The following is a 144,179-nucleotide window of genomic DNA, read 5'->3' as shown; positions in this document are numbered from 1 at the left end:
AGTGTTGGGAGTAACAGCATTAAAAGTTACTAACGCCGTTACTTTTTTTCAGTAACGAGTAATCTAACTAATTACTATGACTGTAACTATAACGCCGCTACCATTTCCCACACCCCGTTACTGCACGTTACTTTAGCCGCTCTATTAATTTTGCCCTGGTTAACCCCTCCTCTTTCCGGTGAACTTGAGCTTCTGGCCGCTGTGCCTGTAGGTTTACGTGGTTTGGCGTGGTGAAGTGAGGCACAATTGTGACGATTTGCGTGCTCTAATTAATTCAGTGATTGCCGTGGACAGCCCAAGGTCCGAATTAAGGACGTTAAACTCTTTTTAGCTGCTCCGGTTTTTGTGGTGCTGCTGCTTTCTATTTTAGAGCTTAGATTCTCTGCCCGAACCCGACCTGACCCGAGGACCGACCCGAAATCCGAAATATTTTTATTTTATATAAAGTTTTGGTGTGATAATCACAATGTTGCTAAGTAACCAATTATTATTGTTCACTAAAGCGAACGAAATACTGAAAACTGAAAGTGAAAAAACATTTGTGTTAACTGAATCTAATGAAAACGGTAATTAAAAGGAAAAAACAGAACTAACTCGAACTGTATTTTGTGTTTATAAAACTAGCGGAGTTGTACAGCGGGCAGTGTTGTGCCGATTCTGTTTGCGAATCGGAGTCGTATTCAGCAGGGAGTCGGATACGGCGCAGCAGCAGCGCGCGCGGCACCTCGTGGTCCGTGGCGTTAGTTATTGTGTAAAGCGCTCGCGCTAGCCGCAAAATACGACAGACAACACCGAGAAACTGCAGAACTATGTATGGGATTACAATATGAGAGAAACAGGAGAACATTTACCTGTGAGTAGCTCATACCAGAAATCACTCTCACTCTCGCTTCTATGTTACAGTGTTAATTAACATATATCTGATCATATTTCGCTCGTTCAAACAGCCCGAAAACAGCCAGATCGGGTCGGGCTCATAATGACAGTTCATGGTTCGGGCTTGGGCAGAACGTGCACGGGCTCGGGCTGGGTAGGGTCAGATTTTTTGGGCCCAATCTAAGCTCTATTCTCTTTTGGTGAAGCTGTTACATTAATACCGTTTTAACGGTTATTAGATTGTTGTTTTTGTCCATTATTTTGTTTTGTTTATACATACATATTTCCTTTGAGTGTGGCTTGGTTTGTTTAATTTTATCCCCAGGTGCTTTTTTCCGTTTTTTCCGTTTTTTTCAGTATTACACATTTTAGTAATTTTCTTTGTTTGTGTGGAGAATTTCGTTTTTTTTTTTTTTTTTTTTAAATTCGTTAGATTATATTTTTGGCAACATTTCAGGCTTATTTTCGTTTGTTATTTTTCTAATAATAATAGTAATTACATCATTTATTTTCTTTTTTTTTTTTTTTTTTTACGGGGCAAGTAACGTGATAGTTACTATTACTGGTAACTAGTTACTTTTATAGTGGAGTAACTCCGTTAGTAACTCAGTTACTTTTTTGGAGAAGTAACTAGTAACTATAACTAATTACTTTTTCAAAGTAACGTGCCCAACACTGATTATTATTTTATCTTTTTCAGCACTGGCATATAATTTAGGTCTGAAAGGGTTAAAGAGTTTAAAAAGCATATATCTTACGTGATCTGGGATATAAATGACTGGTCTATATGTCAAGAATCGGAGTACAAAGTGAGGGTGACCCTTATTTACAGTGTAACCAAACCAATGCATAGTGCAATGTACATTACCAGTCATTTTTTAAAATGTTATAAGTAGTCCAGGAGCAGTGATCTACAGTCACAGTCCAGACTGCTGTTTTATTTTCTCATCCTTCAAGTCATCAATGACTTGCAATGACTGCACCTCACCTGTCAAACCTATAATTCTTTTCTTCACTGCTGAAACTGAGACTCAGTCCAATGTTAAGCTGAGCTAAAGGCTAAAGCTGTTGCCATGTGGGTCAGCCAGACCTCTTTCTGTACCAGTTTTCTCCAGTTTTAGAGAGTGTTTTTAACATGTAGTAAACAGTACTCCCCACTATGGCTTCATCTGTATTTTTTTTTTTAAAGAAAAGACTTTGTGTTTCTGTGTTTTGTGTTTTCTTGTTATTACGATAGAAGTCTGAATGTTCTTTGTGCAAGTGTGTAAATGCTGCATTAACACAATCTGTAAGCTATGACAGTTCTGTAGCTATGACAGATCTGTAAGCTTTAAAATTTTGTATCCACTATTTTTGTATCATTTGGAAAGGATATTGATTGGACCTGATGAGCTTAAATGTCAAAAATAAAGGAAAAAAGGGGGTGTTTTAAAACTTGTGACCAGTAGTGTAGGTTAAAAATTAAAAAGACAGTATTTGCAGACAGTATTTTATTTACAAAATAAAAAAAGATTATTATAAAACGAATAAATAGTTAAATAGTTAAACATGTTCCTGCATCTTCATGCAACCATTGATCACCCTGCTTCTCATCACAGCTGAGTTATCACAGTCTAAAAATGTCTAAATGTCTAAAATATTTTTGTGTGGACCAAAGACTCTGAAAGATCCAAATGCATCAACTAAAAAACAAATCAAGAAATATAATGTAGCAGCAATTCATATAGTTATGTTTTTTGTCATAAATGGACATTTTAAAAAGAAAACACACAAACAGGAATATATATATATATATATATATATATATATATATATATATATATATATATATATATATATATATATATATATATATATATATATATCACTTGTCAATCAAGGTTTATCACTGATGAATATAAATCCGTAATAAGCTCTTACTGTTTTAAACCAGACCAGCTGTAATTGGTTTGAGAAGGTTAAAAACTTCCTTTTTCTTATAGAATTTGTTCTATAATTTGTCTGGAGGCCTGAGTTCTAAGGTCACAGCTTGTCTGTAGCTTTTAGTGACATTAATTACAGAAGAAGATACCCCAGAGATCTCCAGAAGATCATTCAGGCCCATTCCCATGCCGATGGCCTTTGTGTTAGCATAGCTTTAATTTCAGCCTGAAAGTTCACTACAGGCACCTCCGCTCTCTCCAGCACAAGCAGATAAAGGAGAGGGGACACTATTTACCCCACCGGCTTGATTTAAATCACACTTTTCTTCATGCTTTCCGCCGTTTATGTGACTGAGCTTAAGTAGGACTCAGCCTAATCAGTTAATAGAATCTGTCTGTGTCACTAATGGTCACTTTCTCTCCTCCTCTCTGAGTGCAGGTCTTCTGCAGTGCATGTCTCCATGGCCCTTCATTGCCAAGCCTCCCTCTGGTACCTGACATCTCACAAACACCGATACACACGCGTCCACACAGCCCAGCCCTTATACAACTGACCAGCGAAGATTTACGCAGATTCACTCCATAGTTACAGAGTTACTGTCACTGCATCATTCTGTGCTCCAGTCCTGTTATCTGACCACTTCAGATGATTGATTAGCCGCTAGATATAAACTGAACACGTCACTCTTCAAATTTATGTGCGTCTATGAATCCTCGGGCTAGTTCGTAAGGGCCTCTGTTATAATGGAGTATACTATATCACAGTTAAGCCATAAATTGTACTCGTAAAGCAGTGTTTTGTTTTACAGCAATAGCGAAGGTCTTTGAGCTAAAGCGGAGTATGGAGCTAAAGGTGCAAAGATCTTCATTTTTGTAGATGATCTTTATTGAAATCTAAAATGTTAGGTTATGTAATGTATTTTTTTCAAGCCTGATCTAAGTGATGCAATTCTATATAGTGTACCTTATTTGTCTCACTACTGTTTCTATGTGTCTAAAGAAGAGAAACGTAAATTAGAATACATTTGTTCTGAATATTCCATATATGATCATTCTCAACACTTTTCAGTATTGGGAATAGTAATTAGGGACAATTTCTGATCTGTCCAATAGGATTCTATATAGGGAATAGTGATTAGGGACCTTTTCTCTTATCACTGTGTTCTATATAGTGTTCCTGATTTTCCAATATAGCGAATAGTGATTAGGCACATTTTTTTCCTTATTATAGTGATCTATACAGTGTTCCTGATTTTACAGTACAGGAAATAGTGATTAGGGACCTTTTCTGTTCGTTATTACTGTTTTCCTGATTTTCGAGTGTAGGCAGTAGTAATTTAGAGACAATTTCTGATCTCTAAAATAGTGTTTTGTGTAGGGTTTCTGATTTCCAGTGTAGGGAAGAGTGATTAGGGACCATTTCTGTTTCTTATTACTGTGTTCTATATAGTGTTCCTGATTTTACAGTGTATGAATTAGTGATTAGGGACCTTTTCCGTTCCTTATTACTGTGTTCTATATAGTATTCCTGATTTTACAGTGAAAGAAATAGTGATTAGGGACCTTTTCTGTTCCTTATTACTGTGTTCTATATAGTGTTCCTGATTTTACAGTGTAAGAAATAGCGATTAGGGTACTTTTCTGTTCGTAATTACAGTGTTCCTGACTTTCCAATATAGGGAATAGTGATCAGAGACCATTTCTGTTCCTTATTACTGTGTTCTATATAGTGTTCCTGATTTTTCAAAATAGAGAATATTGATTAGAGATGTTTTTTGTTCCTTATTACTGTTATCCTGCTCTTCTGGTGTAGGCAGCAGTGATTTAGTGTCCATTTCTGATCTCTAAAATATTGTCCTGTGTAGTGATTAAGATTTTCTAATCTAGGGAAAAATGGTTAGGGACAATTTATGTTTTATGTTCTATATAGTGTTAATGATTTTCTAACCATATTTGATGTCTATAATAAAATCTTATGCAGTTTTCCTGATTTTCCAATATTGAGATTACTTATTAGGGAAATTTGTTTCCATCCTACTTTTTCAGTTTTACAAATAGTGTTTAGGGGGACCATTCTGAACAAAACCCACTAACTGGACACCACCCAGGAGTGCAGGTTGACCTGTGGGCTCATCCAGCAAGAAGGAGGTTATGTGTGGGGGTGCCTTTAATTCTGGCCCAGGCCCTCCTCTTAAACACCTCTTGCCCTACATCTGAGAGCTATCACACCCCTGATTAATAACCGCCATTAGAGACGGGCAGAGATGGATGGAAACGGGGTGGGACGAGAGAACCCCCCACATGCTGCTACTCTGCCACCTTCTTCAAAGATTCATGAGGATAGCAAGCTGAGGATCAGAGGGCTGCTCGGGCGCCCCAGGGCCCCTCACTCTCCTCCTCGCCAAACGCCTTAATATTCGGGCCACGTCCCCAGAGAGATGGCCATGTCTGAGAGGGCAGAAGGCTTTCAAATCTCCACCAGATCTCACGGGTCAGCCGACGGGTCAGTGTTCTCCTGAGAGAGAGAGAGAGAGAGAGAGAGAGAGAGAGAGAGAGAGAGAGATGAGCTCTTTAGTTGATCTGTGGGTATTTTCCCTTGTTTTTTCAGAAAGTCGGAGGCACATGGTCTTAGAGGTTCTGTAAGTGTTAATGGGATAATTAAGATCATCTTGACAGGTTGTGCTGTGTTATAAGTTGCTGTGGCGTTTAAGATCCAATCAGCAACTTTCAACTCAAACATGAAGATCCAACATCTAACAGATAAAGTTATTGTGGTGTTTATGATCCATTCAGCAACTTTCAACTCAATTAATTCCATTAATTATTAGAGATGGGACCGATCCGATACAATATCGGTATCGGGGACAATATTGACATAATTTTGATCCACTTACTGATCCATATTCCAGGCTGCAGCTTGAGCTGGACAATAAACCCGCCGTAACATTAACATGAAACGCATCACTGATCCGGATTCCAGTTCCACAGTTTACCCTGAACCTCCAGCAGCTTCAGTTTTGCATTTACATTAAATGCACTTGTGTCTACTCTTTAAAGGGCTGAATGATCTGTTCCAGCCTCATTATGTAACCTTAATCATAGTACTAATAATAAACTAAAAGTATCAGTATTTGTATTGGTATCGGCAGTTTTATATCAATTTCATATCGGAAAAGAGTAGATCGTCCCATCACTATTAAATATCCACTTAATCACAAGCTCTTCGCTGGAGCCATCACATAAGCTCCTCCCTTCATCAGTGTTTCGCTGTATTTCATGCTCCTAACTCAGTTTTCCGTTTCTCAAAACCCCCATCACACGGTTTGACTTTCGGAACATGTACATTAGCACACATTACAAAACTTCTGCCATCGAAAGACGTCCATGAACACCTGCTTATTCAAATCAGTCCAGGGGCTTGGGGACGGGGATAAAAAAAAAAAAAAGATGCGCGCACAAAGAGCAAAGCATCTGTTGCTTCTTCCCGTAGGTAATTGGATGGGCGACCCGCAGCTAGCTTCAGACAGAGCCAGGGGAGGAAGTGTAATAAGCCAAGCAGGATTTGAATTATGCAGGTCTGGCCCGAGTGGCTATCTGCACAGCCCAGGCGGGTCCGAGGCGGAGAGGGGAAGCGTTTGATTTCTGCTCTCTCTCTCTCTCTGCACGGCCCCGTCCGTCACTCCACAGCTCGGCCCGGACAGTCCCGCGGATGGAGAGGACCCAGGGGCCTTTTAACTGGGGCCATGCTTCCTAATCGCACTCCAGTTTGCAGGCCAGTCATATTTTCAGCTGAAAGAGGCAGAATTCAGCCTTCTGTGTTTTATGATAAATTTGATTATTGATTCAGTTCTGTTCCATTTAGTTTTATTTGTAAGATGCTTTTCCTTCTGGTGTCCCAACTAAGCTTTACAGAATGCTGGTCCAGACCACAAATGAGAACAGGACAGGACAGTGGCAGGAGAAAATCTCTTGAGAAACACTGAGAATAGCCAGAACTCAATAGAAAATACCTTTTAAAATAATTTTATTTCTAATTTTTTCCCTAATTTACAAGGCAAATTACCCAACCCACTCATTAGGACTCCCCCTATCACTATAAATGCCCCAACCCCAGAACGGTGAAGACTAGCACATGCTTCCTCTGATACATGTGAAGTCAGCCATCTCTTCTTTTTGCGCTGTTGCTGATGCAGCATTGCCAAGTAGCATCACAGCGCACTGAGAAAAGTGCAGTGACTCGATTCTGATACATCAGCTCACAGACGCAGCCTTGTGCTGATCAGCGTCACCTTTCAGAGTGATGTGGGGAGAGAGAGTGCCATCTACCCACCCAGAATGATCAAGGCCAATTGTGCTCTCGCTTTTTGGGCTCCGGTAGCCAATGGCAAGCTACATGAACAGGATTCGATGCGGCATATCTGCTATATATTAAGCTACAATTATTAAGTCCATTTACTGAACATAAATATAAATCCTTCTAAATAAAGAAATAAATAAACATATCTAATAATAATTTATAGTTACTGTGCAGATTTGTAAGTTTATATTATTTAATAGTTGATTGCTGAAGGCTCTGGGTGAGGTGTTTTTTTTTTTTTACTGTGGTAAAGAAGTGATGGTGTGTGGTATCGTGTGGTATTGTGTTTGGGGAGCACAGTGCTGATGGTGATCGGTGATCAAGTCAAGGTGACTGTTTTAATCAGTCAGTGGCGCACCTGTGTTTCCCACCACCAAGATAGAAACACGGCAGAAATTTACCTGAACACACGTCACCTCCAGACACCCTACGCCCATCGGCTTTAACATATTCCTAAAGCCCAAAGCTATTTTAAGGACATGTGCCCAAGGCGTGAAAATAGACTGTTGACAGGGTGTAAGGTGCAACGAGCATTGCAACAAGCAGTACGGTAGGGCCCATGGAATTGTGCCATGCCTTAAACAAAGACAATTCCTAAATTGGAAAAGGTCAAAAATCATTTAGAAAAGGATTGGCCTCCAACAATCCACTAAAAAGCAGCAGATATTCAAATTAAGGAAATCTGTGGTGTTCCAGCAAAAATCAGTTACAACGACACCAGATTATAAGTAAGATGTTAATGATAATGTTAATTAAGCCACCATCAGCTGATGAAGAAAGTTGTGCAAGGCAAGACAGCAAGGAGCAGAGGCATCGCTAGCCCTTTTTTAGAGCGGGCTCAAACACCCCTAAAAGTGAAAGAAGAAAGTTGGGTTTTTGTTGTTTTTTTAAATGGAGGCGTGCCTAAAGATATAAAAGCTAAAAAGTATAAAAATCTTCTAAAGTACATCATTAAACTGAATTTTAAGAACGAATATATATGTCTTCCCTCACCACGCAAATAATACAATCCACCTTTTCTTATCTAAAAACAAATCGCCACTGGCTATAATGTTGCATAAATCCCTATATTAAGATCTAAATGCAACGTATTTAACAAAAAGAAACATATTTAAGCTCTGTTTAAACTCTTTAAAAGTTTTAGTCAGTTTAGTGAGTTAACCTTGCTTGTGTTATATGTGTACAGGGGTTGGAAAATGAAACTGAAACACCTGTCATTTTAGTGTGGGAGGTTTCATGGCTAAATTGGAGCAGCCTGGTGGCCAATCTTAATTAATTGCAGATTATTGCACCAGTAAGAGCAGAGTGTGAAGGTTCAATTAGCAGGGTATAAGAGCACAGTTTTGCTCAAAATATTGCAATGCACACAACATTATGGGTGACATACCAGAGTTCAAAAGAGGATCCATCTGTGACCAAGACAGCAAGTCTTTATGATGTATAAAGAGCCACAGTATCCAGGGTAATGTCAGCAAACCACCAAGAAGGACCAACCACATCCAACAGGATTAACTGTGGACGCAAGAGGAAGCTGTCTGAAAGGGATGTTCGGGTGCTAACCCGGATTGTATCCAAAAAACATAAAACCACAGCTGATCAAATCACGGCCGAATTCAATGTGCACCTTAACTGTACGTTCACACCGAACGCGATAAAATCGCTCTGTGTCGCCTGTCCAACAGGCGATGAGTCGCTTGGGGGCGTGTCTCACTCAGAACGAGCTGTCGCTGGTGGGCGTTTTCCAAATACGGCACATACAGAAACAAGGGTTCAGCCTCTCTACACAATTCCTAAACATTAAAAACTTTTATAACTATTTTTAAGTACAATTATTTAACATAATTATTTCATATTACAATAAATAGGTTTACTTAAATATAATACATTATTTTCCTTAATGTAGTAAATCATTCTCTTAATTTGTCCATAATTTCAAATATTGTTAACTTAATGTAATAAATAATTTCTTGGATGTAATTAATATGTTTACTTAAATATATTAAATAATCCTCTTGATTTAATAAACAGTCTTTCTCTTAATTTAATAAATAATTCCCTCAGTTTTAATAAATCTTTCTGTAAAATGTAATGAATAATTCCCTCAGTTTTACCTAAATCGTTTCAAATTCCATACCTCAGTTTGAACAAATTGTTATATTAAATGTATTAAATACTTTCTTCAGTTGTAATAAATCATTATGTTAACTTTAATAAATAATTCCCTTTGTTTCAATAAAAGGTTCTGTTAATTAAAAAAAATATTCCCTTAGTTGTCATAAATCGTTCTGTTAATTTAATAAATAGTTTCCTCAGTTTAATATATAGTTTTCTATTAAATAAGGTAATTCTGTAAGGATAGTACTATAGTGGGGTAGTGGGGTGTATGGAGTCAAAAAAGGGTCATAAAGATTTTGAGTTTGTAAAACAGAAGTCACAAATGTACTGAAACTTGTAACTGCGTTTAAACAACTGCATGCACGAAAATCCAAATCCACAAATTAACTGGAATGTGCAAACTTGAAACAGAAAGTAATATTAATAATAATTCAAATGTACAAATGTGAAAAAATATTTTAATTATATATAAATATATATTTTTTAAATTTGTAAATCCAATCTCTTGAATGTGTGAATCAGTACTGCTCAAATGGCTTAAGCTGGGTCAGACCAAAAATCACATGGAATTTGTGAGGTTGTAAATGTGACAGTGGGTGTTTTTCACTGTGGAGCTAAAAATCCTCTCATTCATCTTCTCTGCTGCGTGTGCGAAGCTCTAGCTGCAGTTGCGAATTTTGACCCTGTTTTGACGCCTGATTGATGAACCAATAGGAAAGCTTTATCTGGACCAATTAGATTACGGGGTTTGTTTAACCAATCAGAACAATGGGTGGGTCTCTGCAGCTCAGAGTACTGGGCGTGTCGAAAGGTGGTCGTCTATTGGTCGCGTGGCCGCCATTTTGGAGTCGGCCACCATGGGCCCCCCAGTGGATCAATTTACACTGAGGAAGGAGTTTAATTAACCGATAATATTCATAACTCTACCAATTTTTACCCGATTTACACACGGTTTGGTTTGTTACAAACAGCAGAGATGTAGTAATGATACAGGACGCTGTCACACCTTACAAATATGTGCTTTCATGCTGAAATACTTTACATTATGCTCTTTATCAAAGACAGACATATGGTATAGCATATTAATTAGTACATAAATTAATTAATTTATTAATATATATATATATATATATATATATATATATATATATATATATATGTGTGTGTGTGTGTGTGTGTGCATATGTACATAAATATAAAATTAATTCATATAATTAGAACATAATATAAAGTATTTCAGCATGAAAGCACGTATTTGTAATGTGTAAATCAGATAAAAAATTGGTAGAGTTATGAATATTATTGTTTTATTAAACTCCTTTATTAAATCACAAATGAGTTTCTGATTGGTAGTCGCCGCCGCGCGTCGCTGCTCATTTACATAAAGTTAAGTTCTGGTCAACTCTCTCGCGTCGCTCAAACCGCCCACTTCGCATCGCGTCGCGTCGCTGCTTGTCGCTGCTTGTCGCCCAGTGTCGCTCGCTCTCATTGAAAATGAATGACTTCCGGCTGCTTTGTCGCTCGCGTCGCGTTCGGTGTGGACGCACGGTAACTCTCCTGTTTCCACCAGAACTGTCTATTGCCACAATAAATTATTGTGGTCTAAAACCAGATGTTTCAGTTTCATTGTCCAACCGCTGTAGATGTGTAGATACAAAAAAGAATTAAGGCAATGGTTACTACTTGAATTGTCCTGGTGGGAAAAGTGAAAGTAAAGTACCTTTACAAATATATTGGGTAGTAAAAATACACAGCTACTAACTAAACCGCAAAAAGAGACTAATATTAAAAAGAAGAGCATAAAGAAGAGATGCCAAAAGGAGCCAAATAAATAGGCATGGTTGGAGAAATACAATAAGGAAAGGAAAAGAGATTTTGAGGACCAAGTTATAAAGGGAGAGCCCATTCGTCTTTACATTGTGGATACATGGTGGGAGAGGAGCTCTGTTTAGTATTATACAGGGTTACTATAAATTATTATTTTCGGGAATTTTATATACAATATTTGTTCTCAGTTGCATTTTTAAAAATCTAATTTTCTCTAGTTTTCTAGTTTTTCACACCTTAAATGAACATTTTCTTCAAAACCTCAACCAACATTTTCACTTGTAATAAAAACACTGGAAATAGCTTTATCTGAATTAAAGCACTCTGGTTGGCAATTTAAAAGTTTTGAGTGTAATATTAATTTGACCCAGTAACTCAAAGTCTGATTGAGGCGAGGCTCAGAAGTTTAATGTCTTGGTGGATTCTTTTCTTATGATGTGCCTCAGTTTGGCTCTTTTTAGTATGTTTTATGGATTAGTAATAACACTGTGAGGGAGAGGTCTTCAATGTAATTGCCCGTGCAATCAAAGTGTCTGTCACTCCAGCAATGAGATGTTAAATTAAGCAGGCTAATTTGGGTGAGTGCACTATTTACGCATATTTATAGTAGCTAAAGTGGGAATGGACGTTTAATGGAAAGGCAGGGGTGGTGATGGGGACTCCTACAGAGCTTTTAGACCTGACACTTTTGACTGAAATATATTCGCTTCTTTTCTCTTTCAATTATGTCTTCGGCTCATTTTCGCTGCAGTTGCACAGCAGGTTCCGGACCAATCCGCTCGACTTTCAGAATACGCAGCCTCAATTTGCATAAACATCTTAGACAGCCCCTAAAGTACCTCCTCTAATTATTAGAAAGTGTCACATTATTCCATTATTGTATTACTGCTTTTTCCTTGCCAGTATATTAACAGCTCCGTCAAGTCAGAAACTTTCCTGCAGGCTTTTTTTCCCACAAGGCACAATATTTCTGTCAGCTAACTTAAGCTGAAAGTCAATAAGAGGAGAGATATGGAACATTTTTAATGCACAATTAATTACAAACTTAGTACCACCACAGTAATGAAAGTGTTACATTCAGATAATAAATGTGCATTATTTTGTACAAGGCTTATTTAAAAAGCACAAGAGGAGTTATGACATTTAATTTTGTCAGAAATCAAACTTTGTCGAATACTGATACTATGTGGGACTGGACCATTTCGTGTATTAGCGTGTTTTCTATGTTTTTTTTTTTGTTTTGTTTATTTTGCTTAGATTGTAAATGAATACTGAAGTCAGTCAGACTATGTAGAAACACATAACTCATGTAGTAAATTAAAAGTTTTAAACAAACCAAAATACTCTGCGAAGCATTTAGGTGGCTCTTATCTGGGGTGCTGACAAGTTTCTGAGGCTGGTAACTCTGATGATCTTATCCTGTGCAACAGAGGTAACTCTTGCTCTTCCTTTCTGTGAATGCTCCTGATGAGAGCCAGTTTCATTTTTGGTGATCTTTGCGACTGAACTTGAGAAAGTTCAGTTTTCAGTTTTTTTTCTTTACTTAGTTGAGTAGTCCTCATCATAATATGGATTAGAACATTATTCAAAAAGAGCTATTCACTGTTTACCAACTTTACCTCTTCACAACTTTACAACGGATGCTCTCAAACACACTAAGAGACAAGACACTCAAGTAAAGATCTCTACAAGTTTAGCACAGCTGTTAACTGAAAGCCATTCCAGGTGACTCTACCTCATAAAACTGACTGAGAAAATCAAGAGGTGCTACTTTTAAGGATCTAAAAATATAAAGAAAATCTGGCTTGTTTAACACTTTTTGTTTAAAAAATACTTTAGTATTAATCTACAATGCAGAACATTTTAAATAGTGAAAACAATTTCACAATTTAAAATGGTACTGTATGAAACACACAACTTTTTTTGTTTATATACACAGATTAGAGCATAGTTCAGCTTGGAATACATTCATTATTAGTATCTGAATAACATTCATTCCTTGAGCACATTGTTATTGGAGCAGAGCATGTTAAAAAACTAAATCTGCTGACCTTAAACAGCCCATATTACACATGTTCTTTTTTGTAATTGTTTTTTTTTTGTGTGTGTAAATGTTTCTATATTAAGATTTTTTAATTGCCTAACTCTAAACAGTCTGTTGCTCTTTCACTGTCCTGTACAATGTCTCATTAAGAAACTAAATATTCCATTTCAGCAGTAACAGTAGTGGATAAACAGCTGTAGGTTCAATAACATGGGTGTGGATATATGTGAAAGAGTTTTTTTTATTTTGTGGCATCAGAAAAAAAATTGTGAATTCAAATCAGTCTGTTTCTTCTGCTCTCAGTAAACCAGAGAATGAACCCCATGTTTTAAATGATTTAAAATTATATATTTTTTAAAGAGTACATGGCTTTTGTTTATTTACTTTATAAAAAAGTAACAGCTGTAAAAAATGAAATGTGTTGCATTATTAAGTGTGTAATTGTAATTACATTTTAGACGCATTATATATGGAATATCACTACTGAGAGTTTTAAACTACTTGTGAAACTGGGTCCTCGTGCAGCCAGGCAGTCTGTGAGGTTTCTTAAGGACATGCTTTAATATTCCTCTTCAAGAGTTTCGCCAGTCGATTACGGTGACCCACGGGGCCGTGCGTAGTGCTTTTCACCGGCTACGCCTCTCCAAGAGCACGAACTGCATTTCAGGGGCGACAGAGGTTTTGGCAGGTACTTATGAGAAGTCCGACTTTGAGGATAATGAAATAAAATGAACAGATCCGAGGGTGAATAATTCCATTCTGAGGAAATGAAGTTAGCCTCCATCTGATGAGCTTTCGTTTGACTTAAAACGAGTTCGCCGGCCCCGCTTCAAATGAACCTCGATTTAAAATAGCCGGCTGCTGGATTCACTTGGTGGGTGAGTCACTGGCGAGATTAGTTCATATTAGTTCTGAAACGAACCAGTTGGTCTGGTTTGTGTCCTGGAACAGCGGCGCACGCTGGATGCATGCTTAATAGAAACCGCATCCAGCGTTCATCGATTATTCATGGCTTTGCCTAACACACCTTTGTTCTCATGGAAACAAAAGATGACACGGAACAACAGATTGTGATTGATGGAGAGAGAGGGCATTGGAGCACCTTGTCTATTTATCATTAGATGATTTATTATTTGGGAGCGGCACCAGAGCACCTGTGTACTCGGAGCAAGGGATCATTGAATTGGGACTTCAGAAGCCTGTGACGGTGAAGGGTCGTGCACGCCGCCACAAGTGTGGACGGCAGATGACAAAAACTGTCTACTGATGAATATTTCCTATTAACCTTCTACACTGCTGCACAATTATTAGGCAAATTCTATTCATCAGGTTTCATTTCATTGTTAAACAAGTATGATGCTCCCTGTCATACTGTACACTGCAAAAAATCAATTGGCAAAAACTAGACAAAATATATGTAAACTGAGACGTAAATGGTTAAATTAAAACAAACAAATCTGCCAACGGGGTAAGCAAATGTTTGAAAAGTCTCGAAATTAGTGGAGTAAGACTTAAATCGAGCAAAAATGCCTTGTTTTGTGCTTTAACTTTGTGCACAAAAATCAGAATGACTGGACTGGTGATTTTTTTGTGCTTATTATTCGTTCAAATTACCTAAAATACGGTGTAAATTTCTAAATAAGACTTAATAAGAGCATTATTCCTAAAATAAGTAAATCAATCATACACTTACAATGCTCAGTAAGACACAAAGTCTTTTCAGAAAAAAAAACAAGATTTATTTCTTTGAAATTAGATCATTTTACTTGTTAAGATTTAGTTTTTTGCAGTGTAATGCTATGAAACCTCTCAATATTTAATATAGAAAAAGTGAGATTTGTCTTTCTCATGAGAATATAGCCTACTATAACTGTGCAGAAGAATTTAAGAACTGTTAATGTGCAAAATTCTAAAAATAAAACCCAGTTTACTTTAGAATTTAGAGCAGGGGTGTTCATTCCTGTCCCTGTAGATCTACCACCCTGGAGAATTCAGATTTAACACACATAAAAGTCTAGAATGTTCACATGGACCAGGTGTATAAGATTGGGGAGGGTGATGTTGATTAGCACAAGGCATCTGTGAGCTGATGTATCGGAAACCGAGTCGCTGCGCTTTCCTCCGAGTGCGCTGTTATACTGCTTGGCAATGCTGCATCAGCAGCAGTTTGAAAAGAGGCGTAGTCTGACTTCACATGTATCCGAGGAGGCATGTGCTATTCTTCACCCTGTTTGTGTTGGGGCATTACTAGTGTTAGGGGGAGTCCTAATAATTAGGTTGAGTAATTGGCCTTGTAAATTGCGAAGAACCGGGATAAAGATTTGAAATAAAAAAAAATTATGATAATTACTATATTACCATAATTTTATGTGTAGTTTCAATATTTTATGGCCATTTTTCTTTATAACAAGCATAAAAAATCACATTACACCTTAAATGGTGCAATAGACAGCAGATGCTGCAGCATTCAAGGTGGAACGGATAATAATAATAATTAATTCCTGCATCCTTGCCCTCTGTTTGAAGACATATGATGCCCAGATTATTCATTTACTCTTCCTCCTTTTTATCAGCTTCTTCCTGGTCACAGTATCATTGGGCACAAGCCTGAAATCCCCCCCGGACAGGGCAGCAGTTCATTGCAGGGTACCACTCACATAGGGGTTATGGCCCATGGAGCGTTGGGCTGGTTAGGCTAATTAGGCTGTAATTTCATTATCTCATCTCCCTTCAGCTCCCTCATGGAGGAAGAGCTTTAAATCTGCAAGCAGATACGAGACCATCTTCATCTCAGATCACACGAGGCTGTCTGCATACTGCATCACTATATCAAGAAAATACAATGGCCTTTTTAAAAAATCTCTCACAATTAATGTTTAAATCGTGTGACAATTAGAGCTAGTAACTGTCGTTCAGCGTCCTCTTTCAGTCAGAATGAATACAGAGGATGTTTTCCTGAGTGGAATGTGCTTTATTGGTTGTTAGTAGTAGTTCATTAAAATTGTAGCTGAGTAGTTCTTTTCCTTCTCTTAGAATGATAATAAAAAGGCTGTTATATTCTCTCTCTCTCTCTCTCATTCTCTGTCTCATAATGCTGTCCATTACCAGTATTGACCTCTCTGAGGTTTCCCTTTCAGTCAATTGCTCTTATCCGAAGTCAACTGTTCTCCTCCGTCCTCGTGTTCTCTCTCTCTCTCTCTCTCTCTCTCTCTCTGTCTGTTGCAGATGGCAGTGCAAGGCCCTGTTAACACTCCTCGCTCCTCTCCTCCATGCGCACAAGTGGAAGAGCTTGGTGAGGTGACTCATTCTTGAACTGCCATCGCTACCTCCGCACCCAGTCTGTTCTCATCTTTTACAACCTGTGACGTCTGGAGGAGTGCTGCTCCGCTCACTCCGCTCCTCTGGTGTGTGTGCACACACCTGTGTTCCTTTTCTTTTGGCAGGCATCAATTATCCTGTAGAGTTCTGTCATTTTGCTATACGTTCAGTTCTCATTGTTTAATTACACAGTGCTGTGCCTTGTCAATAAGAACATGAATGTGCTTTGAGCAGATGGAGAGAAATTGCAGGCCTGTATTAACAGCAAAGTTTGGGTGACTCTGTACTGTTCTGCTGTACGCTGCCTGACTTAGCCTGGTACTACATACTATATATTGAAATATATATATTGAAAACTCAGATTTAGACACAAGCTGTGACTGAATAGGGAAACTGATGACGCCACTGATGTTTTACTGGTGAAATTCTCTACCAGTTTGATGTGTCATACATGACATTTTGTCCCAGGTTGGTGCAAAGAAGGTGGCATTTGTACATAGCTTATGTTCAAAATTTGCTCACTGCTTGTATACATATATATGCAGTTAAGCAGTGTTGAACAGACTATGGGCCCTAATTTATCGATCTATAGCGCACCGTTTAATTGCGGATCATTGTCTTTGGTATCTTAAGGACTCAAAGGCCTATAGGAATGTAATCTGATAATTGACTGTTGTCTAGGTTCATTTCAGTCACTGGTGTCACGTCTGGTGCTGTAGGCACTCCTGGTCCTTCCACACTGAGCTCCAGCGGAGGTCAAAGTCAAAGTCAAAGTGGTTTTTATTGTCATTTCAGCTATATACAGAGTACACAGTGAAACGAAACAACGTTCCTCCAAGGACCATGGTGCACATAAACACAGTGTAGACAGAACAATAGTGCAACAGTACAAAAGTGCAGACAGACAATACAACACAATACAGACAAAGAATAATAAATAACAAGACAGTGTGCAAATTTTGCAGTGTGCAAAAAAGACCAGGTGAGGTAGTAATTACTCTATTACACAGTGTGCAATAGAGTCCAGTGAGGTAGTAGGGTTTTTAGTGCTTTCCATTTTCTGGGGTAAGTGGGGTAAGAGTGTGTGTGCATGTACAGAAAAAACATCAGTTCAGTCTCTGCAGTTAAGGAGTCTGATGGCTTGGGGGTAGAAGCTGTTGCAGAATCTGGTCGTGCTGGACCGGATGCTGCGGTACCTTCTTCCCGAAGGCAGGAGGGAGAACAGTTCGTGTGAGGGATGGGTGGGGTCATTCACAATGCTGGTTGCTTTGCGGATGCTGCGGGTGGTGTAAATGTCCGTGATGGAGGGGAGAGAGACGCCGATGATCCTCTCAGCTGTCCTCACAATACGCTGGAGGGTCTTGCGGTCAGAGACGGTGCAGGTCCCAAACCAGGCAGTGATGCAGCTGCTCAAGATGCTCTCAATGGTCCCTCTATAGAAGAGTGTGAGGATGGGTGGAGGGAGACGGGCCTTTCTCAGCTCGCTTTCTCAGGTTTACAGCCTGACAACTACACTACCCAGAACGCACCACATGCTGACATCACGCACACACCTACGCACCTGACACCTCACCTGTTTCACGTTTTTTTCAATTATTGGATTATCTCTGATGCTGGCTTTCTCGTGTTTGAACTCTGGACTGTTTCCCACTCATGGTATTGTTATTCCTACGTTGCTCCTGTTTACCGGTGATCTACTTGTTTCTGTACGACTACCCGTTTCTCTGCCCAGTGTTTTAATAAACAACCCATTTTACTGTATCCGCGAGTGTCTGTATTCTGTGCACACCATGACAACTGGAGTGTTTTCCACCGCCAAAATAGCAAATTTACTTGAACACACCTTACTTTCAGACCACCACACCAATCAGTGTAGATTTATTATTATTGTTCGGGCACAAGGTGTGAAAATAGATTGTTGTCAGGGTATATTGCACAGGGTGTACCCGGTGTGTAACTAGAAAAAGACACAGAAACACAGATAACTCTGCAACTATTGTAACTATTAAAAGTATGTTCTTTAAAGAAATGACTGAAGAAGCCAGAGAGTGGTGAGTACTGTTTCATACATTGCATACAGTTTCTAACAATTACTTTGACTTCTGTTTAATTTCAGACAGTCTGAATGTGAGATATTTCATGTTTTGTCTGTTTAACTTCATTTCATTCATTATTAAACATCCATTCTTGAATTTTAAGAGTGCAACACATTCCCAAAAAAGGCAAAAAAAGTCTAAAGAAAAAGTAAGGGGCAGTAATGAAAACCAGCTGCAATAGAGTTTGGATATCTTGCAATGTACAGTACATAATATCATCAAAAGATTCAGAGAATCCGGATAAATACCTGAGTGGAAGGTACAAGGCTGACAGTCAGTATTGGATGTTGGTGATCTTCAGACCCTCAGGCTATAGTGTGTTTAAATGCTTCTGTAATGGAAATCACTGCATGGGCTCAGGGATACTTTCAAAAATCATTGTCTTAGGACTAACGGTTGCATTGCAATCAACAAATGCTAGTTAAAGCTGTGTCATGCAAAGAAGAAGCTATATTTGAAACTTGTCCAGCCTTGTGTTGCCCTGACATTTTTTTGGAATGTGTTGCTTGCAGACCTGAAATGCAGTAACCATTATAAACACTGCATTTATAATTTTATTTTGATTTGACTACAATTCCACATGTATATCATCAGACATTTTACACGCTAACTTTATATGTGTATCTCCAGAAATATGACCAAAAGTTGCTCATATGAGTAACTAAAATATCGGTTATCTTCCTCTCCATTCTTCTGGGTGCAAATATTTATTTGAAGAAGTGACAGATTTTTTACTTCTACTTGTGTAAAGATTGAGTGTGTAAAGACTTTGTAAACATGCTACGCATCTCTGGGCCCTATAGGCAGTCTGGCAGTCTATAGGCAGTTGTAATCCCCTGGGGTCACTGTTTGTGTCTGGTCTGGACCGGTAGGTGACAGGCTGTAATTAGGAGGCTCTTTCTGCTAGTGTGGTGATCTCTGTCATTACTGAACGCGGTAAACCTCAACTATTAGATCAGAACCCACTGAATTGCTACCCTGGATCATTTTACAGGATTATATTGGATCTCTATTCAGGCAGTGAGTAAAGCCCAGATACGCTCAGGTTGGGAAGAACAATCACGCCTCTCGCACCACAAACGAGCCATGGGAGATCAAGGTCGAGGCGTCGCAATAAGCTGTAATCTGCAATGTATTGCTTCATAACTCTTCACCAAGGACGTGATAGAGCGAATAAGTCCTGCTGGAAGAAAAAAAACGTCGGTGGAGGAGAGATGCAGGGTGCTGCAAGTCATCAGAAGAACCACAGTGGTGTGCGACACAGGAAGGGAAGCGGCGAGTCCAGAACAGCCTGCAGTTCTTCACGGGAGTGACAGTCTGACGACACCTCTGCTCTGTGTCAACGTGATTCACCCGGAGAGGGGGAGGACAACAAGTGCAGCAAAAACAGAGCTTCACTTTTCTCCTTGAAGCTGAGGCTTTTGTCCAAAACTACAAAAAGCCCTGCAGCAGCCCAGGGTTAAATGAACTGGCCCAAGGGCGCAGGCAGTCACCTCCTGCTAATGCAGCACACATGGCCTCCCGAGGCACTGTCAACTTCTCAGAGCACTGAACAACCATGACCCCTGTCCAAATGAGCTCACCTCCTACATACTGAATGATGCTATTTGTGACGGATCACATGGGAATGTCTTTGTTGCTTTGCTTTCTGTTGTTGCAGTGTAGACTGCTGCTGTATGTGGGACTTTTTTTTTTTTTTTTTGCTGAAGATCACTTCTTTTTTAAACATATTCTGCCCTCTAGTGGTGGTGGGGTGTGCTTACATATTTTGGTTCCTCAACTTTTTCACTTCAGTTGTATACAGGAAAAATAAAATAAAAAACGTGTTCTTTGCAAAAAAACAAAAAACAAAAAAAAACATATATATATATATATATATATATATATATATATATATATATATATATATATATATATTCAGCAAATGAAAAAAATATGTTTTTTGCCACACAAATATACTGTAAAAAAAACAAAAAAAAACCTCTGGACTGTATCTCATTTTGAAGGGTACCTACAAAGGAGCTTTATAAGCATTATAGAATGTATTTTAAATGTATAATGTATTATGGATAGTTTTTGCCAGTACCTGTAATATCAACTCATAAAGGTCTCATTATGGTCTCTCCCAGCAGTAGTTTTGGCTTTATGAAGGAATTTGATGCCCTTAAATTAAAGTGATGAGCTGATTTGCCTTGTATATAAAACTGTTAGTAAACATAATTCCCTGTTAACATACTTTTCAAGCATACCTTTCCATTAAGCATAAATCTCTAGACATGCTGTTTGGCAAAATAAAGATCATATATTAACCCTTATAAGGTAGTTGGGTCTGTGGGACCTGTTTTCAGTTTTTAACTCTTTGATGAGCAACATGGGTCAAAAGTGACCCGGCTGAGTTTTAATTTTCTATATCTTTGCAATGAATTAATTTAATCATTCAGAATTCAAGGTATTCCTCAATTAACTTGTTTTTGATTATAGTACATCCTAATTGTATTTTATCTTTTTTTATTTTATTTTATTTTATTTTATTTTATTTTTTCATTTTTGACCCATGTAGTGGTAGTGGTAAAAAAGTGATTTTATTCAAAAAGTAAAAAAGGAAAAAATAAAAACAAGTTAATTGAGAAATACCTTGGATACTGAATAAGTGAATTAATTTATTGGTAAGATGTATCATAGAAACACTCAGACATACAATAAGTTCCATAGAAAATGAATGGGGGTCATTTTTCTCCCATGTTGGGCATTAGAGGGAGTGTGCATAAAAATGTGTTAATAATTATTATTAAGATTCATTGGCATCAGGAACATGGGGCAGAAAACATTTTCTATGACCTGTACCCCTCTCCCTGCCTTCATATTTGTGTGAGTGAGTGAGTGAGTGAGTGAGTGAGTGAGTGAGTGAGTGAGTGAGTGAGTGAGTGAGTGAGTGAGTGAGTGAGTGAGTGAGTAGGTGATACATAATTAACTATAGTTTTGGAAAAACTTGCTTTATTTGTATATTTGCTGATTATTATTTTGTTTATAAAAAGAAAAAAAGTAAGTGGCATTTCTATTCACACATAATGTAACAAATGTACAGGGAACATATTTAACATATTTGTTGTTTATATTATTTGAAATTGGGATAAAAAAAAAAAACTCTGCTGAGTATTTTAACAAAAAGTTAGATCATTTTAAAATTAAAGGCCCCAAAATGCAATGGGTCCAGCAGACCCAGCAAGACTTCCTGTGTAACATAAAAATAAAAACATATGAAGACCTTTTGAGGGTTAAAATGATCACGGTGTGATCTGATCCAACTTTATAACAAACAGAGAAATGACACATTTTCAATATAGTGTTACCAAAAAAATCAAACTCACAATGACTTTTATGTAGTTTTAAGTTGAGTCAAACAATATTTTTTCAATACGTTACTATGTTTAGGGGTGCAAGTTTAGTCTGAGAAGTCTTCTAGTGTATACAGACTACAGCCCACACACAGCTATGTCTGTCACACTGGGTAAACTAAGTATACATTCTGTTATCATGCCATTATGATATCTAATGATTTGTATATGTAGCCCTTAAGGGGGATTATAGTAAATGTACTCACTTGACAAATTAACCTGTTAGAGCTTCATAGGTTTTCTAGGTTTATGTTAGATGGCTATTAATGATTTTCCACTTGGAAATGTGGAAATGTGCCTAGTTTAGAGCTTTTAAATATACAGTGGTGATGCCTTCAAATTACTAACTGCACTGTATTTATACCTGCCCCTCTTCTATGGATAAAATACAAAGAAAAACTAAGAACCTAATTACACTTAAGTATAGGGTGAAAATGGTTAGGATTTAATACACCTTTACGATAATACACGCCTAATCAAAAGTTTGGACACACCTTCCCATTTAATGTTTTATTTATTTATTTATTTATTTTCTATATTGATTAGATTAGGATTAATTAATTATTAGACATCAAAACAACTAAGGAACACACGTGGAATTATGTAGCAAACAATAAAAAAATGTTTGTCCTCCCCAATCCCCTGATCTAAACCCAACTGAGATTGTGATTTGAGATGAGCTGGAGCTTTACAGCGTAAGGGAAAGCAGCAACTACAGTTCATCACCTCCAGAAACTCCTTCAAGATGCTGAGAAAACAGAGAAAAAACGGTGACCTGTCCCTCATTCAGACACTGAGATTATAATACCAAGAGTGTTTTTTAATTTGAGTTCTTATCATCGAGGATACATGGAAGGTGACTTGAGTGGATTCTTACAGTCACCTGTGCGTCCAAATTACGACCATATTCCATCTAAATTGAAGTTGGACGCCGACTTCCAAATTTGTACGTCGACTTCCAAAAAGTGGAAGTCGACGTCCACTTTTTGGACGTCGACTTCCAACTATATATGTTTGTTTTTTTCTAGTGAATCATCATTTCTTCTTGAGCTACAAGAGAGAGCACATCTATTCTCTTCAACACAACCATGGACCACAGATTCCTTGCAGTGATGGTGCAGCAGCAGAACATACTCCTGCATGTGCTGGACCAGACCGGGAGGAGGAGGAGGCGGCAGCAGGAGAGGACTGTATGGGTCAGGCCTTGGATTGTACGCCGGGTGGAGTTTGGACTGTATGACCGGCTGATGGTAAAGCGATGGACGCCAGAAAAATATTTTTATGGACGTCGACGTCCACCTGGACGTGCCGTCCAAATATCCACTAAAATACGTCCGTACTGCATCTAAATATCCACTAAATTACGTCCATATTAGTCGCCGTCTATTCCGAAAATTTTGGGAGGTACCAAAACCACTTTTGCGTCTAAAGTGGACGGCAACGTCTAAACTACGTCCACTTGGACGGTGCTGTCCAAATATCCACTAAACTACGTCCAGATTGCGTCTAAATATCCACTAAATATCCACTAAACTGCGTCCACTGAAATTTGGACGTACTTTAGTGGATATTTAGATGCAATCGCAGTGGGACAGGGCCTTAAAGGAAGCAGGTGTGGGAAAATTTGCTTCTACGTTTTCGGGACAACACTTTCCGAGCCCCTGAGAGGGTGACATTTTTAAAATACGCAGCTGTTCCAATTACAGAATAAAAGTCCTGCATCCTCCTGTCCTCAGGAGTGGGCACTTGCGAGTCGAACTTACCAAGTCTGTACAGGCCAAGTACGGGTGTCCAAACTTGTGTACCCTGTATTGAGAAACGGCCCTAGAGTGTGCAGATCTGTACTCAAAGCTAAATGTGGAACTTAGAAGAATCTAAAATATTAAAAAAATGTTTTAGGACACACATGCAAAACAAATGGACTGTGCGAAGAGCAAGTGCAAGATTCCTTATCGCGATAAGCTAAACAAAGGAGCAAAGGAGCGTTACCTTGAGGAAACTGTGGGAATTAATGGGCTTGGCATTTTGCTTAGTGTGGTGTCTAGACAAAACACTACTATGAAATGTGTCTGGTGATTAGTGTAAAACAGTAAGGCTATTATTTTTGGGTTTTATTATTATCTTTCACTTAGACCGCATTGGGTAATGTTTTTTAATGTTGTTGACCTGTGATCCTTTGGGTTGCTTTCAAGCTGGGAAGCTAAGAAACGCACTCCATTTGCAAAACATTTCCCCTTACGGTCGTGAGAGCAGTTGTAGCACTTGATAACACAGCAAGCATTCACCATTTCATCGTATTGTACATTGAATTAAGTAAACAAAACCGAACTGCGCCACCGCTCTAAACCCTCTAGAGTAACTGAATGCAATCATTACATGATTCTCTATCTAATTGTTGCCCCTTAGTAATGTGTTCAAAACAAAACAATATTGAGGATGTTAATGAGCAACAATGCTCGCTTTTAGCACACCCTTACTACTGCTGTGTGGTGTGAATCCTATATATATATATATATATATACCTTTATTTTGCTTTTTGCTGTGTTCCACTTCCTGGAGCGGCCATCTTGTCTCTTCCTGGTTATGCTTATTGTTGCTGTCTTCCCCCCTTCATGTAGTGGCTAATTATCAAAATGGTTTCTTCCATGCTCTGATTGGCTTAGGCCCTGTAAATTAGCCCCTTTGACCTCCTTAAAGCAGACAACACATGCACCCTTGCTCTCTGTTTTGATTTGCCCCTCTAGCTGCTGCTGGAAGCTCCTGTTTGAAGCCAATGCTGTTCATGCTTTTAAGGTAATGATTACTGTTTAAGTACTTGGTTAGAAGCTAGAGGTGTTAGTCCTTTGTTCTTATTTTTTGTGTTTAATGACTTTGTTTTATTAGGATCAGTTCCTGACTGCAATAGTCAGGAACTGATCCTAATAAAATGATTTTATGTACGGTAGGCCCAGCCATTCGGGTTTTAAGGTAAAGACAAGTTCTTGTTTCTGTTCAAGATACTGTAAGTGATGTAAGTCTCAACAGTTTTCAATTTATTTTTTTTGTAGGACTGACCTCTAGCTAGCTGCTGTTTTGTAACTATTTTGTTTGTTTTATTTTGATTTGTTTTGAGATCGTTTTGGTTTATTTTGAGTATATTGGTTTGATTGTTTCTTTGTTTTTTTGCTTTTTTATTATTATTATTTTGTATAATGGTTTTGCTCAGTTTATTAAAATAGAGATTTTATGGGCTGTATTAAGTCACTGTCATCATTACACTTTTGCTAGTGGTTCTTGGAAGCCTGGTTGGATCTAAGAGTAAACATTAGGGAAATACTTCTGTCACTTTTTAAAGTGTGAGGTTTTAAGCTGTGATCTTTTGTTGGTATTCATAAACACGTGTGACTAATCAGATTTTTGGGTGTTAAATTTCCCATTCTCCTCTTGTCTACCTGTTTATCTCCAGGCCCCTTGGATGTGTGGATTTATGCAGTGGTGTTCAGTCGCATAAAGAGCCCTGTGTTTTAATAGAATAACTGTATTCTTGATTTGGTACCTATGTTTTAATTAAAGTAAAAATAAATGTAAAGGAGATTTCTATTTTGTGTGGAAAATAAATGAATTATTTTGGAAACTTGTCTCTTTGCTCAGAAGTGAATCATTTTACTGTAGCAGTGTACTTTGCTGGGTTACTTCTATAGCTAAGGCCAAGTGATTTATATACTGTTATTTTATATATAATATATATATATATATATATATATATATATATATATATATATATATATATATATATATATATATATATATATATTTATATATATATATTTATATATATATATATTTATATATATATATATATTTATATATATATATATATTTATATATATATATATATATTTATATATATATATATATATTTATATATATATATTTATATATATATATATATATTTATATATATATATATATATATTTATATATATATATATATATATATATATATATATATATATATATATATATATATATATTTATTTATTTATTTATATATATATATTTATATATATATATTTATTTATATATATATATTTATATATATATATTTATTTATATATATATATATATATATATATATATATATATATATATATATATATATATATATATATATATATATATATATATATTTATATATATATAGACATTGTCATTGTTTTTTTTTGTATACAAGGGTCTTTACTTTCTTTTTAGCCTTTACTGAAATTTGTACTCTCATGGGTACACAGTGATGTAACTTGTGGAATTATAACTGGCTTCTTTTGTCTCCATCGATATTTGAACTGGTTGCAAGTTGTCATAACAAAAACAGAGGAGAGGAAGAGGATCAGTTAGAAAAAGCAGTAACTTTTAGCCTTTTCGGTCACACCCTTCTTTACGACTCATGCGAGCCACTAACAATAGCAGATTAAATCAAACGGGGTCCACTTGAGGAGCAGAGAGAGAGGTGAGCACCCACTTGAAAATGTGTTACGGGTTTGTCTGACACTTGAGAACGCTCCCGAGAGAGTCCTTAGTGAAAGGGTTAATATGGAGCGTTTGACCAAAATCAGATAAATAAAAAAATTGCATTAAAAATTCAGTTATAAACCTTTTAAATGTGCTCTGCTTATTATTTGTGTCACGTCTGGTGCTGAAAGCGTTCCTGTTTCTCCCACACGCAGCTCTAACGGAGGTTCTAAGTTAAACAACTACACTACCCAGAACGCACCACCCGCTGACATCCCACACACACTCGATCACGTGACACATCACCTGCCTCCTCCAGGAAGTCCCAAATACTGATTACCTGCAGTATAAAAGAGCACACCACGCACACAGCTGTGCCGAGTATTGTTGGTTCTACCTCATTACAAAGCGTTACTATCTCTGTCTCTGTTTATCTTGTGTATGACCTTGCCTTTTGTTTTTTCGATGCCGATTTTTGTTTGTACCTCTGATTGTGGATTTACCGTGTTTGAACTCCGGACTGTCTCCCGTTTATGGTATTATTTTGTCTACGTGGCTACTGTTATCCGGTACTCTACTGTTTCTGTTTTCGACTATTCCTGTATCAACCAAACTTTAATAAACTGTTTTTCTGTATCTGCGAGTGTCTGAGTCCTGTCCCAAATATGACAACTTGATCATCAGCTTAAGTCATTATTTACACAAATTCATTTTAATGCTTAAGAAAGCTGTAAATAATGAAATGAAACATTGGTTAAAAACAGTAAATTACAGTACTGTTAATGGTAAGGTGTTACTAGAATACCCTGGAAAAGCAGTTAGACCCCATTTATAAGTAAGAAATGTTTTGGGCTAATCCTTATATGCTTGAATGAATCGACCAAACCTCTTCATAATGTCAGAAGTTCCAAGCCTACTTCTCTCATCTGTTTCAGCCAAGCTGTCGACCAAGATTCTTACATCAGGGTAATTTCTGGGCAGCTGCAAAGTTATGTCAACAATGTTGGTACCAGAATGTGAGCACTAAATCCACACGGACATTCCTGTAGATAATCAGTCATCTATTCAGTGTGAACAGAAGGGATTCACATTGATTATGGATGATTCCTGACTTAATTAACTTTCAAAGAAAATAGTTGAATGTCTGCAAATGTTCACAATAAACAAAAAAAAACATTGCTAAAAGATGTCTATGAAAATGTGTGTATATTTTCATTATCGTTTTCAGAAAAGTGAAATCTAAAGTTATCCCAGCTGTGAGAGAAGTGAAACTGCTTAGTTTCTGAGAAGGTTTTGGGTCATGTGGTTAAACATCTGTGAAATGGCGGTGAGTAGTGGAGGAAAAGTATGATCCTGATTGATGCAGACTTGACCGAGAGGACCTGTGAGACAATTTCAGATCCTGTTTCTGTCTGACATTTCTTTGACTTCTTTCTTTCTGTTGTTAGATCTGTCGACAGCAGACTTCCCACCCTGCAACAACTCACCCTGCCATCCTGACACACACACAAACACACGCACAAGCAGTTGGTAAGTTAACAGGGCCAACACAGCCATTAATGTCTAAACCACAGGTAACAAAAGTGAATACACAATATTTTGTGTGGCCTCTATTATTTTCCAGCACTGCCTTAACCCTTTTGGGCATGCAGTTCACTAGAACTTTACAGGTTGCCACTGAAATGCTCTTCCTCTCCTCCATGATGAAATTACACCTTCTGTGTGAGGATGCCCTACAGATGCTCCATTGTGTTTAGGTCTAGAGGTCTAGTGATTCCCCCTGGGCTACCATAGAAATAAATAAAGTTCCCTTTTAGTTGTAATAACCTGATGTTTTAATTTATGCTAACTCAAATTTTCATTCCCCATTACTTAAAAAAATAATTTATCCGGTCTTACAGTATAGCAAAAATAAAAAAATCTAAATCAGCTTCCTCTTTAGCTGTAATAACTTGATGTTCTAAGTTATGCTAACTTAAGTGTTTATTACCCATTACTTAACTTTTTTAAGGCAACTGGTTTTCTCTTTTTTTTTTTTAAAGTAAATTCAAATAGACTGAAATACAGTTAGTTTCTCAAACAACAGTTAACTTAGCAGGGATTCCTTCTGAACAGCACTGAGCCACTTTTACCGTTTACAGCCTTTCATTTCCCTCATATATCATGTCTTCCTTCCCCTTCAGCCAAGGCCCCAAACAGACTAACAGTGGAAATTCTGCTTCCTGAGAACAAGGCTGGTAGTTCAGCAGAGCAGTTCAGCTGATCTGGAAACAGGCGTGTGGTTTTCCTCACAATAACAGAGGCTTTGTATAATTCCCATTCATTACAGACAGAGCATGTCTATAATTTGAACAGATTTAAAGATTAAACATGTATTTACTGTATAAAGGATCATGTGTATTTAGGGTACTGTATGCTACTCTTCTGAGTCAAAGAGGGAAGAGACCTCACTGTAAAAAAGTGTAACGTCTGCCTAGCTAAAGCTAAGCTGATAAAATATTATGTATGCCTGCCATTCTCAAAAATATATGACAATGATCCTTAAAAACAAAAAACAAGAATGTTGAACTTGCTTTATGAGAACAACAAATTTATAGTACCATGGCCCTTTATAGGGTGACCCTTTATTTGAGCACCCACCTACTTATGGATTTTCGACACTTAAAATTCCCGTATAACATATGTTATCCTCTCAAATTTAATGTCTAAGCCACGTTGGCAGCTGTGGCCTGCAGGATATGTGCTGAATTCCTTGCATTCACTACTAGGAGCTGCCCCTCCCAGCTGAATGTAACTTTAGCTCCACAGTCTCACATTTTACACACATTCACACAAGTTTGATCATATTTTTGGTATGTTTTATGTTTTTAGGAATGGGGTTTAAATGTGGAATTAAAGGTGCTGTGTAAGATTCTGCACACTGAACTATTAATAGTTAAGATCAACAGCAAAATATACACACACCCCTCTTTTCAGTGCTCCTTCAGAAGCTCATGCAGCTGCATTGCCAAATAATGCCATGGGCATGGAGTTGTGGGTTAGCAAAGTGTTACTACAATGGCTGCCCAGCTAACCAGTTGTTATCAACTACTATCTCAGAAACAGAACATTGCAATACTGACCTATTTATTTCAAACTGCAAAAACAATGGTTTCTATAACATTAATGCCAATGTTACCTATTGATCAGGACTAGAGCTGCATCCTGATCTTTTTTTTTTAATATCTTTTTTTTTTTTTTTTTCAGTTTTGGGAGGTCTTCCCATCGTCTAAACGCCTGACAATAGCTGATTGGCTGGATTCATTTTGTGTGTCCTGACTACTTTGTTTACAGAGCCAAGGCTGGGTGAGTAAAGTGCTTCCATTTATTTACAGTAAGCTTAGATTTGTAGGCTTCTAGTTAGCAGCTAATGCTGCCTGACAGCGCTACACTGAGGAACCCTGAAACTTGTAAACCTGTAGTCTACAGTCCAATAATACTCACCTCTGAACTGTTAAAGAGGATTAGCAGCAGGCTATAGGCTGCTAATATTCACCTCTGAACAGGGAAGGAGCTAGTGCTTAGCGTGGTTAGTGGCTAATGCTAATGGTGCTCCAGCAGTGCTAGCCGGGATTAGCAGCAGGCTACAGGCCGAAAATACTCACCTCTGAACAGCGAAAGAGCTAGCGCTTAGCGCAGTTAGCGGATAATCCTAATGCTGCTTCAGTCTTAGTGCTGGAGAAACTAAATTATATCTGTATAATGCTGCACCTCAGCAGAGTGTCTCTCAGCAGTGGGAGGTCTCTGAAAACGCCTGAAAACTGCTGATTGGCTGGATTAATTTGGTGTGTCCTGACCACTGTGTTTACAGAGCCAAGGCTGTACAAAAACCTGACTTTTTTTCCAGCACAGAAACAGAACAAAAAGCCAGAGAATGTAAGGACACAGTTATTAAATTTTGCAAAAAGTGTATTGACTAAAACCGTATAGAGCCTGTTTAAACCCTTTTTTTTATTTTGGGACTTGCTTTACTCTTATCCTTACATGTGTTTGGCTGCAAATAAACACACAAACAACTTGTATCAGTCATTTTTTACAGGTCTCTCGCATGACTTTGTATCAGTTCTTGTTTTTTTTGTGTGTTTTCTGGAGAACAGACTGGCACATTGCAGGTTCCTCTTTGTGAAAGATCTTGTAATTTGTTACCCCACATTGCGGATTAGTCATGTAGATTAAACCATTATCAATAACAGATTCCCTTTAACAAGACACCAGGTTGTACAGTGTAAAGAGAAAAATCCAGTGATCTAAAATTATGTCATAGGCTCTTATCAGTGTTGGGAAGTAACGGATTACATGTAACGGCGTTACGTAATCAGATTACAAATTATGAGTAACTGTAATCCGTTACAGTTACTGCTTCAGTAAGTGGTAATCAGATTACAGTTACTCTGCTAAAATAAAAGGGTTACATTGCGGTACTTTCCTATTTTTGCTCTTCCAATCCAACACTGACAAAACGCAAATATCATTTTGCGGTGAATACGCTCTGATATGACAGGGAAGGAGGGGCAGCGGCTCCACGCTCACACAACGAGACGAAATTAACTGACATTTTGGTCAACGAATAAAAACGAGACGAAAATGTTTGGCAGGGACGAAATCCAATCAGAACTGATTTAGGTCTGTGAAAGGTAGGGACCAGTTAGGAAGAGATCCAATCACTGCTACTTTAGCGAAGGTGGAGTACCCGCCTCTCCTGCAGCAGCGCCGCGCGGAATTAAACTGTCGATACGGAGCTCGACTGGAAGTTAACTCCACAGTGTTCAGCAGGGAGAGAGAGAGAGAGAGAGAGAGAGAGATAGAGAGGGGAGAGAGAGAGAGAGGGCCGATATATTTCTCTTTTGACGTCGCGAAAAACAAGATAACGTGTAAACCGCGTGGAGCGACTCCATTACCGGTAAAAACACCACTAATCTTTCAGCTTCTGCAGACCAGAGTCACACAGATCTCCATGCAGAGATCCGCGTTTTAATACTGATGTTATTTCATGAGCTGATGTGTTTAACTCAGCAGTGCACTAAAACACAGAACTGATACAGAACTCACTCATTAAGATCGGATCATCTGTTTAGTCTCACAGTGGGAAAGATATAGCTAGTGATAAATCAGCAGCAGGTCAGAAAGGAACTCAATAATATAACGAAAATAAAACAATAAAATAAGTGAATCTATGAACCCAAAAGTCTGTGTAAAGTTCCTTACAGCACTTTCTCATAAGTTTCTCACTTTAACTCATGAAGTCTCTCTGTACATCCTGAGAGCATCTCTACAGGACAGTGTGTGAATGTGTGTTCATTTATAGACTGTAGCTACAGTAGGTGTGCTGTTAGTGCTGGAGATAAAACTAGATCCTTTAAAAGTTTTTGCATCTACAGCTCTGTTCAAACTATAATTTAACTATTCAGATGTTTTATGACCTGATTTCTAGAGCAAAATTTTAAATGTAAAATATATATAGTCACACACCTACAATAATAATAATATACATTAAATCATATATAAATATATTTCACTTTCAAACATTAACAATATTACTCAAGTGGTTATTAAACGTTTCATTTCGTATAAGTGTATAGTTAATAATTCAAGGGAACTGATGAACAAGCATTTACATTTACACCCTTTACATTTTAGTCGACTAAATTTACTGTAATTTTAGTCGACTATATTCTTATGACATTAAGTCGACTAAAACTAAAAACATTTCAGATGACTAAATTGTGACTAAAACTAAATACTATTTTCGTCACAAGACTATGACAGACTAAATCACAATTTGTTGTCAAAATTAACACTGGTGGCAAACCTGCAAATAGATAGCTTACGGTTGTTGTTACATTGTTTGGTTTTAAATGGTTTTATCATCAATTTATAGAAGTGTTTTATAAAATTGTTTGATGATTGTTTGATGAGCTACTTTGAGCCTGGATAACAGTGTAAAAAGCGGTTTCTCGGGGCAAAATATTCCCCGATACGGCAGTTGAACAGAGTGCTGGACAAAAAACACAGATTACTGTATCTCAGAAAGCTGTGGGAGAGCGAAGGTGTGCTATTTTACAAAGGTAAGTACTTTTTATTATGTTTTACTACACTCAAAGTCATTTATCCTTTAAAATTCTACTATGTTTAATATTGTATGTTGTATTTTGTTAGTATTCTGTTGCATAACACTGAATCTTGTGGCGTATGTCATGGGGTGGAATATATTAGTCAGCAAGTGAAGAATCAGAGTTTTTGTTTTTAGACAGCACAAGATTGGATTTTATTTTACCGATTTTTTTTTTTTTTTTGTTGAACTAAAACTACAATTAAAGCATTAACAGTTATATAGGGCATACCTTTAGTTGCTCATTAGTTTTTTTGTTGCAATGAAGAATCTACACTCAGTCAACAATCAAGAAACTTGGTGGGTTGCCAGACTGTGCCAGACTGCTTTGGAGTGACTCAGAATGACTTTTGTAATGGTGGAGATGACCGAGATTAACAGTTTGTTGCCAAGCATCACACGTTAAAAAGGCCATGTGTCATGATGTGGGATGTAATTTTGCAGAATGTGTCATTTGGTCCTCAATACATGCACGTGACAGACAGACCAACATTACACAATGAAGTCTTGCAACCAGTGGCCCTATATTTGCTTGTCCTCATACTGCTGCCATCTCAATAGCTTGTCTTAAAGACACAGATACTGTGGCATGGCCAACTGGATCACCAGACCTATAACTGATTCAAATTGTGGGGGATGGTATTGGACATGCTATCAACACTCCACCCCTACCGTAGTGAGTATATTTGAGCTGCATTGTATGGATAGATATTTCAGGAGAGTGTTAGGAATAGGGCTGCACGATATTGGGACAAAAAAAAAATAATTTCAACAAAATATATTGCAATATTAAACAATGCAGGGCCCACCTACACACTGTATTGCGGATCAAGAGCTGAGTCAGCACTGAGCAAAACAACAGTAATCAGCCCATAATCGGCCCATAAGGCATTTAAATGGCTTTTTAAAAGGTACATAAGAGCGTTTTTCTGGAATTAAAAGCATGAATTCAGCTGTAACTGAAAATGTCTGCGCAAAACTGTGCTGGATTGAGATGCACAGCTTTCAAAATCTGCATTTACAAGCACACAAGCACACTCCCCCCTCTCCTGGCGCTTCTCAGGCAGCAGAAGCCTGTCACTTACATAGACACAGAGACAACGCTGTGTATCTACTTCCGCTCAACAAATATGACCCCCCCCCCCCCCCAACCCTTAATGGATAAAGCAGGTTGAAGATGAGTGAGTGAGTGAGTGAGTTATCAACCCATATCATTCTATATTGTATATAATTTATTGTTCCTGGTAACTTCTTTCCGAACAGATCTGTTCAGCTATTTTTGCAACCATTCCTCTGACATCACCATCATACTGAAGTGCAACTATACATCAACACAACTACAACTGTACTTTACTGTCTGAATCCACTTTGTTTACATAGAGCTCTGTATGTAAACATTTATTCTTGAAGAGTACATTCTAGCACGTCAAAAGCCAGCATGTGAACATTTGGGGTACTGCTGTTTACATGCAGTGTCAGGCTAAACATGGTAAGCAAAGCTTTCAGGCATGTTTTATCTAGATACTGACCACCTGTATGTATCAGTCCTCTTCTTCACTTCCTTTAGTTTTAAATCAGGGTACAAAAGTCACAGTTTAACTATATTCAGTGGAAGTACAGATGTTGAAACAGGACATGGTGACAGTGGCTTTCACCAGTTGGTCAGAAATAGTCTTATTTTGTAGAACAGAATATAAATGGCACTTGATTGGGTATTCATTGTGTTAGATATACATTATTTTCTATGTATACATTAAAGCTATAGGTATAAACTAAACAAAACAATTCTGTAATTCTGTAATGTAGGAATATTGTTTCTAGGATATTGGGGCGTGAGGAGGCGGGGGAGCCGTGTGTCACAAAATACAGTACAGTCACATTTTTGAACACACCATATCTCATTCAATGTGTTTTTTTTTAATATTTTTATCTTGTGAACACATTAAAGCTATACAGGACCACATGTGGAATTATTTTTTAAACAAAAAGTGTTAAACAAATGTCACATTCGGGCAGAACTCAGACAAATGCAGATGTAAAAAATAAACTTTAATAAATAAAGCAGTGATACAAAGAGCAGTCATACAAAGCAGGGTCAAAACCAGTAAACTGAAGCATACAGGCAAACACATACCAGGATTAAATCAACAGCCCAAAGATCAGTACAAAGCAAAACAGAGCAGGCGAAAAACAGAGTTGGGATACACAGAAAAAAGTAATACACAGAGATCAAACAAAGTAGCAAGGAAACGTGTTGTACTGCAGGACAACCAAAACAATACTTAGCAATAGACTACTAAAGTCGTGCGTCATTCTGTAGTGCTCTTACGGCTTCCATGTCTAAGCGTTTTTTCCCTATGAGAAAACTAAATGGGTTTTTAAAAACCCGCCTCTGTCTAATTCTGTGGTAAATAAATATGTTCAGACCCCTGTATGTTTTATTCTGTGTACACCACTGGATCCTCTGAATTATGAGATCGTTTAAGAGTCGTAATGAGAAAAATGCTAGCTTTAAGCTAATTCTACAGCGGAGTGAACTGACCTCCCAGCGCCGCTGCAGAGATTAGCAGTGGACTGTTTTCTGCGCAACACCAGAGAACTCCAGCCTTAAGTTAGGATAATTGTACACACAGCTGAGCCTAATAATGAACTAACTGCGCTTACTGAGGAGGGCTGAGAGTGTCACAGGATAAAATCACTAAAACAGGTCAGTGATACTCCAGAACCAGCTGTAACACGGTTTAACATTTACCCTCTTTATTATGCAGTGAAATAAATGTGTGTTTCTGGTTTGTTGTCGCCTCAGTGAGGGCAGGTAGTTAGTTGATTAGTTAGTTGTTAGTTGATTATTTGGGTCAGGTGTTGTAATTAGTATAAACTAATGACCATAATTAAATACTAAACCTGCAGAAAAGTGCTGCTGAACTGAGAGCCACTTTTTCTTATTTTCTGCCTTTTAAAGCTCTAACACAGACTACCCTGCTTAACATTACACTGCTCAACATCACACTGCTCAACATTACTGAAAGAGTTTTTAAATGCTTTAATGATCCTCTGTGAAGAAGAATAATAATCCAAAACGAAATCTAAGCGGAGTTCACTGGTGTTGTGCAGAATCTAGTCCTGGGTCATTTCCAGGCACTGAGCTGTGACGTCAGTTAAGCATTAGCGCCCACTACAAATGGAGCCAGACCACCAGGAAACTGGTGGCAGTGGTGAGGATAGAGGGGAATCGTGAATCAACCACTTCTAAAAGAAGGAAGACAGGTGTGATAAAAAGTGGAAGCTGGTGATTGGTCAAATTGAGGTGATGTAGGTAGGGTATATCTATCTTTCTGTTTTAGTTAAAGTATAAAAAAATATGATGGTCCTTAATTAAATGGCCTGCATTGTATATTTGCTATTTATTTCTTTTTTTTGTTCAGTTAGTTTATTAGTTACTCAGTTTGTTATTTAGTTTTAGTTTGGGGGGGTGACTTTTGTGTGGTTTTATGTTTAAAGCAGGCGTATATCAGTCTCTATCTTCACCTCCTTGCCAATTGTTTTTTCTTCTCTTTATCCTTTAAGAGAGCACTATTTGTCTTATTAGGACTGATATGCACTGACATGCCACATGTCATGAGACAGGAACAAGTATCATATCTCATGCCAGAATCACTTGTCTGTTTGCACAAACAGAAAGCGTTGGTCATCACCAGAACTACCCATTGTGTGTTCACTATGGATGTTGATGCTTACTGTGACATATTTCCAGTACACATGTGACAATTAAATGTGTCATTCATGTGTCAATGACTAATAAAATATATGTATAAAACTATTTCCACACCTCCTCATCCAGTGTACCCTGTCTAGATTCTCTCATGTGCTTTTTTGTGGTCTGTTGTTTGGTCCTTGCACAGTCTATTGAAGAGGAACAGTCATTCCTTACTCAACACTTCTGTGGTGAGACAGATAACAAAGGTGACTTAGACATTGACTTCATTTAGTCTCAGAGTCTTAGTTTCCATGTAAAAGATCTTAAATCTTAGTTTGTTGTGGTCTGCAGCCACTGCAGTTCTCATTATTGAAACTTTTTATTACAAATATATACCTGTTAATTCACAGTACTTATGGTAATTATGTGAATATTTTTGTGCTTTCACATATCATATTTTTCGCACTGTAAGATGCACTTAAAATCCTTTAATTTTCCGTAAAATTGTCAGTGCGCATTTTAATCCAGTGCATCTTATGTATGAATTTTAACAGTCAGGTATTAAGGAGCAGTAAAGCCACTCTGCTGAAGTACTGCATCATACAGGAGTTTCAGTTTAGTTCTCCAGCTCTGGGGCTGGAGCAGTATTAGCATTAGCTGCTAACCACGCTAAACGCTAGCTCTTTCACAGTTCAGAGGTGAGTATTATCAGCCTGTAGCCTGCATTTTTACTGTGTTAAAACAAGCGACGTGGGACAAACCACTAGCTAATATCACCCTGTTTGTTTGTTTTTTACAGTTTTGTTTACTTAACTAGCTTTACTGGGTGGCGAGACACACAATACAGATGAAAAATAGTATGAAATAGATTTGCCTAATCTAATAGGGCCTAGTGTTAAAATGATTAGTCATCTATTATACTAACATTGTTAGTATTTATTCTTAGGGTATTTTTTTGTTATGGTATATTGGCAATGTTTATACAATGTTCGGGTAGATTTTTGGACTTTTTAAGGCTAAACCTCAAAAGCTTACATAGTATGCAGAAGTTGGCTGGCTGATGATTCTTATTCTAAATAATTGAAATCATGTTTGTTAGGTCTGAGAAATCATTAAGCCTCGTCATTAAGATTTGTCAGGCTCTAAGGACTCCCCACTAACTCTTTCTGTCCACATTAAGTCATGCCCAGATGGTTTTATTACTGCATCCTTTGAGAACAACCACTGCTTCAATAGTTTCCATTACACCATGCAATTAATGTCCCTCATCTGCTCTGTTTATGAGCGTGCCTGTTGCTATTGATGCTTATTCTCTTATGTTTCCCATGTTTTTGAAATAAACACTTATCAAGCAATTTATTAGTAAGATCTGCACAGCTTCTCAGTCATGCAAATATAATATATATGTTATAATATAAAGTGTATTTATCATATTGTTATGTTGCTGCGGGATGTCTAAATTTCCTATGAGACCAATAAAGTACATATGTACTGTATGTCTGCCTGTCTATCTGTCTCTCAAGACCATTATGTTCCCCTACTTTAATAACTGGCAGTACTTCCAATATAATGATGATGATCATGTCAAAAAACTAAAGTAATCTAAGACTGGTTTCATGAACATGATGTACAGAACATTCATTGCTAAATCCAGTTTATAACCTTTGGGATGTGATAGAATGGAGGATTTGCTGCATACAAATACTTCTGAAAACCCTGTAGAAATTGTGTGAAGGCAGAATCTCAGAAGAATGTTTTTTTTTTTATGTCATGGGATCCAAACAATGAAGAATTATAGCAGATTTGAGAGTAAAACAGTCCACTTTATATACCAAGGTTGTGCAAAGTTTATAGTATAAATTCTTAACAGGGTTTTGTACATAGTACAGAAAAATATTTTACAAAACCGAGTCTTTAAAAAAACATATACATTATAAGAAGGTTTGTTTATCAAAGTGATTTTTTTTATAAATAATGTTTCTTTGTAGAAGTAATGTGCTCTCTTTTTCTAGTTATTGTTAACAGTCTAGCAGCTGCATTTTAGACCACTTGGAGTCTTGCTAGAGTTTGTTGACTAAGGCCAGTATATAAGGCATTACAATAGTCCAAGCGACGTGACACTTAAATAAGTCTCTCCAAATCCTGAAATGACAACATCTGTCTGATCTTGGCAAAATTTCTTAGTTGGAAAAAACAGGACTGCACCAGCTTCTTAATATGCCTTGACAACTTTAAATGAGAATCAAAAATCACACCCAGATTTTTTTGGGACATTAATGAACCCCAGGTTTCTGTTTTTCCCATCTGCCTAAAAGTGTCAGTCTAATAAATCTTCTTTGGTCCCTTTTGTCATTGCTGTTGTCGTCGAATGTATTAAGCGGCTCTTTCTCTTCTCCTTTTTTCTCCCTGTTTCTTTCAATATTGACAGGGACTCTTTGTTCAGCTGGTTAAGCGTTTTTGTTTGTGGTCAGGAATGCATATAATCAGCTATTGTATTAGTATGAACTAAATAGCTACACAGGAATGGAGAAAGCATTAAATGTTAAATTAATCTAAATTGTAATTTGTAATTTCACAGAAGGAATTGGTATAAACTTTATTTTTTTTCCAACGGGAGTGGTAATAAAGTGACTGTTAACACCACACGAACAGTAATATAACGCTGCAGCAAATGGCCCAGGGTAGTGTAGTAGGTCATCCACCCCTCTCTATGCACATCTGTGTTCTTTAGCGAGACACTTTAGGGTGAGACACATTTCTAAAACCCCCTGTGGTTTAAAGGCTGTAAAAACATACTGTTTTAACCTCTGTGTTTGTAGGAGGTTTTTAGTCATAATTGTTACTAAGTTAGTTACTGCTTTCACAGATGTAATTAATGCATCGTATAATGCATACCCTTTTTTTTCTGAAATATTGTATAACTTGTGAAACAAAAGGATACATAAGTACTGCTAATCTACAGTAAAACTTTTTTGTTCAAACCTTTTTTTCAGTTTTTACCTGTTAAAATGAGAGTGATTACCCCCTACCATTTAATGTTGAGCATATCATTACAGATTAAGGACACCAAAAGAGAAGTCATGGGTAACAGGGGGTGTCATCTTTACATTTGAAGGGTCCTGTTTTGGCCTATTAAATAACATTATGTAGAAAGCATTAGACAAACATCAATATGGTAAATGGATGCGTGCAACAATTAAAATGATGTGTCAATTCTGACATTGAAATGTATTGTGGCAGTAACAAGTAAGGTGGGGGCAGCAGAGTCTTGGTAACCCCTTAACAGGCCAGGATTTTTGTCAATTGTCTGCCTGAATAGTATTTATTCAAAAATAATTGTTATTGTCAGAAAATATAAACAAATGTTTAAGTAAATCTGCTAATGTCAAAATATAATGAATAAAATCATAAAATTGTCTCTTTCCTGAACTTCATTTTAAATTCAAAATTTTTCGGAATACGAATCAAATAGGTTACGTGCTCCAAACCTTTAGTTTCGTTATGTTTGTCTATTTTTTTCTTCTATTTTCAAACATGCAGAATTGGGGTTGATTCCTGTTACTGATCTGGAAGTGGAGTAAAGAGTGCACAGGCAGCTTCTTCAATTGTCCTGTAGGAGATTTCAAAGCTCTCAAATTTCCACAATGTAAATAAGTTATTTTACTGCAGAAAAAAGGGTTTTGTATCACCTACACCTGTAGCCCGTATACAGGACATTTTAACGGGTTAAAACTGTATGCATTCCACTTTCTGCTTCATATATCAGATGATTTATCATTTTCACACTGGTAATTTATTTGTTTGGTATAACATTTGTTGATCTTTAGGGCTCCAATGTCCTTGTTTTTTTTGTTTTTTTTTACAGCTAAAAGGTGCAATATAATTGGGTAAATTGAAGGAAAATGTAATATAAGTAAAGCCCACTGTACTAACTAAAAGTTTCTAATTAAACTTCTAAAAACTCTCTCCCAGACAGTTATAAATATATCGCCTGATGCCAGAGACAAAGTTTAACTATAGCTTTGAGAAGATTTTGGGTCTGAAACCTGTTCTTAAAAAGAAACATGTTTAAAATAGTGGACAAATACGTGCATGACTTTGTACAAGTAATAGTCCCCAAAGACAGGTATTTGAGAGGTATTTGTTCAGGTCCGTTTACACGTATCTAGATATTTTCAAGTCTGCATTGCTGAGCCTTCAGCTGAAATAGAGAAATTGTTGAGTCTTTGGTGTAGTAAGGGCGCAAAAAAAAAAACATGCAGATGTAATGTACTAATTCTCTTAATTTATCTTGGGTGTGTTGTGGGCGTAAAATGTAAAATAGACCAATCAGTGTGTCACTTGCCATTCCATAAGTAAGTAAGAGGCAAGAGCGCTCTTACTTTCGTACGTTTGTATCCTAAATAATCTTAAACGTCCTGCGTGTAGTGCGTCTCAAAAGAACACACTGACCTACGCTTATTTAAGGGAACAGCAATGTTATTTTATTTTTTATTTTGCTTATTGTTGAGATAAAAGTGGTATTTTTGCTCTTCTGCATGTCCGTGTGTGTGTGTTGAATGAGCAACAACCAATACAATCACACGTCTGGCATCGTGCCAACAGATTTCTTTTATAACAGATTTTTTTATGCATTTATGAATCAGCGAGATGTTTATTTATGCAGTGCAGCGCTGGACTTCGTATTGCGTGTCGTACAGACCTTAAACAGTCGGGATTCCCTTTGAGGTGTTCTGTACTCTGCTCCTATTGGTTGAGAAGCCCCGCCCTCGCTGTCTACGCCCCCTGCGCGTGCCCGGCTCCTGCCGCTGCCGCTTTTCTCCTCGTGCTGGGGCGCTCGCGGGCACTCTGCGCTTTTTGACGGTGGAGTGATGCGCAGGTGTCCGCGCGCGCTGCCCTCTCTGCTGCTGCAGCTGCTGCTGCTGTGTCTGTGCGCGTGCGCGGCGGACTGGGAGCTCGCGCTTCTTCACACTAACGATGTTCACGCGCGCGTGGAGGAGACCAACAAGGACTCGGGGAAGTGCACGAAGCCCCCCTGCTTCGCCGGGGTCGCGCGCAGGTTCACCAAGATCCGCGAGCTGCGGAGCCGCGAGACCAACTCGCTGCTGCTGGACGCAGGAGACCAGTTCCAGGGAACGGTGTGGTTCAATCTGTATAAAGGAGCCGAGGCGGCGCACTTCATGAACAAGCTCGGATACGACGCCATGGTGAGAAACCGGCCGCTCCATCCCTCAGTGTTTATTATCTAGGAGTCCCCCGCGCTGTGAACAGAGAGAGAAGGAGGAGGAGGGTAAACCTGAACTAATATTACAACATCACCAAACTCCCGCTCTAAACTTCACTCATTACTGCTCATAAATACACAGCACATCAACTAATCTCAACACTCAGACAACACTGACAACACCAACAACACTGACAACTTCAGTGTGTAGTCTCTCTGCTGCTGAAATAAACAAAAGAAAGTCAGTTTAACTTTAGAACTCGGCAATGTAACACTATTTTAACCCTTTAACCAGTGATGGAAAATGTAAGAATGCTTTTGCTGTTCTGTAATGCACAGAAAAGAAAACTCTAATATTTTATTATAAAATAAATCGAATTAACTCAAATATATAAGTTTATATAAATACTGGACTGGGCATGTGCAATAGGGCATCTTCAAGCTGGTGTTCCACAAAACACACAAGTTGCAGTGTTATTTGGAGTGAGCCCTACAGTACCATTTCCAAACTGAAGGCGAAGTTCCATATAACGGGGGATGTCAGAAAAGATGTGCCCAAAAAATGACACCTTAAGAATATTGTCACCAGTCGAGTCAGATAAGCTCTTTGGCAATAGCCAAATAGATAGGATTTTTCATGGGTGCAACATTCCGTAGCCCTGCTGCTCATATCACAAATGCATGTTTTTCAAATGTGGAACCGTTTAAAAGGGAAATAAACAAACATTTAAACCATTCAAAGATGTATTGCCAGTAAGCATTATTACAAAAAAGAAATAATCTACAACCCACACATTTTCTTACTTTTCGTGCTGTGAACAATGAGGTAGTGGACAAAAGTTTTTGGCCTTCACAGACACCTTACAAAAAACCCCTGCCCAGGTGGTTTGGGTCTAGTTAAAGTGCAGAGGAAAGGAGAAGCAGTTGATAATATCTCAGCACCTCTAGAACTTCTTTAAGACAGTTAGAGAACCATTACAGGTTTTACCTCCTGAAGCTAACTAAGAGAATAATGCCAAGAGTGGACAAAGTTGGCATCAAAGCCAAAGGTGCTACTTTGAAGAATATGAATTAAAAAAAAAATATGATAAAGCTTTGTTCTGTCTTAAAAATATTCTATTATTTACTGTGAAGCTTTGCAGTTTATGTGCATGCACAAAAAAAAAGGGCAGGTGGTATAACTCCAAAATAAAATCATGATTTTTCAGGGTATTTTTGCGATTATGATGTTTTATTTATTATAAATCTAACAGTTTCAGACAAAAAAAGTATAAACAGTGTAAAAAAAAAAAGAACATTTGTCTGTTTTGTAAACAGGGACTTACAAAGACTCTGTGTGTAAAATAATATAATAATAGTGTAACATAAATAAAGTAATTTAACAACAAAAATCTACCACAAAACTAAAATACAGCATATTTATTGCCTGCATATAAACTGTAAATACAGTAAAAAGCAAATAAAAGAATATTTCAAGAATATCGATCAACATTTTTTGTGATATTATTAGTTTTCTTTTGCTACTTAAATTATTTATTTTGTTACATTGTTATTATTTTATACCAAATCAGAGTTATAATTTAAAAGTGTTTGAAACTCGGCTGTATTAGCATATTCCTAAAATTTACAAAATAATTTTCAGGGTTTTTTTTTTTATTGCCAATTTTTCATATTATTATTGCAGAAAATTTCCTGAAATATTGTAAAATTATTTTAGACCTATATCGCCCACCACTAATCATGATACATTTTCTCATCATATCAATAAAATACTTTTTTAAATATATTAAGGACACCATTAGTGCTTAAAGAACACCGATGGACAGAGAGCACAATTTGTCCAGTTTAATTAGATAAGCTGCAGTATATTTTGGATATAATCAGTGTACTCAATTTGAATAGGGTTTTTTTGGGGATCTGTAACTTCTGATGCATTTTCACTACAATCACATGTGTCATGGTAAGTGTTGTGTATTGTAAGTTGTAAGTAAATATTGTGATATAATATTGTTGCCATATTTCCTCACCCTTTTTAAGTTATCATTTTCAAGTTATCATTCTCAGGTAAACTTTTATCATCACGTATAAACCTACTCCAAGGTGAAACTCATGGGTTAAAGTACTTCAAAACATGGTCCTCAAACGTTTAAGACCACATACCACGCAGGATTTTCCAAGCATTTTCGCAGGAACTGTTAACATCTGTTTTGCTAGTGGTTCTTCTCCAGTTGTGGTGATTGCCTGCTTGTGTCAATTCACTGTTTCTGGTTAATGCAGAATGCTTACTGAGAGCTGAGACGTTCAGCACATAGAACTACAGTGTCTACATGGCATCACCTTGAACTCTAATTTAATTATTTAGCTACTACTCTTAATGTAGAAACTATTGTGAACTACTTGGTAACCGGTTGCTTTAGCACAAGTTGTGGAGTTCCACAGGGTACTATTGTAAGGCATATGAAACCTATGTATGAGAGAAGAACTGAAGTGTAGACTTACAAAGAGGGTGTTATGGTTTAAGCGCTAAACACACACAAATGTAATGTTATGAAAATTGCATATGAACCTTTATAGATTTCCATCCCTAATTTGGAACATATAGACAATTTAATGAGGACATCTGGCGCACCACATTGGGATGCTTCACATACCACCAGTGGTTCACATGGCACATGGTGAGGACAATTACCAGGGAACACCTACTTTGTGAGAGGGAGATTCTGAAGGCAATTAACTTTATACAGCAACACCTGTAAAAGTGGTGTGTTGCATGGGTCCTCCTAAATTGGGTGTTTATATTACAGATTAATTACAGTGTAATTAACTCCAATTCTACTGGGAATTACAGCATTATTTGCATGTTTTATATTTACAGTTCCCATTTACTGCCTAGTTAATATAATCAAATTTATACAGTCTCTGGAGTTCACAGAGAAGTCAGCATACAGCTACATACCTACATACAGCTCTGGAAAAAAAAAATGAGACTATTTATAGGTATATGTTTGAGTAAAATGAACATTGTTGTTTTATTCTATTACTACAAACTACAAACAACATTTCTCCCAAATTCCAAATAAAAATATTGTCATTTAGAGCATTTATTTACAGAAAATGAGAAATGGCTGAAATAACAAAAAAGATGCAGAGCTTTCAGAACTCAAATAATGCAAAGAAAACAGTTTCATATTCATAACGTTTTAATAGTTCAGAAATCAATATTTGGTGGAATAACCCTGGTTTTTAATCACAGTTTTCATGCATCTTGGCATGTTCTCCTCCACCAGTCTTACACACTGCTTTTGAATAACTTTATGCCACTCCTGGTGCAAACATTTAAGCAGTTCAGCTTGGTTTGATGGCTTGTGATCTTCCATTTTCCTCTTGATTATATTGCAGTTTTTTTTAATATGTTAAAATCAAAGAAACTCATTATTTTTGAGTGGTCTCTTATTTTCTTCCAGAGCTGTATTTGTAACTTTACTGACCAGCAGCACATTGTGACTCCTGGGCACTGGATTTATGTTTAGGTGTGTTTATTCTATTACACACCTCTGCTACATGTTTTAAGCTGTTTTCATGGTTAAAGATGTTTTATGCTAGAGTATAGCTCCACTAAAGATGCACATGGAGATATAAGTATTTTTTTCTTCTACATGTCTGCTGATACTGAAACACTTGACTGAGAACTGAGCAGTGCTTGCGTTTGTGACTTTGTGACCATCTGCACACTGTTTGATATAAGGCCCACACACAATCCAACCTCTTCCAACAATCCAACCAATCTTTTTCCCTCTTTCTTCAGCAGTGCAGCCAAGAAAAGAGTAGTTAATTAACTAAATGAATGGCCTCTTGTCTATTGAAGCACTCTGCTTGTACAGTTGAAAAGGCTTCAGCCTGAATACAGATTATTCTCATTCACAGTGTGTGTTAAATGTAGTAATGTTTGAATGATGCTGAACTTCCACAATAATAATGTTGATTACATTTATCTGAATTGATAAATGACAATAACTCAGTTAACTCCAGTAAAAGGGTAGGCAACATGGTAAATATACATATTACCTTTTTAAGAAATTCTTATGAAATCTGTCTGTACCACAGTATTATGACACAGAAACCTCTGTCAAAACTTTCTCCCAAAATGAACGAATTTAACCGGACTTACAGGACTGGTTATTTTCTTCATTATAAACCTGCAGTTGGTTAGTATTCTTTAAGAGCTAACATTATCCACAACACTCTCAGGAAAAAAAACATATAGTTTGACACAATACCAAATTGCTTCTCCCAATGCACTTGTTTCGTTCTGTGTGTGTGTCAGATTGTTTTAAAAAGAAAGTGGTGAATGCAGGAATAGTAAAAGTTTCCACTTGGAAAGTGTGGTTTGTGTCTGGCTAACATTTACAGTGCTGTGTCATTTCAAGAGAGGCGAAACAGAACAGTCCAATCAGAGCAAGCTATACCTTATGCTCAGCAGTCTAGGGTATGTTCTCAATACAGCACTAACTGTACTGTGAATGAGTTGTAGCAGCTGTGTGTAAGGAGCTTCTCAGTGTTTTCATCCATCTTCTTGACTTCATGGCGTTTTTGGTAAACTTAAGCCTAACAGCAGAATCAAATAAATTTCTTCAGTTCTATAATTCAGTCCAGTTTAAATGATCAGGTGGTAATATTGGATGAGTCAGGTCCTGTTTCCTTTCTTTGTCCAGCTGTCTTGTGTCCTCATCACCCTGCCTCTGCCCTCTATGTCATCTCCCCCACCTAGTCGGTCTAGTCTTGTTAGTGGGTGGTGTGTGTGTGTGTACAGGCCCCCCTTTGTACTGAATAACAGTGTCTGATGTGGTTTGTTTGTAATTTTTGCTGCAGTTTCTTCAGTACCCATAATCTATACAGAAACAAAACATTGCGGTTGTTTGACGTACAATAGGGCTGCATGATATTGGAAAAATGTTACAAATGTTCTTTTTTTGGCAATATATATCATGATATTAAACAATGCAAGGCCCATGACACTCACCTGGACCGATCAAGAGCTGAGTCAGCGTTGAGCACTCAAAACCAGAGGAAAACAGCAAAACAACAGTTATCGACATTTAAATGGCCAAATAAACCATTATTTTAAATCAAGATTAGATTTGCTCTGTATATCATAACTGTATGTTGTTTGGCAGTTTATATAGTTGGCTGTTTGCATGGTAATTGAGGTATTGGTCATTGCTCGACTAAATTTGGTAATGTTCTATCTTATGTAAACTGTGTAGAGTTTGCATAAGTAGAGCTGTGGTCGTTTTTTAGCAAGATAATTTAACTGTTTATGAAAGCACCAAAAACTGTGTTCACTTGTCATTGTATTATTGTTAAAAAGACGTTGTTGTTGTTGCTGCAAAACTCACTCTAAAGCTAAATAGAGAATTATGCAGCAGGCAAGATGCTGCTGTTTTTCATTACTGCTCTTGTAAAATAAGGAACGCGGAAAGCAAAGCTCTGGAGAAGTTCTGCTTCATATTAAGACTTCTTTATTTTACTAACTGTGTCTTTAACACTGTTGAAACAATAGAGACACTGGTTGAGACACAGCATGACCTGATTAATCGTCTGAGGAAATGCTACACTTCCTCAAATCTGTTATTGGCACGAACACCTGGTCTCTTGTGCCACATGGGTCATCATTACCGCAGCCAGTGTGATCTGGACTGGTGTTCTGGGACACAGACGGCACATAAACAGTGGAGGTGTTTCCCCAGCCCTGTTCAGATTTTCCTTCAGTTAGAGGGCCAGGCCTGCAGGGTTCAGCTGTATTGTATTACGTACATGAGCTACACTGAGGATAAACTCTGCAGACTGTAGGTCAGCTAGACTGCACATGCTGTTTTGATCACATAATTAGAGGGCAGTGGGAGGGGGCGGTTTGCCAGCTTTAAATTTCATTTGAGCTGCTGAAAAGTGGTAGCCTCACTGTACGTTTTTACTTTAGATTCAGTCTTCAGTAAATAATTTACTTATTTAATAATTAGATGATAATTATAGGGATGAATGATGTGAGTTGTATTTTGTTGTTCATTAGCTGTAGTTCATTAAAGCAAAAAGGTTTTACTAAAACCTGAAAATGACAAGTGATATGAATGCACATACAGTAACACTGAAAAGTTCATTGTTTTTCTTTAATGTATTTTATTTTATTTTATTCATTGTAGATTACAAAGATCAAAATGATTAAGGAACACATTATGTAGTTATGTAGTTCAGCACCCCCCAGGAACTCCTTCAAGATGCTGAGAAAACTATTCCATGTGACTCTTCCTCATGGAGACTTTTATGACTTTTATGTAGACTTGTATGTGTGGTTTCAATGGAATTGTCTGCAATAAAAAAAATCAAATGTATATATGATTGACCGCTTACCCAAATGCAGCCAATACACATTTGCTATTTATAAAACAGCACAGAGAGACGTTATTTAAATTTGAAACTTCCGTAGCTAGCAGCATTGAGGGGAGGTTTTTTGTTTCACAGTTCAATGTTGCTTAGCAGTTTTAGTATAGCATTTCCACTTATAAACTAAAAGATGAAAGTAAAGCTATCAAATCTGTCTTGACTGATTTGCTTCTTCAGGGTCAGTTATCGGTTATGTTTGTTTCATCTTTTTGGCATCTTTTCCTTAAATAAATAGCTACATGTGAGTGGTGTTTATATTTTAAAACCTTTTTTTAATTCCTCCACCACAAATTATTATATTGTTACTGCATCTAATTATCTTATTATGTGTTTTTGTGTGTATTATGTGTGTGTTATGTGTGCCTAGGCCCTGGGAAACCATGAGTTCGACAATGGAGTTGACGGTCTGACTAAGCCCTTCCTGCAGGACGTGAACTGCACTGTGCTCAGCGCTAACATCCAGCCTGATAGTACTCTTGCGCCAACGATTAGCGGCAGTTACCTAGCCTACAAAATCTTCTATTTCGGCTCTGAGAAAGTGGGCATTGTGGGATACACATCCAAGGAGACGCCCGCTCTTTCTCTTCCAGGTACAGCTGTACCAGCCTCAGTGTTTATCTGCTTATCTGTGATAATTACTGCAATCCTCTGATCTGGAATGTTACCAAGGAAGAAAAAGAGGCAGGAATGGATTAGCTTTTGGTGTTGAAATATAAACAGCTGCACATTCACTAAAGTACTGCATACAGTGTAGAAATATTTGTGAGGTTTTTTTACTAGTGAGAGAAAAAAAAAAACACGTTCATCAATCTGTCAGGCTTTGGAAAATCTGTGCTATTCTCCTTTTTTATATTTTGTTATTTTAAATCAGACTTTCAAAAAAAAATAAATGTATATACATATACAATATACAATATTTTTATTTTAAGGTTTCTTTAAGTACAGGTGTCATGATAATTGTTATCAACTTACAGTACAATTTAGGGACATAACCTCAATAGTTTTTGGTGACTTTAGTATTACCCATTTTGTTTTGTTTTTTACTTGCGAGCAGATCTTATTAAAGTAAAAAGACAATATGACACATTTGTTTAACCAACAAATGTGTTGTCATTGTAGGGCTGGCCCGAATAGCGTTTTTTGAGCTCCGGATATTCGGCACTGATTCGAAGCGAATATTCGAATATTCGAATAGTCATTGTAAACTGTACTTGGTCTATTTCGGTTAAAGGATTGTGCAGGGCATATTACTGATTTTGTATTTTTGCACTTGGGCTATAAGCTCAATAATAAATATTTCGTTTGTTTAGAAATTATTTTATATTTTTAAATCATGTTAAATTATATTAGAGTAGAGGAAAGTCATTGTTAATGACGTTATTGTACTTGGTCTATTTCGGTTTAAGGATTGTGCAGGGCATAGCCGTATTACTGATTTTGTATTTTTGCACTTGGGCTATAAGCTCAATATTAAATATTTCGTTTGCTTAGAAATTATTTTATATTTTTAAACCATTTTAAATTATATTAGATAAGAGGAAATTCGTTCAGACATCATTTTTGTAGGCCAGGCTTTTTTGATTTAGCCCCTACTGTTGCCACATTACCCCTTACGTTTTATTATATAAATCAGTTTCGAAGAGCCTGCATTTTTTTTTTATCATGTATAATAGAGGTCTGCGCGAGACTGATTTTTAAACCCACTCTTCCACGCTCCCGCGTTTCTGTCTCGTTACCGCTCCGCAAAAAAATTGCTTCTTTTAATCCCGCGCCCGCCCGCCACATACACATTTCTGCCGCTCCCGCCCCACGTTCCTAATATAAATTAAATAAACTACATTTAATGCTTCAAATTTACTTATATATTTATTAAAACAGCAGCGCTGAATAGTGCGGTCCCGTTACTTACCCTAGTCCAAACACCATCGGTGTGTGCGTGTGTGTCTCGGTCCATCCTGCGCGTTGAGAGTTTTCTTTAGGTTTTTTTTTTTTTTACAATTATTACAGTTTTCTTAACTATTTATTAATTTGCTCCCGCATCGTCTGGATTAAACTCCCGCTCCAGCCAATAACAGTTCAGTTCTGTCCCGCGCGCAAGATATTCTGACGGGACCCGCGAGAACAGAAGTGGTTAGAGTGAGGTGGAACTCTGGAAAGGAGAAAAAAAACGAATATCCGAATACCAAAATTAAAAACCGAATACCTACTCAACGAACGAATATCTGAATACCCGAATATTCGGGTCCAGCCCTATGTCATTGTCTGAATATTCTTAATATTATCATTATATTAGTGACATAAAATGGTCATAAAATGATAAAAATATGGTTTATTGTATTTTTTCTGGGTCAATATTTCCTCCAATCAACAACTGTTATCATGACAGACCTAGGTACAGCACAAAGTATTATAAACGTCTTAAAAACAAACACTGACATTTCATGTCATAGGACAGCAATGAGCAACAGGTCCCTTGAATTTTGTCATGTACCAAGAAACAACTTCCTGTCTGAAATGAAATGTGACTATTATATCACATTTCACAGTAAACTACTCTGATGTTTTTTATGTGTTTCTTACATCTGTTAATTGTGCCTAAATGTTTTATTCTAAAATGTTTTATTCAGTCTGAAGTTTTATTTTAAAATCCAGAAAGAAAAAAAATATATATGAAGATTATATATATTCTAGTTACTGTTCTGTTGTTTCAGGACCACACCTGATTTTTGAAGACGAGGTGACGGCCTTGCAGCGGGAGGTGAACAAGCTGACCACTCTGGGTGTAAACAAGATCATCGCTCTTGGCCATTCTGGATTTGCAGTGGACCAGGAGATTGCTAAGAAAGTGCGAGGAGTGGACGTGGTCATCGGTGGACATACCAACACATTCTTATACACAGGTACAGATACATGCTTATGATTCATTAGTTTATTACTTATTTATAAGGTTTTAAAGTTTTTTTGTATGTTAGTGGACAGTGTGGAAAAAGTGGGTTATTTCAAAGGAATAGTGAAGGGCAGGTGGTGTGCTTATTCCAGAAATGAAGAATTTTGTGGCCATTGAGCAAATCAGTCTCATAAGCTTGCTCAGTGTGAACGGTAAGATCTTCTTTAGTTCCATCTAGACTTGCGGAATACCTGAAAAGAAATAATAAATAGATGTGTCTGTACAAAGGGCAAGGATTTCAGGTTTTTGTTGGCTATATAGAGCATGATAGTATGTTTGGCACCAGATTCAAACAGCGAGAGCAGAGAGAAGAGATCTACATGTGGGGATTTTTGATCTGGATAATGCTATTGGTTCAGTACCACATGCACTATTATGGAAGGCATTCTGAATCTTTCAGGTTCCAGAAGAGATTAGAGACGAGACTAGTTAAAGCCTTTTTTATAGACATTCAGTTTTGTTTTAGTACAGTGGAGTTTGTCACGTTACATAATGGCACCTGGCTCCCACAAATTCATGGACGTTCATGGACAACATGACATCATTATCAACTATTGTCCCATGTACCTGGCGACTACTGGGAAAATTGAATGATAATCTTGAGGAAAGAATTGGTGGAGGCCATTAATAGAATTGATAAGTCTTTTCTGCCAGGTAAATTAAAATTGTGGTGTCTGCAGTTTGGTTTGTTGCCTCGTCTAAGCTGCCCACTGACAGTATATGATATTCCAATCCCTGAGGTTGAGAGGTTAGAAAGGGTTGTGAACAAGGCTATAAGGAAATGGCTGGGGGCGCCATGTTGCCTTAGTAGTGTGGGAGTAGAGAGCTGGAACCGCCGTTGATGAGCTTAGTAGTGGAGTTCAAATGTGCTCAGGTAGGATGTAAGATGCAGTTGTTAGTGTCACAAAATAGGCTGGTTAAAGCAACAAGCACCAGTGACTAGGTCAGGGAGGAAATGGAATTCTCAAGAAGCAACTTAAGCAACTAAGAAGGCACTGGAGGACAGGGATGTTTTAGTGCAGGTGCAAAATGGCAGGATTAGGTTCAGGTGATTCATGGAAAGCATTCAGCAAGGCCACATCACCAGAGAGAAGGCGTATGTTTACAGGGTTTATTTGTGAACAAGAAGAGGAAGTAAAGCGAGCAAAATCAGCAGGGCGGAGTAAACAGGGGCAGTTGATGAGATGGGGAGACTTTTGTATTAGGTTTCTTCTCTGAGCTACTTACGATGTTCTTCCAACGCCACAAAACCTTGGACAGTGGGTGCGCAATGATCTAAGTTGTAAGCTATGTGTGGGAAATGGCACAATGGAGCACATCTTATCAGCATGTAAGATAAGTCTATCTCAGGGGTGTTTGATAAAAAGCGTTTAGAAGTTAATAATAATAATAATAATCTGTTTCAGTTTCAGTAGGGTAATTGCGGTTGTGCGTAAGGGGCAGCGTAGTGGAGAAACAGCACAGTGCTTGAAAAATGCCGGTAAATGGGCTGACGCATGAGAATGGAAGTTGTTAGCAGATACCAGAGTCCATTGTAGTCACAATCTTGAAGCTGGATGTAGTATTGTACTATAAAATAAAGCAGATTATGTATTTTATAGAGCTAGCTGTTCTGTTTGAAGATGAGGTGGATGGAGATTATGAAAGGAAAAGGCTGAAGTATGTAGATTTGGAGGCTGAAGTAAGAGATCGTGGGTGGCAAGCATATATTAGACCGTTAGAGATAGGTGCTAGGGGTTTTGTGGCAAAGTCTGCAACAAGATTTCTGTCTGAATTTGGATTTCGAGGTTGTCTGCTAAGGACAATCGTGAAGGAGTCGTCAGAGGCAGCCAATGGTTGTTTCTAAGAAGGGCTGAGGTTATGTGGGGAAGGGAGTGTGCTTGAAGGTGCATCAACAGCGAGCTTGGAGGGGGGTGGGTCTGGGATGCCAGACTTTGCTGTTCCAGAGGTGTTGTGGGGTAATCACTGACGAAGGAAGGTGCCTACCTGATGACCCCTGTGAAGAGCTTGCAATGTAGTTGGTGCTTAGAATATGAATGAAAGAGGATTGGTTGAGTGTGGGTGGTAGATGTGTTTGTACTTGGCAGTTGAGGCAATAGACCATGGACAGTGTAAATTATTGTGTACTCCTATTGTGCTTAAGTAGTGTACTGAAGCTGGTTGTTTGTTTTTATGGTTAAAGGAAGTAAAAACAGACTAAGGGGTGTTTTGTGTTTATTCTTAGTGTACCCAATATTGGTAAATCTTTGCTGTTAGGTCTGAATAATTTGGGTTTGGAGTACTGCTGGGCAGTATACCAGTTTAAACGCTATACAGTGCATCAGTTTAGAACTGGTATGCATTTTTTACATACCGCCATACTGCTAGAGGCGCTGCAAAGCGCTGAGTAAAGCGCACAGTGTAGAACAGCATCACACTGGAACAGCGCACTAGATAATGACGCTAGCCAGTTAGCATAACAAGCTAACACACTAGAAGCTGAGCTCTGTGGACCCTATGCCGTAGCTCAACGCACACCTTTCTGGAAATATAACTACGTGGCGTGGACAGTCGCGGTCCGCCAGAATCTTGAAAAATACCGTGATATACATTTTCATAACTAAAGAAGCAAAATAAAGGCATGAAACACATCTTGGCTGAATAATGATGATTGTTTAATTTTTTGTCCAATTTTCTCTCAGGAAATAAAATGTGTGAGTGGTGTTCATGTTTTCTTGCGTCTTTATATACATACCATATTCCAGAACTGGAAATTGTTTTGCATTAATGTTGTAAGTAAAAAAAAAAAAAACAGAAGAGCTGCTGTTCTTCCTGTGACAGAAAATGTCAATATAGGATGTAATCTGACTGACTGTTCCCGCAAGGTCAGATGATCTTAACCTACAAAGAGAGCTTTGATAGGATATGATAGCAGGGTTGCAGTGCAGAAACCCATCATTATGAAAGGCCATCTGATCTGTACAGTTACAGAAACAATTGACCAGGTGTTCTGTGCCTTCTACACAAACGGTGTATGATGAGAACTATACAGAGCTCAAATGTTTTTGCCAGTGAAGGGGAGTCTGGTGTGCGTATTTGATGAGGGAAAAAAAAAAATCACCTTCAAGTTTTGCAGCATCAGCACTCAACAAATGATTGAGCAAGAAGTTTTATCGGCTTTCTGTTTTCTGTTTAGATTATTTTAGTATAGCATATAGGATTAGAAGTTGTTTTCCTTGAATTTGAAGAACCCAGCCAGTCCAAACTTTATTATTTTAGTACATAAAATAGTCAGAGCAATGAATTATGCACTATTTACTAACTGTTTAGTTAACAATGGCATATTTTGTTTAGTCCCACAAGGTTCTATTATAGAACCTATGGAAGTGATGTTAAGTGATGATAGTAATGTGATTTTGAGAGTGATGAACTGAACTGTGGTCATAAATAATGTGTTTAAGGGGTTAACCAGACTAAGGACCTCTATGTTTTCCAACTGTTGTATTGTTTCTAAACTTAAGAACCTCTGAGAATAAATGTGCTAAAGCTCGAATACAGAGAGCAGTTTCGATGTTTTCTTGTTGGTTTAGACGTCTTTGTTCCGTGTTTAATTAAGTAAAGTGTTTGTCACGGTTTAATATAGTACAGTTCATGGCCTTTGACAAAGAACAGCCCTTTATAGAGTGTAGCACGCACTGGATAAAGGGGCCTGTTTGTTCTGTTCCCAGAACATTTCTTTCAGCTTCACTGCAAAGTTTATTTTTGCGGCAGCAGTTCATTTTAATAGTCCCCAGTAATTACAGATCTACAGATTTTCTACAGGTTAGGTTTCAGATTGCATTCAATATACACACTAAGAAAAGTAAGTACAGATTTGTACTTAAAAGGGTACAAAGCTTGTCGCTGGGGCTGTACCTTATATTGAGGTACAAAAAAGTACCTTTCAGTGAAAGTCCTTTTTTGTCCCCACATTTTTTTTTACCAGTAAAGATTATAAAGATTATAAACATTATCATCAACTGAGTATGTGTCAAGAACTTGATGATCCAAAATTGTCTGATTTTCAAGTGAAAATGTGCAATTAAAATATATATTGTTTATTAGTACAGTGATACAGAATACTGAATGTACCTTTTAAAGTCAAAGTCATTTTAGCTATATACAGAGTACACAGTGAAACGAAACAACGTTCCTCCAGGGACCATGGTGCACATAAACACAGTGTAGACAGAACAATAGTGCAACAGTACAAAAGTGCAGACAGACAATACAACACAATACAGACAAAGAATAATAAATAACAAGACAAGTGTGCAAATTATGCAGTGTGCAAAAATTGTGCAAAAAAGACCAGTGAGGTAGTAATTACCTCTATTACACAGTGTGCAATAGAGTCCAGTGAGGTAGTAGGGTTTTTAGTGCTTTCCATTTTCTGGGGTAAGTGGGGTAAGAGTGTGTGTGCATGTACAGAAAAACCATCGGTTCAGTCTCTGCAGTTGAGGAGTCTGATGGCTTGGGGGTAGAAGCTGTTGCAGAATCTGGTCGTGCTGGACCGGATGCTGCGGCACTTTCTTCCCGAAGGCAGGAGGGAGAACAGTTCGTGTGAGGGATGGGTGGGGTCATTCACAATGCTGGTTGCTTTGCGGATGCTGCGGGTGGTGTAAATGTCCGTGATGGAGGGGAGAGAGACGCCGATGATCCTCTCAGCTGTCCTCACAATACGCTGGAGGGTCTTGCGGTCAGAGACGGTGCAGGTCCCAAACCAGGCAGTGATGCAGCTGCTCAGGATGCTCTCAATGGTCCCTCTATAGAAGAGTGTGAGGATGGGTGGAGGGAGATGGGCCTTTCTCAGCTTCCGGAGGAAGTAGAGACGCTGCTGGGCTTTCTTGGCTGTAGAGCTGGTGTTCAGGGTCCAGGTGAGGTTATCTGCTAAGTGGACACCAAGGAACTTGGTGCTCTTAACAATCTCCACAGAGGACCCATCGATGTTGAGTGGAGAGTGGGTGTGTTGTGCTCTCCTGAAGTCAACAACCATTTCCTTTGTCTTGTCCACATTCAGGTGAAGGTTGTTGACTGTACACCAGTCTGTCAGCCGCTTTTTTTTTAGGTGGTTAAATGGTACAAATTTGTACTTATTGAGGGAACAAATCTGATCCTGTAAAGACCAATATTGTCCTACTGAGGGTATAATTATAAAGAGTGTACCTTTGAGTACAAAAAGTACTCATATCGTACCTTTGTTTTTTAGAGTGTATATTTATTTAAAAAGGACCATTTTTGTGTTTATACCAACCAAATTGTGATCAGGGTGGGTTTTGTTGGACCCATTTTTAAGAGACATCTTAAGGTGTGTATTTACAGAGATAAGATTAGTGAACCTGCTAGTCCTGTGTTTGTTAGGAATGTTAGCATTGCATCTCCTGTCCTAAACTAAAGAAGCAAACTTCAAATGTCTTGATGGATTAACCACATCTAGGATAAGTGATAAGTGATAAACAACACTGCATTTAACCCATATGTGTTTTTATATATTTAAAGGTATTTATTTACTAATGTTTTGTTGAAGACCCCAGCATAAACCATCTAACAGAAATGTGGTACTGTTTAGGTCAGGCAGCTGAAACAAATTGCTGTTGTTTTGCTGTTTTGGAATACTTCACTGGAATTTCTTCTTCTCCATTCTTCCTTGTGGAACCATAATAGTAGTCAGCTCTGCCAGTTCGTTAATTGAAACCATGAGATATGCTGTACGTTGGAATGTTGGAAGACACAGCAGAAACATTACACAGGGGTGATAGCGTTCCGGCGCCGCGCCGGAAATCCGGCGTAGCGTGGCTCTATAAAAAAAATATATATATATATATAAATAAAATAAATAAATAAATAAATAGAGCCGGTTCAGGTATTAAGTCCCGCCTCTCAGTAGAAACAGCCAATCAGCTTGCTGTTTTTTTTTTTTTTTTGCGGAGGAGCGGGGGAAGCCCCTCCCTTGCTGTGAGATTTAGCAGCGGGATCGGACGCAGCAGCTTCAGCTGATTTAAAAACAGATCTGGATATACGGAGATTTTTCTCAAAAAAAGATAACGGTAGGCTAAACACGTAAACTGTGATGATATGTTTCTGATAGCTGGTTAAAAATACACTTCTTGTATCAGCACACAGATTAAACCCACTGTGATTAATAAACTGCAGCTGTGTTAGTGAGTTAGCTTGATAGGGAGTCAAGGTTTTAGAAAATAAATAAACTATATATGTAATGTTCAACTTGCCCTGTACCTGATCAGCTAATCACTATTTCACATATTTCACTGTCGTTATTAGTTTAGGATTACAGGAGAAACTGAATATAGCTAATTAGCTAGAAGCCAGATGTAGTGGATAGTCAGAATTTAGTACAGTACTTTATGTTTGTAGTTTAAAGCAGTTTCTTAACCCTGATCACTGAACTAAAATTGTGTTTTCCACAATTCCACAATCATTTCACCTAGATTTTCACCTGATCTTGATTTTCACCTAGAGTGACAGCTGTCACAGTGAAAATGAAGCAGAGTTATGAAAGTGGTTGTGCTAAACGAAAGAAACGGGCAGAGAGCAAAAGAATCGCAGATGCACTGCCAAAATTCACCTCCTTTTTTACACCTCCTGAACCGATCAGTGTTTTTGGGGCCGATTCCGATCGCCGGTCGTCTTTCACCACGATGGGCCGATCGCCGATACCGATCTTGGGCGGGGCCAAATGCCACATTAATGCCACACAGGTGCCTGGCAAACCTGGCTGGTACAGATTCCCCTAATTACATCCACACCAAAGCAAACACTGGTAATTTACGCTGCTAGTAAATAAACACGAGTGTTACTGACCAAAATAAACGCTTTTTATGAGAGATATAAGTTCTGTGTAAATATTTATAAGACAATAGCTGACAAAATCAGTTTTAATGACGTTAAATAAACATCACTGTGACAGCGCTAGTCACAGTTTCACCGCAGTAAAGGACGAGGAGGTGAATCACTTATCTAACCAGCCTTTACTGATTTCTGCTCCAATAACCCTTTCAATAACCTCCAATAGCCTTTAATAGTCTTCAGTAGCCTTCAACAGTCTAACCTTGCAGTCGTGGTGTGTCCACTAAACTCCGTAGTTATAAACATCCTGAGGTTAGCAGCGCGCTAACTGACCTGTTTATAATGTAATCCGAGCAGTGCCTCCGTGACAACTGCTGCTGTTAGCTGCTTTGGCTGAAAGGTGAACTGTAGAGAGCTGTATTATCCGTTTTTAAAACCTTTTCCTACACAGATGAACTTAAAAAAAACGTGTAAAAAAAACGCTCCAGACTGGCTGAGCTGAGCTCTGTAGCCCGTGGCTGGGCTGTAGCTGTGACTGAGTAAAGATAGCGGGGGCTTGTGCTGCTGCAGCTCCGACTAGTGGTTGGATGAGGAACTGCAGCTTCTTGTAAGTGAGCAGTTTCACCGGTTTCACCAGTTTCATCCACACACAGCTCTGATAAACTGCTTAACCCTAAACTCCTGAATCAGATCGGCTAAAATCATAAGAATATCTGCAGAACAGTGTTAATATGCAGAACAATATACAGAACAGTGTTAATATGCAGAAGAATATACAGAACAGTGTTAATATGCAGTAGAATATACAGAACAGTGTTAATATGCAGAAGAATATACAGAACAGTGTTAATATGCAGAAGAATATACAGAACAGTGTTAATATGCAGAAGAATATACAGAACAGTGTTAATATGCAGAAGAATATACAGAACAGTGTTAATATGCAGTAGAATATGCAGGATCAGGGTTGAGAAACACTGCTGTAATGTGACTTCTGTTCATTTGTAGTTCACAGTAAGACCACATGTCCTGACGTTTATAAAAATCTCTATGAAACATAAAGTTACATTATTTTACACAAGGACACCATCTTAAGAAGAGCTCTCAGTAGAAAAAAAGAGTGGAGAAAATGTAAATATGAAAATGAAAACGTTATCTAAAATGTAGGGCTGTCCCTAACGATTATTTTTTAAACGATTATTCTAACGATTATTTTTTCGATTAGTCGACTAATCTATTCATTGAGAAACATATTTAAATAATTATTTTACGTTTTAAAGCAAACGATAAATTACTATATTTATATATAATAACAACAACAACAACAACACAAGCCTACTAAACCAAACCCCACACTTATAATCACTTACATGTACAGCACGTTGTTTAGATCTATAACGCTAAAAATGGATAAGCTCCCATACACCACAACCGTGTGTTGCACTGTTTTCTGTGACCGCTAGATTTTGTGACCACTGGCAAGTAGTTCTCAGCAGACCGGTGCACTGGCCGATTCGAAACGTGTTCGTTTCTAATGTTTACCCCGACTGGCCAAAACGGTTCAGTTTAGGGCTGAGGGTAAGGTGTAGGTATAGAAAGCTTCCGTTTTGCCAATGAACGCTCATAACCGTGAGCACTGGTCACAAAATTCCGACGGTGACAGAAAACGGTGTGACACCGCAGCGCCGACGGCGCTAGCTAAAATAACTTAAGGCAGCTAGCTTAGCTAAACACCTGAACTTATGAATAATGCTACTGTTTCTGGAAACTGCGAAATGCCATGCACAAATATAAACCAAAAATTTATCATTTCTGCCTGTGGCAGGTTTAAAACCTTTGGTAGACAGCCTTAAGTCTTTTTAAGGACACCCGCGGAGACCCTGATGTAAACGGTAACTTACTGTGTGACCCTGTTGACATAGTGCTCCTGGATGTTTGCGCTTCAAGTGCTCCTTTTGCACGTATGGCAGAGGACCACATTGTTGCCCTTTTGCGTGAAATGCTCCCAAACTTTAGATGCCCGCTGGCGTTTTTTTGTAGCTGGAGATTGCTCTCCGGAGTCCAAGCTCTCTAGAGCTTAGATTCTCTGCCCGAACCCGGCATGACCCGAGGCCCGCCCGTAAATCCGACCCGGGCTCCAGAAAATAGTCCGAGATGTAGGCGTCTGTTTTTTAATTATATTTTTATTTAAAAAAAAATAACGAAAACTGAAAAGGAAACTAAACTAATTTATTTATAAGCGCTGTTTTCACTACCGCAGTTCTACAGCGGGGGTGTTGTGCCGATTCTGTCCGCGAAGCGGGAGTCAGATTCAGCAGAGAGTCGGATTCGGCACAAACGCGGCGGCACCTCGCGGTCCGCGGTGTCAGTTGTAAGCGCTCGCGCTAGCCGCAAAATACGGCAGAAAACACTGAGGGAGCTGCAGAATTATGAATGGGACTAGAATATGAGCACGAGGAGATCAAAGAGAACCTTTACCTGTGAGTAGAACAAGCAAATCTCTCTCTCTCTCTCTCTCTCTCTCTCTCTCTCTCTCTCTCTCTCTCGCGCACGTGAACTCCTCCGCGTTTGACTTGCAGAACTGTGTTTAGCTGTTCTTAAAAATCATTTTAATTAAATAATAGTTCTATGCTTCTATGTTACCGTGTTAATTAACATAATTCTGATCATATTTCGCTCATTAAAACAGCCCGAAAACAGCCAGTTGGAATTTTTGGGCCCGATCTAACCTCTAATGCTCTCCACAGGCGCCGCCATGTTTACGACGCGCCGACGCACGTTATGCAAATCGATGTATTTTTGTAATCGATGACGTCGATTATGTCGATGCGTCGCCCCAGCCCTACTAAAATGTGTCACTTGACAATAAGGTTATACACAGACTATTAAATGTTTGAATAATGTGTCAACATTTATGCCTATGTTACGTCACATATGCAGTCTGTTGTCCCTAAATTATTTTTCAACCAAGCAGAATTAAGGAGGGCTTGAAAATGTGTTTTTTTATTAAGTTTATTGTTTATGGCTTTTCCCAAGTAGCGCAGCCTTTGAAGTGTTGACCCCATATTTGACAGATTTCCCAAATTGATCCCTGGCGATCGCTCAGGCATTCATTGCTGAAAGGCCTAGTATTGAACAGAATTGGATGTAAATGTTCCCAACAAAGTGTTTTCAGCTGTCTAAAGATGTTTTGTTGCTTTGGTTTGTGACTCATGCTAGCTTGTATCCTCCCAGTGTTGGTCATTCTTTGATATGAGAGGACCTAGCTAATGGTTTGAAATTGAACATTAGTAAACTTGGCTTTTGTAAAATTTTCTTTAAAAAAGGAGAGAGAAACGGTACATTGGAAAGATTTTTGTGATCAATTATTTATTTTTTGTTCATTATTGTACACTTGTTATTTTCATTATTATGTGCTATACTTATATTATAAGTAAGAAATAAGAAACCATGGGGGGATTGTGTGCACCATTATATTATATTATATTATATTATATCACATTAATATTGTGATATTAAAACCAATGAATAAAGATAAAACAATATACTAATTCAGAGCAGTGTTATCAACATCTCAGCAGTGTTTTCCCCAGCCATTAATTTCTTTTCTTTAGCACTATGATTAAAAAAAAGTTAAAAGTTAAAAGTTCCAATGTCAATACAGAAAAGAATCTATTGCCTCCAACTAATGGAATATGGGGGTTGCAAACGCAGAGCTAATAGGTTTTTAGCCACAGTTATATTGGTTCATTTTAATGATCTTCATTCTGTATAATAAGTAGTCTAATTTAAACTAAACTGTTACTAATGTAAGGAAGCTTTGAGTTATGATCTCTGTATTAACATTTTGCAATTTGCCAAAAAGGTTTTATCAGAATGTTATCCTGTCTTTGACTTATTTTAGTGAAATATATATATATATATATATATATATATATTTATTTATTTATTTTTTATTTTTTTGGCTAAAGTACGGATGTTGAGCAAAATTTTTGCATTCTTAACTTTGAAAGTTTTATTAATGGATTTTTAAAAGTAAAAAAAAGAGCCATCACAAATAAGATCATCAAAATGGGATTTTTCATATTCAGTTATGTGTGTTTGATTGTGAATATTTTACTTTAAAAACAAATAATTATTTGTGTTTAAGTACACAACATCAATGCAGAATATGAAAAAGAAGAAGGACAATTCTCTCCAAGCTTCAGATTGGTGAATCCTATTCTGTCTGTAGTTTGGCTTATTTAACTTTAAGAAACATTTAGGATTAACTAAGTAGCAGAGGAAATTTGGCAAGCGTATACTTCATAAATTCAATCAAAATTAGGTAGGTGCATAAATTTGGGCACCCCAACAGAAAAATTACATCAATATTTAGTAGATCCTCCTTTTGCAGAAGTAACAGCCTCTAAATGCTTCCTATAGCTTCCAATAAGAGTCTGGCTTCTGGTTGAAGATATTTTGGATCATTATTCTTTACTAAACATCTCCATTTCAGTCATGTTTGATGGTTTCTGATCATGAACAGCTCGCTTAAATCACACCACAGATTATAATAATATTCAGGTCTGGGGACTGAGATGATCTGAGATGATCATTCCAGAACATTGTACTTGTTCCTCTGCATGAATGCTTTAGTAGATTTAGAGCAGAGTTTAGTGTTTAGGGTCGTTGTCTTGTTGAAGTGTCCAGCCCCAGCGCAATTTCAACTTTCCCACTGATTCTTAAACACTGTTCTCAAGAATCTGCTGATATTGACTGAAATCCAACTTTAACAAGATTCCAGTACCTGCACTGAACACACAGCCCAACAGCATGATGAACCACCACCAGATTTTACTGTGGGGAGCAGTAAAGTGTTTGTCTTGGAACGCTGTGTTCTTTTTTCCACCATGCACACCGCCCTCCAAATAACTCAATTTTAGTGTCATCAGTCTACAGCACTTCATTTCAAAATGAAGCTGGCTTGTCCAAATGTGCTTTAGCTAGGGCTGCACAATATATAGTTTAAGCATTGTCATCACCATGTGCCCATGCGCAACAGTCACATCGCAGGATCTGCGATTTCACCTAATGCAATTAATTCCAACACGTCATGTTGCAATGTTTTGAATCTTGACACAAGAAGAAGATACACAGCGTTGTAATTTTCTGAGTAAACAGCACTGTCTCTGTGTCTGTGTGAGTGACAGTCTGCTGCTGCCTGAGCAGCGCAGGGGGGAGCCGGTGTAAACACGACCTACACATGGCCGGACACATGCTTGTAAGCAGCGACTGACAGCTTGTCAAAAGCTTTGCACCTCAGTTCGTCACATTTTTGCACAGATATTTGTAGTTACAGCAGAAGTCACAGTTTTAATCTCAGAAAACGCTCTTATTTACCATTTAAAAGGCCATTTAAATGCCTGATTATTGTTGTTTTGCTGGATCTTTCGCATACAGCCTCTCCTTGTGTAAAGTGAACTGAATAGCTGAACGATGCACAGTGACTCCATCTGCAGTAAGATGTTGATTTAGGTGTTTGGACCTGCTCTGTGGGTTCACTCTGACTGTTCTCACCATCCCTCAGGTCTTAACTAGAACTGTGGGTGTGGTCTTCCATTTTCTCACTATGTTCCTCACAGTGGAAACTGACAGCTTTGAGAAATCGTATAGCTCTTTGTATTCTTCCCCTCTAAACCATGATTGAACAATCTTTGTTTTCAGGTCATTTGAGAGTTGTGTGTTTTGAGGCTCCCATGTTGCCGCTCTTCAGAGCAGATGCAAAGAGGAGAAAAACTTGCAATTTGTAATTAGTGCTAAAGGTATTCAAAACAATAAAACAACAAGTGTGCCTAAACCTAATTTCTCTTCTCAAATATCACTGTTCATCTGCTATATGATATATTTAACTGAAATTGCTGATCCAAGCAACCAATGGTTTATAAAGGAAAATCATGAAAATGATCAAGGGGTGACCAAACCTTTTCACACCACTATAGTTGTCAGTGCTAGCCAGTTGAGCTGGGTTATGTACAGAAGTTCAGTTCAGCGAGATTCCTAAATTACTCCTGGCAGAAAAGAAGGGAGAAATCCACAGTGGCCAACCACTACTATAGTAACAGAGTCTGTCATGACATAACAGTTTTGAGGGTGGAATAAGCCCGGCCCTTATGAACTCAGTGCCTCTGAGCTCAAACCATTTTATATGCTCGGGTTAGAAAGTAAATCTGTGCTCTGCCAGCGGTTCCAGGAAACCGAACCCTAACAAAAACAGAACATTCCAACTTGTGCCGTGTCTATGCACTTTCTGGATTTTGCATTAAGGAACGCTTGGCTAATCATTCTGTAGACCTGTTTAAGTTGTGAGAGGTCAGCAGCAGACAGCTGGCTCCCTATCAAGGCACTGGAAGTTTCTGTTAAATCAGACTTTTGACTTAGACTTTTAAATAGATTAGTTGGTGTGATATTTTATGTTGTTAAATAACATGTGAATACACCCCTAAATGAAATTGTGCCCAAAGTGTTTTTTTAATTTGTGTCGCCACCATTATGTTTTAGCACTGTCTTCTGCTTAAAGAAGTCCATCACCTTTATCTTCAGCTTTATACAAGCTGAACACTGACTACTTTGTATTAGAGTTGCACGGTGTACCGAAGGTTCGATTCTTTTTCGATACTACGTCATCACAAACGATTCGGTTCTTTAGCGTTCGATGCTTTCGATACTGTATATAGCCCAGTCACTAGCTTCAAATGAGTCAAATTAGTAGGCGCGATTTGATTCAGTTCATAAGAAAACTGATTCACACCGCAGCAGTCGGTGTGGCAGGATTCAGATAAACTTAGTGTTCTGAACAAATGAATCGATTCACGCGAAAGCCAGCAGAGCAGCAGCGAGTGTAGAATGGCGACGGCTAAAATAACAGATGTCTCTCGTCCGCGACTTGTGGACAAAACGGGCGCGAGGAGTGAAGTGTGGGAAAATAGTCTGAGATGTAGGCATCTGTTTTTTATTTATATTTTTATTTTTAAATAAAATAACGAAAACTGAAAGTGAAACCAAACTACTTTATTTATTAGCTCTGTTTTCACTCCCGCAGTTGTACAGCGGGGGGTGTTGTGGCGATTCTGTCCGCGAAGCGGGAGTCGGATTCAGTAGCGGATTCGGCACAAGCGCGGCGGCACCTCGCGGTCCGCGGTGTTAGTTGTAAGCGCTCGCGCTAGCCACAAAATACGACAGAAAACACTGAGGGAGCTGCAGACTTATGTGTGGGACTAGAATATGAGCACGAGGAGATAAAAGAGAACCTTTACCTCTGAGTAGCTCAAATCAGAACACGCAAATCTCTCTCTCTCACTCTCGCTGTGTCTCTTTCTCTCCGTCTGTCTCTCTCTCTCGCACGTGAACGCCTCCGCGTTTGACCTGCAGCACTGTGTTTAGCCGTTCTTAAAAATCATTTTAATTAAATAATAGTTCTATGCTTCTATGTTATTTAACATATTTCTGATCATATTTCGCTCATTTAGCAGACAAGCACCCTGATCTCTACAAAGAGCTGTGAAGTCGACAGGTTAGTGGAGTTAGTAGCTTTACTGTAGCTTTGTCTGTAGCTTTACTAAGATTTACTAGCGACTGCTAGTAAATCACGTTAACACGGAGAGGAGTGTGCAGGAGTTTTGTTTTGGACCCGTGGTTTTCTCTATTTCTCCATTATCCCATTGGCTGTGAAACATGAACTCAAGATGTTCACGTTTTCGCGTTTCCATCGCAAATCTGTGGTCAGGCACGTAGCCTGCTTGCTCGTTACACTGAACATGGGCTTATTAAAAACGGTAAACGGTTGATTAATAAAACGGAGCAGTGAGTGTTAAAATGAACATAACATTGTAATGTTCTTCTGTCTCTTTATTTTCCTTATTCAGAACTTAACTTCTGCCCGCCCGTCAGGCTCACATAGTCAGGCTACCATTACCTCTGGTTTTAGTTTTAGTTTTTAGGAAGTGTTTAGATAATTATGTTATAGTTAAGGTTATAAAAACGAAACTTGTTTTTTGTACAAATGTTTCATTTTAGAATAAAAACGTTTGCACCCATTGTTTAGTGTTCAATCCAGTTCAGTCAAAAATAAACATTTTATGTTCAGATATTTTTATTGTTTTTTTTTCTTCCAAGTATCGTTTTGGTATCGAGAATCGTGATACTACAGTTGGTATCGGTATTGAAGACAAAATTTTGGTATTGTGACAACCCTACTTTGTATCATGTACTACAGTTATATCTTCAGTGACGTTCCATTAAAATATATCATGAAATATTTGCAAAAATATGAGGGGTTTATTCATTTTTGTGAAATACAGCAGTATGTAAATTTATCGTGTGTTGCCTCAGTACCATATTAATGGTACATTAAATTTCTGAAGTTGTGCAGTCAGGCATTTAGCATTCCTCAATCCACAGTGTCACATGGGAGTACTGGGTGTACTGGAAATGGATCACAGAAGGCATTATCACCCACAGTGGACAGCACAGTGCGTGGTTATGATCATGTCGGATGACTAGCTAGATTTGTGCATTTGAACAGACAAGTGACTCAAGATGTTCTAAAATCACCTCCACATTCAGTGCATTGCTTTGTTATTTTATATTTGTATATATTGATTATATGAATCTTTGCTCATTTATGGTTTCTCTGAAATCAAGAGTAATAAAAGTAGTTTTCAAGCTTTTGTCGGAGTTACTGTCTCTAATATCTAAGCAAGCCTTTCTAAAATGTTAAATAATTGCTATGAGAATTTGTTTGCATTTAGCGACAGAAGTATTGTTACAGCCAGGATGTTTGATCATCACCCTCCCACCTGCACAACTCATCCCAAAAGTATTGAATGGAGCTCCATCATTCCAAAGAACACAGTTCCAGTGTTCTACAACTCATTGCTAGGGAACTTTAAACCACTTTATCCCACATCTAACATTAGACATAGTATAAAAATGTTCATGTTTATCTGCCCTAGTATTTCTCTACAGGGACCAGAGAAGCTCTGTGTGCATTCATACATCAGTGTAAGGAATGCCTATAACTTAAGTGGCTGAATGTCACTAGAAAGTCATTAGAATTGGTGTCCACAAACATGTGGACATATTGTGTAGCATGCAGCACATCGTCGTGGTTGAACATATTTTATATTTGTGTTTATCATTCCATGCGTATCTCGTATTTGTGTGTATCTGCAGGGAGCCCTCCATCCACAGAGGTGCCTGCTGGGTCCTACCCCTTTATGGTGAAATCAGATGATGGGCGTCAGGTCCCGGTGGTACAGGCCTATGCTTTTGGGAAATACCTCGGCTACCTCAAAGTGACCTTTGATTCTGCTGGAAATGTGAAAAAAGCTGAAGGAAATCCAATTCTTCTGGACAGTTCTATAGAAGAAGGTAAGTGCTGCAACAAAACACTACAACACCAGATAATAATGTTATGTAACAAGGTATACAATATATACAATATATGGGTCATTCTCCATTTGGAGTGGGAATTCAAGTACATTTTTAAAAAATCAATTTAAGTTGTCCCAGAAAAAAAAAACATTCCTTAAATGTCTATTAACAACTCCACTTACCAAATATGCAAAATGAAGAGCTTAATTCCGAATAGATGTTAATATATTTTAACATAAAATGCAAAGTTTTGGTCAGTTTGTCACTGGTGTTATCCCTCCTTGAAGTATTTTGTTTTGTCATCAATTAATTTATTTTTAATTGAAATTACAATACGGCTGAATGTGATAAAGAAATTCTATTTAACTGAAAATGTTACCGAAGTATGTTTATACTGCAAGCACTGAAAATATCAAAAATAAAGCAGTATTTCTTTATACTTAAAGGCTATACTATTAAATAAAAAAAACAATAATACATTTTTGTCCAATAAACATGAACATTTAACTACTGATATAAGAAACAGTGCAGAAAGGAATGATTCTAACATTTCTTGCAGGATACTTTTAATAAAAATAAAATCATGAAAAAGGACAAGCACCACATGGTTACACATCTGTAACACCAGTGACATTTTAGTTAAAATGGAGGATTTTGTTAAATGCCTGCCTCAGAGAACATGTGTAACTACTTAAAATCAGTAAAATAAGACATATGGCAATATATTTGATAAAAAAAATGTTAACAATTAAAACACAAGTGACACAAAGAAGTTATGTGCTGCCTGATAAAGAGAATTATCGTCAAATTAAAAAAATAAAATGATCAAGTATGGACTCATCTTCTCATGTCTTAAGATGCTTATTCTTTGATGACCTATGACCCATGAAACAGTTTAACAGAGCTATAAAAATATCTATGATAAAATATAATATAAGGGTCCTGATAACACCAGTGACCAAAATCTTTTTGAAAAAAATATTGATGTTGAAAGTTGGTTATGTGATGAGCTATTTTACATATGTAAAGCGCCTTTGAAATATAATTTAAAAAAAGGAAAATTAAAGAAATCATAAGAAAAATTTGTTTTTTTTTTTATCTTAGTTTAACTGTGAAAATGTATATACTGACTCTTGGAATTGTCCCTAATATTTTAGCCTTTTTTTTTTAGCCCTCCACAACCTTTGTCAAAGTCAAAGTGGTTTTTATTGTCATTTCAGCTATATACAGAGTACACAGTGAAACGAAACAACGTTCCTCCAGGGACCATGGTGCACATAAACACAGTGTAGACAGAACAATAGTGCAACAGTACAAAAGTGCAGACAGACAATACAACACAATACAGACAAAGAATAATAAATAACAAGACAGTGTGCAAATTATGCAGTGTGCAAAAAGTGTGCAAAAAAGACCAGTGAGGTAGTAATTACTTCTATTACACAGTGTGCAATAGAGTCCAGTGAGGTAGTAGGGTTTTTAGTGCTTTCCATTTTCTGGGGTAAGTGGGGTAAGAGTGTGTGTGCATGTACAGAAAAAGTTCAGTCTCTGCAGTTGAGGAGTCTGATGGCTTGGGGGTAGAAGCTGTTGCAGAATCTGGTCGTGCTGGACCGGATGCTGCGGTACCTTCTTCCCGAAGGCAGGAGGGAGAACAGTTTGTGTGAGGGATGGGTGGGGTCATTCACAATGCTGGTTGCTTTGCGGATGCTGCGGGTGTAAATGTCCGTGATGGAGGGGAGAGAGATGCCGATGATCCTCTCAGCTGTCCTCACAATACGCTGGAGGGTCTTGCGGTCAGAGACGGTGCAGGTCCCAAACCAGGCAGTGATGCAGCTGCTCAGGATGCTCTCAATGGTCCCTCTATAGAAGAGTGTGAGGATGGGTGGAGGGAGACGGGCCTTTCTCAGCTTCCGGAGGAAGTAGAGACGCTGCTGGGCTTTCTTGGCTGTAGAGCTGGTGTTCAGGGTCCAGGTGAGGTTATCTGCTAAGTGGACACCAAGGAACTTGGTGCTCTTAACAATCTCCACAGAGGACCCGTCGATGTTGAGTGAAGAGTGGGTGGGTTGTGCTCTCCTGAAGTCAACAACCATTTCCTTTGTCTTGTCCACATTCAGGTGAAGGTTGTTGACTGTACACCAGTCTGTCAGCTGCTGCACCTCCTCTCTGTATGCTGACTCGTCGCCTTTGGTGATGAGACCCAGTACGGTTGTATCATCGGCGAACTTGATAAAGCTGTTAGAACTGTGTTTTGCAGCACAGTCATGAGTCAGCAGGGTGAACAGCAGAGGACTCAGGACACTGCCCTGGGGGGCCCCAGTGTTCAGTGTGATGGTGCTGGAGGTGCTGCCCCCTAACCGGACTGACTGGGGTCTCCCCGTCAGAAAGTCCAGGATCCAGTTGCAGAGGGGGGTGTTGAGGCCGAGCGAGCTTAGCTTCCTGATGAGGTTCTGTGGGATGATGGTGTTGAATGCTGAACTGAAGTCTATAAACAGCATTCTGACGTAAGTGTCCTTCTTCTCCAGGTGGGTGAGGGAGAGATGAAGGGTGGTGGTGATGGCATCGTCCGTGGAGCGATTGGGACGATACGCAAACTGCAGGGGGTCCAGTGTAGAGGGCAGTCGTGTCTTGATGTTCCTCATGACTAGCCTAGTGCAACGGGACGGTAGTCATTGAGGCAGGACACTGTGCACTTCTTCGGCACGGGAACGATGGTGGTGGACTTGAGGCACATTGGGACAGTGGCGCTGCACAGGGAGATGTTGAAGATGTCCGTGAGAACATCTGTCAGCTGGTCTGCGCACTCCCTGAGCACTCTGCCGGGGATGTTGTCTGGTCCTGCAGCTTTTCGTGGGTTGACTCTGCGCAGAGTGTTCCTCACATCCACTGCAGTCAGGCACAACACATGCTCGTCCGGCTTGGGCATGGTCTTTCTCGCCATCGTGTTGTTTTGTGCCTCAAACCGTGCATAAAAGTTGTTCAGGGCATCAGGGAGGGAGGCATCACGTTCACAGGACGGTGGCATTGTCCTGTAGTTGGTGATTGCCTGGATGCCCTGCCACATACGCTGCGCGTCACCCGTGTCCTTGAAGTGGCTGTGGATTCTCTGGGCGTGTGCGCGCTTTGCCTCTCTGATGGCTCTTGACAGGTCGGCTCTCGCTTTCCTCAGGGCCACCTTGTCACCCACTCTGAAGGCGGAGTCGCGGGTCCTCAGCAGCGCACGTACCTCAGCAGTCATCCAAGGCCTCTGGTTTGGGCGTGTAGTGATGGTCTTGGAGACAGTGACATCATCAATACACTTGCTGATGTAGCCAGTGACTGATGCTGCATACTCCTCCGAATCAACAGAATCGCCTTCAGTAGCAGCCTCCCTAAACATGTCCCATGCAGTGCACTCAAAACAGTCCTGAAGGGCAGAGATGGAGCCTGCCGGCCAGGTTTTCACCTGCTTCTGAACTGGTCTGGAGCGTCTGATGAGTGGGGTGTATATTGGAGTCAGCCAAACACACATGTGGTCCGAGAAAGCGAGGTGGGGGCGGGGCTCCGCCCTGTACGCGCTGGGGATGTTTGTGTAAACAAGATCCAGCGCGCTCGCTCCTCTCGTTGCAAAGTCCACATGTTGATGGAATTTAGGGAGCACTGACTTGAGATTTGCGTGGTTGAAATCTCCGGCGATAATAAACAGTCCGTCTGGGTGTTTGTTCTGCAGATCGCTGATAGACCGATAGAGTTCACACAGAGCCTCTTTAGCATTAGCACCAATGCTAGCGCTGGGTGGGATGTAGACAGCAGCTATTAGCACGGCGGAGAACTCCCGTATTAAATAAAAAGGTCTGCACTTGACTATCAGGAACTCCACCAGCGGAGAGCAGTGTTTGGCGACAGTCACAGCGTTGTTACACCATTCCGTGTTGATGTAAACACACACGCCTCCACCGCGGGTCTTCCCGGATAGAGCCGCGCTCCTATCCGCTCTGAACGAGGTTAGCCCGGCTAGCTGAATGGCGCTGTCCGGAATGTTGTCGTTCAGCCACGATTCCACAAAAACCAAAGCACAGCAGTCTCTGAACTCACGCTGGGTTGTTCGCTGGAGTCGGATGTAGTCCAGTTTATTGTCAAGGGAACAGACGAGGACTAGCCTTTAGCCTCGCGTGGATCCCGGCTCTCTTTCCGCGCTTCCGCTTACGCTCGCACCGCTTGCGATGGCACTTCCGCTGTGCTCCGGCGTCAGGAAACACCGCGGGCTGGCGGCCTGGGTCTCTTAGCAGGCTAAGCTCAAGTAGCGTCTGCAGAACCTCGTCCGGTAGCATGTTTTCTGGCTGATTTCTCCACTGTAGCAGGGTCTGGCGGTGGTAGAACATGTGCACGGGTGTTCCGATGCACATATTTGCAGGAAATAAACGGAAAAAACGACAAATAGTAACACAAAAGCACCATTTAACGGACCCGGAGCGGCCGCTGCGTGTTAACGCGCCGCCATCTTGGGTGTTTTTTTTTTGGGTGACATGTTGTTGCATAAAACAGCAGAGATGTAATGTTAAACACAGTTCAGGGAAGGTTAAATGGGCTAATATTTAACCTAGGCTAAAGAATATTTAAGAACATTCTAGGTCATCATGTATTGGCCAAACTTCCTTGTAACAGTGTTTATGGTTAGAATATTCACTGACAGCTTGTACAGAGGGAACATTCTACGACATTGTGTTTGGGGAGACTTTTTTAGGACAGTAAAGGAAACTTAAACCTATTACTTAAACCTACTATTTTGTACTGGACTACATTTGGCACTACAGTCCCAAAACCTTCACTCTAAAACTTTATAAGGTTTTTTCTTCCTTATGAAGGGGATGTGCATGTTTTTTCTCAAAGTACTAGCAAATGCTTTGGGTTTGGGTTCAAACTTTTGCTCCTGTTTCCACAAAACAAATGTCAGGTATCCACCCACAATCCCCATAAATATACAAACATTGTAGTTTGGTCTATGAGAGGAATGTCAAAGGGTGAACACCATGAGTAAAACTGAGAATGTTTTGTAACTTTATCACCGAGCAAAATATTTGCTAAGATAATGATTGACTCTGTTATGGATAACACACACACAATAGACATAAACATAATCTAAATAACTCACAACGTGAGAGTTTTAGGACTAAAGTACACAAACCACTCCCAAAATGACAGTAATGATAATCAAAACACACAAATCTGTGAAAGTGAAAAAGTGATTTAGTGAAATAATTTAGCTTTTGTTAGATGTGAAAATGTGGTTGTGAGGCTGTGAGTGTGTACTGTGAATGTTTTATTCTTAATAAATGGATTGTATATTTGTGCTGAATCCATAACGATATAAAGTCCTTCTGTGGAATTCTAGATGCAACTATCAAGGCGGATGTGGAGTCGTGGAAAGTGAATCTGGCTAATTACTCCTCTCAGTATGTGGGGAGAACTCTCGTCTACCTCAATGGAAGCTTTGAAGAGTGCAGATTCCGTGAATGCAATCTGGGGAATTTAATCTGCGATGCCATGGTCAGTCTGAGCAGCTAGTCTGAACCTGTCAAAAACATTCATTATTTCCATCATTCAGATACTGCAGATAATCTGATTACATTATTTTTAAATGTTAGTGCAAACATTTAAGCAGTTCGGCTTTGTTTGCAGCTTTGTCCTGCTGGAAAAAACAAAAAAACAAAGCTGAACTGCTTGAATTTTTGCACCAGGAGTGGCATAAGGTCATCCAAAAGCAATGTGAAAGACTGGTGGAGAGCATTCCAAGATGTATGAAAGCTGTGATAAAAAATCAGGATTATTCTACCAAATATTGATTTTTTTTAACTCTTATTAGTATTTTTGTTTTTAAATTAATATGATATATATATATATATTTTAATTATTTTAAATCTGAAAGCACTGCATCTTTTTTAATTTAAATTCCTGCAAATACATGCTTTAAATGACAACATTTTTATTTGGAATTTGGGAGAATGTGTCAGTATTTTCTAGAGTAAAACATTCTTTTTATCTATGTTTCAATGTTTTATTTTGTCTAGATTATAAAAACTAATATCTAACTAATATTAGCTATTTTGAACCCACACTTTCTTATAATCACATTTCTTGCTTTTGCAGGTTCATCACTACATCAAATATCCAGATGAAGTCCAGTGGAACCATGTGGGTTCCTGCATTTTGAATGGAGGAGGGATTCGATCTCCGATTGATGAGCGGAACAGAAATGGTAAATGTTTGCTTCTACTGCTTCTTCTACTTATGACATTTCTTTCATGAACACACAACAGTTGAGCAGTAACATTTGTGGTTACTTAACTGCTCACGAGTTACATTGCAAGAGCCCCACCGCATTGGATGTTGCGCATGACCCTCATAGCTTGGTGTGATCATCCTGGTTTCTCCATTAGTTCACTTTTGAAGGTTAACAGCTCACCGATGTCCTGTACCTCCACACAAGCAGTTTAATTAGACACTGCAGACTTCAGCTGAACACAGAGAGGTTGTAAGCTGCCCATAAGGGCATGAAAGGTGTATCTGTGGTATATACACTGCTGTGATATATACAGTGCTCATTCCCCTGTTACTTGGATTTTAGTATTTTTGCATCAATTAAATGTTTTAAATAGGGCTATGCGATATGAAAAATTCTTATAACGATAAAGATTTTAATATCAGCCGATATCGATATGTATCACAATATAAATCAAATCACTTTCTGTCACACTTAAAGGTTTCTTTCTACTCGTGTTCTTCACACACACACATACACACACACACACACACACACACACAGACCACACACTCTCTTTCTCTTTCTCTCTCTCTCTCACACACACACACACTCTGCCCTCTCCTGCCCTCTCTTGCCCTAAGCTCAACCTAAGCCGACGTAACTCTATTCCAACCATATGATTGGTTCAGTTTGGCACTATTCCTATTCTCATTGACTGTTTCTGTTGTCTGTCAAAAATACCCCCGAAAAACAAGTTATATCGAAGTTTTATTGACTGTAGCTTACTTTTCTATCGAGGGAACGTTATTGCACGATAATTATAGTTATTGTTTTATTGCAACGCACTAGTTTTAAATAATCATATTTTAATCTAAAATAAAAACTACATGAGTAAACACCTGATGCAGCTTTTAAATTATAATTCCACTTTATTTCTACTAAAAATAAAATCTATTCATAACCTATTTATACCAATAAACCATATACCTCTATACCTATAATTTAAAGCAATTTAAAGAGCAATATTCACAGTTCCTTCACTTATCCAGTCATCCAGATACTGCAGAAACAACACAACCCCAGACTATCACACAACCACCACCATGTTTTAAATGTTGGTATGATGTTTTAAGGTGGAATGTGGTTATATTTTTACACCACATGCACCGGAGCCAATTATTTGAAATATACATTTATGTAACTAATTTTTCCTTGCTCTCTGAAAAATAGAAACTCTTCCAGAGAGCAGCTGAGGCAGCTGTATGGTTTATCTGATCATGCAAATAGACAGCAGTACTGTCATAATACAGCAATAAGCTATAAAAATCTGACTATTATTTTAAATTGTATCTTGATTAAAGGGTGATGCAAGGCATGTCATGTTGGAAATCTCCCTACTACTGTAACAATGTAGAATAATGTAGAGTACAATAAAATATATAAACAATATTTGTGATCAGAGAGCAGTCTTTGTAACCATGCAACCAAGTTTTAAATAGATTATTGTCCCTGCCTTTAACAAAAATCAATATTATATGTTATGTAGGTGTTTATAGTTTGTGTAATTGTAATCTGTCTGATCATATTTGCAGGTACCATCACCATGGAGGATGTGATCGCTGTGCTGCCATTTGGTGGGACGTTTGACCTGGTCCAACTAAATGGATCCACGCTGCTTCAGGCCTTTGAGCACAGCGTGCGCAGACATGGTGGAAGCACTGGAGAATTCCTGCAAGTCTCAGGTATTTGGTCAAAAATCAGTTATTAGTAATATCATAGTATTTTGTAAATACTCATTGCTAGGTAAGAAGCAGATGCATAGTCAACTTCAAGATGTGGATTTCATGTTTAAGCTCTATAGTAGGCATCTAGCATACTGAGAAACTCTTCAGTTGCTTACTGTGGGAAGGCCAGTGCTATTGAATAATAGTGGCAGAGTGTGTGGGTCACAGACTTACATAATTTCCTCTCAGTGGTCCACTGTGATGTAGGAAAGTTCTCATTGTTAGTCTTGGTTTTGAGTTTTCTCATTGCTGTTGTACACAGCAAAATTGCAAATAAAAACAGTGTTAATTGGAGCAATATATATCATTAATTTTTATATATTATACGTCTGAATACTTTAAAATTGTGATTGCTAGAAATGTTTAAAAGGTCTCCTTTCGCCAAATTCCATTTTTTCTTGTTCTTTGTATAATACTATAGGTCTCTCTGAGTTGTAAATGATGCTGCATATAAAACTGTTCTTCAGCTTCCCTTGTCTGCAGTAGCTAGTAAAAGAAAAGCCTCAAAAATATGAGTTGATCAGAGAGATGTAAAATGCCGATGTCAACCAGGGACTACATGGCCTCGCCCACCTCGGCTCAGGACCGCCCACAGGCCCGCCCAACACCCACCCTGAGCCCTGGCCAGCCAGCTACACTTAAATATAGAAAACTTATAAACACCCATAGGAAAGGTAGCCTATAGAGAATGACTACACAGTGATGGTCAATGCCAAGCATGCAATAGGGGGTGTCAGAAACCAGGGGGAAGGTTTTGAGTTTTACTCCAAAAAACTATACACACATATGTGGAAAGAAATAGATACATGTATAAGAACACACAATTGGAACAAGAGAAATCTTGTAAACACTGTAGAAAATATCTTCCTGCTTCATCTGTCAGATATAGAGTGTGAGAGGAGCTTAAACTAATTCAACTCGAAGACAGTGTCCTCTGATCACACTACCACTGTTTATATAAACTCTAAAATCATCTTACACACATCTAGAGTAGATTACATTGGACATTCTACAGAAGCCATGTTAGTGTGTACTCTTAGGGAGGTTCTCTTTTTGAGTTGTGGTTTCTCTCAGTGTTTTGACCTCAGACTCTTAAACAGGTTATTCTATCTGTACACATTTATGCAGTCTGAATCTGTATTTCTGCGCTGGGACAATGTCTGCTGTTAAAAGTACTGCACTTTCATTGGAATAAAGTCTAGGAGAAAAACACAGCTATATCTGTATACACCACAGAGAAAAAGCCACAGTATGTTGGGACATGAGCTGGTTAAAACTCCACCATGCCCAAAGGTATATTTAGTCTGAGTAACCATCTCCCTTCCCCAACCCTTCTGAATTCGTCTGTTAGCTAGCATTGAGCCACTAGCTTCATTCCGGTGTTCTGAGGTCAATAAGTAAAGACTGGAGTGAACTATAACCATAATCCATGTCATATGTCATATCAAACCATATAACCTACTGATCTAACCAGCACAGCACCACATATCTGTTCTCAAAAATAAGTGATTCATTCGGCTCGGGAAACTGAAAGCAAATCAGCTGCTGCTCTCTTTCTGAAAGATTGTCCAACAATTTTCTGGTCAACCTCAAGCCTTAGTGTCTCATGACCTTTAAACTAAAAAAACAAATGGTATCTGAGATAACTGCATAAAAACAATAGATTAATCATGTGATGGACAAGGTCATGCCACTTTCTGCTGGTAGCTCTGATAAGCTTGTTTCTGTTTGTGTGGTTGTTCCTCATGGTGTGTGCTTGGTGTGTGTGTGTGTCTGCAGGGTTTCAGATTGAGTATGACCTGACCAAACCCGCTGGTGAGCGTGTGAAGAATGCCAGTATTTTGTGTACTGAGTGTAGAGTGCCTCGCTATGAGCCTTTGGATCCTAAGAAGGTCTATAAAGTTGTAATGCCGTCGTATTTGGTGGATGGTGGTGACGGATACTCTATGATCAAAGAAAAGAAGCTTAAACATGACAGTGGTAAGTCTGCCTGCATATAGTAAGATGTCTTTTCTCTCACACACACTCACAAACACACACTGTGGCAAAACACATAGGCGTCATCTACATAGTTTTGTTTCCTTATATAGAATATATTGGAGTAGTAATGAAAAAAATATATGTTATGTTTACTAGAGCTCTATAGCAGGGCACATTGCTGACTTAAGGCCCACACTATCTGACTTATGTCTGACACTACATAGTTGTCAGGTTGTTGTGTTGTTCACACTACACAACTGATGTGCTATAGTTGCATTGTTGTTGTGGCTTTCACACTACATGACTGATCAGTGACATGGGGTCACTAATTAGACAGTTTTTCAAAACACAGACATATTTGGCTGCTCTCCAAACACCCATTTTGAAATGAGAACTGATAGTAGGACTGGGCGATATGGATCAAAAACTACATCTCAGTATATTTTTCTGAATTGCGATATACAATATATATCTTGATATTTTTTTCATCCCATAAGGTATTATCAAAAAGATACTTTTGAGACAAAGCTACATGTTCCCAATTTTATATTGATACTTTTATAATTCAGTGCCGTATCCTGTATATTAGAGTAGCCTTAACAACTGAAAGTCATTTCAAATTATACTTATTATAAACACACACACACACACACACACACACACACACACACACACACACACACACATATATATATATATATATATATATATATATATATATATATATATATATATATAAAACAGTTCCTCAAATACTTAAAGTAGCCTAAAAACAAGGGATATATAAAAAAATTACATTGTGCTTTTGGAAAAAGAGCATCTAAAGTGCTTAAGAAAAAGTAAATTAAAAGTGCAGTTTGAGTTTTCTGTAAATCTGGGCTGAAACGGTGTCAGGTCTATTCTCATACACATATGAAGGAGCTGATTGGTCAGTTCAGGTTAGAGTGGGTGTGTCTGCTTTAAAGATCAGTGTTTAGTTCGGTGGTGATGCTTCAGAACATCAGACGTGCTGCTGTTTGGCTGAAAAGTCGAGTTCTGCTGTCACTGTGTGTTTTCATAAAGAACAGCGTCTGAATGAGCTCCGTATCTCTCCTCTGTGTGCGTTACACTTTATTTAGAATGCAGGCGATTGGTCTTTGAGTTTCCTGCACTGCAAAACCTCCATCAATGGCAGTAAAGTTCAAAATAAACCCTGTCGAAACAAACTGACCTCCTCTCTACAAAATACCTTATTCTGCTGCTCATCTGACTTGCTGAATCCAAACCATCAGGAAATGTGCTGTAACGTTAGGTTTCTCAGTCGCCTCTCTCTCTCTTCCTGCACTGCTGCCCGATGCTGACTGCGGTGGGGGAGGGGTAGTGTGTTTAGTGAGTGAGGGAGGTGAGGCTAGGCGAAGCTGTACAAAGAGACAGCGGGAGAACTGAGGCGGCTCACTTTAACGCAGCGCAGTCCATATCGATATAAACTATATTGTCTCGTCTTATATCGCATATGAAAATATATTGATGTTTTTTAAATCTCAATATATTGTCCAGCCCTAAATTATAGCACATGAGCTAGAATTAAACTAGCAAAGCCATGCATAAGAAACATTAGTTGGACTTGTGGTTTTCTCTCTCCACAATCCCACTGGGTGTAGGTAGCTATATGTCTGTCGGGCATCTGTGACTCATCAGCAACGGTTGGGCGAGTGCCTGTCAGCAGCTCACACTACAGTTTTCATTACACGTTTTTGTCGGTGATATACAAAAAGAGTCTGCAACTGAAAAACCAAGCTAAAAATGTGTTGTGAACCACGCATTAGAAGATCTTTCAAAATTCCCACCCAATAAACAGAAGGTCAGACCACTAAACTTCAAATCAGACTTGGCTGGGTGCCTTTCTGACTCAGACACATGAATAAACCTCCAACCACTAATCAGTCCTATCTGATTGTCTAATTACTGCCTGCAGGAGAACTAATCAGTTAAATGACATGCGTTAGATTTGGGTGGAGGTGTAACCTGCAGTAACAGGGTTGGAGACCCCTATTCTATACAGCCTCTTATAATCTAATACCTTATAAACATGCCTCTACTGCTAGTGTTCAGTCTTTGCATCGTAAACACTTAAACAGTATTTTCCTTATGCAAAAAAAAAAAAATATATATATATATAGATATGTTTATATAGTGTTTTAAAATTAATAACAAATTGCAGTCTTTAAACTTTAGTATGTTCAAAAGTGTGCCCAAACATTTGCATTTCCTTCTTCCTTACCGTCAGTGTCACTGATAGGTGGATGTGGTTGGTGAGGGTTGGTCAATCTATTTTGCAATGTAATATAATTTGCCTGTTGAAGGTAGTGCCACTCTTTTACATATCTTTTCTAAATAAAAAGGATGTGAACACAAAATATTATATGCAAATGAGAACATGGGGAAACCAGCATAGACATGTCTTTATTTCTTGTTTTTCATGTTTAAACACTTATTAGTGATCTAGAGAGTCTTCAAATTGCTGTGTGAATACATAGCAAAACTGGTAAATAAACATTAAAATATAAGAGCCATTTCACCGAATGGGTGCTATTTGCTTGTTGTAACTCTTCCAAACTAAATTCAACTCTGAATTTAATAGAACATATATTTAACTATTCAAAACATGGACTGGTCAAACTCAGGCAGCTTTACGTAATGTTTTTACAAGGTTTCTTAGCCGAAGGATGGTTACAAAACTGATGACATTTAAAAAACATGTAAATAATTGATACTAAATAATTAATATTTAAAACAAAATCACTCCTGTAAATAGCACTCATTCCTGTTACTTTTTTGTTTTGAGTAACAGGAATTAATTAAAGTAACAGGAATGAGTTTTTAGCATAAAATGACCAAAAACATGAATAATAGCTAAATGGCAGCTATGCTAATAGCATAAGGAGCACATTCTAGTGATTTTCCCAAAATTTGTATTTTAAAAATAAACAAAAAAGATCTAAGAATCAATTTAGGTAACAGGACAGAGTGTTGAGATTGACCTTCTTATACATAGTTACAATAAGATCAAATATACAATATATACAAATATAATTAATTAAAGCATAGATGGGATTTAGAGTCAAACAACAATGCAAAAAAAAATCTCTAAATGATTTTAGTAATTATATTTCATGGTAAAGTTTATAGTTAGAGGTGGGGACAGGTAACAAATGCTATTTTATTTAAGTGTTTTAAGTAGTTTTTATTAATGTTTGTAATTACATATCATACTTTTGCAATTAGGTCAATGTACTGTGCTTAGTAATAAAATGTATTTTAAAGTTATTTTGTGTGCACATTTATACATGTAATTTCCTGGGGAGAGAAATGGCACCCATTCAGTAAAATGACCTATTAACAGTATTTTGATGTGCATCATCATGTGTAATGGTGTGATCTGCTTGCAGGTGACCTGGATATAGCTGTGGTGGCTGGATACATAACAGAGAGGAAGAGAGTTCACCCAGCGGTGGAGGGCCGCATCCGCTTTTACAGCTCTTTTAACTCTGCCATCAGGCTCCAGAGTCCCGTCATGGCCCTGATGCTGTGCGCACTGCTCTGGGTCTTGTCTGTGAGCTAGTGAGATTAGTTTAATTAGTTTAAAGTTCTGATACCAGACTGTTAATAATGTAATGAGCATAGATAGCCAGCAGTAACTGCTGTTAGGCTCCTCATAGTGCTGAGCAATTTAGACAGAATCACTAGGTTTGATTTAGACTTTTGTACAGATCTTTTTATCTGTTTGGCATAAATACAGGTTACATATGGGAAACAATGATTTTAGTTCAGTAACGTTGCAGTTCTGTGTAAAAGGTTAAACTTTTACACAGAAGAAGGTAGAAGAAATGAATATGGGCACATTGTAGACATAATTGTAATGCAGTGATTACTTTATGACACCACATGTAATCACTTACTGTAACCACTGCACCTTAACTGTGACACCACCTATAATCAGACAGTGTCATAATTACACATGATGATTGGGCAAGATTTGATTTCCAAATATGAAAGCAATAGTACAGACAGCATAGCTCACACAGCTTTAGAAACTTTCTTATTCATGTTAAAATTATACATGTTTGATATTTTAAATGTAATGGGATTTATTTATTTTTGTTTATACTGGAAAAAGAGTCTTAGAGTACTTAGAAATCTAGGGATGTCCTTATATAGTGTATAGATATCCCCCATATAGTGTGAATACTGTAATGTCAACACTGATCCAGGCTTTGTGTTTTCACAGATAATACAACATAGATAAGACATTAGATAAGATGTTGTGGCTCGCCCCCTGGGGATAAGGGCATGGCCACTGGCCTGGCAGACAGGATGTGGCAGAGAGAGGCACAAACACATGGATTCAGTGAACTCGCACGTACTGTAGCTTTATTTAACCAGGTTCCACTCCACCACATTGAAAACAAACTTATTGGAGCATGATAGCTCTTTCCCGTCTTAAAAGTTAAACAGTCCTGCTCAGCGACCTTAAAATGTGCCCAACTCAGCTGATCAGTCTATTTCGCTCAGATGGGCTTCATTGATTGAGACCATGACATGAAGGCAGGGCTGAAGTTCCCTCAACTCACCCTGTGACGATATGAAGAAAATAGTTCATCATTTGGGAGCGTGGGAATGTGATATTCTTGGCCTTTTTTTTTTTTTTTTTTTTACAAGTTTTGTTTAATAACCATTTTATGGTATGTTTATTGATGATGTTGATTAGCCTAATTGTTTGTTAGGCTGCCAGTAATTTTCGAATGGTGCATTAAAATCACTTAATTTTTTATTTGTTCCCTAGTGGTACACACTCCAGACTGAGATATTATTTTTGGTTATTTGTTTATATAAATTAACATTTATATTGTCATGTTTATATTGTCATATAAATATAATGACATGTTTATAAGAATGGGGAATACATCAGTCTCTTAATATGTGCAGTTGCTAGCTTCTATGCTAAACTTTACTTTTTAAACCAGATTAACCAGAATAAGCCTTTTTCCTGTTGTGACCTGCAAGTGAAAGAAGTGTTTGGTTGAGCACTGCACAGAGTAAGGCACAGAGTAGGGCCCACTCTTTTGTAGGCCCAGTTTTTCTGATGAAACTGCATTGAAATGTCACTGTAGCATGAACCCACCAGTGACATTTCAATGTAGTCCAAATCTCTGCATAATATATGTCTGGGAACCTGGCCAGTGCTTAGAAATGTCAAAGCAAATATTCTAAATTTAAATTTTCATTTGCATCACTGTTGCAGGTTGTGGATAATAACCTTTTAGAATCATCTCTAAGACAGTAAAGAACAAAACAGATACACAATTCATTAAAATATGGCTATTGGATCAGGACATCCCTTTACAAGACTGATTACAACTGTAACTAACTTGTAAATATTAGCTTTCCAATCATACGTATGCCCATCTGGCAGCTATTCTCTTTCTGCTCTTGTTTTGTCTTTATATAGGGATGTAAATATCTGTATTTAGCAGTAATCTGTATAGAACTACGATGTTCAGTTTTTGATTAAACGAATATCAGTGGGCATTTCTCTTTCCACTAAATCAAAGTTTTGTTCTTCAGTTCTTGTGTTTCATTTGAAATGTAAGCTGGGAAACTGCTCCCATCGAAAGTGCCACTGTATGCCCGTGGCTCTGGCTTTGCACCTTCCGGGGCTTACTGTAGTCATTGTCAAACAACAATACTAAGACCTTTTGGAGCTGCGCACACAGGATAGCCCAGGCACTGAATAAAGAGTGAATTCATTGTCATTCTGAGAGAATGTAGCTCACGCGGTTACAGAGTTTCAGACGTAGAGAACAAAGCACACTCTTATTGTCTGTTCCTTCCTTACTTATTTCTCACATTAGATGAAACTTGATGTTCCGCTGACACATTTTGTTGCTGTTTCGTCACAACGGCTTTGAAGGAAGGATATATAGTTTGAGAAACAATTTCAAAAGAAAAAGTTCATCTATTTAAGATAAACAGGTAAACACTGTCAGTAAAAAGCTACTGATATGTTGGTGAAAAACAGGTTTGGTCATTGACTTCTGAGTGAACTTCAGACATTGTGTAGATGCAAATCAAGTCGATTTTACTGCCAACAGATTACCTGATTACATTTTAACTGAACACTGATTAGATAAACTTGATTACTCAATGGAACTTTAAGTACTGGCCTTCTTCAAGATATATGTAATATATAATATATTTATTCATATTTATAATATAATGTATGTGAAATATTTTACTATTTAATATTTTAGTTTATGTTATGCCACTTTTTGGACACAAATATTCAAATATTCTTGTATGTATGTAATAAGAATGTATTTTTTTTTATGAGGAAAAATTTTGGACATCCTATGCTCTAATACCTGGTATTTCCAAATTTAGCTAAAATAACCTCAATTAGACAATCTCTATAGCTATCTACCAGTCTCTGACATCAACTGCGAGAAAGCGTTTTCCCTCCACTACAGAATTCTTTCAGCTGCGATGCTTCATCTGCAGTGTTTTATGAAAGGTCCCTAATTTCCTCAAGTTCCCTTTGATACAATTAAAAAATCATACTGGATCTATTAGAGCTTCTCAGGCCCTGTTGTGGCAAAGCATTCCAAAACCATGACATTTCCACCTCAGTGCTTCACAGTAATTATGATTTCCCATGCTCAAGTAATTTGTGTTACTGTGCCCAAATAATCAAAATTTACAAAGTCTAGTGTTTTTCTCTGGGCAACTTTTTGACAGCAAAGGTTCCCTTTATGTTTAATTATGTTAAAAAAGACAAAGCTTTAAAAAGGATGACCTAACGTTTTCACACGACTGTGTATATTGGCCATGTTACAAACATCCCATTCATTGACAAGCAGTTGTTATATATAATTAACATGATAACTTAGCCTGAATACATCAGGTAAAAAATGTGATATTTAATTCTTTAGTTTATAGTCAGGGATGCTAGGCTAACATGGCTAACAAACACTGCACTTGAACTGTCGTCAGTTGTATAGCTGTAGACAGTGTTCATTTTTTTGCTTCTAATATAAATATCTATCAAAAACTATGTAGGAATGAATAAAAAGAAATTTGAACTAAAACTGCTGAAAGAGACCTACAGTACTGTCTTATAACATAACAGCACAATGTGTGGAGGTAAAGGTGCTTTACTCACTATGGCTACTCTGTTTTCTATGTTTGTAGACTAAGTCTATTTTTTTGTCTGGTCTGTATTCATTGTTTGTTAGCAACGTTAGCCTAGTATCTCCCAGTGTAAACCAAAGAAGCACACTTATCTAATGAACTACATCTGAGGAAAAATCATCATTAGATTGCTTATCGGACTGTGGAGTTCACTCTATTACCAGTAGATCATCAGTACTGTCACAAGATTTATTTATTTTGGTAATACTTTCGCGGATATGGATACTGAAACAGCAATTTAATAATATAATTTAATTAAATCAATTTAATAATAAATGTAACAGATTTATTGGTAGGTAAGCCTGTAATCCTGTGATCTAATGGGCAGAGAAAGCAGAAGTCTGAAGAGGTCATTCGCTGGTGATTCACTGATTCAACAGCCATGTTTAGCAGAACCATCCTTTGAACAGAAACAGCACCCCAAACACTGTGGCACTGACATGTGGACAATATATGTGTTGTCTGAAATGCTGCATTTCCATTGCAAATGGGCTGCTTTGGGTCTGAAGCAGAAGGTTCCGATTTCCTGAGGGCGGATGGGCCAGTGCAGATGCTGCTCAGCTGAGTGGCATTTCCGATAAATAAAAAAAAAATCTAAAACAGACTACATTGTTTTAGAGTTTAAAATGGGTGCAGAGGCTTCCTATTATATGGAACATTTTGTAACCTGAGCAAACTTAAGCAAAAGCTTCACATTTAAATGTGGCAAATAGCTGCTCAGGTGAACCAGGTGTTATTAATTATTTTATAACAGTTTTATATTCTAGTGAAGAACATCTCATAATAACATAATTGAAATGAAACTAAACACTCTTCTCTCCTCTTTAACATTTTTTTTTATCGTCTTGTGATTTCTCTCTCTCTCTTTCTCCATATCTGTAACCCCCCCACTCTCTCAATCACTCTGTCTCTCTCTCTCCCAATCTCTCTCCCAGTCTCTCTCCCAGTCTCTCTCCCCATCTCTCTCCCCATCTCTCTCTCCATTTCTCTTGGAATCTTACCCCCCTCTCCATCTTTCTTTCTCCGTTTTTCTCCTCCTCCTCTCTCTCTTGATCCCTGATTTTCACCTGCAACTGGATTTTCAAACAAGCCCAATTTGGCGGGAACTCCGCAAACCTGGCAACTCTGGCTTTAGCAGAAAAAATAAATCACAGATATGTAGGACTTCAGCCCCCTTTAGTTAAGGACTACCTCTCTAAACATCCACTATTCCAAAATAAATAAATCCTATTCTTATTACTTTTAATGTGTTCCTTTTTTCCATTTTTCTAAAACAAACTGTTTAGTTTAATAAAAAACACACTGCAAAACTGATTAATAAATATATTTTATTTTTTTATTTCAGTAGTGCAATAATAAACATTGGAATGTCAGTATGTTGTCATAGAGATCAGGAGCGCAGTCTATATTTTTACATCATTCTAGTGGTAAGGTCTTCTTTCTGTGTAGGAAAGCAAAAAATGTGTTCACATGTGGGATTTTATTAAAACATTTTAAATGAAATTTGAAAATGAGGATTCATCTAAAGTGCATGCACATTCCTGAAGACAGTATTCCAAATGTATGCCTGTGCAGAACATTAATCTCTCTCACCATGTGTGCTTATGCCAATATTTCCATACACTCATAGTAACGTTTAAAAAGTGAGAGCATAATTAGTAATGGAAAATTAGAATTTCTGCAGTCTGAAAAGGCATATAATTGTTACTTTATTTGTTTATGATAAAAAAATCATATGCATGTATTTATAATGATAGTAAGTATAAATGTGCAACTTTTCTTTAAACCTCCTTAGATGAAAAATGATGTAGTAATCTTTAAAACCATGACAAAGACAAGATAGTGACAAGATATATGCTTACACCTGTACTTCAGTTCTACTTCAAGTCAATGCAGTGAATGAAAAATGCAATAATATTTATTGAAGTATTGACTGGGCTGAGGTTTACCTTACTAGAACGAAGCTCTGGAAACAGCTCCTGAACTGCAATATCCAGCAGTACATAGGTCATCTAAATACCAAACACACACAGAGAAGTTAAAACAGATCAAAGTAACACTATTCTATAGTTTGTAATAAACAGATGCATCTTTCTCTGCACCTGTTTGTTGAGGAGTGGCTGCTGTATGCAGTTGAAGAGTAACTGGATCCCCTCATATTTGTTCTCCTCTCCTATACACTTTCCAACAATATCTAAAGGGACAGTGAGTGGTTACATTAGTGTTATTCAGCAGAGATGGGAAACTTTCCCATTCTAATGTATTTATTGTTGCATATAGCAGTGAAGATCTATTCTAACCTGGCAGGTAGTTCATCATCTCTTCAAAGGTCTGTTTGGCTCTTCTCTGTTTGTCCTCGGGGGAACGTTCTTCATTGTTCTCACAAAACACGGCATCTGAAAAGATACAACATGAAACAAGGTGAGCAGAGGTCAACAAGAAAGATTTTATTCAACTGCCAAAGATCTGGAATGACTCATGAACCCCAAGAACAATACAGAAAGAATATATTAGATGTTGCATAGATGCTAAAACATGGATACTATTCATTTGAATGGTATAATTACAATATGTTCTCCTTTAATATTAGAATATTTCATCTTCTCACCATTTAGGAATCTTTCTGTTTTTAATTAAAAAGACAAAAAAATACAAAGTGTTGCTTTTAAAAACAGCAGACACTGTAAGAACCCTCCAGACCACAGACAACCTAGTATTGCTGATAGTTTTACATGGTGAGGTTGAGGCAACATACTTTTTACCACAGAACGTGTGGTTTTGTATTGTTGTGTTGTTTGCAATGGGTTCAAACAGGACTAGAAATATAATAGAGAAATTGAAATGGAATTCACGTCTTCATTCACAAAATGCATATTAATTAAGATAAATGTGCACAATAAAAAATTAAGATGTCACAAACCTTGAGTGGGCCTCAGAAGAACAGTAATAATTCTCCTGTACTTGTGCACTGGAGTGCAAGGGGTTTTTTAGTAATTAAATTCTCCAACTATGATAAATAAGTTACTGATGCCAAATGTTGGAACTGTTAGTTTGTTTTGGAAGAAAATGAAGCCTAGTGAGCAGAACAATAGAAAGGAAGGAAGGAGGGAAAAAAGGAGAGTGAGAGACAGTGAGGCCGAAAATGAGAAAAGTGAAAGAGATCTTGAAAGTTTGAGACCAAGACAGGGCAGAGTATTTTTCACGACTAAGCCCTTTAGCTAGATTTCTGCCTTATTATAATTATTTTGCAACATAAAAGTATACATAAAATTATATAATTACAAAATTAAATACATTTGTATTTATTGTGCACAAATGTAGTTAATCATGTGATCATATTAAGAAGTTTAGGGTTAACTTTCTGACTCATCTAAAAATAAAATATCTTTTGCTGCTTACAAAGAGTTTCTGATCCACATGGCTAAATCACAGACAAATGCAAAGATTTGAAATGCTTGAGTACAAGTGCATGTTGGCACCAGTTAAAAGAAACAAAATTATATTAAAAAAAAAAATACACATTCTTACAGGAAAAAATGCTTTGATATATATATATATATATATATATATATATATATATATATATATATATATATATATATATATATATATATATTTTTTTTTTTTTTTTGCATCTGTCTTTGTATGTGAAGTCTGAAGCTATTAAAACGTTTATTTTATCTGCAGGGATTATATCTAGGTAAAAAAATAACTAAAATACAACCAGCTAACTAACATACAAGTCTCAGCACCTGTTAATACACTTTAACACTCCTTTTTCAGCAAAGTCCAGGCTTGTTGGACTGACCTATTTAATATATACTCCTTTTATAAATATGATATTAAACATAAACACTATGCAGGTTAAGACAAAACAGGACAAAAACATCTGGAGTTAGAGAAAAGTCTATGTAGATCTGCAGTATTGTTTGTAATAGGTAACATTACACAGACAGACACCCATAGAACACACCTCTGAGCAGAGTGATGAGAGAGACGAGGCGGTGCTCTTGTAGGATGTTGTCTAGTTTGGACTGAAGGTATTGTTGCATGTATGCCTCCAGCGTTCTCTTAAACAGAATCCTGCCTCCACTCAACATATGGTGCAGCCAATCAGGCATTCGGAACACCACACGACCTGCCACAAAACAAAAAGCATGCCAGTGTTACACAGCTGTTGCACAATCTGACGTTTGATGGTGTGTTAAGGCAGGTAAGCTGGTGTTGGAATTGAACCCATTCATTGTGTGGCTGGTGGTGAACAGATGATTCTTGAACCAAGCTCTGTTCCACCTAGCTCCTTACTTTTTCTTGATAGTTTTTACTATATAGTGCATTTTTAATATTGTGATGTGTTGGATTATGGACTTGTATGGTGTATTCTTTATGAAACAAAACAATATCAGTTTATTTTAATATCATGGTAACACACACACAGTATTCAAGTATTTAGTACAATAACTATTCACTCCCTTGAACATTTTTTGATCATTAATTCCTTTCATAAATACAGTATTTTTTGTAAGCAATAAATTTACAAAAAAATGGGATGTAAACAGACTGAATTTGTGTTACATCAAGCACAGCTTATGTGTTCTTGAAAGATGCTGAACTGATTTCTCCTGACGTTCAAAGCTGATGTTCAAAATGGTTGGATACAGTACAATACAGTACAGCTTCCCAGTGCTGGAAGTCTTCACACAGCCCCAGACCATGCTACCACCACCATAAGGGACACTTTTCTTGGTACTTTTAACCAGGAACCACCAAACATACTGGAGATCATCTGAGCCAAACAGGTTTATCTTGATCTCATCAGACCACAGGACATGGTTCCAGTGATCCATGATCTTGGACTGCTTGAACTGTTTGTGGGCTTTCTTGGGCTTCATCTTTAGAAGAGGCTTCCGTCAAGGACCATGCCATGCAGACAGAGTTGACACAGTATATGGCGTATGGTCAGAGCACTGCAGGGTTCTTGAGCACTGTCCAGGAAAACTGCTGTATGACCCTGGCCATCATACTGCAGCTCAGTTTTAAACTGTTTGCAATCTTTTTATGGGCTAGGCCATCTTTGTGGAGAGCACCAATTCTGTTTTTCACATCCTCAGAGTTTTCTTGCCATGAAGTACCATGTTGAATATCAAGTGGCAAGTATGAGAGAATTGAACCCAAAACTACAAATTTAACAGACCTTCTCCTCATTCACACTTGAGACCTTGTAACACTAACGAGTCACATGACACCAGGGAGGGAAAATGGCTACCTTGGCACTACTGTTTCCAGAGGGTTTAGACATTAATGGTTGTGTGTTGAATTACCTGTATTTTGAGGGCACAGTCAATTTACTTTGTTATACAAGCTGTACACTGACAACGCTATATTGTATTAGAGTCCTATCTTCAGAGTCCCATAAAAATATATAATAAAATATTTACAAAAATGTAAGGGGTGTACTTACTTTTGTGAGATACTATAACCTAAAAGATAGGCCCCCTCACCTATTACTTATTCTGAATAGGGTATTCAGATCTGTCATTTCCCCTTTGGCTAGGTTTTGTTTTTGTTTCTGAAATAAAAGGTTGTTCTGCCATTTTTTTTTTACTCACTCTGTATTCTCTACCTCAGTAACGACTGTGTTTATGTATGTTATAAGCGAGATTGCGTAAGTTACAGCATATGTTACAATATCTCCACACACCACACACATTTAGACTGCAGTGTTTTGTTTGTAAAACTTTCTAATGTCTCCTGTATTTATTGTACTGTTTTAGTTCTAGTTATACGATTGTACAAGTTTGAATGTTTGCAAATATTACTGTCTGTATTGTGTTGTTTCCTCCATCTTGAACATTGCTGGTCCTGGCAATAAAATCCTCTGGACATGTTACATGCTTAGGGATAAGTGTAAATATTCAGTAGGCATTAGCTCCTATGTACATGTTAGGTTGTGTGGTGCAATCTACTTTTATTTAGTAATGCGCAAATCTGAACTTAAGTAAACACTGAAGTTAGAACTAGCCTACACACAGCTGGTGCAACCGGGTCCTGGAATACTCTCACCCTGTATATTTCTGCCCTAACATGCACACTTCAACTTACTAATTTAACTGATTAAACGACTGATTAAACCAGTGGGTTTAACAATAAACAACTGATTTTTTGGATCAGGTGTGTTGAGAGCAGATAAAACCACAACACATCCATAACCAGAAAAATATTTTATTAAGCCTTATTCAAAGGCCAGTTGGTACTGGTTACTTACCCACATACATCATGTAGTCATACACCCCCTCCAGATCCAACACCTCCAAGAAGTAGTTCTGGTTGTGTTTCTTGTCAGCGATTTCCAACTGGTCAGCGTTATTTTTGTAAAGATCACTGAACAGCTAAAGGATTAGAGAGCAAACATGTAAAAATGGTAGGTAGTTCATAGATCCACAGTGGGAAAAAAAATTAAACACAAAAAAACAAAACTGCATAAATCAGCTGCGTCTTACTGAAAAAACACGCAGTAGATGATGAAAAGAGTGTGCTGTTTTGTAGTGGACGCACCTTCTTGTTTCTGGATGAGGGACTGAGGACTGTGAGCTCGTTACGGCTGGGTTTAGGTTTAGGAGACTCACATGAGCTGAAGAAGGACTGGAGGAACGGCTCCAGGTTCTGCCCTTTCTACGCAGACAAAAAGTACACAAATAAAGCCTCAGAGACAGGACACTTTGCAGTTACAATACACAAATTACCTCATGAGTTTAACTTTGTTCAAAACAGGAAAGGCAGGAGGCCTAGACATGTTAATTCGCAACAAAAACCTGTGAGCAGTTCCAAAAGCAACCTTCTGTAATAGGGTTCCCCTGTTTTGTCTGTTTTTACCAAAAAATTCTCAAACTAGGAAATGCTACCAGAGCCAAAGCTGAAAGAAAATCTGTTGCTATTACAGCAAGGTCACATAGCTCATGTGTAAAAAAAAATTAATGACATCTCCTTTTGATAGCCCACTTAAAATTTAAATGAAGGTCATTTTAAAAGGAAATAAATAACCTCAAAAAGCTTGGACCTTTGTGACTACTAAATCTTTATTCTATAGATATCTTTACCTCTTTACATCTCTTATCTGTTTCAGACTAAAACTACAGAAGCTACTGAAGCTGACTGGCCTTGTTGTGATCGTATGATAATATGGACCTTTACCATAAACATAAACCACATTCCAGACCTAGAAATTTAGCTGAATGGCATATTCTTGAATAAAAAAAGGGACAATTTCACTGTGAGAGAATTTGTATTCACATTTGAACACCCACCTCCTTCATAAGTTTTCCAGGTACAGACTTGAAAATCCTTCCTAAAGAAAAGACAAAAGCAATGGATGCTTTGAACAGGGAAAAAAAAGCACTGGTGTCATGGAATCTCTATGCGCGGTACAACCTGAAACATTACATTGCTTCATTTTGGTGCAGGTAACAACGTGAAACAGCTGTAATTTCAGGCTTAACAGTGTTAATTCGGAGTCAGTAATGTTGCAACTACAAGTGACACTCTGTGTTTGTGTCTGTGTGGGTGACAAAAGTTTCCTCACAGCCTGTTTTAGTCATTTTCGTCAGTTCCAGCCAGCTGTAGCAACCCTGTTAGTGTGTGAATGTGGGTGTTTTAATTTACATTTATTTGGTTTAATTTAATGCTTTAATTTAACTGTGCTGGTGAGAGAGGGCGAGAGTGACAGAGAGTGTGTGTAAGAGAGAGAGAGAGAGAGAGAGAAGAAAGAGAGAACTTTATCATACCCAGATTAACATCAGGCAGCATCTTGTCTAGAAACTGTGTCTCCATGCTGTGTGGAGAGAGGAAGTCAGCCAGCAGTTGACTATTACTTAGTTCAGGATGTCGCAGCAAGTTCTGCAATAACACAACCCACAAAAGTCCCAAATTTAGCATAAACTGGCAGACATAGTTACATATTAGAACAACAGAATGAGAAGAAAATACACATTCAGACATTTGTGCTGTTCCAATGGAATCTGTGTAGTCCAAACATTTGGTGTCTATCCATGGGCAACCACACACACACACATTCAAAACACTGCCCATATTTAGTTTCTATAGTTATACTTAGGGTTACCCAGACAGGCAAAGCAGCTTCTTAAACAAAAAAAAGAAAAGAAAAGTGCAGTATGTTACCTGTAGGTACTCCTCAAACTCTCCACGCTTGGAGGATAGAAATTCATAATTCTTTGGCCCGATAATCCTTTTAGAAGGGAGCTGAGCATCTGGGAATGAACCTGACAAAAGAGAAAGAAGCACGTAGAGAGATTAACAAGAATGAGAAGATGAGATGCGTGCAAGAAGCTGAATAAGGGTGAAAAGAGGAATAAGGGGGAGTTTAGGAAAAAGAAATGAGACAGAGAAATGAACATTTAAAAAGAGAGAGAGAAAGAGAGACTGAGTATCTTTTGTACCATGGAATTCTGTGAGTTTGGACTCAAGGACATAAAACTCCAGGTATCTTCTGCACACCGACCAGCTTTCTTCCTCATGGCCCACTGAAAATAAGACAAAAAAAATATGTTAAAACAAAAGTCTTGCTTTGAAAGCCTCTTGTCTTAAAACATCAAACAATAGGGGGTTTCATCTACAACTTACAGAATTATTTAAATAATCATGATGTAATCATTCGGAAGTAAACCCTCTCTGTTTTGTTTTTTTTGTTTTTTTTACAAATATTTTTTTATTACAAGATTTAGCCATAGCAATATACAATCAACAAAAATGAATATTTTCTTAACTTCAAAAATAAAAAAAATCAAGGGTGAGGGAAAAAAGGAAAAGGGAGTATTTTGTGCATTTTAACATATTGTACAGTAAGGCAAATGTAAAAGGGCATAAACCCTGAAGGATTCAAACTGTCACAAAACCAAGAACTAACATAAATATAGTCTTTCAAGCCAACCCAGCCTACTTCCAGGCCAGATTTACAAAATACAAAAGAATAAACAATAACTGTGTGTATGGGAAACTCTTTGGGAATTCATGTTTGAGATCTAACAAGCAGATCTTGGCATCTAGATTAAGAGAACAATAAAAAAATGTTCTCCATCTCGCAAATGACTTTGGACCAGAAGCACTGTACATGCGGACAATCCCAAAAACAGTGATATAAGGATCCAATCACAGTAATACATTTATTACAATATTTAGACAGTTTTGGAATCACCCTATTCCTAGTTTCTGGTGTAAAAAAAGGTTTAGTATTTTGTCTTTTCCAATCTGAGTTACTAGCATGCATGGGATGCCCACTTATAGTTCTCCACTCTTTCAAAACAATAGCAGAACCAAGATCTGCCTCCCATAACCATTTAACCTTTTCTAAAATGTCCACATTGGTATTGCATAACACACTGTATGATTTTCTTGAAATTCCCCTTAAAGGAAAACTCAGGTGTAAAATGGACTTTTGGTGCAGTAAAACATGATAAAAAGCACTTACCTTCGATGAATAGCACACCTACATTCTCCACTGGATCTCTACAGTGTTCCGAGATCCAGAAACTTTTACAGTTTGTCCAAACACCCTTCAGACTGCGTGACACATGGCATAATTTGCCCCAATAAATCGCTTGTTCCACTGTTATCCAGGCTCAAAGTAGCTTTATTGGGGCAAATTATACATTTCATCATGTTTTACTGCAACAAAAGTCAATTTTACACTGGAGTTCTCCCTTAAATAAAATTGTTTCTCAATAATATCTCAATAGGCAAATTGTAAAGCCTCCTGTGAACCTCTTTAACATGGTATGTATAAAACTTTAAGGTACCTTAAAAAAATCAGATTCTAAGCTCTTGGAATGAGAGGTTATCATTGTTCTGAACTATGTCACCAATAACTTATACCTTTTACTTTCCATACACTAAGCCCAGAGCTAAGACCAGGGGAGAAATCTGGATCGGGACTCACTTCATTTCAAATATATTGATTGTTGTGCAGTGGCAAAATCATAAAAAAACTGTGTTTAAATATTTAAGGATCCAACTGTTCATTATCTCATTACAGCACCACTCATTACTAACAAAATCAGATAACAAAACTTCAGATAGAAAATACTAAACATGTTGCCTGGTTGACTATATTTGGGGTTAATGTGGGAAATCAGCTCACCTTGCTGGCGGTCGTGGCGCTCCACGTCAATCCAGAAAACAGGAATACGCTCTCTCTTAGCCTCATCTTCATAAAAATCCACAAAGGGAATGGAAATGGTCCATGCTGAAAGGTCCCTCTGTGTTCCTGGAGTGCTTGTTATCTCAACTGGGACAGGAGATTCATCCTCTACTACCATAGTTGCTTCCTCCACCTGATATACAAACAATTTGTAAGAAAACAAGTATAAATTCAATACAAGTTTTCACTTTAACTCTCCAATTTTTAGCCACACTGCTCGTTAATACTGTTGTAAAATTTTCTTTTTGATTACTAAAAAAAAAAAAAAAAAAAAAAAAAAAAAAAAAAACAGTCCTTATTGCCTCAATTTATCATAAAGGTCCTTAACTGTACTAAATACATCACCACAGCAACCAGAATTGTGGCTAAGTATTTTGACTGTAGTCCTACTTATTAACACCCTCTGTTCTTCTCATCTACATTTTTACACTACTTTAGTGTCAAACTGCATGAGTTTTCACTTCTGTAAATTCTTGGGCTGTTTCATAACCCCCAAAAAACCCTCATCTAGATCTACAGCTCTGGAAAAAATTAAGAGACCACTTCAGTTTCTGAATTAGTTTCTCTGATTTTGCTATTTATAGTTATATGTTTGAGTAAAATAAACATTGTTGTTTTATTCTATAAACTACTGACAACATTTCTCCCAAGTTACAAATAAAAATATTGTCATTTAGATCCTTTATTTGCAGAAAATGAGAAATGGCTGAAATAACAAAAAAAGCTGCAGAGCTTTCAGACCTCAAATAATGCAAAGAAAACAAGTTCATAATCATACAGTTTTAAGAGTTCAGAAATCAATATTCGATGGAATAACCCTGTTTTTTTAATCACTGTTTTCATGCATCTTGGCCAGTTTTTCAAGCATTATCCACCAGTCTTACACACTGCTTTTGGATAACTTTATGACGCTCCTGGTGCAAAAATTCAAGCAGCTCAGCTTGGTTTGATGGCTTGTGATCATCCATCTTCCTCTTGATTATATTCCAGAGGTTTTCAGTTTGGTAAAAATCAAAGAAACTCATTAGAGAAAACTTTAAATCTAACTAAAAGGATTGATCACTGAACCCGGATGCAGTTGATCAGTTTGTGTATGTTTAAATGCTTTTAAAACATGTATACGGTGTGTGTGTTTTTGAGTCTCACCACATCCTCTCCATCCTCAACCATGGCGTAGCTGGGCGGCATCGCTCCTTCCATAGTGGTACTTCTGAATACTCCCTTTAGTTTGCTTCCAATACGGCTGATCCCAAACGTCTCTCCTCGCTTAGATGTGTTCCTGTAAACACACATTTTGTGGGGAAATGAATAGTCAAATGACATTGTCAAACAGTTAAAAGGTGTCATTTTGTACAGTCATACACACTGCAGAGCATCAGAGGAAGAAAAAGGGCAGGAATATAAAATTAAAGGTGAAAATTAAATACTGGTGAGTATTAAGTACATTTTTGAATGCATATAAATGCATTCAGAAACAGGTAGAATTTCACACTTTATTTATGCTTTAATCCATGTACAGATCAAATGTACACAGCAAATAATTGGAGAAATAAGAGATGCAAAAGAATACACACAAAATGCAAAGCAAACAAAACAAGAAAAAAATAGCATGCTGTCCACACTTTCCAGGAAGATGCTTGCTCTACACAGTAATCTCAGATCAGCTTTCCCTTCTGAAAACCTTATTCAATACCAACTTTCAATTAATACTTCAAAAGTAACAACACTCTCTTATAAAGCAGGAGTTCAAAATATTTAGAAAATCATCCAACCCCAAACTGCTTTCAAATAATAAGAAAATAATAATGATACAATATTCTGTATTGTGCAAACCTGAATCAAGTTGAGTCAGAGGGTCAAGTAGAATGTTGAATATGTGTGATTTAGTAAAAGGACAGCAGTAGATATTGTCCAGTGGATAATCTAATTCTTTGCATATTTTGCGGAGAAAACAGGACCATTTTGGCATCACTCTTGCGACTTTTAAAATTCAACCCCCAGCTTAAGAACCCCTGTTATAAAGAAAGGAAACTAGTAGTCAGGGATCTATGTAGAGGGGTGACTGAATTTAAAAGTTCCAATGCTTTCAGAAAGGTGGAAAAATTAACAGGTCCAACTGGGCTTTTTATTGCACGTATAAAAATGCTAAACAGGCCCAGCCTTCCTGATTTTCAGTCAACTTTTAAAAAGGTGTCTTTGTAGAGGCAGAGGGCAGGGCCGTTTCAGTTCAAAAAACACCTCTTAACCAGTTTCAACAGGAACAGCAAATAAGAGAACCAGTACATTTAGATCAGTGGGAATACACGAGTAAACAGGGCTGGGAGCTGGAAACATGTAAAAACAAAAAGAGCAGCTGCTTCCTCAGGTGAGTGAGAATGTCAGTATGAGACGTGATCAGACTGTCAGCAAGAATAGTCTGTTCTCAGCTACATAGAGAGGGGTATTATAGCAGGGCTGCACACTGCAGAAACCCATCATTACAAAGATAAATGACAATTTGAGAGCTCAGTGGTGCAAAAACCACAGGAACTGATCTACTGAGGAGACATGCTCTCTTGCAAGATAACAATGCCCCTATTCTCAGAGCATGAGGCATCACTAAATGGATGGAGGAGTATGAAAATGATATAAAACATTTGCTACAGCTTTTGCAGTCACCGAATCTCAGCTCTCAGCTGAACACCTGTGGGAGATTTAGGACATGTAGCTCTCTGCTACAATGATCAAAACAGCTAATATTAGAAACATTAGAAATGCTCCATAATCAGACAGTAAACTGAGGCATGGAGACGCCCAGTCACGTCTAAATACAGTTTTAGTAATCTAGTGTTTTCAGTTTTATTGGGTAATAATGCTAATAGATAATGACAGCACAGCTAAATGCTTATATGTAGTGGTGAACTGTCTATACATTGATATTGTCAGGAAGTATTGCTGACATTGTGGTTTGGTTACAAAAAACCTTTATCAGTACACTGCTTTCCAAAACACTGATTTGTTACCCTGCATGCACACTAGCAGGTGATATAGCCAAAAGTGCTCACTCATTTGATGTGAGAGTAAATCTATTGGTCAGTACAATAGAATGAACCCACAGCTTCACATATTACTGTCAGAAAATTAACAAGGCATCAACAGAAAGAAGGATCCAATCCATTACAAGTACATTTTCTTGTATTTTTAGACTAAAAAAATAAAAAAAAAAACAGTCCAGGTCTACAGTTAGCACCAGGTAGCACCTTCAGCCTAGTATTTCCTGCAATACAAAGACCTTTACTACACTGCCCTGCATGCACACCAGCAGGTAAGAGAGCGACATGTGTCCATTCATTGCCTATGAAAGTAGAAAATGCAACAGGTAGCAATAGACCCAGTAACAGTGACAAATAAAAATACTCAACCGATTGGATGAAAAAAAAATCCTTCAGACCAATCATGTTCCTCCTTTCGATGCAGTTCCAGAGATCTGCAATATGTAGACCAAGGAGATTTAACCCTAGAACGGTGGATGATTTTCACTGTGTTCTGCTGTCTGAGTTGCATGGGACTTTGGGGAGCGTCAGGGCTCATTAATGTCATTAATGAGCCATGCTTTTGTTTGGGTGATTGTAACATATTTTATGAGTATAATTTATTTGATGTTAGTGTTTGTGTATTTAAATCAGCCACTTGCATGTCTCAGCAATGGGTGGACCAAAGTCCAAGTTCCCAACAGCATTATTTTTTTTGTTAGGACATAACCTGTTAAAGATTACCTGATTTTCCAATAAGTTTTTGCTTTTTTTATCGGGTCATCCATGGTACCTTTTTTATATTTTATATGATGTTGTTAAATTAAAGAAGCGATCCAAAACTCATCATACAGTGTATACCCAACGTTAGTTATTAATTATAACGTTATTGTTTTAGGGTTAACTTGTCCCAATAATATGTTGGCTTTTCTTTTAATTTGTCAGCTATCTGTAAATTAAGTCACGGCTAGTTAGCTAGCTGTTAGCATTTATAAGGAAAAAAATAGAAAAAAACAAAAGACATCTCTGAATCAGCAGGGAAAGCTGGTCTCAGATCAGTGTTAGAGGACTTCATCAGGAGCCACTGCGCGCACACACACACACACACACACAGCCTGACTCACTTCACTGAACTGGGACCAGACTTTAAAATTCTGGGCTTCAGTGTTGGGATGGATCTGAAAGATGGGGAAACTGGTGCGGGTGTGGATTTCACGTTGATGACTAGAGGCTTGCGGACAATAATATCAGCCCATCCCGGAGGAGTGGAGTTTGAACTACATGGGACAAGCCGGTCAGTGGTGATATTAAATTTAAGTCCAGCAGTGAATGACAGAGAGACACGAGTGAGTCTAGAGCAAAAGGTCACATGTCTCTTTGTCTCACATATTTTTAGCTGCCCGATTTACTGACCATCTGTTTAAAACTGTTTTAGGCATTTTTTAAGCTTTGTTAAACTATGGTACCCATTTATACTATTTGCAACATCTGTTTATTAGACTATCTCTGTAGACTAATTGAAGAGGCAAATTTATATTAACCCAGCCCTCATTTGGGATGCACTAATTCAACTTCTTCAATATTGATACAGACAGTTAGTGATACATAATCTTTGAAAATCAGTCAATACCCATACCGGTACTATTTTCTAATGAATAAACCATAGACTTTATTATGTTGGAGGAACGTGAGGCATTATGATTCACTTAAACATTACTAATTTTATAAAACAAATTAGCAGAGATTTTTTGTCACTAAAATAAAAAAGCAATTGTATAATACCTTGGTATTGCATTCAAAATCAAAATGAAATGATGCTTACAAACTATTTTGTGCCTGATCACTCATTACTTTAATGTAGAGACTGGAAAATAGACTGTATTTACAGACTGGTACACATGCCAAGCTGAGGTTCCTGTGGTGATTATATAGGTTAAGTCTTGCTGTTTGCTGTGCTATGTGCATTGCATCCGTGGGCAGTGATGGGAGTGATGGCGTTGAAATAAACTAACCCTGTTACTTTTTTCAGTAACAAGTAAGCTAACAATAGTAACGCAATAGTTACTTTTATAGTGGAGTAACTCCGTTAGTTACTTTTTTAGAGAAGTAACTAGTTACTACAACTAATTCAACGTGCCCAACACTGTCTGTGGGTTAATCCAATACTAAGGTACAGAATAATCATAATAATAGGTTATTCTTAATGCTAACATCTGGGCCTAAAAGGATGCAATGTTAACAGACACAGCAACATGCCATGGCAGGGTTGGAGTGGGTTAGCTGTAATGCCAACAGTTGTTCTGAGCTAGATTACTTGCTGATAGTTGATGACCGGCACCGCACTGATAAAACAGATGCAGTAATAGTGTTTAGTGGATGGATCAGACCTATAAATAGGCCTAGTCAAGTGATACCTGATCCTGCTAATTTTGTTAATTAGTAATATGACTGATATTCAATCCTAATATCAGATATCTATATTCATATCCCTTATCTAACAGTCATGCATGGGATTAATTTAAGGAGAGACTTCTGAAGTGAATTAACTGGTTTAGGTGTGGCAGATGTGTGGCAGGTGTGGCAGTTCGATAGCATAAATATCCAACTGCCTTTCATTCTGTTAAATATATATTTCATATATTTTTGTTTTTTAATTTAATGCTACTGCTACTAGAGACTATATTCCAATGAGAAACAAAACAACACATACACAATCAGCTTCCATCTTGTTACATCAAGAAAAAAGCACAAACACATACACACACATTTACTGTGTACACAAGGCAAGTCACACACTACCATGCACTCCTACACATGCTACATTACTATAAAGTTATTTAATAAAACAAGCAAAGAGTCTCTCAGTCAACTCAGTTTTTACATCACACCTGGATTCAAATAACACTAATAACCCCAAACACTTGGGCAGGGGGAGGAGAGAGAAATGCTGAAGTGTGATCATTTCCAATATATTAACAAAAAGTAGCAATTCCAACAAAAGGAGCTTCTTTATAAGCGCTTTAACACTGATTTCTTAAATGTGCTAGAATAAAGAGTGCAGGCTCTTTAAACAGTGTTCATGGCAGCATGCATGGAACCTGCATGCAGTGGGTGACAAGATTCACACATCACACTGGCCTATAACATGCTGAATAACTTACCTTAAGTCATCCAAACTCAAATTCCTGTAATAACAGGCACAATGAAGTTACTTACTGCTGCTAACGACCAACATTCCACCTCTCTTTCTCTTTCTCACTAGAATTCTCAGGAATTCCCTGAGAACGGTTGCGCAAATCAACTTCACGCTGCACCATTACTGCAACATAATGTAGCAATTTTAGCTTAATTTACCAAACCATTTTGATGGGACAATGACTTAATTAGGATAAGGGGATGTAATTAGGATAATGGGACTTCTTATTGCAACTTTAAGGAATGTGTACAGTGGCTTGAAAAGGTATTCATACCCCCTAAACTTTTCACAATTTGTCACCTTATAACCACGAAGAACAAAGATTTTAAGTGATAGACCAACAAAAGTAGCACATAATTGTGAAATGTAAAATGATATATGGTTTTCATATATCAAGCTCAGCCAAGTTGAATGGAGAGTGTCTGTTTTCATGTCTTGCTACAGGAGCTCTAAATAGGGTTTAGGTCAGAACTTTGACTAGATCATTCTAACACATGAATATTCTCTGATCTAAAACATCAGGACTCCACTGCCCTCTCTGCAGAACATCTACCACCAGAGAGTCCTCAGGAGAGCTGCCTCCATCCTCAACTCTGACTCTACCCAGCATGCACTGTTCACAGAAGTGTGAAATGCAAAAAACCACCAGGTTAAAGAACTCCTTCTTCCCCACTGCTACCATACTCTTGAACCTACCTCAGAAATAACCATGCTCCTTACCCACTACATGTTTACATGTCGAGGACATTTCTCAGAGGCACATGCTCACTTTACTTTTGCAAAATTTTATTATTGCACTACTGAACCTTTTGCACTTTTTTCATATTCCACTGCTGTAGATAACATGTACTTACTTGTAAATAATATCCATACCCCATTACTGTTTTCATGTATATATTTCCATCCTGGATGTAAATTTAACACCAATTTAATATTTATATTTAGTAAGTTTATTTCTTTCTTTATTGTATATTTTCTATTTTTATCTTTATGCGGCATACTTGGCGAGGGGCAAAGAAAGAATTTCATTGTATGAGGAAACTTGTTTCTTACTGTGCACATGACAATAAACTCTTTGAATCTTTGAATCTTGAATCTTGAATTTCACTATAACTCTAGCTGTATGTTTAGGGTCTTGCTGAAGGTGAATCTCCTTCCCAGTCTCCAAGAAAAGCATCCCCACAGCAGGTGTGTTCAGGGTGTGAGCAGTGTTAGTTTTCTGCTACACATAATGCTTTGCTTTAAAAAAGGCCAAAAAGTTAAACTTTGGTCTCATCTGACCTTAGCACCTTCACCCACATGTTTGCCCCTACATGGCTTGAGGCAAACTGCAAACAGCACTTTTATGTCTTTCTTTCTTGCTTCTCTGTCCAGTGTTCTCCTTGCTTGATCTGTCAGTTTGGGTGAATGGCCATGTGGTGGTAGGTTTGCAGGTGTAGAATACTTTTTCCACTTTTGGATTAAGGATTGTATCAATGTTCTTTGGTATGCTCAAATCTTGGAATGGTTTAATAACCTAATCCTGCTTTAAACTTCTCCACAACTGTTCTCTAACAAACCACTGAGGTCTTTACAGAACACATACAGCTGGACTCTATTAAATAATTAAGTGATTCTGACGGCAATTAATTTCACTGGATTTTATGCAGGGGTTTCAGAGCGAATACTTTTGCACGTCACACATTTCAGATTTTTATTTGATTAAAAAATAAAAACTTACATTACAGTATGTGCTACTATGTGTATCACAATTACAGTATGTGCTACTTTGTGTTGGTCCATCACTTAAAATTCCAATAAAACACATTTAATATATGAATACGTTTGCAAGCCCCTGTAAGACATAATTATTAATATTTGGGTAAAATTCCAAATGCACCATGCACACTTTACTCCAAGCTGCAGTACTTTATAAGGGTGAAAGAGAACTTTTCATCAATGTTCTGTAAAACTTGTCCAACCTGGAAACAGCTGCTACAAAAGAAGGCATCAGTGGCTGGAATGTAAATAGGTAAACTGATAAAGCGCTGGTTTCTGTATTAAATTAATTTGAATTAGACAGTTGCATATTAGGCTCACACAGCTTGAGAATTAAATGAATAAACATGAGTTAGAAATAATATATGTGCGAAAGGAAGACACATGCACACACGCACAAACACACAAGCAGAGCGCAGAGCAATGGAAACATACCGATTAAGTTTAGCATTCCTGGCAGGAGATTCCACCCCGCACAGCAGGTATCTGAAATACTGCAAAGAAAAAGAGTTGGATATTTACAAAATAGGAACTATGACTGTTGTGTAACAGTAATGACCTCAAATAAATATCACGATTAATTGAAAATTGATCATTTACGATTAACAAACTATTATTTTAATGATCAGGTAGTCTGGCAAACTATAGTATACCATTTTTTTTAAATAGCGTAAACATCAGATTAGCTCATATTTTTTACAGCACTGTTATGTTTCCACAGTTACTATTATCTGACAGCTAGGGGTGACCTCACTGTTATTACAGTGAAAGTTGCTGAGAACCGTTATGAGCAATTAAATAGACATACCACTGTTTTTGCTTTTCTCTCAGTGTAATCTGAATAAAGCTTTCTAAGTGATGGATGAGAGGGAACATGCAGTGCTCTACCTCATCGCTGTGGCAGAACATAGGGGTGAAGACATTCTCCAGCAGGGACAGGACATGCTCATAGGCCTCAAAGAGACATCGCATCTTCTGCAGCTTCACCACGCCTGTGTATGGACCCTCTGCAACTAAAAGAAAATAAGAATGAGGATTCTGTATTTGGAACATCAGTCTAAATTGGTGTCTGATCTTCATCAAAAAATATATATTTTGCCAACAACTTCCATGTTTGCCTTGGCTTTACAGTATTATTTGAGTTGACTCCAGCCCTACACGTCCAGAGCTGGAATGCCTGAGCAAACAAATCACCAAGACCAAACCTGAAGAATCTTGTCATAAGGTTAACTAAATAAAACCTGCTATGTTTGCTGTAAAATACTAATTAATAAAGTATGTTTAATAACATGTGGTTGCTAAAGTTTTGCGTAAAGAATGTGTATTGAAAAGTATTGGTCTCATCATTGGATATTTGCAGGCTTGATCACTGGGGGTCCATGAATGTATAATTGAACTGTCTTATTGCCTTTTTTACCACTGTTAAGACAACAATCTATTCTGAGATAATATAAATGTTACTCTATGCTACTGTAGCATAAAAGGTAACAACACCGTCTTTCTTATGGCAGATAAGGGGTAGATTGTCCAGCTGGACAAGCGCAATTTACTATACCAATAAGTGACCTTCAGCATCCCGGTATTTAAAGACATTTTCGCATTTTTATCAGTATAAGCTAGGGCTGTTTATTGGCAAGAATGATACTTATCATGGTACAGGTATCACGATTCAATATATTGTGATATTTTGATGTATACAAGGGCGATATATTGTGCTTGTTTCAATCAAATTTTCGAGGTAATGTAACTTGTAGGTGGGTAGTGCAAATCCTAACATATGGGGGGGGGGGGGGATTAAGGGTAATGCAGCATGCCTTTGTTTCCTATTGTGAAGAAATGACCACAGATAATATCAAGCCCATGAGGAACTCACAGGAACTCTAGGCGCCTTCAACATTTATTTGTCGAAGCAAATCTGATCTCTGCTGTAGAGCTGTTTGCACAGCCTATTTTCCTGGGTTGACTAGGCGCAGTACTGGACATTTTCCCATTGTGTATCTGCTTGACTGTAGATTACATAATAGTTTTGGAATCCTTTTCTCTCGAGTTTCCATTATTGTGAGCTTCAATGACTTTATTTTTGATGCAATATCTCCTTCAAATCAGGCCCTATTGTACTTAAAAACAATTCTGCCGTAAAGAGTAGATAACCACTTGTTTGCATTTAGCCTTGTTTGAAGAGGCCAGTACATAATTGACTCACATGTTTCCTTTTTTTTAATTTAATTGATGACATAAAAAAAAAGCTTCACAACATGAAGGATCACATAAAGTTTACAGATTTTGCAAATCAAAAATAAATAATGGAACTGAAAGTGAATTCAAGGTTTAATTTTCATGTGAACATGTACTCACTGTTACGGATCTCCTCAATGATGAAGGGGTCAAAGCTGATCTTGTCAATGCTCTCATCCAGACAATATGTCTCATAGATCTTCTGTACCTCACCATGCAACTGTTCCATCTCAACGTCACTCAGCTCAGGACACAGGATTCTATCATTGAACTCCTCTAAAAACACACAAACACACATACACACAGGTGGCATGCCTTGTCAGATTGTCATAAATATATAAAAAATGTATTTATTAGTCATATGCTGTAATTTATTAGAGCACAACACTGAAACGCATGTATTTCTTACTACACATTACAAAGCATCCACAATGAGATCCTACATATAGATAAGAACAAACAAACACACACAGACAGAGACATACACTCTGTCCCATAACTTTTGCCGCGTACCTTAAAAGCTAAAGAGCACTGCACTGACCTGTGGGATATGCATGTAGGGTCTCCTGCATTAAATGTCCTTTTTCTCATTAGTGACAATTCTAACCAGATGCTGTCATCACAGTCATCACCCATTACACTATCCACTACGGGTGTTAATGTAATCTATATCATACTCAAAGTACACTGTGGGTTGAGGAATGTTAAATTCCCCTGCACAACTTTAGAGATTAAATGTCCTGTCACACTGGTACCCGCTATCATGCTTTGCTAAAAATCCAACAAGATAACACCTCACAACAGATACAAGTGTGGTCATTCCCAAGATGTCCCTGAGTTAACACTTCATTAACATGATTTATATACATACTGCTCTCTCAAAACTATTAGCATGTCAGTGTATATTGTCGATATCCAATGAAAAACATGCATCTTTAAATTAGCAATTTCACAGGAGATAGCAAAAAAGTAAAATTCTGTAAAATTAGTTTAAAATGAGTTTATTTAATTAAAGTAAATTTAGAGCATTTCAGCTGATCTGTTCGTAATTAAATACACAGTGTACAGAACAGCTACATGGTTAAAAGGATACAGAAAACTAAAAATGTACAAGAATGGAGTTGCATGTTTCACTGGACAGCAGTGATCTGTAATGACTTTTGGCATGTCAATGTATACAAATATATATACACATATATACTCAGACACTGAGACACGTAAACAGTGCACAGGATGTTGCATAAGTTCCTCAAATGCACTGATGTTAACAGCAAGCTAAAACACAGTATCTCCGCAAACAGTCCCACAAGTGTTTAAAATGTCATGCTTTGAGCTGCATCATCAAAATGAAGAATGAGCTTAGACTTGCCAACCCTGAAAATCTTTTAAAAAAGCACAAATGCTGGTAGTTCCCTGTATTTTTGAGAGGGAGACAGTTCAAATAGTGCAGCGTGGATCAGGCCTGGCAGACAAAAGCTTTTTATTTTACTGTTTTATAATATCTCATGGCAGTTTTGATGCTTTTAAAATGAGAACATGTGCTGAATTATTGAGTGTAACTGAGAGCTTTAATGAAGTAAATAAATTCTAGTGCTGCTGCACATTTTGTCTTGGAAACAGGAAACGTGCCATCAGATGTGTGAATGTTTATGTGTGAAACTGAGAGAGACAGAACGAGTGTTTGTGAGAGAAAGAGAGATAAAGTGAGGGAAAGAATGGTGTGTCAGCAGTTTGGAGGAACATGAATCGAAGGAAGAGTAGCGGATGACTCCATAGGTCAGGGGTCACTAATAGGCGGACCACGGTCCGGGTCCGGACCCAGACGTTGTCCAATCCGGACCCAAACCGATAAACTACTGAGAAGATTTTAATTCTGACAGTGTTCATTTAAAGCAGCGGAACGTTTATTGTACACCAAACACACCAATCACGTGTGCTGTAAGATCACTAAACGCTCTCCTCTGTCAGTCAGATCTGTGCAGATATGAGCGCGCGGAGCCACACAGGTGAAGCAGGTGGTGAGAAGTGGGAGAATAAAGAGAGAAAAGCTAATAGCAGCTTAATACTACAAAATACTACAGTTATAAAACATACTAACAGTAATGTAACCGAGCGGTGTTACTTGGAGGAATTAAAGAGAAACAACCGAGACAAAATATTCCACTTTACTTATATTCCACCTGATCAGAACTCCTCAGCAAGAAAAAAAAAAACTCCCTGGCTCGCAGGCGCGCTTCCTTTGCTCCCAAAACAACCCTACCTCATCACTAAGGCAACCCCCTAGGGGACAAAAAGCATTGGCAACTCCCCCCATCAGTTTTTCCCACAACATAATAAAGTATGCTACAGTAATAATATTAAATAAAATAAAACTACTGTTTAAAAAAAAAAGCTGATATTTTGGCCAAGTTCAGCAAACACTCCTCCATATATTGTACGATTTATCATTCATGTAATTATTATTATGACAGGCTGGCCTAAATCTAATATAAATAAAATCAAATAGAATAAATATAGCATTTTGAAACAAAGTGAACATACAGATTCACATTATTAGACTTGATATGTTAAATTATTAAGGGTGTTTCCATTTATTTTATGATAGGTTGATAATGTAATTATTGTGACAGGCCTATTGAAAACAAAAAATATTGTTAATTTGTGTCATTTGTTTTGTCTTTCAGTTGTTGATAAAACACTGACAGAACTACTATAGGCTTCTTCAGTAAACAGAATAAAACATGGAATTATAACACAAGTTAACATTGGTGACGTTCCGGACCTTAGCCTGATGAAATTTTCTCTAACTGGACCGAACTGAATTCTAATTAAATACCCCTGCCATAGGTAGTTTGCTGGATTAGCATCCTTGCTAACTGGCCACACTGATAAAACAGTGTGACAGCGCAGGTGACTGCGAACAAACGGATAATTGAAAAAAAGCACAAAGCTAGATGAAGTTGATCGGGGTGGTTGGGTGAAAATGAAGCGCTCTGATTGGCTGAAAGCACTCTGCTTACGTGCAGATCTTTGTAGCTCAGAGGCGATACCAACTTCTATGCCAACCTGGTGACAGCTTGACTAAAACGCTTCAAATATGAGATCAAATGATAAGCATACTTTAGACCCTTGAATCGTACAAGCGTAATAGGGGGTCAAAATGTGTGTCCGTTACACAAAATTTGGACATGTTGGCAGGTCTGCAAGCTTCTGTACACAAACAATACACATACACACACACACACACATAGACATACACACACACACACTGGTCCTCACCCACAGTGAGGCAGAACTGCAGCACATGCACAGCACCCTCCTGTTTCAGGAAACTCATAAAGCGGAACAAAAGGTCCTGTTGATCGCGGATCTCCTTCAGGTCCAGCTTTAACACCTTCATGAACACATATGTACAAAATAACACATACAACATGCCAATATGCACATGCAATAAACTGTACAGTTCATTTAATACCAGATGCAGCATGAAATGTGTGAAGCACTGGCACTAGATCCATCAGCTTCAGATGTAAATGTTTGATGCTATTTTTATTGGCCTAGGCTGTACATTTAGCCAAAAACACGGCATATATACCTACATATTCACCTTTTTGCTAGTCAGAGTTGCACATTATGAAATTTATGCTGTTTCTGCTTGAAATTTAAGCTGCTAGGCTGCTGCACGTGACTGGTGTGACAGGCTTCACTGCTTAATATCAGAGCTTACTGCTCATGATTCTCATGCCTGCTGAGGAAAAGGCTTAATATATGACATAAATCTGAGCATATTAAAACACATTGTCCAACTGCAAGTGCTTTTATAAAAATGGCCTAATTAGACTTTTTAATGGTGTGAAAATATTCATATTCAATGCTCCTTAACATGTGGAACTACTGGGGCTTGTTTGTTTCAATGTCTGGAACCTTAGATAAACTTAAAGCACATACAGTGCCTAGTAAAAGTATTCACATTACACACAGAAATGTATTTTTTGTGGGCTTTTATTTGATATACTAACATAAAGTAGAAAGTAATTGTGAAGTAAAAAGTACCTGATACATGATTCAAAATGTCTAATAATTAATAATCAGAAGAGAAACCAAGAGGCCTATGGTCACTCTGGAAGAGCTGCAGAAATCCGCAGCTCATGTAAGAAAATTGCTCCACAATACAACTTTTAGTTGTGTTCTCCACAAATCTGGCCTTTGTATACAAGCCACAGCTACAGAAGAATGATTTCAATAAGAAAAAAATTCATGTATCAAAGTCATGACCTAAATTATATTGAGCTTCTGTTGCAAGACATAAAAGTTGCTGTTCACAGACGCTCTCCATCCAACCTGGTGGAGTTTAAGCTATTTAGCAAAGAAAATTTGGCAAAAATTTCATCCTCATGAAGGTGATCCTACAAAGTATTGATTTAGGTGGATGGATACAAATGAATGCCATGCCTTTCCAGTTTTTTATTTATTAAAAAATATAATAACTATGCATCGTTTACTTTTCACTTCACAATTGCTTGCTACTGTTACTTTGTGTTGTTTTCGTATGTGGGTGTAACATGAAAAAATGGGGAAAAGTTCAAGGGGTATAATTACTTTTTAGTATCAATAAGACAAGCTATTAAAGCTGACTAGAGAGAAAATGTGTATATTTGATATCTGGAATTGTGTAATTAAGTTGTCTCTCACATGTGGATTGATGCAGGTGTCAAATGGTAAAAAAAGTCAATGGTAGGTCAGAACACCCTACCTACAGCTCCTCTCATCCCCATGATTATGTTTTTACATATTCATATTAACATCAATCATAGATCTAACCTAAATCTAACTGATCAGATTTTACCAATGATCTCTGGATTCAGTAGTTGAATTTAAGCACGTCTCTCACTACTATTTCTAACTCACTCTATTTCTGTACGAGTGCATCACTATGCATTACTGCATTTCCTTAGTTATTTATATATTTAATGGTGTTTACTATCTGGTGTTAAACAGCAGCTATTGGTTTGCTCCTGTGAGGCTTAAACACATATCTCTATAGAGCTGCTTTGTGACATCTGTTAATGAAAGTGCTGTTTAAATCAACATGAACTTATTTTTTGCTGCAGGTCAGCATAGGCAGTGTGATTTGCTTTCACACTACTGTCATATAGACAATTACCACCATTACAAAGCGGAGCATCAAACTGATTATGAAACTGTTAATTTATATTAGAAACTCTACACAATGCTGCATTAAAGATTTTTTGTTGCCAACATAAAATAGCTGATCTTACAGAGGGATTCTTGTTCCGCGAATCAGCATATTTCTGCAGGAAGGGCACCGGTGCAGACGGAGGCTCAGTTGCTGCCTCAGGCTAATAAAGACATAAAACACAGAGAGTGAGCGGAGAGGAAAGACAGATTACTTGCAGATTAACTACTCAGTAGACTGACTCACCTGTACTTTAGACTAAACAATGCAGCATACAGAGACAGAGCAGTGCAAATACAGCTACTAATGTTTAAATAGAAGTTAAAATATATTTTGCTTAAAACTGACATTAGTGGCATTTAATCAGTTACTTTTGAATCAAAAGCTATTAAAAGCTAACAGTTGGCAATGAAAAAAAAAACACTTACAGGAGTGTCATCAATGAATATAAGCACCATGTGGTTTACTGTGTCCTGAAAGGAAAGAGAATCAACCAGCTTAAGTTAAGTTAAGGAATTAAATTAACACTTTAAGTAGATTATGCAAATAAAACGTAAGGTCCTGAAACACACTGGCAAGATAAACACCAGTATACTATATAACCTGGGGGTACACTGATATAGGAGTTTTGGGCTGTTGCTCATATTGAATATTTCTATTCGTTGGCATAGTACAGTAGTTCAGCATCACATAGGCATTACTATTCAGTCGACATACCAACTCAAAGCATCGGTTAAATGCTGATAATTTTTTTATGAAAGTACTGCCAATATGCATTGATCATTATTAATTTGCTTATGTAAGGAAAATGACCATTATTCTTTCAGGAAGTATTACCAAATCCCTAAATCACAACTGTAATGTCTTTATTTCTAACTGTACACCATGCTGTCATAACTGAAATTAAAGGTCTGAGTTATGTTATTGTGCTAACCTAGATTTCAGCTGAGATTTTTTTTTCCTACTAAATGCAGTATTCACAAAAAAAAATCTTGGAAACCTTTCAAATAGCATCAAAATTTTTAGACAACATTTAAAGACAACGTTAAGACATACAAAGCTTAAATACTTCATGAGAACTTAGATAAACCTACAAAGTATTTATTATTACCAGTTTCAGCTAAAAAAAAAATTCAATTTATTTAAATTGTTATACAATGAAAAGTAGAAGATTTGCGTATTTAGTTTTTTTTTTTAATTAAATAAAATGAAATAGTTTAAAAAGTGTGATTATTATTTACTCAGGTAATCTTTGTCTGATATTAAAGGTCGCTTGATAATCTCCATTGTATATGTATGTATATATCATTTATACTGTACTATAGCTTTACGAATGCTCTCCTGCAGCAAAGTGTTAACATATGTGCAATACAGCTGTAATACCAAGATTATTTTTTACACCTCTTTGTCATTTTGATTCACCATAGTATTAAGTGTTATGACTACTAATACATGGTGAAAAAAAGCCTTTAGAAATGCCTACAGAAATGCCTAGTCTTAATTCACAATCAAGAAATGCTTATGTAGGTATTATGAAGGCTTATAGATGCTACATTTCAGTAAAGTGCAATCCAAAAGTTTTATATCAATTCATTTAAGTGGTAGAAGTTAGGAGGAATACAAGTAATGCCAGGAACAGACAGAAAGCATTTTTATGTTACATCTGCCTTTTTTACATACAGGTTCTGCCATGAAGTCCATGGTTGGAAGAAACACTGAGCCAGTCATGACCTCTCGAATCAGCAGGGCCAGCGACCTGATGACAAACAGCACTGCATTAGCAAAACACTAAAAGATCTCAAACTAACCCAGTAGCAACCTTATGGGTCTTTAACAAACACTTTCTAAACATTCATCTTCAGAATTCAAGCGGTGTACTCATGAGCTAGTGTAAATCAGAAGGAACTTGAGGACTGACACTTAGTCAGCAAAAGAGCCTGTGGCTGCAAAATGGCAGTGAGAAACATTCAGTTCTCTGAACCACAGATAAAATTTAAGATAATATAATGACTAAGGGGAAACCACATGAAAACCAGAAAAATGTATATACTAATGCAAGAGAGGTTTCTGATGAAAATGATAGGAGCTAATACAAGTTGCTGCCTTTAGTCACGCAATATCTGCAAAACTATATCAAGTAGGCGCAAAAATTATACATCATTACTAGTAAAAATGACCAGATAAAAAAAACGTGAAAAAGCCTAAGATAAGATTAGGCAACAGTGCAAGACAGACACCAAGTAAATGCTGCAAATCTTCAGTTTAAAATTCTTATATGCTGTGCTTCAGATATGTTGATTTAAAGTTTAAAGAAGGTTTCCTTTAATAATTCAACAGACAGTTCCTCTAAAACATTTCTTGTTTTTTATTAGAACTCAAATTGACCATTCCTGTTAAGCAAATTACGAACTAAGGAAATGGCTTTGCTCTGCTAAAGGCTTCTTCTGCTTTTTGGGCACAAGCTGCTTTATTTGTCCGTATGTTAGTTTGCTAATTAGAAGAGACCATATATGTTAATTGTAGGGTTTAAATATAGGGAATATTTTTAAAGCTTTAAAAATGTCTTATTCCATTGTTTTTTTTTTGTTTTTTTTTTAAATGTCTAATTGTGGTATCTTGTATAAATTAATGCAATACAAGCTGTTTTTTTGTGGGGGAAAAAAAAAAAAAAGTGCTCCAGTGATCCGGTATAACGCTGCTTTAGGAGAGGAGGGGGGGAGAAACTATAGGATTTCGGGTCTTGCTCATGAATATTCACACATGCAATAACATCACCTCTGATTGGCTAACAGCACTGCAACACAGCGAGACAGTAAACATGTTTTGAAATAAAGACATTTTACACTAATAACAGTCTTTGCAATGTCATCTGTTAATTTACATCATGTGTAATGCCCTGCTAAGTGCAGTTTAGCCACTGATCTAGTAAATCGCAAAATCCACTGGAGATCCTATGTAAACCTAGTAACTTACACACAGAAGTAGGTAATCCAGGTCCAGAGAGTAAAAATCCACCCCGGGGTTTTGTTGGCTGAGTTGCAGCAGGACCCAGTGTGAATTTTTACTTTCTGGACCTAGACTACCCACCTCCCTCTGCTTACACAAGATAGCTAGCTAGCTAAGTAACTAGTGTAAGCAGAAATGTTCTAAAAAACACACCTACCTATCTCAATTGTACGTCGCTGGTGGTATTCCATGGACAAATTCTAATCATTTGTTAATTAGCTCTGAATTACTGGGCAAAACATACAACACTGATGTGATATTTGCACAAATAACACAGAAACGAACTGCCATGCTGCCTAGTGTTTGCTTCAGCTCTTACTGTGAGCGGTCCCGAGCCAAGGTGGGCGGAACCATGAATACTAATTTACAGGTTGCTGTAGACACAGTGCTTTTTCTGATCGATTCATTTTTCTTTTACTAGCTACTGCAGACAATGGAGGTTGAGAAAGAGTTTCATATGCAGCAATATGCAGCAGAAAAAGTGGATTTTAGCGGAAGGAAATCTTTAAAATTTGCATCATCTGGCCTTATTTTTTAAACAATGATCTAAACAAGTGACAACCCTAATTAAGGGTAGAAGCTAATAAAGAGTAATAAAAAGCCATCAGAGAGCTCAAATTTTTAGTTAAGCCCAAATATTTTCATTGAGTTCTGTCCTTTTTTTTACTTTCAAGTCACATGCTCCAAAATGTAACAAGCATTATTGTATATATTGTATATATCACCAACCAACACCATTAAAACCAAATGTCTTTTTATTGTCTATGCTCCCTAAAACAAAAAAGAAAAAAGGCCATATCTGCACAATGCATGGACTCCAAAGGCCTCTGAAACAGTCATGTGGTATTTGTGGCATCTGTTTGACTCTTTAGAAAAAAAAAAAAAACAAGATAATCTGCAGGATGTATGTAAAGCACACACATAAACACAGTCACTGTAAGCACAGCATTGCCATCTACAGCCAACTGTACAAATTGGCTAAAGCTCTAACCCAGAGTTGGATACATATCAATAATGTTATGTGTGCTATAATAGACTTCAGTGTTTTGAAGGATTATTTTATTTACACACCTACCAGCCATAACATTAAAACCAAATGCCTAATATTGTCTAGGAAACCTCATGACACCAAAACAATTCTGATCTAAAAAGGGATTACACATATACAAACAGTGCATGTGTATGCATGCTATTTTCTCTCTGCACCTGCAGTTGGTAACATTGGGATGTATGATATAGGGCACAATAAGTGTGTATGTGTGTGTGTGTTCTCTTTGGGGAACATGATAAAGTGTATGTGCACATCTGTGTTCTTTGCACCTGCAGTGTGTGGCTTTGGCAGGCAGTAATTAGTGAATGTGCATACATGTGTGCAAACTGGTTGTTTTTTTGTAGCATATGATATATGGTACCAGTATTTTCTGCACCTGGTGGTCTACAGCTGATGCCTACAACTGAACTGATCATAGCTCTAGTAGTAAAGATGCACTGGAATTTCACTTACAGACACATATTAAAACAAACTGCATAGGTTTACAAAACAGGTTAAAAACGATAACCTGCATGATGCATGTAAAACACAGCATCTTGTACAGAAAGAGACTGTCACTATAAGCACACGTCACCATCTTCTGCCACAGGTACTGAAATAACCAACAGATTCAACACATTGGCTAACATATTTGACAGTTAAATCAATTGATGGATTTTTTTCTAAATACCTATTTTATGATAAAAGTATAGCAGGCAATCATGTCACTAGTTTTTTAATGGCTAATCTTAATTTGACCTCCCCACTGTATAATCATTCATTATAATGTAAAAAGTTAAAAAATGATATGCAAAATATAGTGAAGTATAAACTACAGTGCTGGCCTAAAGTATTGGCACCCCTGTAATTCTGTCAGATAATGCTCCATTTCTCCCAGAAAATGATTGCAATTACAAATGCTTTGATATTGAAATGTTCATTTAAATTGTCCTAAATGGGAAGCCACAAAAAGAATTGTCAAAAAGCCAAATTGGATATAATTCAATTTGAAAAAAAGAAAGAAGACCAAAGAACTTGAGACAAGAGGACTTGAGAAGTAAAATTGTGAGGAAGCATGGGCAATCTCAAGGCTACAAGTCCATCTCCAAAGACCTGAATGTTCCTGTGTCTATCGTGCGCAGTGTCATCAAGAAGTTTAAAGCCCATGGCACTGTGGCTAACCTCCCTAGATGTGGACGGAAAACAAAAATGGATGCGAGATTTCAACGAAAGATTGTGCGGATGGTGGATAAAGAACCTCGACTAACATCCAAACAAGTTCAAGCTGCTCTGCAGTCCGAGGGTACAACAGTGTCAACCCGTACTATCCATCAGGATCTGGGTATGGTAGGATACCCAGGAAGACCCCACTTCTGACCCAGAGACATAAAAAAGCCAGGCTGGAGTTTGCCAAAACTTATCTGAGAAAGTCAAAAACGTTTTGGAAGAATGTTCTCTGGTCAGATGAGACAAAAGTAAAGCTTTCTGGGAAAAGGGATCAACGTAGAGTTTACAGGAAAAAAACGAGGCCTTCAAAGAAAAAAACATTGTCCCTACAACCAAACATGGCGGAGGTTCCCTGATGTTTTGGAGTTGCTTTGCTGCCTCTGGCACTTAACTGCTTGATCGTGTGCATGGCATTATGAAGTCTGAAGTCTACCAACAAATATTGCAGCATAATGTAGGGCCCAGTGTGAGAAAGCTGGGTCTCCCTCAGAGGTCATGGGTCTTCCAGCAGGACAATGACCCAAACACACTCCAAAAAGCACTAGGAAATGGTTTGAGAGAAAGCACTGGAGACTTCTAAAGTGGCCAGCAATGAGTCCAGACCTGAATCCCATAGAACACCTGTGGAGAGATCTCAAAATGGCAGTTTGAAGAAGGCACCCTTCAAACCTCAGGGACCTGGAGCAGTTTGCCAAAGAAGAATGGTCTAAAATTGCAGCAGAGCTTTGTAAGAAACTCATTGATGGTTACCAGACGCGGTTGTTCGCAGTTAATTTGTCTAAAGGTTGTACTACCAAGTATTAGGCTGGGGGTGCAAATACTTTTGTCTGGCCCATTTTTGGAGTTTTGTGTAAAATGATAATTGATTTGACTTTTTTTCATTCTCTTTTGTGTTTTTTCATTGCAAGCAAAATAAATATTAATACCAAAGCATTTGTAATTGCAATCACTTTCTGGAAGAAATTGAGTATTATCTGACAGAATTGCAGGGGTGCCAATACTTTTGGCCAGCACTGTACACTACATACTTTGAATGCAGATTGCAAAAAATTTTAAACTGATTTTTAAATTAGTAAAGAACGCTGAGCTCATTAAGAAACAAAAACTGCAATACTTCTAACTGCAAAAATTAAATTAAATTAAAATGAGACTAAAACTGAGGAGTTTGTCCAGAAGAAGAGCCAATAAGCCAAGCAATAAAATAAAGGTTTGTTGATTTTACTGGGAAATTTCCTTAGCTCTAAATTACTGGTAAAGCATAAAACACTAATGTGATATTTGCACAAATAACACAGCAACAAACTGCCATGCTGTTCCTAGCGCTGTTAGCTCCTATCTGGCGAAACATGTCGGTTTTAGCTCTCGCTGAAGTGGGCGAGGCCATGAATACTAACTCACGAGTTGATGTAGGAACAGTGCTTTTCCTGATCGACTCGTTTTTCTGAATATTTTCTTTTACTAGCTACTGCAGACAATGGTTGAAGAACAGTTACATATGTAGCATGCATATACAACTCAGAGAGACATATTGTATTTCACAAAGAACAAGAAAAAAAATTATTTTTGGCCAAAGGACACCTTTAAAATTTGCGTCATCTGGCCTTTTTTTTTATGATGTAAAATTAGTAATTAATTATATAATAAAAAAGATGCATTTATTGCACACTGGCTAACACTTTTCACAGTTGAACGAATTGATTTTTTTAAATATTTTAGTTCTACTTTATGATAAAATTATAGCTGGAAATTTTTTATTGGTTTTGTGTCACCATTAAACTGAATTTAACTTGCATTTCTATATTTTAAGGACTTAATATAGAACTTCCTGTTCAAAACGTTGGCTATGTTCACAGTTCACACCGCAGGTAAATGTGGCCCAAATCTAATCATTTGCGTCATATGGGTCACAAATGTGTTGTTTGTTCAACACTGATATCCAATACATATCCAATTCACAGCAATGTGTCTCAAAAGCCAAACTGTAAATCATTTACGTAAAGGAGAAGAAAAACGGATGTGAGTAGATAAAAAAGGGACAACATCTGTGAATACGTTTTTTACAGCTGCTCAGTGTTTCTAAAAAAATGTCAGATTTGGTCAGAAAATCTACCTGTTGTGTGAACACAGTCTTTAACTGTTTACTGTGATCATTATGCAGACAATAACGGTTTCACTCAATCTATGCAATCACTCAAGCAGAGTGACAATGTGTCAGTTTATCAGCCACAGAGATTAGTTCAGTACCTGTGAGCATCTCCAGCATATACACATACCTGCAGTCTGTGGCTTTAGGAGGCACGACGTAAGGGAAGAGCATTTCTGTGAGTTTCCTCAGATACAGCAGCTCATCTTTACGGCTGCGCAAAGCAACGTGCAGATCTGCACCATACTCCTCCAGAGCAGCCTGCTGCAGGTTCTCAGAGTTCTTAACTGCAGAAACACACACCCATACAAAGCACAACTGATTACTAACCTGTTTACTTAAAAAACAAAAAACAAAAAAAAAACAAAAAAAAACAATAAAGCTTCTTCAACACCAGCTACAAGAATGAATCATATATGCCAAATCACACTCAGGTCACCTACCTTTCTGCTGTGCTTTGGCAAAAATCTCTATGTGCTTCATAGCTGCCTTCATCATTTTACCTGTGGCTACTGATGGTACGTCCACCTACAAAAAATAATATAATAAGCAGAATATTGGAGCCCTAAGATAAGAACAATTAGTCAGGCTTTGTGATGTCAAACCAAACATTTCCCATCATATCATAAGATACTGCTTACTTTCTGGGCTCGTCGAACCAAAACTGAAGCAAAGAAACGGAATGTCTGCCTCAGTTCGTCCACACAAGCCTCATCATCAGTAATATCCCTAAAGAAAAAAATATATACATAAAAATTCCATTTTTTCATGAAACAAGCAGAAAGAATTGAATAAACTCTTTAAAAAAAGAAATCATTACATTTTTGCCATTTTGCCAACAAAACAATTACTTTTAATAATAATAAATACTAATAAAACTAATAATAAATATAATATAAAAGATTATATCACATGTTACTATGTTAAGTTACATTTAAGTACCGTAAAAGTAGTTTAAGTAATACAACAGCAATAACTATAGATATCTAGGAGTAAACTTAGGCTTCTTAAAACAATTAGACCAATACACATGCCACATTCACTTTGGCGCTCAAATATTTGATTTTTGTACATTTTGTTTACGTTTAAACATTTTTAGAAAGCCATTGACCAACAGTATTATTTACAAAAAATATATAGTATATGCATAAACATATTAATTATTCTTTACAATGTGAAAAACACAGAAGCTTGCCGATATTCTATAGTCAGGTACTCACTTCTCCAATTCAAATGAACCAACCTACTAAGGTTTTGATATTTTCCTTCTGAGCTTAGGTGTGTTTGGGTTATAACAACAGGGCAAAACCCTGCAGAGGGCTGGGGGGGGGTCCCAATAGGTGAATGAATTTAGTAATGTTAAAAAAAAAAATTTGAATTGTCATGTTATTTTCAGATCCACTATTTTCATAAAAAAAATATCCCATGATGCATTAAACTTAGTAAGAATATGCTAAAAATGCTTTAAACAGCTGTGTCACTGTAGAACTTTTGCAATTGTGTCTCTTAAAAATGCAAATGTGTCCATCATACCTGTACCAAGGATATACAAAGTTCTCCAGAATTAACTCAAACACCTGAGGACGGACAAAAAACAGAATGTTAAAAATTACAGACCTGATCATTCAACTGCTGACTTAACTAAGAAACACCCCAGTATGAACTTTACCTCTCCAACGGATGAATCCACCTTCGAGTGAACTTTCAAACCCAACCACGGCTGGTAGTTTTCCAAAAGAAGTGTTGGTCTGTAGAGCACCATAGAAAGCAATTCAGTATGGAAACTTTTTATATATATATATATATGTGTATATATATATATATATATATATATATATATATACACATATACACATATATATATATATATATATATATATATATATATATATGTGTATATATATATATATATATATATATATATATATATATATATATATATATATATATTGGCTCCTATAACAAAATGTAAAGTAAATGTTTTATCACAGCTGCTCTGTGCCTGCAGGAAGCCCTACCTGTGTCGAGTGCACTTGTTTTTTCCACAAACCGCACAACTGTGGCCCTGCGGGAAGAGCTCCTGCTGTTCCTGTCGCTGTACACAGACACAAACAAGGACACAAATCAATCAATTTTCTTAGAATTTCTTCATACAGGGAGAGAACTGATATATATTCATGAACTTACTTTATCTTTGGGCTTTATAGAAAAGAAGACATTTGGTACGAGGTAGTTTGGACTTAGTGAACAGTAGAAGGTAACTGCTCCAGCAAAGAAAGACCAAAAAATCATCAGAATATGTAGATACCTAAAAGTGAGGGAGAGACAGAGACATATGATGCACCTTCACAGATATACGCTGCGCTCCCAGAGTGCGCCCCGCCCACCGCTGCGCTCCCAGAGTGCGCCCCGCCCACCGCTGCGCTCCCAGAGTGCGCCCCGCCCACCGCTGATCCCATCCCACCCTCCGTCTCTGAAGCTGACGTGCGCAGAGCTTTTCAGCGGATAAATCCACGCAAGTCAGCTGGTCCGGATGGCATTCCCGGGAGAGTGCTTAAAGCCTGCTATAGAGAACTGGCAGCAGTCTACACGGACATTTATAATACATCACTCTCTCTCTCTGTTGTGCCAGCTTGCTTTAAACTGGCCACCATTGTGCCAGTTCCAAAGACTGCCCACACCACCTGTCTGAATGACTGGCGACCTGTTGCCCTAACCTCCATCATAAGCAAATGCTTTGAGAGGCTGGTTAGGGATATCATCTGTTCCTCACTGCCTGCCACCCTGGACCCACTGCAGTTTGCATACAGGCAGAACAGATCCACTGACGATGCGATCGCCCTGACCCTGCACACTGCCCTCTCTCACCTGGACAAGAAGGACACGTATGTGAGAATGCTGTTTGTGGACTACAGTTCAGCATTCAACACCATCGTTCCCTCGAGGCTCGACGTCAAGCTCCGGGATCTGGGTCTGAACAGCACACTGTGCAGCTGGATCCTGAACTTCCTGTCAGACCGACAGCAGGTGGTGAGGATGGGCAACATCACATCCTCCTCACTGACCCTCAACATCGGAGCGCCCCAGGGCTGTGTGCTCAGCCCGCTCCTGTACTCCCTGTACACCCACGACTGCACAGCCAGACACAGCTCCAATGTCATCATCAAATTTGCTGACGACACAACAATTGTTGGCCTGATCTCAAACAACGACGAATCGGCCTACAGAGAGGAGGTTAACATCCTGGAAAACTGGTGCCAGGAGAATAACCTCTCTCTAAACGTCAGCAAGACCAAGGAGCTGATCGTGGACTTCAGGAAGCAGGAGAAAGCATACTCGTCGATCTCCATCAACGGGACTGCGGTGGAGAGGGTCAGCAGCTTCAAGTTTCTGGGTGTTCACATCAGCGAGGATCTGACATGGACAGAACACACCACACGGGTGGTGAAGAAGGCACAACAACGCCTGTACTTCCTCAGACGGCTGAGGAGGTTTGGTCTGAACCCCAGCATCCTCAGGACTTTCTACACCTGCACTGTGGAAAGCATTCTGACGGGCAGCATCACCACCTGGTATGGGAACTGTACTGCTCTGGAGCGGAAATCCCTGCAGAGGGTTGTGCGCACAGCGCAGTACATCACTGGGGTTGAGCTCCCAAACCTTTTGGATTTATACACCAACCGCTGCCTGAGGAAATCCAAAAAGATCATGAAGGACCCGTTCCATCCAAGCCATTCCCTGTTCTCACAGCTGCCGAGTGGAAGGAGGCTCAGAAGCTTGAAGACCAGAACCAGCCGGTTCCGAGACAGCTTCTTCCCCCAAGCAACCAGGCTGTGGAACAGCCAGTAGAACGGTGTTCTGCCCAACCCACCCCACTGAAACCCATACAAACTCTGCACCCTGCACTTTACTTTACACTGCATCTATCAGACTTTCCCATATTATACAGCATTCTGCCCCCTGCACTCCCCACTCAACTCATTCCTTACCTGCACTTACTCATAGCTATACTGTCACATACTGACTACTTCCACACTATCCGCATATCTACATCTGTGCATATCTGTTCTAATAATATTTGTCTATAGTGTAAGTTATCATGTTTATTGTAATTAAGTGTATTGTAAATAGTGTTTATACTGTAAGTTATCTGTATGTCCTATTTTTATATATTTTATATTATTTTATTACTCTCTTGTAAATATTATTCTTTGCGCATTGGTGGGAATCTGCACCCAAGTTTTTCACTCACATGTACACCTGTACTCTGTGACGTGACAATAAAAATCTTGAATCTTGAATCTTGAATCTTGAAATATAATCATTGTTGGAACATTATTTTTTTTTGTTAACAATTATTTTTCTTGAGAGCCTACTATATATTACAGGACTACAAACAATTAAGGAACCTACATTTTGTTTAAATTATAAATGACAATAAGTAAATAAATCTTCTACATGAAACGCTGAACAGTCCCCATTTAATTTCTTTCTCATTTAGTTTCTTTTTTAACGGTAAAGTAAGTAAAAAAAAAGTAATTTAGGCTGTGTAAATGTGAAAAAGAAAAACAGGATCAGTGGAACATGGATGCTTAAACTTTTGTATATGACTGTACATTTACAGCACCAGGATTCCAAATAACTGCAATATTTCCTTGTTTGAAGCATGAATTCCAAACATGGTAGGCACAGTAAAAATTCAAGGCAAATTTGATAATAGAGTACTAAGAAAATAAAACTAAAGCTAATTAAGCAGAGTTAAGAAAAAAAAGAGGACAAAATATTGCAGTATGTGGAGGATATATTTAAGATCGTTTTGATTATTAGGAAACAGAAATTCTAAAGCATTTTGTGTTGGATGAGACAATTTTACTCAAAAAAGCATAGCAGACTAGGTGCAATCTTCTTAGTCTGACAGAGAAATTAACTTCAGCCAAACAACTGCCAACACTTGCTAATGCAATGCAGCTTTTCTTGAGTTAGTTTAACTAATCACAGTACTCTACTCACCTGGTGAGGATTATGGTTGATGACAGCATGGACATCAGCAAAAAGCATATAAAAGGATACTGCCTGGCAACTTCCATAAGCACGTCAATCCTAAACCCTCTTCTGAGGGTCGCCAATAATCTTTTAACATCTGCCATCTGCCGAAGAAAACAACAAAGATGCTCACACAGATCACTGTATCACTGCTTCAGCTTCTAGTGGAGAGACATTATTCCACATCTACAAGTACTAAACACATATACTAAACAGTCAGGACACACAATACCAATGTTTTTAAATATGAAACATAGCTTTAAAAAATACATGGTGCACGTGTTCAGGTAAAACAATAGCATCTTTGTGATTGCCAGTACATTTACTGGCATGTTAGTTACAGAACACAGAAGAGTACAGGTTATATTATTTGTGCTCTAGAACATGTACGAAATGTTCAGGTGTGTTTCTTGTAGAGATTTTGTTTGATTACAATAAAATTAATCATTTGACTTTTGTAAGAAAAGTACATCTCACTTCAGAACTATTATTATTATAACTTAGTACATTTTCTTTCAGCTATGTTCCATAATACCTAATAAACCCAGCAAAATAGAAGAATTACTAATAAAATTAGACAGGCTTAGACAGTACTATTCTAATATATAGTTTTTAGTTTGTTTTTTTTTCCTTAAAGGTCATAGAAATTTACTGCAAATTGTACTGCATTTTGTACCTTGGATTTTACACCATTTTTGTTTATTATTGTCTGGTCTTAAAGAACTTAAATAGTAAAAATAAAGGAGAAAACATGGGAGTGTCCAAGAACTATTGAGCAGTATTCTTTGATTTTGCCAAATTGAAAACCTCTGGAATATAATCAAGTGGAAGATGGATGATCACAAGCCATCAAAACAATCTGAACTGCTTGAATTTTTGCACCAGGAGTAAAGGCATAAAGTTATCCAAAAGCAGTGTGTAAGACTGGTGGAGGAGAACATGCCAAGATGCATGAAAACTGCTGAGATTAAAAAACAGGGTTATTCCACCAAATATTGATTTCTGAACTATTAAAACTTTATAATTATGAACTGGTTTTCTTTGCATTATTTGAGGTCTGAAAGCTCTGCATCGTTTTTGTTATTTCAGCCATTTCTTCAGTTTACAGACTTTAATTTTGAAGTTTGCTTGAACAAATAATATCTCTTTCAATTTTATGTATTTCCTTAGATTCCCCAGAATTTCTATGTAAAGTATGTTAATATGAATAATGAGCTTTAAAGTATATTTTTGTAAAGCAGACTCATTTGGTGAGGGTTTTAAAACAGGGCTGATCCAGCAGGAGCATTAACTACAGGGTGAAGAGTCAGACAACAGTCAGCTGACAGCTATTAAAACGCTCTACAGTGTACTGGGATAAACAACCCACACCAAACCAGTTTAACTGTCTAAAAACTCCTTCTCTGTACAAACTCACTAAACTCTACACTACACAGGTAGGAACGAGCTAACTGCTTCATGTTGTTTATAGTACAGCGAGGTGGAAACTACAGCAGATAACTTTAGCTAATCTGCTAAACTCAGCTCGTCCAGCTAATCATCTTCCTGCAGATAGAGACTAAGCTACACTAGGCTAGGTTAGACTAACTCGTAATCAGGCAGATTTATAGTACCTTAAAGAGATCCTCGGCCGGAACCGTGATTTAGACCTAACTCAGCGAAGGCTGGAGAATCTCGCCTCTCTAAAACTACTTCATATTTACACTGGTAATGTCAGTCTCTCCGACATGTCAACAGTTCACTATTTATTTCCCTATCAGATTAGAGAGACTACATTTTAAAATAAGAGTCCCGGAGCTCCGAATATAACTAGAGGATAATGACCAGTCTGCCCACTTCCTGTCTCTCCCCTCTGTTATATCAGTAAATCACCGCTAGAGGGAGCCCGAGAAAGAGTAATGAATGAATGGGTGTAAATACAGCTAAACGGCTAAAACACAAATAAAAAAATTAACTAAAGTGAACACTTGTTCTCGATATTCCTTTATTTTTGAAAAGTACAATGAAGTACTAAAAAGGTAAAAAAAAAAAAAAAAAATGTTTATTTCCATTTTTCTACATCAAACTGGTTTTAGGCAGAAAAGACACTGGTCTTACTGCTACTGACTTAAGAAAACTTAAGAAAAACATTATTGAACCCTTATAAAATCTGATTCTGTTAAGCTTTTCCACTTGAACCCACTCTGAACTGATCTCTGGTGGTCAAACCATAGACATCATATACGTATAAGTGTCTATGGGTCAAACTAGCATAAGATTCTTAAGTGGCAATTCTCCTCTCTAGAGGTTCTCTCTGGTTGTGGCAAACTTTTTTGTCACATTTTAAAAAAAAAATCAGCTAGCTCTAGTCGAAAACTGACTTCCTTACAATGATTTACAGATTTATTTTGTACAATATAAATAGTTCTGATTTAATACAGTAAACATTAAATTTTTAGTTTTAGTCTTCAGTCATACTCAGTACTGTATTGTGGTATCAGGCTTTACCTCAGATTTCTGGTATCATAATGGAATAGTACCTTTCTGGTCATCCAGAGAAACCACACCCTATGCCGGTCAAGAGCTAGTTAAAACATATATAGTGTATATGTTTTATTCTGGTTGAGTAGAATATTTTTATTTTTATAATTATGACATGTCTCACTGCAAGAGACTCCAGCATATCTCCATAATTCCCTCCCAGATGAAAATTAAAAGAAACCAATTCACTCTCCATAATTGCTTACAAAAGATTATCCTTGAATCGGAGCTTTGATGTAATATTCAGTCTTCTTCGTGGGCATTCATTTACAGAAAAGCAAGCTATAGTGTTTTCTAACTACGACTTTATTATCTCATTAGCATGCATTAATTATCTCATTCCCAAGCATTAGGATCTCGTGCCCATGCCTTAATAAGTCGTGGCCACTCCTTAGGATGCCATATCCCACGCTTTCATAAGTCGTGGCCACGCATTATTTATTTTTTTATTAACAGGATGTCACATTAGGGACTCCGTAGTTTTAAAATAATAATTTAGGTTTGACTCTAGTCTCCCCGTGCAGTGAGAGCAGTGCAGGACCCTTATTTTGAAGAGTCCAAAATCCTTCTCATACCTGATCACACCCATACATCCCAGTTTACTCCAGAGCCTACAGCAGGGTATCAGTGTCTGTTTAATTATTGAATATTTATCTGTAGAGTGCATCCGAAAGTGTAATCGCACTGCTCGTACTGTTTCTGAGGTATTATGTGTCTGCAGCTCAGTTTTAATGCACTAGAGGGCGGCATGAGATAAACCTTCTCCAGAGAACTAAATAAATTTCAGAACTACACTCTGAGAGAAACTCCAGAATAAATCCTGAATGTTAGGAGGCAGAGAGGAGTGTATAAAATAGTTTATATACACTTAAACAGTTTCCTCAGTATTCTTTCTGTAAAAAAGGACAACAATTCACCATTTATTTCACAGCCACTCTCACTTAAAAGATTAACTACAGTGTATTGAGAACGATATATCATCCCAGAAATTATTACAATAAACAATATTATTGTAATTTTAAGGCAATTTAAATGCCAATGACAATGTAAAAATCGAACAGTATAACAAAGCAGTCACACCGTTTTAAACACAACAATTTTTTAATTATTTGTAGTTTGGGAAATATACTTTTATCTTCACCTGCTGCAGTACACACTGTGTGTTTGGAGGCACAGTTCTGTAGCACTGTTAATTGGATACTGTTGGACTGTTGTATTGAACTGGATACTGTTCACTGTAAACTCACAAAATGCATAAACTCAAATAAAGTAAATCTGTTTTATATAAAAATGTATATACACAAACATTAGATAAACTTTGCAGACACATATACATACAAACATTCTTTTCTATTGGCTTCTAGCACATTCTATTTGCATACTGTAGATCTTGTAGTCTTGTAGATTATACATAATGATTAATTGCCTGGTCTTAATATTGTAAGCTGTAAAATCATCAGTTCTTCTATCTATATTTTAGTTGAACTAAATCAAAATAAAAACTACAAAAAGTACACATCTGTTTTATTCACATACAATTATTGTGCAAAGCAACAAATAAAAAAATATATGAAATTTATTTACAATTTAGGCATAGTAATATACTGTGCATATTACAAGTTTAATTAAATCCAATTTTCATTAAACATTATTTAAAAATGTCAAGGCCACCAGTAAACTCAACCTATCCAGGCTTACACAGTGTATATGTTAACAAACATACAAAGAAACACAATAGACGATTTTCTTTTCAAGTCATGTCCATTTATTGTACAGAGTTGATAATGTAATTATCAGGCCTAATTTTGGGTGGATTTTTCTGTGCTATTACCTATATTTTATAGTGGATTGTTGGACACTTTAACTTTATCAAAACATACTGATTTTATTGGAGATAATTATGCCTTATGTTGTTGTTTTTTTGTTAGTTAGTTAGTTAGTTTTTATTAATATGGATCTTAAACACATCAATATTAATTATTAGTACCCTGCACAGTTCCATATATACAGGTATTTATCAGTCGGCACAGTAAACTAAAGGGTTTAAAATGCGTGCTAAAGTAGAGTCTCGATGCTGATTGGTTCTTGTGTTGATTCGTCATGAGGGTGGTGCTGATAGTGCGGGTGTGGAGCGGCTACTCGGCGGGTCTCGGTTCTCTTTGCTGGGTGTGAGTGTGTGGAGAGGACGTGTGGGCCGGTCTGTGGCTGAAAGGTATTTATAATTAAATTATTGTGGGTTAAACTAAGTTATATTTCAGGTTATATGGCGCGAGTTAATTTTAAAGCTCTTCTCTGCTTGTGTTTTTTCTATTTAATTACTTTGATTTAGTTATAGAAGTTCCACGTGGTCACTGGGACTGGGGCTCTTCTTTTGTTCAGTGTTTCTCAGCTCCAGTCCAGTAGCCAGTGCATTTAATCTCATAAATATTATTTTTAAATGAATACTTTTAAGCTGAGAAACATTAAAAATTGCACTACATGTGGACTACATCAATTCGTCTGGGGCTGCTGTGTAGGCGTATGGATCTCTTACGGAAATGTTCCATACAAATCCAAGTTTGACTGCTTTCTTTCTGATCTGATTTGCACTCAATTTCTCCATGAACTTAATGGGACATTCTGTTCATGCTTTCTAATTTAAGTTAATCTTTGAATTGTTATTGGTCAGAGTTTGACGTGGTGATTTATTGTGAGGATTTTGTCCCCCCACATCAACCATGTACCAAGGTTTGGGTTTATGTTGGCTATAAATTATATATTTTTCTCTCCCTCCTCCACAATGAATTCATTATCCGCTCAGATCATGCCATGTAGGGATTGTATAGCTAGTACAACTAGGGGAGAAAAATAGCTTGGGCCATGTGCTTCATGTTGGCCTCACATATATGACCACTAGGGTCATACAAGTTTTGGCTTGGTTGATGTTTTGCCAGTAAGCATTTTGTATTGCATTTAGACACTGGTTCATAAGCACCGCCTTAGACTACTCTCAATTACTTTGCATCAATTCTGTCTTAATGACTTTATTCTAATGACTGTTTGAATAAAGGGGAGCTGGCAGACCAAAGCTGTTTCATCAAGCAGTGCACGTGTAAAGATTTATGTCTGCTGTCTTAAGGCTCATTGAATGATAATCACCTTGCCTTTTTGTTCTCATTTTCTACAGATGATTTAATCTTCCAAATTGTGCAGATCCCAACGGTGAGTTTAATATACCCCTGATCACTCCTAATGGATGTGTGCATCATGGTTGCTTTAATGATGAAACTATCCCGAACCTGATCATTTGTGACTGATAACCCTAACGGATCTGACTTCTGATGAGCAGCTAGAGTTTGTGATAATGAATTCTGCTGTTTTGCACCTAGTAGGAATGTTTTGTTAATGTTTTTGTTTATCTCTCTACTTTTTCAGGAGTTGGAACCAGCTGATCCAGCACAGTTTTGCAAGCTTCTGTGTTTAACTCTTTGACCATAATGTGTGTGTTGTATTATGTGAATATGAAATAAAGTTTAATATTAAACACTGCAGACTTGTAATTTGTGTTCCTAGGTATGACTTGTATGCATTTAGCTTGAAGGGACCATTTGTAACCTAATGAAGTGTCTTTCAATCCTGGTTTATGGTGCAATTTTGCCCTGCACATTTTTGTAAATGTCTCTGCTTTCACAAACTGGCAGCAACCCAGCAAAGGACTCATTAAAGAGCTGATTGTTTAAATCAGGTGTGTTGAGGACCAATATTGAGGAACACTCCCTTTAGCCTTGTGGTCCATCTTGAATATCTAAGACATTTGAGTCCTTTACCTGGTTGTGTGTTTTTTTTTTTTTTTTTTTTTTTTATATAAAGCCTTTGAAAAGAGTTCTGGTCTGAACTTTTCAGCCATGGATTAGTACAGGGTTCTTAATGTCCAGGTCTTGGCACCTCCCTTCCCTGCCAAATGTATAGGTTTTGTTTCTGATTATAGCTTCTTTACTCATAATTCTGCAGTGGGTGTGGTGAAACGCTGAAGCCTCAGTGCAGAGCAGTGGGTGGTGCCTGGACCAGGATTGAGGAGCCCTAGATTAGATAATGCTACTCTTGGACACATTTTTTTAACATTTACAATAATTCATAGGCAACACCTTGTCCTGCTAGATTCAACACTAATCAGAACTGCAAGGAACCTAAATTGGTAAATTGGGGCTTGAGCATTTTGAATGTACCTTTTAGGCTTGAAAACCAGTGGTGTGCATTTAAATCACTTACCTTTGTGTGTTTTCTGGATGAATGTTTGTCCCCTCCTTAGGCTTGATTTTTAAGACCTACTTTTAAATCCTTCAGCTGTTTTATATTACTAAAATATTCACTTTGGAAAATCCATGATTAATTGCCCTTTCTTTTTGCACCAAACAAACCTGATCCAGCTGAACATTAGCCAATTATTCAGTTTAAGTGGGTATGCAATGGGCTTCCAGGACCAGACGTTGAGAAACACTGAATTAAAAAAGGCTTCTCACTTTTTAATCTAAATAATTTGGCAATTTGGGGTTAATCTTTCCAGTGCATTAGTTAATTGGCCATTTCATTGTTCTGTCATTTTGCATAAGTATTTTGCTATCACAAGTGTTTCCCAAAGAAGAAGTTTCTCTCCCTTGGGAACTTGGTTCTTGCTCAAGTTACTCTGACAAGGCCAAGTGTGAAAAATGTTATGCAAATAAGTTGAGGTGAAGTAATAAAGCAGAAGTATCCTGGTGATCTACCACACTTTGTAGATCATGGACAGGCAGGGAAGGCCACAGTCTGTAATTTTTTCTGCTTACCATACAGTACCTGCTAAACCTGAAGACAAGTTGAGGCCAATCAACAGTGTTTGCTGCTTGTTCTAAAATAGATGTAGAACTGTGTTGTAAAGTTTTTATGTAATAATTATATGTCATTTAAATAACAGTGAAAACCCAAAAGACAGGAGCCCTTAGTTCTCCCACCATGGCCTATAATTATGCTAATATTTATGCAGTCAGGTCAGTCACCACAAGATGGAGCCAAGATCCCAGAGTTGTTGTGGGGAATGGAACCAGTCTACTCTAGAACATTTATTTACCAATAAAATATTCCAGTGAACCTACACATATTCTAATATTTAAATATAATCATAGTGTAAAATCCAAAAACAACATAGTTTGGGACTATTTTAACTAGTTTGCCATATAATTTTCTGCAGGTACCCTACCATCATGTATGTTTTTTTTTGTTTGTTTTTTTTTTTAAATATGCTAATATGTTGAAAATATATAAGCCATTCCTTTATTTAAAAACTACTGAAATATAATGTTTATGATTTACTGCAACAACGAATAGCACTCAACTCTTTCAATTTAAGTCTTCAGACGTAAAATAAGAAGTCTTGTAGTAAACTTAAAAGTGTTAAACAAACCAACTCTGTGAATAAGCATTTAGGTGGCTCATAACTTGCCAGTTCTGAGGCTGGTAACTGATGTGCAACAGAGGGAGCTCTTGTTTGTTTTTTCTGGGGTGGTCCTGATGAGAGCCCGTTTCATCATAATGTTTTTGATGATCTTTGCAACTGCACTTGAGGATACTTTTCAAGTTCTTGAATTTTTTTCAGATTGACTGGCCATCACTTTTTTCTTTACTTAGTTGAGTAGTTTATGCCATAATATGGATTAGAACATTACTCAAATAGGGCAATTCACTGTATTCACCAGCTCTACCTCCTCACAACTTTACAACTGATGCTCTCAAACACATTAAGAGACAAGAAATTCAAGTAATGAACTCTTTAGCACAGCTGTTAACTGAAAGCCATTCCAGGTGACTCTACCTCATAAAGCAGACTGAGGAAATCCAGCCAAGATGTATAAAGCTGATGTCTAAGCAAGAGGACCCTACATTAAAGAAAGTAAATTATAAACCATATTCTGTTTTGTTTAACCTTTTGTTGTTTTTCTTTATAGTTTGGATGACTTTAGTATTAATCTACATTGCAAAAAATGTTAAAATAATAAAAGAACACTGAACTTAAGATGTGTCAAAACTTTTGACTGGTACTGTTATTGTTAGTGTTATTGTGATGCGACAAAAAATATTTTGATTGGCAAATAGTTCTACTAAATGATTAGATGCATATATTATTAGTCTGTCAAAATATAATATAATTTGAATATATTTTAATATATATTCCATCATGCCATTTTGTGAATTTCAATGCAATTATAATTATATTATACATTTAAATATTAATTTAGATTTATCCTACATTGCAGATAAAAGATTGGAAAGGGTTGATGTGATGGTGTCGTGCTTATACAAATGAGTGCAAATACACCTGGTGACATTTAGCTACTTTACTGTAATTCCACAAATGTTTCTCTAAGAAATTTACAGTGGAATCAGCTCACAGTTAATATTTTAGTGAATAGGGTGGGCTTTGATTCATAGTAGTAAATGTGTCCCCCTTCCACCTTATGCCCTTGGTTCTTTGTGTCACTTTGTACAATAAATAGATCAGTGTTGCTCAAACCAGCCCTCTGGAGGTTAGGTTGGAGGTCCCTGAGGACCGGTTCGAGATCCGCTGCCTTGGATTATGTAATTGTGCGGCAAAGAGAACTCCATCAACATGAACTCTGATGGTCAGTTGTGACTTTATTTAAAAGTTTAAACAGACTACACTGCGATACAGAAAATTACAAGCTGCCACTGATTTCAGCTTTAATATTTTCAGACGATTGAGTCATGTGCCACCTTGGGACAGAAGCCACTTGACAGGTTTTAGTGGTGTTTTAATCTTCACTCCACGCACAACAACAGCAGAAATGAGCAGCTAAGACTTTCGGCAGAGAGGCAACAGCGAGGCTTAAAGATCACAGCGAACTTCAGCTAATACTAATACTACTGCATTTTTTTTTCCTTCAGAATCTGAACTAAACACACTGAAATCCAGATTTACAGAAAATAAAGGACTGCTTTTCTTCCACAGCCTAGGGCCAGACTACGAAGGGGTTTTCAGTGGGGAATCCACCTGTTGACAGTGTAGTCTGAGACTAGGCTTACGTAAGTGTCTAGAAAAGCAGCTCACAATGTAGATATGCACAGTGCAACTCTTGTTCACACGACCCAATCAAAAGCATTTAGAGAAAGAGGAAAAGACAAAGCTTAGCAGACTGTTTCATGGGTTAAACTGGAATAAAAGCTATTCAAATCACCGCTATAAGACTCCGTAACTAGGTTTAATCTGCATCTGCAGTGCTAACAGGTGAAACACACCCATTCCATACTACCCCACATAGCCCTGCTTTGGGGAATCATCCATTTCTTAAGAAAACTAACACACAATATGTTATTCTACGAACCACAAACACATTTCCACAAGTTCTCTTCTGAATTTATGTAATGAAAAGGTACAAACAGGTCGGTCTTATAGATGTATTAAGCCTCTTCAGCCACCAAATTGTTAGGATAGCGTCCATTCCCTTGTCAAAATCCCCTGTATTCCAGGACTGGCTTAATATTAATATAAGAAACCAGCCCAAGGACTTGAACACAACAGAGAGGTGCAGCCAGCACACCACTTTTTTGATTTTAGCACAACATGAACAAAGTTTTGTTTATAGCCATTGCTAAAACAGAGGTAAAAATCCTATTAGTAACAGTTTGGGATCAGTTTCATCACAATTTGTACCGCAATACACAAAACATTGTATTTAATTTCCAGTCAGTAGGCAACTTCATATCCTTTTGAGTTTCCTCATCCCAAGAAGCAGCTCAAGCTTCTCATAGATGTTGCACATTTGATCTTTTTCTTCTGAATACTAGTCCTTAGCATTATGAGAAAGACTGCTGAACATTATGCATAAGATGACAGGAGCAGGAGGAACCAGCCTGTTTTTGAACACGCCGGTACAGGAAGGAGAAGAAGAACATCACATCACAGTTTAAGATCATGATTACTAAACATCAATATTTACACTTCGGCCAATGCTTTTTTTTTAACTAGAGGACATTGCCATCCTCCAGGTCATGTGCTTCTGATGTGCAATATAACCCACTGGGTTGGTTTGCCAGACACTGGTTAAGCTTAGTCATGGGATACTGTCAATGGCAATTCACCATTGTCTTCATCCAGGACTAAACTTGACCTGTGTCTGAGGGACTGGCACACCATCCATCGCATCATTGTGCAGAGCAACCATAAAAATGTATTGAACTCATCTTATTGAACAGTCAGTACATTCACAAAATCTCAGAAACAGTCAGAAAGGAGTGAGAAGACCCAAATGCCAATGCTAGGATATCTTGAGTCTTCAAAAAGAGCTCAGTCAACTGCACAGAAAATCGAGACTCAACACAATTATTAACAATATCAACTTCAATACTCACTTTTCATGTTATGTTTTTCAAGAGAATAGCATTAACGGCAAAGTTCATTATTGTTCAGTGCTTGATTCACTACCTTTACTAACATGCTTTGAGGAGCCAGACAAATGATCTCACAGCCAGTGAGAGGTTGTCTTTTGTCTTTTAGCATGACTGCATGGGATATATATGGTACACATATTTACAAATTGACACACATACTCAAACGTTTTCATACTAAAAAGATCAATAGCCCCTTTTCCCCATGAGAGAAGGTATAATTGTTCAAAAACCTGATTTCAAAGTATAAAAATATAGTAAGCCTTCATGAGAGCATTCACAACATCCACACATACTCAGTGGGTTGATATGATCGATAAGAATGGCACAAAGAACACAGTAAGAATCCCAGCATGAGTACCGATGCCATGAATGAGAAGGATGCCCTCTTTCAGAGAACAATTTTGGCACTTGAGTACTAAGACACCACAGTGGCACACATGATCCGCCCGGCGAAAACAATGGACCACTCCCTATGTGCTGCGTTAGACCCTCTCCTACAACACTGTCTTCTTTCAGACATCTGATTCTGCTTTGTTTGACTTGTTTGACACAGTTGAGTCACAGTTGAACTTGAAAATGACTAGACGAACTCTCATGGCAAGCTTAGCGCATGGCTTCATCATTCCTTCCCCTTTTTCAAGCCATCAGACGGCTTCGGCTGAAGTGTCAGTGGAGACGGACATGGTCACTTTGGCTATTTTCACAGTGGTCTTGACGCAGCTCTCTGCCGCCCGATTGGCGTGGATCTGCAGGTTGCGGTTCTGGCAGTCTGACTCCAAGCTGTTGTCCAGTTGCAGTGTGTTGCTGCTGCTCCTGCAGCCCTGGCAGGTGGCCAGGAAGGCCCGGCGGAGGTCCTTACTCCGCAGTGCGTAGATGATGGGGTTCACCGTGGAGTTGAGCAAGCAGAGCATTGTGCAGAAGGCAAACACCGTCTTGATGTCATCATCCATCTTCCAGAAGAGGTCGTAGACCATGATGGCCAACACAGGGCCCCAGCAGATTACAAGGACCACCAGGATGAGGACCAGTGTTTTAGCCAGGCGGATGTCCATGCGGGCCTGCTCGGGCCGAGTGGTTTGGACCTTGGTGCCATCCGCCGAGTAGACCACCAGACTTTTCTGCGAGGTTCGGCTGAGCATCCGCACAGCGTGGTGATGGGCCTTCCACAGGATGTACATGTAGGCGTAGATGATGAAGATCAATAGGATGCTAGTCACACCAATCCAGAACATCAGGTAGTTCTCATCGATTAATGGAAAGATGTCTGAACACACAGACTTTAATCGCCTGCAGTTCCAGCCCAGCAGGGGGATCACTGCAATGATAATGGAGATGGCCCACATCATGCAGAAGGCAATCACTGCCTTGGTACGTGTCACAATGCGCCGGTAAGCCAGTGGCCGGTGAATAGAGATGTATCGATCGATGGCCGTGAGGAATAGACTACCGACAGAAGCGGTGAAAGATGCTGTGACACCTCCCAGCTTGAAGAGGAATATATTAGGGCTGTCTTTGCGATGAAAAATGTGGAAGTCCAAGAAGCTGTAGACAAAGATCACACTGCCCAGCAGGTCAGCCACAGCCAGGCTGCCGATAAAGTGGTAGGAGGGTCTGCAGCGCAGGGTGCGGGACTGCAAGATTACACACAGCACAACTAAGTTTTCCAACACTGTGAAGGTGCCCAGTGTCAGAGACATGACCGCCACAGCCAGCTGCTGGCTCGGGGTCAGTATCATAAAGCACTCCATGTCCATAAAGTTCTCACCACACTGCACATTGTCCCCCTCCTCCACCAGGGTATGGTTGCCAAACAGATCCGTGCCATTGGTGGGATAGAATGGAATCCCTTTTAGGATAAGCTCCTCGTCTGGGCCAACTTTTTCCGGGAAGGAGCTGGTGCGGAAGGCAGATGGTGGCTTCTGGAACGAGTATCCACCTTTGACGAAGTCAGCATCGATAGTAGGGTCATCGTAGCTGGCATCGTTGGACCCAAGGTACTGGAGCCCGGAGGTGATGGTCCTGAAGGTGGTGTCTGCCACGCCATCCAGAACAGACTTCATGTCTGCCTCTGAGAGGGGGAACGCTGTGGCCAATGGTGTGTCACACAAAATCTATTAGGATGAGATGGAGAGAATGTTTTAGACAATGAATTAAGTGTGGCGTAATGGGACTTATCTCCTACACCCACGCTGAGCATAATTACGAAGCTTCAGGAGGGCTTAATAAAAACGCATCACTGACTGCACAACTAACCTTGGACGGATAAACGCGCGCTGCTTTCAAGATAAAAACTGAGGCATGCGAGGAACGCTATTCCCCAAGCTTCCCACTGCTCTTGTAGTACCACACTTTATTAATTTCTTAAGAAAATGGTGCTTGGAGTGTAGCCTGCTGATGCTTTTAAGGTGATCAAATGTCAAATTAAGCATAAAATAAAACAATCAAAGGTATTATCTTCCAAAAAGAAGATTCATAAGGGGGATCTACTCACTTGGAAATCTGTTAACCAGCTGTTAGTCAAGAAAATGAGATGCATTGTGTTGAATAATCAGACAGCAGCATCCTAAAAGACATACGGCTTGAGTCGCTGGCATTGATTTATCAGGCAGAGCAGTTCCAATAGCTCTAAGTGACGTTTAACAGTGACTTATTTCCTCGAGTTCGCTGTCGTTGATGTAATCAAATTAACAGTCTAGATTAGGCTCATGAATCTCCTATAAAAGGATCCTCTCAAAGAGCTCAGTTTTACAACCTGTCTGAATATGCTATGCTTCAGCCAAACAAGGCCGTCAAGAGGTCGTAGTGAGGCAAACCAGGAGAAGAAAGGCTTTTGACCGCCCATATTCCCAGCCCTGTTTTTGTTTCAGATTGTATGGCTTTTATGACATTCTCATTTGATCTAGGCAAACAAATATAACAAAAAAATATATATATATAAAAAAAATACTTAATTCAAACATATTTGTAACACAATCTATGCACAAATATTAATCAATAATAATTATTTATGAAAAAAGCAGTATGTAAGCAGTTACTATATAAACATGTTTGTAGTAGTATATACATACATATATACATATACGTATATATACAACCACAATAATAATAATAATAATAATAATAATAATAATAATAATAATAATAATAATAATAATAAAATAATACATTAATAATATTTTAACAGAACCAATTTGACCACAAATGAGTAAAACAAATGAATTAATACAGTACAAAGTACATTTAATCCGTGTAAGAGTAAAATCTGCATATATAAGTATATTATTCAATACTTAGCCACTTAATCCGAATCCGAATAATCTTTAAAAAAATAAATAAACAAATAAATTAATCTTACTCAGATTATATCAAACTCACATGCGCGCGCTCACACACACACACACACACAATAAGAGAAAAGAAACAGTAACAGACTGAAGTATTTACTGATTTACCTTCACATAGTTCGCGCAGGTGTTGAGGCGCGCTCCCGGGCCGCGTGCACGAAACAGTCCAACCAGAAAAAAAGCTTTTGATTGTTGTTTTTAAAGAAAAGGAACGAATAAAGCGGAGTGCTGAACACAGAGAGAGCAGAGCGTTCACATTGTAGTGATTACTCCGGATCAGTAGTTGTATTTACCGGGTGTGTGTGTGTGTGTGTATGGGAGGGCTGGAGCGCTCCGCTGGGCTCCGCTCTGTGTTTCGGACTGGCGGTCAGGTACTCGCGCTCCGTGTGTGGGAATGGGCTGCGCTCATACACCCCCCTCCACCCCACTTCAGACCAGGCCCCGCCCCCCCGAGCTGTGATTGGCTGCCTCTTCCCTCTCTAAAGCAGATACGGCTCCGCTCTGAAGCGGCCCGCCGGGACACCGCGAGCCAATAGTCACGGGCAGGGGGCGGAGCTGTCAGGATACAAGTGGAAAAAAACAAGTGCACAATAACAACAAGTGCACACCAGTAACCTGAGCATGTACACTTTCTGTACAGTTCTTTAACCGAGGGAGTTTAATTCTCACAGTGTTTTAATTTTAAATAAATTGTATTGTTTTAATTTTTACTCATAGAATACCCTGTCTGGCCAAAAACAAAGGTCACACAATCTAATATTTGGTTGGAGCGCCTTTAGCTTTGATTGCGGCACGCGTTTACTGTGGCATTGTTTCTATAAGCTTCTGCAATGTCACAAGATTTATTTCAATCCAGTGTTGCATTAATTTTTCACCAAGATCTTGCAGCAGCATTGATGAGAGTCTACGGTGGCCGAGAAAGCCCAGCGCAGTGCAAATTGAAAAGCGCTGCAAAAGCACAAAACACATCCATCAAAATTACAACACAGGCGCAGCAAATAGAAAAACGCGCTGCAAATAGAAAAACGCGCTGCAAATAGAAAAACGCGCTGCAAATAGAACCACAACACAACGGAAGTGAGTCACAACACAACGGAATTTTCCCGGGGGACCTTAAAAGATGCTGTACCAGCTGTATACAAAGGACAATAAGTGGCAAACAAGCTTCTGAAAAGTAAGTTATGTTTATTAAAAGTTCTGCTTCACAAAACGCCTTGTTTGCCACTTATTGTCCTTTGTACACATAGTGAAGTCCGAGACGTTACTGAAGACGCAGCTTAGCTGGTACAGTATCTTTTAAGGTCCCCCGGGAAAATTCCGTTGTGTTGTGACTCACTTCCGTTGTGTTGTGGTTCTATTTGCAGCGCGTTTTTCTATTTGCAGCGCGTTTTTCTAGTTGCTGCGCCTGTGTTGTAATTTTGATGGATGTGTTTTGTGCTTTTGCAGCGCTTTTCCATTTGCACTGCGTTGGGCTTTCTCGGCCACCGTAAGAGTCTGACCACTGCACGCTGCAAGTCTTCTTAGCACATCCCAAAGATTCTCAATGAGGTTAATACGGTGGCCGAGAAAGCCCAGCGCAGTGCAAATTGAAAAGCGCTGCAAAAGCACAAAACACATCCATCAAAATTACAACACAGGCGCAGCAAATAGAAAAACGCGCTGCAAATAGAAAAACGCGCTGCAAATACAACCACAACACAACGGAAGTGAGTCACAACACAACGGAATTTTCCCGGGGGACCTTAAAAGATGCTGTACCAGCTGTATACAAAGGACAATAAGTGGTAAACAAGCTTCTAAAAAGTAAGTAATGTTTATTACCTGTGATTACCACGGTTGTGTGCATATTATTAAAAGTTCTGCTTCACAAAACGCCTTGTTTGACACTTATTGTCCTTTGTACACATAGTGAAGTCCGAGACGTTACTGAAGACGCAGCTTAGCTGGTACAGCATCTTTTAAGGTCCCCCGGGAAAATTCCGTTGTGTTGTGACTCACTTCCGTTTGTGTCGTGATTGTATTTGCAGCGCGTTTTTCTAGTTGCAGCGCGTTTTTCTAGTTGCAGCGCGTTTTCCTATTTGCTGCGCCTGTGTTGTAATTTTGATGGATGTGTTTTGTGCTTTTGCAGCGCTTTTCAATTTGCACTGCGTTGGGCTTTCTCGGCCACCGTAGGTTAAGGTCTGGAATCCATGTGTGAAAATGATGATCTCATGCTCCCTGAATCACTCTTTTTTCTTGTCATCTTGGAATATGCCCGTGCCACCAGGGAAGAAAAAATCCATTGATGGAATAACCTGGTCTATATTCAGTATATTCAGGTAGTCAGCTGACCTCATTCTTTCAGCACATACTGTTGCTGAACCCAGACCTGCAGACCAACTGCAGCTTCAACCCCACATCATTTACTTACTTTAATTTAGGTGGAGACTTTGTTTTTTGGCCAGGCAGTGTATCAATGTTGGCCTAATTCCTATAAGAGACATAGGGTAAACATAGGGTAAAGAATACTATAATGTACTATCACTGCATTACATATTGTACACATATTGTGCTTTATATGATGCACTCATTTAACATAAAATAATAATTCATTAAGAAGGATGATAACGCACAAAGATTCAGAAGCTGGAATCGATTTAAACTTAATACATGTGAATGAGTCTAATGATGACATACATGAGTGATCACAATATTCGGACTATAAGGGTTTATTGAGGAAAACAACTGTCCCCGGTTGGGCACCTCTAGCCTAGATACAAGATGAGATCCTGCAGCTGCATATGTTGCAGCTGGGTCTATAGATGCTGCACACTCATAGGCTGCTAAAGCTGATGTTCCTGCTGGTCCCATAAATACTTGTTTGGCAATAAATCTTCCAACCAGTCAGGCCAAAGATGTGTTGCGACCTTGTGGAAACATTCCTGGTAACCACTTGATGTGTATTGGTGAGAATTATTCTGCTGAAAAATGCCAGTTGGGTCCCCTGCAAAGGATGAAACCCTTGCATCCTGCAAACAATGAGCGTTTTTGGCACTCTGGTTGATCTTTAATAAAACTCAAATCCTTAAAGGTAGCTCAATAAAATTGGGGCTTTTTATGAACAAGCAGTTAGTGCACCTGTGTAAGCAGAATTAGTTTGATATCATCATGTACTTTAAAGATATGATGATTTGTGTGGGAAAACAATAGGTGCTTTTTAGTTTTTTTTTTTTTTTTTTAATTGTCAAAATATAGAGTATTGTGCAAAATTTTTACCAATTTACCAATTTACCAAACCAGTTTTTGATATGATGAAAACTATAAATAACTCTATTAAACTTAGCTGAGGAGAGATTAGGAGATGTTTAAAAAAATTGTATTTATTGTAATGCTATAGTGTTTTACTGAGATAATAAACACTTACTGCCCAGATAAGAAGCTTTTTCTGTTACTGAAATTCCCACGGGTGTACAATACTGTATAATTAATAAGAGATGATTTAATTTACCAAATAGTGAAAAACAATGGGTCCTACTTTCACATGAGCCATTTATCACCAGGTACAGTATGTTAAAAAAATATTGTAAGCTGAACAGAGGACCCTTAAAATAGGCGAAAATTCTTAAAATCTTATGGACACTGTGAAAATGGGTTAAACTCTTTGGATTCTTAAATGTTTTTTGTCTTGCAAGTGTCCTTCAGAATAAGGGAAAATGTTTTGGTTCTATGTAGCATCAACACATTTTGTCAGGATGGTCATCCCTTTAAACCTCTTTAAATTAAGGGGTGAATTGCTTGAATTGAAGGGCTGGAGAGAAGTAATTTAAGATATATCTTGGATAGATATTAGAGTTATTAGAGTAAAACAAATGTGTTTAGTATCAAATGTGTATATTTGTATAATCAAAATAAAGGCATGATGTATCAGAAATTAAATTGAATCTTTTATATTTTTTATATATTTTATATTCATTTTAAGAAACTGAAAATAGGGTTAGATTATTTTTTTCTTACTATATACGTGTATTTGTAAGTTTTACATGAGCTCCTTTCATTTTTTGGAGATTAGCTTTTCTTTTCAGACCTAAAGGTTATCAAATATCAATACAGTCTGACAAGGCTTCAATGCTGACATTCCACTGCAATTCTGGATGGAGTTCAATAAGTGGTCCAGGACCTGATGTTTTTTACTGCAGTTGTTGTAATAGTTTCATCTACGAGTGCAAGTTCACAAAGAGCTATCAGTAACAATAAAACTAGCAACAACAAGAACAAGTGGACAAGTGATTGAGCAAATATGAGCAGGAGGACACAATAGTAAAGCCTTAAACAAATGAAAATCTGGACTGAAGTCCCCCAACCCCACCTCACCCCTCAACATCAAGATGAATGGAGAAGCACAATAGGGCCAGCTGCACAGCGCTCACAAAGCAGCTCCACTCTATTCAACAGCATTAAGGCCAGTGCTCTGCTCCATACTGTGCTGATGATTAGGGCAGATCTGCTGAGTTTCTCACACATATGATCATTGTGTCTACAGACCAGTGAACAGATTAGTGCCAGCACCAAATCTCTGATTAAATCATTTATGTGAAATAAATCTAAATGCATATTTTTATGCATATGTTTTTTATGAACACTTAGTGAATTTAATGCTTCAGAATATAATACTTTCAAATATACAGTTATTTAAATTATACTTACGATACATAGAACATTACGAATAATGTACAGCTCTGAAAAAAATTAAGAGACCACTTCAGTTTCTCAATTAGTTCCTCTGATTTTGCTATTTATAGGTATATGTTTGAGTAAAATTAACATTGTTGTTTAATTCTATAAACTACAGATAACATTTCTCTGGAATTACAAAAAAACAAATGAGTAATTTAGATCATTTATTTGCAGAAAATGATAATTAGCTAAAATAATGAAAAAGATGCAGATCTTTTAGACCTCAAATAATGCAAAGAGAACAAGCTCGTATTCATAAAGTTTTAAGAGCTCAGAAATCAATATTTGGTGGAATAACCCTGTTTTTTAATCACAGTTTTCATGCATCTTGGCATCTTCATGCATCTTCTCCTCCACCAGTCTTACACACTGCTTTTGGATAACTTTATGCCATTCTAGTGCCGAAATTCAAGCAGTTCAGTTTGGTTTGATGGCTTGTGTTTATCCATCTTCCTCTCGATTATATTCCTTAGGTTTTCAATTTGGTGAAATCAAAAGAAACTCATCATTTTAAAGTGGTCTCTTATATTTTTTTCCAGAGAGAGTAAATCTACATAAAAGCATTGGTACGTCTTCTCATTTATTATTAAAAGTATTAATAAAGAGTTCATTTTGCATTTGCTGGAGTGACTTTCTGCTAGATTACACTGTTTGTGACCATTGCTGTGGGGATTTGATTGCATTCTCGCCAGCTTATTAACAGTACTGGATCATTTCACTGCCCCACAGCTTTACACTGGGGGTCTCTATACCCTTCTAGGCCACAACTGGCATTATGTAATGTCTGGCATGGTGCCAACAGGTTTGTGTTATGCTGTTCCAGAGAGTCCTATTCTTTTGTCAGTACTTCTCTACAGGGATTAGACAAGCTGTGTGTGTGCATTTTCATATCTGTTTCAGTGATGAGTGCAGTTTGATGTAGCTAAATGCATTCATCAGAAGGGTTGTCCACAAACATTATAGTAACATATGGTGTTTACCCACATATAAATTTTTGGTCAGTTAAATGTTTTTTAAAGGTTACAATTAACATTCTTAGAACGTTCAATCTGTCAAGTTGTCTGGATGTTCTTAAAACGTTATTATTTAATGTTTTTATTTTAAATTTTATTTAATGTTCTAGTAATGATGTTGCTGCAATTTTTAGTTATGGCAATCTTACTTTTAACATTTTCACAATGTTAGTATTTGTCCAGCTGTGAATGTTGTGTGATAAACATTCTAATAATGTTGTGATGCAAATTATAATTTATAACACAAGTTCCCCAAATATTATTTCTGCATTCGTCTAAGCATCCTGAACCATTTTTAAAATGTTGCTAAACATTCGGATAACATTCTCTGTTAGCTGTGTATAAACCTCCTGTTAATTAGTTTGTTTTGTAGTTGTTTGTTTGCTGTGTTGTTTGTTGGTGCTGTTGATGTGTGTGAGTTTATTCAGGTTGGAGCAGATGACTGATGGTGTGTAGCTGACACACATGCCTGCCCTCTGCTCGCTCTCCACCTGCTCCAGCCCCCACGGCTAGACGTGCGTGCACATATGGCTTTGTTGGGGGAAAAGTGGAGTTCTTGATTTGCCGAATTGCCTGCTTTCTTATGAACATAGCAGTCTGTGTCAAAGCTGTTATTTAGAAAAACAGAACTGTTAAAAGGAATTTGCACTTTCAGATTTTGTTGAGATGCAAACAATAATTTATGATGGTTTGATGTGAAAATGTGTTGAAAATGCAATTGTATTTACAAAAATGTAGAGTGGAACCACTGGACGTGATGTCAACACACACACTCAAATATGGCCATAGTGTTTACTATCCAAAATAAATAGAAGTTTTTTGTCTGTAACATTAACATATCGTTGCTGTCCAATAAAAAATCTCTAAAACAGCAACTTCACAGGTGAAAAAAAACAGAACTGTAACAAATTTTAATGCATGTCAGTGTAAAAAATGAGTTTATTTCAGGTCATTTTGAAGTGTTTCTATTGGTCCGTTCATCAATAAATTTTGGCACAATGTATGGGATAGTTTGTCAGTTCAAATTATGTAGTAAACTAAAAATCAACAAAATTGTAGATGCTTGTTTTTCATTGGACAGCTAGTATATAATGTTTCCTTATTAAAATGATAAATTGTACAGTAGATTGCCGTGCAGCAGTGTGTCTCATGCAAAACATCCAATAAAACAGAATGAAAATAAAATGCCCTTTAAGTGACTAAGATTTAAAGACAGATGGAAGACAAGCTGACAAGACTGGTGAAGAATAGATATGAGCTAATACATCCATGGGGTCTTTATGAACAATTAGAACAAATAAAGGAAGAAAAACTAACGCTACAAGATATTCTACAAAACATATGTTAAATTATCAAAAGATAAAACTAACTTCATAACTACATGTGTAGAACAGTAAATTACAGTTATAAAACGTGCAATTACTTTGTAAAATGAACAATATAATAGTGTTTTTAAAAAAATCTGATCTTTATCCAATATAATATCTCGTCAAGTGATTCTTTAGCTTCTGAGATCAGGGCTGACTCCAAAGTCATTCTGTTGTGGACTTGCTACTGTGTTTTGGGTTATTGTCCTGTTGCATCACCCAACTTCTACAGAGTTTTAGCTGACAGACAGACACTCTCAAATTATCTTGTAATTTCTTTTACTTGTTATGATCCCTTATATTGTAAATACAGCACCTGTCCTTGGCTGTTTTTCCTGAAAGGCAGAACTTTATCCTTGAACTGGCTCCGTGATTCGCGTCAAGAGAT

The 144,179-nt window shown here is 37.8% G+C and overlaps 3 protein-coding genes, 1 long non-coding RNA gene and 1 other non-coding gene across 6 annotated transcripts; 3 read left to right on the top strand and 2 right to left on the bottom strand.

The window, feature by feature from the left end:
* Nucleotides 1-41,112: 41,112 nt before the first annotated feature.
* nt5e (5'-nucleotidase, ecto (CD73)) lies at nucleotides 41,113-82,723 on the top strand. Its single transcript, XM_022664966.2, has 9 exons — nucleotides 41,113-41,490; nucleotides 48,313-48,535; nucleotides 50,657-50,845; nucleotides 66,931-67,128; nucleotides 72,500-72,654; nucleotides 73,255-73,363; nucleotides 74,962-75,111; nucleotides 76,933-77,133; nucleotides 80,562-82,723. The coding sequence occupies exons 1-9, from the start codon at nucleotides 41,155-41,157 to the stop codon at nucleotides 80,732-80,734; spliced, it is 1,734 nt and encodes a 577-aa protein (XP_022520687.2). The 5' UTR covers nucleotides 41,113-41,154; the 3' UTR covers nucleotides 80,735-82,723.
* Nucleotides 82,724-85,674: 2,951 nt separating this feature from the next.
* snx14 (sorting nexin 14) lies at nucleotides 85,675-124,209 on the bottom strand. 2 transcript variants are annotated; one of them, XM_049479513.1, is made up of 30 exons: nucleotides 124,030-124,209; nucleotides 122,384-122,520; nucleotides 119,561-119,681; nucleotides 119,392-119,468; nucleotides 119,043-119,121; nucleotides 118,907-118,950; nucleotides 118,015-118,102; nucleotides 117,817-117,901; nucleotides 117,504-117,660; nucleotides 111,648-111,723; nucleotides 110,396-110,440; nucleotides 110,050-110,130; nucleotides 108,050-108,164; nucleotides 104,891-105,046; nucleotides 103,424-103,548; nucleotides 102,971-103,029; nucleotides 100,743-100,766; nucleotides 95,717-95,849; nucleotides 94,511-94,703; nucleotides 92,814-92,897; nucleotides 92,536-92,636; nucleotides 92,142-92,253; nucleotides 91,665-91,705; nucleotides 90,916-91,032; nucleotides 90,626-90,749; nucleotides 88,334-88,498; nucleotides 86,661-86,756; nucleotides 86,463-86,554; nucleotides 86,310-86,372; nucleotides 85,675-85,801 (listed from the first exon to the last, which is right to left on the bottom strand). In XM_049479513.1, exons 2-30 carry the CDS (start codon nucleotides 122,518-122,520, stop codon nucleotides 85,772-85,774), a joined length of 2,820 nt encoding a protein of 939 aa, XP_049335470.1. In that variant the 5' UTR covers nucleotides 124,030-124,209; the 3' UTR covers nucleotides 85,675-85,771. The 2 variants fall into 2 exon arrangements, with proteins under 2 accessions (XP_049335470.1, XP_049335474.1); XM_049479517.1 differs by lacking the exon at nucleotides 100,743-100,766 and having other exon boundaries at nucleotides 124,030-124,208.
* Nucleotides 124,210-127,049: 2,840 nt separating this feature from the next.
* LOC107197775 (uncharacterized) lies at nucleotides 127,050-128,464 on the top strand. Its single transcript, XR_001518770.3, has 3 exons — nucleotides 127,050-127,148; nucleotides 128,103-128,137; nucleotides 128,351-128,464. It is a non-coding gene; the product is annotated as an uncharacterized LOC107197775 (long non-coding RNA).
* LOC125785824 (small nucleolar RNA SNORD50) lies at nucleotides 128,190-128,260 on the top strand. Its single transcript, XR_007428171.1, has one exon. It is a non-coding gene; the product is annotated as a small nucleolar RNA SNORD50 (small nucleolar RNA).
* A 3,097-nt stretch (nucleotides 128,465-131,561) lies between the features above and the next one.
* cnr1 (cannabinoid receptor 1) lies at nucleotides 131,562-137,088 on the bottom strand. The gene is made up of 2 exons (XM_007255212.4): nucleotides 136,807-137,088; nucleotides 131,562-135,465 (listed from the first exon to the last, which is right to left on the bottom strand). The coding sequence occupies exon 2, from the start codon at nucleotides 135,412-135,414 to the stop codon at nucleotides 133,999-134,001; it is 1,416 nt and encodes a 471-aa protein (XP_007255274.1). The 5' UTR covers nucleotides 135,415-135,465; nucleotides 136,807-137,088; the 3' UTR covers nucleotides 131,562-133,998.
* Nucleotides 137,089-144,179: the final 7,091 nt, after the last annotated feature.

The sequence above is a fragment of the Astyanax mexicanus genome, chromosome 1, assembly GCF_023375975.1.
Source record: "Astyanax mexicanus isolate ESR-SI-001 chromosome 1, AstMex3_surface, whole genome shotgun sequence".
Taxonomy (NCBI): Eukaryota; Metazoa; Chordata; class Actinopteri; order Characiformes; family Acestrorhamphidae; genus Astyanax; species Astyanax mexicanus.
This window is presented reverse-complemented; position numbering and strand designations above follow the sequence as displayed.

Excerpts from the sequence above, each read along its gene's own strand:
- cnr1 (XM_007255212.4), bottom strand. The coding sequence starts at position 135,414 with ATGAAGTCTGTTCTGGATGGCGTGGCAGACACCACCTTCAGGACCATC.
- snx14 (XM_049479513.1), bottom strand. The coding sequence starts at position 122,520 with ATGGCAGATGTTAAAAGATTATTGGCGACCCTCAGAAGAGGGTTTAGG. Across the intron at positions 100,767-102,970 it reads AGGAATGCTAAACTTAATCG|GAATTTGAGTTTGGATGACT; the intron begins GTATGTTTCCAT and ends CTGTTATTACAG. Across the intron at positions 92,254-92,535 it reads AGTTTGAGGAGTACCTACAG|AACTTGCTGCGACATCCTGA; the intron begins GTAACATACTGC and ends GTGTTATTGCAG.
- nt5e (XM_022664966.2), top strand. The coding sequence starts at position 41,155 with ATGCGCAGGTGTCCGCGCGCGCTGCCCTCTCTGCTGCTGCAGCTGCTG. Across the intron at positions 41,491-48,312 it reads AGCTCGGATACGACGCCATG|GCCCTGGGAAACCATGAGTT; the intron begins GTGAGAAACCGG and ends ATGTGTGCCTAG. Across the intron at positions 67,129-72,499 it reads GGACAGTTCTATAGAAGAAG|ATGCAACTATCAAGGCGGAT; the intron begins GTAAGTGCTGCA and ends GTGGAATTCTAG.